This window comes from Panicum virgatum, chromosome 2N (genome assembly GCF_016808335.1).
Source record: "Panicum virgatum strain AP13 chromosome 2N, P.virgatum_v5, whole genome shotgun sequence".
Taxonomy (NCBI): domain Eukaryota; kingdom Viridiplantae; phylum Streptophyta; class Magnoliopsida; order Poales; family Poaceae; genus Panicum; species Panicum virgatum.
The window spans coordinates 10356642-10500527 of record NC_053146.1 but is presented as its reverse complement, the minus strand read 5'-3'; the positions used below and the strand labels follow the sequence as shown (position 1 = coordinate 10500527).

General features: G+C 44.7%; 6 protein-coding genes, 3 long non-coding RNA genes, 1 other non-coding gene and 1 pseudogene across 13 annotated transcripts; 4 read left to right on the top strand and 7 right to left on the bottom strand.

The window, feature by feature from the left end:
* Positions 1–16836: 16836 nt before the first annotated feature.
* LOC120658016 (protein transport protein SEC13 homolog B-like) lies at positions 16837–19708 on the bottom strand. Its single transcript, XM_039936214.1, has 2 exons — positions 19510–19708; positions 16837–18062 (listed from the first exon to the last, which is right to left on the bottom strand). The coding sequence occupies exon 2, from the start codon at positions 18023–18025 to the stop codon at positions 17120–17122; it is 906 nt and encodes a 301-aa protein (XP_039792148.1). The 5' UTR covers positions 18026–18062; positions 19510–19708; the 3' UTR covers positions 16837–17119.
* Positions 19709–24461: 4753 nt separating this feature from the next.
* Positions 24462–39585, bottom strand: LOC120662374. The gene is made up of 5 exons (XM_039941535.1): positions 39409–39585; positions 27575–27740; positions 27217–27341; positions 25507–26717; positions 24462–25118 (listed from the first exon to the last, which is right to left on the bottom strand). Exons 1-4 carry the CDS (start codon positions 39583–39585, stop codon positions 25854–25856), a joined length of 1332 nt encoding a protein of 443 aa, XP_039797469.1. The 3' UTR covers positions 24462–25118; positions 25507–25853.
* Positions 39586–41942: 2357 nt separating this feature from the next.
* Positions 41943–42824, top strand: LOC120658015. Its single transcript, XR_005668480.1, has 2 exons — positions 41943–42226; positions 42580–42824. It is a non-coding gene; the product is annotated as an uncharacterized LOC120658015 (long non-coding RNA).
* A 2233-nt stretch (positions 42825–45057) lies between these two features.
* On the bottom strand, positions 45058–50375 carry LOC120658014. 2 transcript variants are annotated; one of them, XM_039936213.1, is made up of 6 exons: positions 49712–50375; positions 48433–48647; positions 46430–46604; positions 46251–46336; positions 45694–45785; positions 45058–45613 (listed from the first exon to the last, which is right to left on the bottom strand). In XM_039936213.1, exons 1-6 carry the CDS (start codon positions 50105–50107, stop codon positions 45354–45356), a joined length of 1224 nt encoding a protein of 407 aa, XP_039792147.1. In that variant the 5' UTR covers positions 50108–50375; the 3' UTR covers positions 45058–45353. The 2 variants fall into 2 exon arrangements, with proteins under 2 accessions (XP_039792147.1, XP_039792146.1); XM_039936212.1 differs by having other exon boundaries at positions 46430–46649; positions 49712–50369.
* A 1633-nt stretch (positions 50376–52008) lies between these two features.
* LOC120658013 lies at positions 52009–54169 on the bottom strand. Its single transcript, XR_005668479.1, has 2 exons — positions 54056–54169; positions 52009–52593 (listed from the first exon to the last, which is right to left on the bottom strand). It is a non-coding gene; the product is annotated as an uncharacterized LOC120658013 (long non-coding RNA).
* A 7490-nt stretch (positions 54170–61659) lies between these two features.
* LOC120658012 (pectinesterase inhibitor-like) lies at positions 61660–62747 on the top strand. Its single transcript, XM_039936210.1, has one exon. It carries the CDS (start codon positions 61723–61725, stop codon positions 62440–62442), a length of 720 nt encoding a protein of 239 aa, XP_039792144.1. The 5' UTR covers positions 61660–61722; the 3' UTR covers positions 62443–62747.
* A 3527-nt stretch (positions 62748–66274) lies between these two features.
* Positions 66275–78950, bottom strand: LOC120658011 (annotated as a pseudogene).
* A 21311-nt stretch (positions 78951–100261) lies between these two features.
* LOC120658009 lies at positions 100262–102010 on the bottom strand. Of its 3 annotated transcripts, XR_005668478.1 has the most exons (6): positions 101772–102010; positions 101554–101621; positions 101316–101462; positions 100926–101141; positions 100807–100837; positions 100262–100697 (listed from the first exon to the last, which is right to left on the bottom strand). It is a non-coding gene; the product is annotated as an uncharacterized LOC120658009 (long non-coding RNA). The 3 variants fall into 3 exon arrangements; XR_005668477.1 differs by having other exon boundaries at positions 100262–100837; XR_005668476.1 differs by having other exon boundaries at positions 100262–101141; positions 101772–102009.
* Positions 102011–103784: 1774 nt separating this feature from the next.
* On the top strand, positions 103785–105437 carry LOC120658008 (polysialoglycoprotein-like). Its single transcript, XM_039936209.1, has one exon. The coding sequence runs from the start codon at positions 104122–104124 to the stop codon at positions 105055–105057; it is 936 nt and encodes a 311-aa protein (XP_039792143.1). The 5' UTR covers positions 103785–104121; the 3' UTR covers positions 105058–105437.
* A 1345-nt stretch (positions 105438–106782) lies between these two features.
* On the top strand, positions 106783–110975 carry LOC120658007 (O-methyltransferase 1, chloroplastic-like). Its single transcript, XM_039936208.1, has 7 exons — positions 106783–107082; positions 107537–107712; positions 107787–107907; positions 108516–108640; positions 109066–109194; positions 109278–109448; positions 110495–110975. Exons 1-7 carry the CDS (start codon positions 106809–106811, stop codon positions 110564–110566), a joined length of 1068 nt encoding a protein of 355 aa, XP_039792142.1. The 5' UTR covers positions 106783–106808; the 3' UTR covers positions 110567–110975.
* Positions 110976–120635: 9660 nt separating this feature from the next.
* On the bottom strand, positions 120636–120708 carry TRNAE-CUC. The gene has a single exon. It is a non-coding gene; the product is annotated as a tRNA-Glu (tRNA).
* Positions 120709–143886: the final 23178 nt, after the last annotated feature.

Genomic DNA, 143886 nt, shown 5'->3' with positions numbered 1-143886 from the left:
TCAACTGGATGATCCTTAGAGATGCGACCATGCTTCACTAGCGGTACATGCGTGGATGCTTGTTGGGGTGGATCATGAGTGACTTGCACTTGTGGTGGAACATTTTGCTCTTCTTGTTCTTGGACTTGGGGTGTTGGCGTTGGCACATTTTCTTGAGATTGTGGATCATTTTTTTCTTGATCTTCATCCACTTGGGGTGCCATGGAGGTGCTTGGTGTAGACGAGAAAGATCCTCCCCCTTGATCATTGCCTTCATGCACCTCTTCCGGCTTGATATCCCCAATGCACATCTTTTTCAAAGCTTCATCAATCTTCTCATCACCTACATTGTCATAGCCAACAACCTCCTCTTGGGAGCCACTAGATTCATCAAACTCCACATCACATGTTTCTTCAACTAACCCGCAGGTTTGATTGAATACTCTATATGCTTTGGAGTTTGATGCATAACCAAGAAAGAAATCTTCATCACATCTACTCTCAAACTTACCGAGCCTTTTCTTCTTATAAATGAAGCATTTGCAACCAAAAACTCGAAAGTAGGATATATTTGGTTTCTTCCCGGTGATGAGCTCATATGGAGTTTTCTTGAGGAGTCAGTGAGGATACACTCGGTTGGATACATGGCAAGCCGTATTGATTGCTTTCGCCCAAAACTTCTCGGACGTGCCATAATCATCCAACATTACTCTTGCTAGAGTGATGAGTGTCTTGTTCTTTCTTTCCACCACTCTATTTTGTTGAGGCGTGTAGGTGGCGGAGAATTCATGCTTGATGCCCTCTTCATCGCACCATTCTTCAATCTTCATATTCTTGAACTCGGTGCCGTTGTCACTCCAGATCTTCACAATTGGGGAGTTGTACTCCCTTTGAGCTCTTCTTGCAAATGTCTTGAAGACTTCCGGAGTTTCACCCTTATCGCCTAGAAACATGACCCAAGTATAACGTGAAAAATAATCAACGATTACTAGGCAATAGAGGTTACCACCAATGGTCTTGTATGTAGTTGGACCAAAGAGATCCATGTGTAGTAGCTCGAGCGGCTTGGAGGTAGACAACATGGTCTTGATGGGATGATGTGTTGCAACTTGCTTTCCGGCTTGACATACTTTACATAATTTGTTCTTATCAAATGTGACGTCCTTCAAGCCGGTGATCATCCCTCTCTTGTGGGCTTTCTTGAGGTTGCTCATGCCAATATGAGCAATTCTTCTACGCCAAAGCCACCCAAGAGATGACTTGGTGAAGAGGCATGTCATGGTGCTTGTTTGCTTTGACGAGAAATCCACCAAGTAAATGTTGCCATGCCTAAACCCCGTGAATACCAATGACTTGTCTTCTTCAAGAGTTACTACAACACCATTCTTGTCAAAGGTACACGTTAGTCCAAGATCACATAATTGAGCAATTGAAATAAGATTAAAACTAAATGGTTCTACAAACAAGACATTAGAAATAGATAAATCTTTTGAAATTGCTATTCTACCCAAACCTAAGACTTTTCCCCTTGAATTATCACCATAGGTGACATGTTCATGATCGCCGGGGTCTTCAAGAGAGGTGAACATGCTATCATTGCCTGTCATGTGTTGAGTGCAACCGCTATCAAGTACCCAATGTTTTCCACCGGCTTTGTAGTTCACCTACACACATGAGAATTCACTTTTGAGTTTTTGGAACCCAAACAAGCTTTGTGCCTTGCACATGTGTGACAAGAGCTTTTGGGACCCAAAGTTGCTTGGGGAGCTTCTTCTTTGACTCCTTAGTAATTTTGCCAATGAATTTGGCCTTCACCTTTCCCTTCACTTTACTCAAAAGAAAATGGTTATTTTGAAACATTGATGAGTAATTCTTTGGTAAAGTAGGAAGAGGGCGTGATGGTAAGGTGCACTCCCTAGTGTGGTGCCCGGTGACTTGGCAATGTTGGCAATATGAACCAACTTCTTTGATGAAGCTAGTCTTGATCTCCGGAGATGGAGTAGTGCCTTGATTTGGCTCCGGAAATGATCCAAGACCTCTTTTGCCATAGTCACGTGCATTGTTGAAGAGAATTTCCTTGTGGATGTATTCTCCTCTTGAGAGCTTCTCCACACTACTCTTCAGGCTTGCCACTTGATCCATCAATTACTTTTCCCTGGAAGGAGCAAGCTCGGGCACAATATTAGTAGTATTTGCATTAATGAGTAGGTCATCACATGAAGTAGAAGCATTGACCTTTTCAATGGTTTCATTGACAAAGTTCTCAAGACTTGGGTCAATTGCTTCATAGGCAAATTCAAGTTCTTGATATTTGTGAGTCAACTCCCTATGTTCTTGTTTAAGCTTTTTATGGCTCTCTTCAACTTGCTTAGCAAGTACAAGTGACTCATTGTGCTTTTTGAGCAAGTCATTGTACTTGATAAGCAAATCGGAGTGGACAAGCTCTAACTTGGCATGAGTGCTCTCAAGAATCTTGACTTTGCCCTTTCCCCTCTTGATAACGGATGTATACTCATTAATGAGGTTAGTAAACTCATAAGGGTCAAGCTCTTCATCACTATCATTGTCACTATCCACCTCACATACCTTTGTGTTATATTTTGCCATGAGGCACATGGGAGGCGGAGATAGCGGTGATTCTTCATTGGTGAGGGCGATGGTGACGATGTCTTCTTCATCACTTGAATCTTCACTTGATGAGATATAGGTCACCCACTCTTGTTTTTCCACCAAGAAGTTTCTCTTGGTGTGCCCTTTCTTCTTTGGGAAGAGCTTGGTCTTCTTGTCATGGCTCTTCTTCTTCCCAAGCTTCTTGTTCTTGTTCTTCTTTTCATCCTCTTCATCATCGCTTGAATCATGGCGATATTTGCTTTTGTTGTCCTTTTTTCTTTTGTCCGGCTTGGGGCAATCGGGAGAGATGTGGTTTTTTTCTCCACAATTGTAGCATGTTTTGTGCTTGACATCTTCCCTTGGCCGGAACATTCTTCTTTTAGGGTCAAAGTTGTAACCCTTCTTGTTTATCTTATCGCTCAAGCGTGTGAACTTTTTCATCATGAGAGCATGTTCTCCATCTTCTTCATCATCGGATGAGCTTTCATGATGATCTTCTTCTTCATTGCTTGAGCTTGATTCTTGCTTGATCATCTTGAGCTTGCGGGACTTGTTTGCCTTGGTTTTGAGAGCGATTGACTTGCTTGTAGTTGGCTCTTCGGACATACCAAGGATACCCATTTCATGAGCGCGAATTTCGCCCACAAGCTCTCCCACTTCCATCGTACCAAGATTCTCCTTTTAAAGCATAGCATTGATGATATTGTACTTGGACTTCGGAAGGAGCATGAGAATCTTGCGGTTGATGGAGCCACTGTCAATTTTAGAAACTTCAAGAGCATTAATGTCCTTGACAATGACATTCAATCGAGAATACATATCATTGCAATTTCCATGTGCTAGCATCTTAAAGGAATCATATTTAGCTCTAAACAAGTGATATTTTTGTTCACGAACTTTTGTGGAGCCTTCATGAATTTCAATTAGCTCTTTCCAAATATCACTTGCTAAGTCCATGCCATTTACTATAGCAAAGTCTTCCTCACTAATGGCTTCAAAAATTGCATTTCTAGCCCTGTCATTCCACTTGAGTTGTTCCGATGTGGGAGTTCCGGTGAACCCGGTCTTTGTTGCCAACCACACTTCGGGGGCAATCGCATCAAGGTATGCGGCCATACGAACTTTCCAATAGGCAAAGTTATTGCCCTCGAAATGAGACGGTTAAGCCTAATGATCCAAATGAGCAACGAGGCTCTGATACCAATTGTAAGGATCGATGGACCAAGAGGGGGGTGAATTAGGCATTTTTCAAATTTCTAAAATAATTAAAGCAACCTTAACCTATACAATGCTAGTAAGGCTCAATTCACCAACCGGCTAACTAAGCAAACTACACAAGCTAACAAAGATATGAAAGTAAGTAAGGTAGAACTAAGTTATGATCTCTAAGGTCAAACACAAGAATAATTGCAAGAAAGTAAGTGCTTGAAATGAAAGAGTGGACAAGAGACAACAGGATTTTTTTCCGTGGTGTCGATGTGTTGGCACACACCCCTAATCCACATTGTAACACTCACTAAGAGTCTTGTCACCTCCCATGTCACCGAGACTTGGGCGCTCACTAAGAGTCTCCGTTCACCATCCCGGCGTGGTGGAGCTCAAGCCACGTACAAACTTCTTCGGGCTCCCACAATCCTTGGCAAGCTCCGTAAGAAACACATTCAATCACCAAGATCACCTAGGTGCTGCCAATCACCAAGAGTAACAAGCTAGGGCCTTCACTTGAGCAAGAATCGATCACCAAGAACGGATGCACACAAGCTTCTCTCTACTCAAGTCCTTAGTCTTGCTTCTTGAATGATTGAATGAACAAATGTGTGGAAGATGAAGCTCAAGGTGGCTCTCAACAATAGTATAGTGTATGAATGTTGCCTGGTGTCAAGAGAGTGCAAAATGACCCATTGGAGGGGTATATATAGGCAGCTCACACGAATAGAGCCGTTGGAGAAAAGCTGCCAGAAAACTGCTTAGCGCCGGTTAATCCGACGAACCTCCAATATCCAGCGTCGGTTTAACCGATGAATGTAAACTGCCCATTTGGAAAACTAGCCGTTACAACTTGGGCAGAATAACCGACGTATCATCGGTTTAACCGGTGAGTGTAGTTGTCTACTGATCAACTGAAAAACCAAGTCTCTGGACAACTGCACCGACGTTAACTCAAATCCATCGTCAGTTTAACCGGTGAGTATAACTTCTGAAATCCCTGAGAAAACCAACTCACTGGATAATTGCACCGACGCTAATTTCAAACATCGTCGGTTTAACCGGTGTATAAAACTTGAAACACCCTGGAAAAACCAACTCTGGACTAATGCACCAACGTTCATTTCAAACATCGTCGGTTTAACCGGTGTATAGAACCTGTCCAGACTCTGATAACTGCGTTTAACTGACGTATAGAAAAGTTGAGTCGTCGGTTAAACCGGTGTATAAACTTTTTCTGATTTTGCCTTTTCTGATTTGAGTCTTAAATGAAATCCAAATATTCTTGAGATATAAGTTGAAAACCACTTATTTGAACTTTTAGGAACCTGAGTGACCATAGTGTGCATCCATTTTTAAATGACCATGTCCATGCTCAAGTTACTTGACCTTAACCCCTCTTAATAGTGCGATCACTACAAAACTATAAAACATATACTAACCTAAGTGTTCTTCTCAACCTTACGACACTTAGGACTAGAAAGATCCTTAGTCTTGATATATATTTGAGTTGAATACCGAGATCGCCTTTTTGAATAACGAAATTGAGGGGCCTCTTTTGACATATGACCAAATGAGCGATAATGATTCATTAAGCTGCACAAACTCATTAGTCACAATAATGGTTCTCATTAATCACCGAAACATACCTAGAGGGCCTAGATGCTTACAGAGGCAGCTATTAATATCTGGGCACCAGCGGCAGCTCTCTCATCTCTCCCCTCTGTCTATCCACTCATCTCTCATCTCTCTCCTCTGTCTATCCACCCATCTCCTCTATCTAATCCTTTGGAGCATGGGGCACGACGCGGTCCTCTGGGACGGCAGCCTTGCGGGCGGCCGGGGACGGCGCCCTCGGCCAGCGCGAGGCCGGGGGGCCCGGCGAGCGCGGCGACCGGGGGGGAGGGGGTGCAGCGGCCGACGGCCAGTGGCCGGGGCGAGCGCGGCGGCCAACGCTTGGCGCAGCGAGCCCGGCGGCGGAGGCGCCCGCCTCCACCCGCGCAAGGGAAGCCTGGCGGCCTTCCACAGTGGCAGCCCGGCGGCCAGGCCTGGGTCCCGCAGCGGCGGCGCGTGCCCTCGTGCCGCGGCGGCGGCAGCCATGCGCGGCCTTCTTCCCCGGCTAGGAGCGGCGGCGACGGAGGGGCCGCGGCCGCGACCCGGCGCAACACGAAGCGGCGGCCGCCGCCCTCGGCTCCGGCGCGGCTCGGCAGGGGCGCGGCCTTCTTCCCCGGCGACGGCCAGGTGCGGCGGAGACAGAGGGGCCGCGGCCCTGGGCGCCGCGACCCGGCAGAGGCGCGACGCGGAGCGGTGGCGGCGCGGCTCGGCGGGCGGCGGAGCGCGGCAGCCCGAGCTGCAGCGCCTGGCTAGTCAATTTTTTTATTTTTTTAATCAATTACTAGGGGCGGGTGATAGAGTGACCCGCTCCTAGAAATCGATTTCTAGGAACAGGTGATGGGGGCGGGCTCTTTACCCGCCCCTGGAAAATCTCATTTCTAGCTGCGGGAGACAGAGACGGGTGGCACACCTGTCCTTGAAAATGCAATTATACCCGCCCCTAGAAACGTTTTTTGCAGTAGTGTGGGTTGTTGGACTTCTTCTTTATTTATACTTTTGATGAACCGCAACATAGTGGAAATATATGGAAAACATGATTGAGAGAAATAGAAATCATGACACTTAGGCTATCTCCAACCATCCCCCTCTCCAACTCCCCCCAAACATACTATTTACTATATTTTACTATATTTTACTACCTCCCTCCAAAAAACTCCTCCCCCTATAACTCCTCTCCAACCATTTCCCCCATATCTATTCCCTCTATATACTATCACTCATTAACTAACTATTTATTTATCGTTTTTGAATTTAAAAAAATCATACAATATTTGTACTGTCATAATACGCATTATTATCATGTTACGGGGCTCAAACGGAATTAATATCGTGAAGAAACGGTGTGATTAGAATATAGGGGGAGTTGAAACTCACCCTATATACCCGTATAGAGGGAGCTTTGGGGGAACCGTTGGAGGGAATTTCCCCCCAAATCTCCCCCTACGTAGGGTGGGGGGCGGTTCCAGGGAACCATTGGAGCAAGCCTTAAAGGGTTGATGACGTGACAACATGAGGGTTAAGAGAAATACAATTATAATATTTAATGGATTGCATCGATATAGATTATATAGATTTAAGGCGTTAGACCAGGAACAAAAATACTTGTAAAAGGACGACCCAGTGTGTTTTGGACAGGTAAATTGTGCATTTCTGCAATCAACTTCCCGTAACAAGTTCTGACTTCGGAAGATGGCCCAGTTAACTCATTAGCTCAGTGTCTGTCTAGCTGCTCTCTCTCCTGGAAGAGCAGTTTGGGCCCTGTTTAGTTCCCACTCCGTAAACGCAAAAAATGTAACATCAAATGTTTCGACACATATATTGAGTACTAAATGAAGTCTATTTATAAAAATTTTTACATGGATGGGCTGTAAATCGCGAGACGAATCTAATGAGCATACATAATCCATGATTTGCAACAGTGATGCTACAGTAACCATCCGCTAATTATTGATTAATTATAAATTAATTAGCATAATTAGATTCGTCTCGCGATTTACAACCCATCTGTGCAAAAAGTTTTATAAATAGATTTCATTTAGTACTTCAAATTAGTAAGATTCTAACGCAAAATTTTTTTGCGTTGGAACTAAACACGGCCAGGTTGGAGGAATCAACTCATTCGACGCCCGACGAGGGGAGATAAGCTAAAATTAGCAATCTGTATCCTCTACACACAAGATTTTATATGATTGGAGAGAGGAGTTGTGTCTTGACCAGCGGTGGCAGTTTATGGTGACTTCACGTGGGAAGGCTTCAAAATTAGAGGAGTCCATGTGCCCTAGGTGTGCTCCAAGCGTAGTAAGGTAATCATCACTTCATTTTTAGGTTAGATTTACTCCCTGAATTTTAAAGGAGCTGATTTAGATAAAAATTGTTATTTCGGTACCGTAGATGTATAAATACTGAATAGATCAAGCCCTAGCGCACATATGTCATTTATGACTTTTTTTTCGCAAAACACACGACAAAGGCGCTGAAGCTCGTACACGCATGTACACTCGCCAAGATGAAGGGCCTGTTTGGTAGGACTTCGGTTCCTCAAAAAACAGCTCCAGCTCCTCAAAAAACAGCTCCAGCTCCAGCACTTCTAATGGAGCGGCTTCTTTGGTGGAGTTGAAACTGTTTTGAAAAACGTCAGGCAAAACGGCTCCTCCTAGTAACCTAAAGAAGGAAATGACCATAGTACCCTTATTTTTTCTTAATTGTTCCTATTTCTTTTCTTTTTATTTTTCCTTCACCCTTAGCTCTCTCCTCCTTATCCTCTTCTTCCCCATGTGCATCGGTTGCAGGCTTGGGCAAGGAGCGGCATTGTCCATCCCCGCGGCCACGAGCTCCCGCCGGCTTGCCCGGGGCTCCTGACACGAGCTCGCACTGGCCAGGTGGCCTATCCCGGTTTGCAGCCGCAAGCTCCCACCGGCCGCTCGTCTCCTGCCGCAGCCACCTCGCGGTCCTGCCAGCCTTCCCCATCTCCAGCCACGAGCTCCCGCTGGCCGCCACGGGCCCCGCCGCGGCCGCCTCGAGCTCCAGCAGCTGCGCATGCATCTCCCTCCGGCCTCGCGAGCTCCCGCCGCGCCTCCAAATTTTGCTGCTACCTCAAACTCCCACTGCGCCTCGCCTCATCGTTTCCCTCCACCCCTCGCGAGGACAAGTCTGTCTAACGGATGGAGGAGGAGAGCGCGGAGCTTCTTTCTCCGACTCCGCCTCGCGCGTGGAAGCTGTGAGGGGCTTCACCTGCGGCTCCTGACACGAAGCTGCTGCCGTTTCCACGCAGGGCTCTGGGTGGAGCCGGTTTTGGAGCTCCTTTGAGGCCTGCCAAACGGGGCCGAAATATCGCGCCCACACTTTCACTGTAGGCACCTCAAGGGGCACACACAATGGAGTGAAAAATCAATAGGAAGCAATAAATGCTACCTTACTACTGGTAGCAAGTAATAGTAAGGCCGTGTTTAGATGCTGTAAAGACAAAACGTAAAAACAATTTAAATCGCTTGCATAGTATACTAAATGTAGTCGAAAAATAAATCGCATTACACATATGGATTGTAAATCGCGAGACGAATCTAATGAGCCTAATTAGGACGTGATTAGACACCAAATTTATTACAGTAATGCTACAGTAAACATGCTCTCATGATGGATTAATTAGGCTCATTAGATTCGTCTCGTAGTTTACAGACGAGATCTATAGTTAGTTTTGCGATTAGTCTACATTTAGTACTTCAAATATTGAAGATTCCCTTAAAAAATGTAAAAACGCAAAATGTAAATTGAACTAAACACACCCTAGGCATTGCAGCAGGAGTCGGCTGCAACTACTACCAAGAGATTAAAATACAATATGTTTGTTGTAGCTTTGTACATCTAGAATCACTGGAGGTTGGAGAAGGATGTTTTTTTAATCTCAGCAGGATCCACCTTGCTTACCGCACCAAAATATAATCATTGTAGAGTTTCACCCAAAAATTTTCATCTCCCCTTTAAACACATATATGAAGCACTAAATATAATTAAATAACAAAACTAATTACACAGTTTGGATGTACACGACGAGACGAATCTTTTGAGCCTAATTAGGGCATTATTAGACATAAGTGCTACAGTAACCCACATGTGCTAATGATGCGGTCAAAGGCCTCAAAAGATTCGTCTTGCGGTTTCCAAGTGAGTTCTGAAATTAGTTTTTTAATTAGTGTTCGAAAAGCTCTCCCGATATCTGGTCAAACGCTGATGTGACACCCAAAATTTTTTTGTTTTGGAAACTAAGGCCGTGTTTAGTTACAAAAATCAAAATTCCAAAAAAAAATTTCGGCACTTGCATGGAGATTTAAATCTAGACGAAATAAAAAACACATTGCGACTGCTGTCTGTAAATGGCGAGACGAATCTAATGAACCTAATTAGGCTGTAATTAGATGCTAAATTGCTACAGTAATGCTACAGTAAATAGCCTCTAATGATGGATTACTTAGTCTCGTTAGATTCGTCTCGTGATTTACAGACGAGTTCTGTAATTATTTTTATAATTAGTCTATGTTTAGTACTTCAAATGTAGAAATATGTCTTTTCAAAAACTTTACAACGCGCAACTAAACACGGCCTAAACACCCCTTAACTATTTACTGCTTGGCTGGATCCCACCTTATTTACCACTTGAACTGTATACATTGCTCATGCCCTGACACAACAATGATAGCCAACAGCCAGATGGCAGCAATGGCAGTGCAGCAGTGATTGGGGACTTGGGGTGGGGGGTGGGGGCACCGAGATGTTTGTGTTTGGTGGGATACGCGTGTGTTTCTCGTGGTGGTACGGTGCACAAAGGATGACTGAGGACGGTACACAGTCAAATCGTCCACCGAGAATGGTCTAATAAGACACATCTAGGGCATGTTTGGTTAGGAGTCACATCACAATTTCATAAAAAAACGAATATCCGCATGAGTACTAAATGAAGTCTATTTGCAAAAAAATTTCAGGGATGAGTGTAATTTTTCGAGACGAATCTAATGACTCAAGTTTCATCATGATTGGCTACAGTGATGCTACAGTGGCCGCGCTCAATTATTCACTAATCGTACAGTCAAAGGCCTCATTAGTTAGAGCAACTGCTACAGTATCATAGTTGTGGAGTTAATTTTGTAATTAGACTTTATTTAATACCCTTAATTGGTGGTCAAAGTACCAAAAAGTTTTTCTCAAAACTTTTTCACGCCTCATCCAAACATGGCCCTAATTTAATTGTGTTTTAGGTGATCTATGTGGCAAACTGGCAATGCAGCCATAGTATATATATTTGCACTGGCAGTATCATATTTCCTCCTAGTACCTACAACCTACGCCCTGTTTGGTTTGGTTTAATACAAATAGCACAAAAATTTTGACCAATAATTAGAGATACTAAATAAAAGTAATTTACAAAACTAACTCCACATCCCTGTTCTACTTCGCGAGACGAACTTAATGAGACCTTTGACCGCACGATTAGAGAATGGTATCACTGTAGCCAATCATCGATTATTTACTACCATTAGATTCGTCGTGAAAAGTTACACACATCCGTGAAAAAGTTTTGCAAATAAACTTCGTTTAGTACTCCATGCATGTGAAATTTTTTTCTCGGGAATTGTGTGCTATGCTATGATAAGAAAAACCAGAGCCCTAATCATTGCGCGTCTCCAGAGTTTTGGAACAAGACATGTTACACGCATCAGAAGTGCAACCTTCAAACTGTTACACGGCTGGATCTTGCTGGAGCTGCCAACGTGCATGACCATGCCTTAGCGTGGCTGCAATTGTGGGACCTTTGAAAAATAGAGGAAAATAAACAAGGCGAGAAAAGACGTGCGACGAGGCGTCGAGTCAAAGCGTGCCCGCAGCAGCTCCCACGCTGACCGGTGTTTCCATGGATCTCGGATCCACCGACGGAATTTGTAACAGCCCTATTAAACATGTCATCATGTGCATCTTAAAATATTAAGTATAATTAGTTCGCAATTAAAGAGTGAATCAACACTTAGGATAATCCACTGATTATAGTAGTGGCGGACAGTCCGCCCCTATACGGCGGACGGTCCGCAATTATGGCACGTGACCGACCATGATTCACTTTGGACTCATCGACTTCACTGCCACGACACCCCACCCGCGGACAGTCCGTGACTCCCTCGCGGACGATCCGCTAGTGCACCTCTGGTGCGTGTCATGCGCGCAGAAACTTAGCGCCACGTACCCTCGCGGACCCCCCATGCGTCAGCCACGCCCTCTTTTCCACCAGAGCACCCGTGCTCTCTCTCCCTCATCCCATTCACTCAAACTACTCTTTCTCTCTAACCCCAAGCCATGGAGGAGCTTCACCCTCTCCTCCACCATTGAAGCCTCTTCTCCTCGCCGGAGCCTCACCGGAGATCGACGCCGACGAGCTACACCACCTGATCTTCTCTTCTTCCTTGGGGAGGAGCTTCCTCAACGAGTTCTTCTTCTACTCCATCTCCTCCATCAAGCCAGAAGCAAGGAAGGCGACCCCCGAGCTACTTCAAGCCTTCCCCGTCGCCTTGAGGCCCTTGCCGGTATCCTACTCGACGCCGGTGAGTGTTTTCCCTCCCCGATCCATCCCCCATTGCCCTAGGATTTGAAGCCGAGAACTCACCTAGAGCCCAATCACCATTGTTGACCTAGAGCTTCGAAACCCTAATGCATGTGAGATTTAGTTACTAAAGTGAACTCCCTAAGCTCCCAGGAACCTCTAGGATCAAACGCCACCCCAAATCGTTCGCTCATAGTCGGTTGTGTTTGTGCGAAAGGTTGAGGCATGAATCAACACTTATCCTTGGCCGTGGGTATGGTCGTTGGTCTTGTTCTCGTGTGGGAAAAAGTTGTACAACCCTGCAGGGTTTTCGATCTATTGCAATAGCCGCCCTCTCGGATATTGAGCACGCTCTTGTACTTTGACTTTAACGTAGAGTTACCGAGGAAGTTCATGGAAGATTGAGCTTATGATCTATGAATACCTTACTTATGCAATTGTTTGATGCATGCTCTAGAGATCATAGATGCTCTGTCTTTTGTTTATTACAACTTGATCAAAGTTAAATGCTTTTATGCAAAAGTTAAATACCGTACCCTATCCTTGCTACTAACCAAATGCATTCTCCTTGAGGTCGGGATATTATATACCCATATTGGATAAGCCCTGCGAGTACTTTTTGTACTCATGGTGCTATCGTTAAAGTTGTTGCAGGTGATGCGCAGCCGGAGGCCGTGTTCGGTTACTTCTACCCCGCGGACGGAAGTGCGGGTGAGGAGTAGATGGCCGGTGGCTATGTGAAGGGCACTATCGGCATATAGTTTTACCTTCTTATTTGCGATATGTATGGAGTGCTAGTAGTAGAACTTTCCGCTGCAAAAACTCTGAGGACTTGTTGTATTAAACTTTGAACCGCTTTGTAATATAATCTCGTGTGTTGGACATGCCTATGTAATGGTGTTACTGTTGTGCTCGTGGAGTGTGTTTAAATCTGAAAGTGATCGGGTGCTCTAACCTAAGAGGGGGAGGGGGTGAATTAGGCACTCTAAAAACTTAGACCTATGGCTCCAACTAGTTTGCACAAAACTTAAACTAAAACATGCTATCTAGATATGCAACTAGGTTGTTCTAGTGTGAAAACCCCTATCCCAAAAGAGTTTAGCAACCTATAGTCTTTCCTATCAAGAAACTATTCTATGAAAGTAAAGGCACACAAATTGCTAGTATGAAATGCGGAAGCTTAAAGAGTGGGATAGGAGATAGCAAACTCTTGACGCGGGTGTTTATCCCGTGGTTCGGTTAGCCACAAAGGCACACCTACATCCACGCTGTTGTAGCACTCACTAAGAGTATTGCTACTCGGCCACCAAGTCTCTTCCGTGAACACAATCACGGTCACCTTGGCCCCGGGTTCCACTAAGGAGCTTCTCCACAAAGGATGGGGGTCTCCACGTCCCCCGCACAAAGTGTCGTTGCCGCTCCACATCAAGTCGGAGGGTCGATGACGTTGCCGGTGAGCTTCACGCTCCAAGGTGCCGGCGCACCAAGCTCTTGTTTTGGTTCACTAGAGAACCATAGCACAAAGGCTTAAGGCCTTGCAATCACACTCACTAAGAGCTAATCTAGCACTCACACTTTACAAAGATAGTGCTATAAGCTAAGTATATGATCTATGAGCTCTTGTATGGCTTGGAGATGTTCTTGGATGTGTATGAGGTGTCTTGGGACTCCAGCAATCTTCAAATGGCCGGGGTGAGGCGTATATATAGGCCACCAAGTCTTGTAGCCGTTGCTCCAACGGTCAGTTGAAAATCTGCGTATCACCGGAAGAACCGATGCCTCTGGCAGGGGTAGCGTCGGTTCATCCGGTCACACATAACACGAAGTAGCCGTTGAACTTCTGACAGCTGACACAGTGGCCATCGGCTGAACCGATGATTTGTACCGATGCATCACCGGTTCATCCGGTGCTTAAGGATCTTCTCCTAGGCGCTGACGTCATTACACCGATGGTATGCACCGATGCCTCACCGGTTCAACCGGTGTTGAAGACTTGTCTCTTGCGCGACTTGCATCGTCTCTGGAACATAGGACGCCCAATGCACCGATGCCCTTTTTTGACCCATCGGTTCAACCGGTGCCTATAGGCTGACTTGGCTTCGACTCCCTTCTGCACCAAAGTACCATGGCGTCGGTTCTTCCGACTACCATCGGATGCTCCGATGCCCATGGCGTCGGTTCTTCCGGTGCTACTGACCGAAAAGCTTCCAGGGCGCTGCCCTGAGACCCGCGAGGGGCGGCTCCCCCTCGACCCCCGTCCGCTAACCCCCGTAGGGGCTGCCCTTCAGGCCTTGCTACGTCTATTTTCTCTTTCTCTTTGTCATCACTTGAACCTAATAGCCTGAGAATGATCATCTTAACAATCATATTAGTCCAAGTGTTGTGTTGTCATTCGATCACCAAAATCACTCGAAATGGCATAAAATGGTGCCATGTTCGTTACAAAATCCTGGGCGGTGCTCATGACACATTCCAAAGACTACCGGGATTGGTTTCCTCTAATCAAGTTGATCAATGGACGATGACTCGATTAGGCGGAATCAACTTGGGCTGGTTCCTCACAGAATTCCAGGCAGCCCACGTCGAGTCAAAGCCACATATATAGTAACACATAGCGGGGTAGAGAGAATAAATTGTTTTTTTATTGCGAGAAAATAAATTGTTGTTCAGATTATATATGATCGAACTCTTACACACCGGGGTGTGTGCTCCACATATGCATAGTGCCTAACAATGATTTATCACCGGTCTTGCATAAAACCATCGATATCGACCGACATATATAAACAAGCCTAGCTCCGCTCTTTTACGGCAATGTTTTCAAATACACACCAGTCAACTATATATACAGCTACATATACGATGTATTTAGAAGTGTAGTAAACTTTTTGAATCTTGAAAAAATTGAAATTAGCTGTAATTTTGAACCGGGAATATCTCGTATATACCGTACAGTACGGCTTGTTTGCATTGCCCACCGTAGCCTTGACGCCACCACCAGATCCGAGGCCACCGTCGTAGCGCCGCGCATGTGCGAGTCGCGACACGCCCTCCCACGCCGCATCGCGCAAACCCCGCCACGTATATAGTAGCAGCAGCAGCAGGCGGCACACGGCGACGTGCCACAGTAGCCCATCGAGCTAGCTACCAGCTCTCCCAGTCTCCCTCGCCCTCTCCCATGGCGCCCGCACCGCGCGCTCTCGCCGTCCTCCTCCTCCTCGCGGCGGCCGGCCGCCTCGCTCCTGGACCCGCCGCCGCGGACGACAACGGGCCCCTGAAGCAGTTCTACTACTACTCCCCGCCGCCGCCGTCCACGCCCCCGGGCGCCGGGGCCGGCTACGCCTACCCCTCCCCGCCCGCGACGGCGGCGGCCAACGGGGGCCCGCCGCCGTGCAACTGCGAGAAGCCGCCGCCGGGGGCGACCCGCGCGCCGGGGGGCGGGCAGCAGTACGCGTTCCTGTCCGGGTCGTACCCGTCGCCGGCGCTCCGGCTGCCGCTCCTCGGCGCCGCCGTGACTGCCGCGGTGGCCCTTGCGCGGCGCTAGGCGGCTAGCCGCCGCGAGCCGTCGGTTCGGTTCACCGGGGTCGCCGCCGCCGCCGTGTGTGTAACAGTAGTGTAAGCGAATTGTTGCGTGTCAAATTCACCAGGGTTTGCCTAGGCAAATTTGTACGTGGGTGCGATTTTATCCACATTTTGTATACGGTGGAAAAGAAAAGAAATTGGATGCTCCGTGCAACTGAGGAAAGATTTTACAGGTATTTTTTTGTCCCATGGAAATCTTAGGAGTTTCCATCTCTCTAAGGTGCAAATGTGACAATTCCACCAACGACCATCACTGGAAAACTCTACCAACTATATTTAATGTACTGTCACTGTGCAGAGCACCCTGCGGTAAGAAAATCTATTCACCGTACTATAATTATGATTACATGCAGCCAATTATAGTGTAACAGCCCAGCCCACGAGATGTCAGGTAGGCCCAACAAACGCATGCTAGTGCAGGAATGCAGGATACACTGGCAGCCCAAGGTGCGCGGGCATGGTGCACATGACATGCGGACTCTGTGCGGTAAGCTGGCTCGACGTGCTCGTCCAGCCCTTAGAAGTTAGAAGTGGGTGAGTGTGCCCCAGGGTTCACCTTACCGTTTGCACTGTAGATTTTATCGTTTTTACTGTAGCGGTAATCGTTTTTTTGACTTTTGTATTTTTAAATTTTGAATCGGAAAACACCGGTTACCGCTACCGGTAAGTGTTGCCGCCTAGTAGCGGTATTGGTAAATTTTGGCGGTAACACTGGTAGCGCCAAAAAAACTTCCTGAGATCTAGCAGATGAATTGAAGTGAACAGTATACGAGTACAAGTAAACAGGTTCTTTTATTAATACGGTGTTACTCTGTGTTTATACTGTGGAAACTTAGGTACAAGTTGGCAATATGTTTTAGTGGTTATTTTTAGATAAAAAAATGACTTATTTGGGACATCATTTTTACACAATTGAATTTCGAAGCATGGCTTAGCTGATTATATTTTGGTTCACAGGTATGTACCTGAAAGTCAGTCGTACGTTTGCCAGTTGATGAGATGAGATGAATAGCTTGGCGGTACAGTTTCTTCCATTTGTATGCTGTTTGACTGTGAGGAAACGCGTTTGCTAACACAAAGTCATCATCGTCTAGAGCGTTGCACTGTCAAGCTGCAATACGTCACATTATCATGTGAGCATCGCCACAGCAGACCAAAGCCCCCTTTGGTCTCCAGCTTGTCCAGCCTAGACATGGAGCTATGATCCTGATAGGCACGAAAATCAAATTCATACAATGTACAGAACCACAGCACGAAGAACATCAAAGAATGCTACCCCACTAATAGATAACATTACTTGTAAGCTGGTGGTAGCTGTGATGTTTCACCCATAGCAAAAACAAAGTTGAAGATATACAGAACTAAGCAGGTTCACCAATCAGAAAGTGGCATTCTAATGCGCACCCCATTCATCCAAGAGTATAATTGCTCATGAGAAAGTACTAAAAATATGTGAATATAGTGTTTATTGACGAACTAGTAAAACACAGGCAAACTTGTCTCTGTCGAAACATGGATCTGCAAGTGACTTGAAACTGTCACAGCCTAGGGTTCAACCTTCATCACCTCCTCCCATTGACCATCTGACCCTTCCTTCCAGAGTGTAATGTTGTTCTCACCAGCAGCTATGGACAGTATGTTCCCAGTCAAGGACCAAGACACCCTCCAGACAGGAGACCCAAAGTCCCGCATGAGCTTTCCCTCCCACTTGTCTCCATCTTTCCCCTTGGTCCAGATGACGACCTTCCCATCTTGGGAACTGCTGGCAATGGTTGACTTGGCCAAGCCCAAAACTGGTGCCCATGCGACATCCCGAACACAATCACTGTGCATGTCAGAGATAAGAGCACTCTCCAGCTTCCAGCTACCGTTGACAAATCCCCATACTTTAACGACAGAGTCAAACCCTCCAGAGACAAGCTTATAAACAAGCTCCCCTGAGCTAGCCAGAGAACCAAGTGCAGTTGCTGGAGCCCAAGAGATGGCAGTCGCGCCAACAGGGTGTGCTCGCTCAATGGTTGAAGTATCCCAACCCCCATCAGCTCGCATAGTCAAGATAGATATTCTTCCATCAGAAGACGCACAGGCAAGGCACAGGCCAACCTCGTACGGAGCCCAAGCAATGGAGTTGACAGACGACTTGTGGTCAGTAAACACATGGACTTGAGACCAATTGCCTCGAGCATCCTCCTTCCAAACAATGACACGGCCATCATAGCCGCAGGATGCAAGGACTGTACCATACTTTGGATGGGCCCATGCAACACGCCATACAGGACCATAGTGGCCAGTAAGCGTTGCAAGAACCTGGGATGGGGCAGTTGCAGCACCAATGCTGACGATCTTCACGGTAGAGTCTGAGGAAGCAGTAGCAAGGCGCTTGCCGTAGTAATCAATAGCAGAGTCGTGGACCATATCCTTGTGATCCAACTCTACTTTCTTTGACGCCATGTTTCCACACCGAATTATGCTGTTGCCTGTTGGAATTCTGCATGCAATTAAATTAAATCATTAACATGAATTCAGAAACAAAGGCCTAACAGTATTTAAAATGGTCAAACAAAGCCTTAATTAATTGAAATGAAGGATTGGCAGTTTGGTGTCAACGTAGATAACAATTTTCTAATTTAATCTCACCAATAAACTAAGCATCAACAATAAAAACCAGGAAATGCATAATATCAGAAGAAATGTTCATAAACCATGGCCTATTAACATCAAAGCTTGAGTGAAACAACAACATTTATAGTATAATGCTAAATCTACAGGATGGTCCTCTCAAAATAATTAACATGGAAATAAAGAGGTTTTATACTTCCTGTAGGCTGTAGCAATACGAATCATCAGCTTTCTTGCATGACAAATTAATTATATGCTAGCCCTGTAAGCACTATGTTGTCATAATGTCAAGAAGGGACACCAACATACAACTAACAAAAAGGCTACTCATGATCATTTTGACAGGGCAACCTAATAAACACAGGAGAATCGATTGGTTGGGCTGCTTCCATTCACGACTCAAACAACATCAAAACAGCAAATTCAAGTTTCAGAGCTATCCACATTTCGTTTCAAATTCCACCAGTTCCTACATCGGGAAAAAGAAAACTTGGAGTATTGATTTTTTGTTATACAGAAACTTATGCTACCTTTGGGTCCAAAGAAAGCCTAAAACAGTAGCATTTTTTGTAAGGTGAGGCATTTGGATGACCAACATAAACATTTGCCTGGCAACCTAGCTAGCACTACCTAGGTTACAAGAGGCAAATCAGTACTGCAGAGTATATGAGACCCTAGGAAATGCATGATCCACAATTTGTTCGGCAAGATTCAAAACACATAGCTGCGAGTTGCTATGGGTCACGTTTAAGAGAGGCAATAACAGCTCCTGGATCCAATGTAACAGAGCTGTATGTCCCTAATTATCCCTTGGGGAGCCATGGGTCTGTTGGGTTGTTGGCTGATGAATTTTCGATCTAGAAATTGCGGTTGATAACAAAAAATAACGACTGAACACCCGCTAGTAATTCTTTTGCTGGTTAAGATTTCCAGGGAGTTCATTTCCAGGCTAGGTCGAACAAACAGATCACCTTTCCACACGGACCATACTGGCAAGAATCCCGTTGGCACTTGGCAGTGTAACTACGCATTGTAAATCGATAAACCCAAGCAAACTCTAAGCCATCAATCCGCAGTCTACACACGACGGCGCGGAATCAGGGCCGGACTCAACGACAGGCCGCGGGTTCCCCCAGTCGAACCTTGCAAGCCCCCCACATATCCTGAGGACCTAACGCACACCGCCGCGAGATCGGAGCTTCCGCTCCCACGGCACGGAGCATGATGACCCGGATCCTAGGTTTCCCGCGCCCGCAAGCGGAGATCCCGCGGGAGGAAACGAGCAGCTAGTCGAGGGGAGGATAGGGCCCGCTCACCAGGGGACGGGGACGAGGTCCGGACGGCGGAGCTCCGCCGCGCGCCGGGGCGGGCGGACGTGGACGGCGGGGGCGGGGCGCCGGCTGCAGAAGGGAGGGGGAGACGGGCGGGGAGGTGGCCGGATCTGGATCGAGGCGTGGTGGACGCGGTGGATGGACGATACGAAGAAAGGCGGCAGGCGGGTGGGCCGGGTTTTCGGTGGGTTGGGTCGAGCCGGATGTACGATCGGTTCGGTTCCTTCCTTCGAACGGCTTTTTGCCTTGATCTCGTACAAACGTTCCCTAAAATATAAAAATAAACACGGTTGCAACATCAATAACATACTATTGCAACATGAAAAAATAATTTCTGCAACATAAAAAATATGTACTTGAACGTATCACAACATCTGGATAGAAAGAGCGAAATTCCCGCCGCAACATCGTAGCTCTGTTTCATGCAACATTCGTTAAAAGACGGTAATTGCAACATTGACACTTACCTTTTGGAACATTCAAAATTATATATTGCAACATTAAAAATCACAAATTGAAAACATCGAATAAAATTCAATCACTGTTGCAACAATATAAAACATCCTTCGCAACATCTAAAAAGAATCATTGCAATATCTCAACTAGATGCCATAAGATTGCATAGAGGGACGAGGTCAGCATGCGCGCGGCGGGGCGCGCAAGGCCACCCGTGACCTCGCCGGCGGTGAGGGGTGGCAGAACATCAGGGGGGCGCTCGCAGGGCTGCGTGGGGCCATGCCGAGGCTCGCCAAAGGGGCCGCAGTTGTGGGGAGACTCGGCAACCAGACGTTCCACGAACGGCTGATGGCGGCGGCGGAGCTCGTCGCCGTAGAGGTGCTGCAAGGCGGCAAACCGGATGGGTGGGGTCTCAAATCGGTCGAGAAGTGAGAGAGGAAGCCGTAGTTGCGAGGAATTGAAGAGCGGCTCACCGGAGGCAGTGGATTTTGCGGTGGGGCGGCCATGGTCTCGTCGGCGTCGAGGGGCAGCCGAAGCTCTGCTCGCGGTGGGGGCTCGCGTCGGCGGCGGGGGCTCGCGCCGATGGTAGCCTGCGTGTGGCGCGGGTGGGCGGCGCGGGTGCCCCATGGCGGAGGGCGGCACTGGAGGCCGGTGCACGGGAGGCAGCAGCGGCGGCTTGAAGAAGGCGTGGGGCAGCGGTGTGCTCGTGGGTTAGGCTCCAATGCATCGGACGTTTGATTCCTAGCATTTCCGAAGATTATTTTCTAAACCTCTATACAAGCAAACATTCACATAAGCGTCACTATTAATGATAAAATCAGTCGTAATGCAAGCACATGTGTTGACATAAATACTTAACCTGGATCAAATTTCTTATAAGTAGATATGATTGTGGGTTGTCTGATAGGTGCCGATATATTCCAGTACAAGTATGGTCCGATCTTGACGACAGTAGGTTTAAGAACAAGAATAACTTTGCTGCGAATAGCGGGTAAATAGTTTTATACCTGCCAAGATTGGATGCGACCAAGCGACGGAGAGAGGAACCGAAACCTCGAGGACTTCGACTCGATCTCCAAACGATCTCAAAACCATAACACAGGGACTAATCCACACAAAATGGCGCAAACAAACTGACAACCTTAGAGCACGAAGTAGGGGACCTCAGAGAGATCTTTCTCATAAGTCCAAGAAGAATTCGCAAGAACAAAAGTGTGTAAGACAATCAGCAGCGCGGCTGCAATACCATATCGGTTTATCAAATGATAAAAAATTTCCAAACTCTGAGATACATAGCGTATTTATACAACGAACAACCCTCCTTGCTGGGTGTGAATGGATCTTTGAGTTTCTAGAGTTTTGGTAAATCAAAATTCACCACGAACTGAAATCCCAAGGAGCCTCGCGTAGCTGTTGGTATTCTGTGCAGTCTCCACTCAATCGATCGTAACTCTTTATTGGGAAGTTCAATTGATATGTGATTTTTTGTGTTGGAAAGTAGACTTAATTATCTTTCCAGCCATGTATAGCTTGAACCATGAAACCTTTTATATTGGTATAGTTTTGCATGGGAAGTTGAACATCTAACAGACTGTTGATCTTCTGACCAATCTTAAGTAAAGTACTCGGATCTCATTAGTGGATAATCCAAAGTACTCGGCATGAATGGCATTGGAAATTAGACTTGATAAGCTTTTCAAAATGTCATCATTGAACTCTATAGCTTTTGGGAATCAAAAGTTATGACTGCTTCTTTCGGACTCTTTTGCATGACTGATCGGGTTTGAGTGTGGTCCTTCTCTGTAGTCTTCTCCTTTTGTATTCTTGTCATCCTCCTTGGTGAACATGGGTAATAGCAACGTACACAACTTAGGCAATATATAATTCTCATTGATATTAAATTGAATTTCATAAAGTAGGGTGTTCATCTCTTGTTGTAGTTTCTTAGCTCGGCTACGCGTAATTGGCTCATCGTGCACTTGCTTATGTGTAACTTGAGTAACCATCGGTATGTCCTTATCACTGCTCGACCCGATGAACCTGACCTGTCCTCAAAAAAAGCCTGACCCCGCTCAGTCTGACGAATGTATGGGCTGGGTATGGGCCATTTGTTGACCTAAATTCTAAAAAAAAAAATCGTCTCAACCCCGACCTGAAAATTATACATAAAAAATAAGGTTTTACCTAATCCGACCATGTCGGGCCTCGGACCGAAAAATCTAGCTTGGTAAATTCTTTTGATCCGACCCGACCTGACAGATGATTAGATATACTTATAAGCAAACTAAACAACTGAGTGCTATACTGCTACGCTCATTTTCCATTTTTCAGGATATGCATAGCAGGACCAAAATGATCTTTTGAGTGCCACTTTGCATATATATATTAAACACCAATGAAATGGGTCTATTAGAACAACAGACATAAATTCTAACAACTGGTGCACTTGCTATATTGGCCCACTACCCACACCGCTACGTTACTTTTTGTGTAATTTTTCTATGGATACCGCTGATATTTTCTTTCTTTCTACTTTTCAATGAGCATTTTTAACATTTTTCTTTTTTATGTGCCCACAATGTAGATGCATTTGTCTTCATAAATTTATTTAACTGCATGTAATCAATTTGTTCGCAACATCAAATTATTTGTTCGCTATGTAGATTAAATTGTTCCGTTATATTGATTGATTTGTTCGTGATATTCATTTTTTTTATTATAATCAAATGTTCGCGGTGTGTAATATTTTGTTTGTTATATATTATTATTCATTCGTTATGTTTAACTTTTTGTTCGTAGAAAATAATTGTTTGTTCATATTGTTAAAATATTTATTCCTAGTAGCCAAAATTCATTAAGTATTAAATAATATTTTTTATGAATATCATGCAAACATAGGTAATTGTGGTCTTGTTTTGAAGATCTTATTATAAGAAAGATAATGCAGCAATCAGAATTAATTTGAATGCATGATTTAAGATTTATATTTTTTTTAATATAAACTCTCTTTTGCATGTGAGTGATGTCATCAATTTGTCTCCATTCACATGTTATTCTATTTTTCTTCCAGCGAAGTACTGTGTGTACTACAGTTTATTGGGCTGACACTTAAATCCCATTTAATATGTACATATTGTTGTTCAGAAAATGGTTCCCCGAACCATCACCTCAAGCGATAGATTTTCTTTGAGAGAACCTCAAGCTATAGCTTTTTTTTTAGAAACCCGAAAAATATATTACATAAACTTCATAACGTTTACATCAAACCTTACAAAGACCCTCTCAAAGAAAGTGAAATTACAATCCAATCCTTGCAAAATCAGGGTCCTTTTTTTTAATTATAGATCGAGGTCCTCCTGGTTGAACTCTCGTCGCCGGCGATCGGAGCAAACTGTAGCTACCTCAAGCGATAGCTAGTTGCTCCCCTCCTCTTCCACAGTTTCTATAGTTCGTTGAGCCAGGCTTGAAACTGACGATCATAATCAAAACAACAAGAATAAAAACTTAAAAATCTACTAAAGACGGTACATGTATGATATAGTATATATTCTTTTTATTTTTTGATGAGAAACTACGGCAAGCAAGAAGCCGGCCGTATAAATTGACTGACACAAAAACATGCAGTGTGTAAAGATTCCACATTGTATTGTATTGATATAATAACTTACGAGACCATTAACAAAGTTTCTGACTTGAACCTGGACCTAATTAAAGTAGCTACCAGAGGATAAATCTCGAAATTAGTTAACTAATATTACGTACACGCTTAGCTTCTTCTCTCAAACGACGTTGAATTTCCTCTAGGTGGAATTCGGCGTAGTGGCGGCGGAAGCCGGGGTCGGAGAGGATGCGGTGCCAAGACTTGCAGACGAGGGACGCAACCTTGCATTGCAGCACCGCCCTGGATTTTCCGGCGATAGGCGGAGGAGGATCTCCGCGATCAGGTCGCCCGTCAGATCGGACAGAGCAGCACCGTCGTGCTTGGGGGTGCCGCCCACGATGGTGCCACCTCCGAGGCTCCGACGACGTCCTTGTCCCCCATGGCCATGGCGGGGAGGAGCGCTTAGCCCGCTGGGCATCGGGAGGACGATCGTCGGAGATCCAAGTACTGGAAGAGCTACCTAGGGTTTAATTTGGATTTTGGACTCGGTTATTAGGCATGAGATGATGGGGCGGCGGCCTATATATATGGATGGGAGAGCCTGCAGGATGGGGCCATGGAGTCAGTGGCACATGTAGTAATGGTTGTCGCATTGGGCATGCACAAGTTTATTACCATTTTCGTTAAAAAATAATTATTTTCCTAATTAATGATATATAGTACTCTGTACTCCTATGTGCAATGAAAAACTTTCTCCATCTGTCTCGCTCCAATGTCCGGCAAATTAATTGCATTGGGCGAATGGTTTCAAAGCCGCAAATGCGTCGGAATTCATATAACTCAAATCAAGTGAAATATATAATCATCACAATATCTCAAGGAACACCTCAAATTATCGATGGGATTAATAATAAAAAAGGGAGAATTGTCTGATACTTAACTTTGGTTGTTACAAAGCTAGCTAGTTGTACATGACAAAGCTCCAAATCAAATTAAGAAACCGCCAGAATTCATGGCCCTTGTTCTTGAAGAACTGTATCAGGTCAGACTTGCCTGTTCCGCATTGAAATCTATCGGTTCTACTTTTGCTGCTCATCGCCGGCATGGCGAATTTCAGAAACATGAAAGCATCAATGACCGCTGGATTCATGGATTGCCGTTCTACTCACAAGGTCGGCCACAAGTTCACCAGAGGCTGGCTGCTAAGCTCCAAAATCTTGAATTCAACACTTGAGGGAACTTTCCCAACAATATATCTTTCAACAGCCTCAACAGCACAGCGGGATTTTCTGATATCATCCAGAGACATTATTTTGCATCTGTAGCTAGGGCTTGTGTCAAGCACAAGGCATTGTAGTGATGGGGTATTCTCAATAATTTTGCAAGTCAGCTCAATCAAGCTCTTTGCGGATGAGAATCGCAGGATTGATACTTTCTTGAGATTGACATGCTGGAATTCTGGAATCTGCCTAATATGTAACGAATCTGCATTGGAATCTTGAGGTGTTGTATCCTGCCATGCATTGTATCCACCTGCCTGCACAAAATCAATATTGATGTTACTATCCTCCATTAACCGAATGCTTTAAAGTACACGCACATTACATTTATTGCAGACCTGTTAGCTAGAGAATGAAAAGAATTAAATACAGAGACTGAAAATGCAACAATCCCCCCCTGCACAGGAGGAGATTTAATAAGTACTAAGACAAGTAAAAGGCTGTGTGTTTGGCATGGTAATTAATATAATCCATGGAGCCTAATAAATGGTAGTGCCCACACATGAGAAATATAAATCTATGCCATGGCTAAGTAAGTATCATCTGAAAGACAAACCTAACCAAATGATTATGTAGAAGATGTACTGAGATACTCAAAGTTAATTATTTCAGCATATAACATCTCTGGGAAATTAACAGACTTACACATAAGAAGAAAGTTTCCAAGGCCGGACAAGCTTCAAGAAAAGAAACTAAAGACAAATAATCATAGCTTTGGAATCCAGTGCCAAAAAGAAAAATATGCAGGCGCTTGAGGTGGAAGAATTTCCCAGGCAACACTGGCGTATGGAAAGTCTGAAAAAAGATATACCAAGGTTAATAAATGTTCAAAGGTGTCTGAGAAAAAAAAATAGATGTTCCATGTTCTACTGTACATGGAGTGAGTTAACAATTTAGATTTAGATACCTCTTTAGAGCCTCTGCACATTTGTGTGGGTAAGGCTTGGGGCTTAAAGACAACCCTTCCCCAGACTCCGCACAGTGCGGGAAGCCTATGACACTGGGTACGCCCTTTTTTTAGATGATGTCAAGGAAAGGGTTTGAAGCTTCGGCGCGATGGACTGGGGTTTGGTCTGAGCATATTGGATCGTGCCAGAGTTATATGTACCATTCATACTCATGTAATTCAGTTGCGATGAGTTGTTTATTAATATTTCAATGGGCGGGCCAGCGAACCAGAACTTGGTAAGATTTGGAGCATAAATTTCTATGGTTTGTAGACTTGTGCACATGAATACCATCAGAGTACTAAGAGCCTGCAGATGAGAAGGTATGTTCAAGAAAGTGATCTCATTGCAACTGGTAAGTTCAATAAATCCCAATGAAACTGTACTGGAGAAAAGACATCCTAGTTCCTCCTCAGTAGTGTGGACATGGTTCAGACACACGCGTTTCAAGCTTTTCAAATAACCAATTGTTAATGTTGGGTGAAAAGCACAAGAGAAGAGGGAAATAGACTGAAGCGAGCTTCCAGCACAAGACAAAAGTGAACACGGGAGGTTGTGCTCTGGACTGTAATGTGGAGGAAGCTCGACATAGATTTTTAAAATTCCAGATCTGATGATAGCTTGGAGCCATATGTCAAGATGCTGAGCCGTAATGACCTTGCCGCAATGGCTAACGTCAAGTATAAGTGTCTTCACCCCAACGCCAGAGCGGTTTCTAATGATGTGGTCAATTGTGTCAATGAAGTTCTTTTCCCTTTCATATGATGTACCCTTGTTCAAACCAAATGTTGTCTGATAAAATGTGAGGTTAGGGAAGCATCTCCAAGAGTGTAGAAATCTATGAGACACACAGGCAGCACGGGCGGCATCTGGTAGTGGTAGAAGGGAATGTATATGGCACAATATATCCTGCAACAACAATGAATAAAATGTTGGAAGTCGCTTTTGAAAGTAAAGCCAACTTCAGATGGATCAAACAATAGACAATAATGCTATTCTTAGGACACGGACTTTGCATTAGATGATATGTACTACAGATGAAGAAAGCTCATGGCCTTATAATGTCATTTGCGGATTCCTTTTGTTTACTCTATTAGTAGCTTATTATAAGCAATCAATCGTTGTAGAGCCCATTGCAGCCAAAAGTGAAAGACGTACTTTTACGAGTTAAGCAGATTGAAATTGCAGGAGGTGTAACGCACAAAGCAGAGCAGTAACGTGGTTGAGTTCACCCAAATAAAGTACTTGCTATTACTAATTAGTTGACTACTAGTGGGTAAGTTTAACTCTCACACACACAAAAAAAAACCCTGCAGTTGTGATCGATCCAATGCGCTCTTGTTAGCATGCAATTGCTATATTCCACAGGCAATTTAGATCATTTGAGGATCAGCACTCGATTTCTTACCTCTGGAAGTTTATCAAGCTCGAGCAGTGACACTCGCGCAGCATCTTGGGGAACCCCAGAAACATCACGTGATTGGCCTGGTGGAACCTCTTGCACGCGTGATGGAAACCCCGTTCCAAGGGGATCTGCACCACGAAGACATCATAAAAGGAGGTCAGAAACCCAAAATCAGAGACCAATAACTCTGCTAAACACCACCCCAAGTTCGACGCGGGGAGCAAAGATTGAGATTTTTTTTTCTTTCAGCAGAATAGTAGGGGGCCTGATGATAGAATCGTCGCACCATGAGGCTGCGAACAAGCCAGACAGGTGCACTGTGAGGGGAAGTGGAGACGAGGGTCGCAGAGGCACAACAAACCTGTCTGGTTCGCTGCCGCCTCAAGCAATCCGGCGTTGGATCCAGGCCGCTGCTCGCCATGGGCTCGAGAGAGAGGGACGACGCGCGATGAGATGGAGGGGAGATCTCGACGGAGGGCGGCATATGGGAGGGAGATGTCGCCGGCGCAGCCAATCGAGAGACTGCCCTAGTCGCTGTTCCTTTTCTTGGCCGGATTTCTTCGATCCTTCTTCGAGAGAGGTTTAGCAGAGTTTGAGAAGTTTGAGAAAGAGGGGGGAGAGAAGCAGACCAGAGCGGCTGTTTTGACTGGGCCGGAATTAAGGACTGACCGGTTTGCACAGCCCAAGAAGCCCTTTGACCGGCCCACAAAGGAAACCAGAGAAATTGTACTCCTAGCTCAATCCAGCCCAATGTCCCCACTGCATTTTCAGGATGTGTCAAAAAAGAAAGGCTTACCTTGTTTGGACCAAACTCAAAACTTAATACTAGAAACTGAACATGTGAACTGTCATTAAGTACTGATCCATTTTTCTTGGGAAAACAGCAATGTTTAAAATAGCGGGCTATAGCGCCGCTATAGCGTTTTTTGAGCTCCAACACTACGATATGCTTATTTCCACCGCTAATGCAGCTGTGGCCGATTTCACGGAGGTTAGCAGCGCTATTTAGCTTAGCCACATGCCGATTTAGCGGCGCTACTCATGCAGGAGACCAGAAGCTCACCGGCACTCATACACGCATAGGTTGGGAGAGCTGCTGAGAGCCTAGGAGACCTAGGAGTAGTGATGCGTTGGCGAACGGCGACGAGTTCTTGGAGCCACACTATTTTTTAAGCTTGGAGTAACTCCGTTGGCCGTGAGAATGGAGGAAGCCAGAAAGGGGATCGGATCGAGACAGATATGGCCATGTGTGTCAGAGAGACAGGGAGAGGTGGCTGCAGCTGTAACACCACAGGTGTTAATCACCGGTAATTAAATAAATTATGGTCATTAGTTCCAGCAATTACGTGACAAATCACTAAACCAAAATTTGTTCTAGTTAGCTGGGCTAGACCGGTCTGACCGGTCGGATCTGGGTCAACTGTTTTGGGCCCACAATATTGAAATCACTCTCTCACTCTCACTCTCACAACTCAGTTCAGTCTCCCTCTCCCGAGCTCCCGTTCCCCCCAAACCCTCACTCCCAAATCCCACACCCCGAATCCATTCCAAGGCTTGGGGAGCTTCAAATCGGAGTCAAGGATCATCCTCTCCATGTCATCCTCCCCGGGGTGACGTGGAATCTCCAGTTCTCGTGGAGGAGAGGCCCCTTTCAAGGTAAACAAGCTAGGGTTGGTTCGATCTCCTTTTCTAGATGATCTTAGGTGATTCCCTCTGGTCAAACACCTCCAATGGCACCCTGGAACTAGTTTCTAGAAGGATATTAGATCTAGTGGGCGATTTTCGCCGCGCCAAGGATTCCAGCTTTTGGTCTGGGTTGGACCGGTAGGGACCGGTCCGACCTTTGTCATGATTAAGTAAGTAGGACCGGTCTGACCGGTGGGGGTTCGGACAGTCCGGCCATGTGTTCGAATACTCCGGGTTTGTGGTAGTCTGGACATTCCGGGTTTAGGTCCGGATTCTCCGGACTTGGGGGTCCGGATACTCTGAGAGTACGTCCGGATACTCCGGATTTTGGTCCCAAGTTGCACACAGGCCAGACCGGTCTGACCGGCGGGGTATACCGGTCTGACCGGTGTGGCAGTGGCTGAGAGGGGTTAGTGAGGGTTAGTTAGTGCAAATAAATGAAAACCAATTCGGGTATCGGTTACTTATAATTTTTGTAAATCATGCCTGCATTCCTCATGTCATATGCATGTGCACACGTGTAGCAGCCACGGCAGAGGAGGTGGTGTACGAGGTGGTTGCGGAGCCACCGGAGCCGCTAGAGCAGGCCCAGCAGGAGGAGAGGCGTGAGGCCCCGGCCCAAGGCCAAGTTCACCCCAGTTCTGAGCAGCAGACGCAAGGCAAGCCCCGGTGCATGTCCTATATTTTTAAATTATGACATCTATATATGTTTCTACTACTTGTGCATTATGTTTCAGGAATTGACTTGAACCCTAGATGCATGATCCTTAGGTTCCTTGAGTTATACTAGCAAATTTGAGACGATAGAAATGCTATGCTAATAGTTCTCGATAGAAGACGAGTGATTCTCGTCACTCGCGAGATATAGGATATTTAGAAGTCGAGTAATTTCCGGTTACTCGCGAGATATATGATATATTTATATTCCAGTACATGAGTATTGAATTTGATGTGGAATGAATGGAAATTGGAGACCGGACGGGGAGTGATGATGATGAATAGGTATGGCAGCAGGACAGAGTTCCTGGGTGCCTTAGCCCCGTCTGAGTCGGTTAAGGACCGGTCGTTGTCGGCAGTGCTGATTGGGGATTGAGTTGTACTAACCGCATGCCGGGAGTAGGAGGTAGTCGAAACCGGTAAGCCGAGTACTGCTTTGCTTCGAAAGTACAGGAACCCGCACCCAACTCCTGGGGCGAGTCGAGTCGCGGAGAATTGGGATGTATATGTTTACTTTTGGTGGTCTCACGTTGAGCTCGGCTGACCATATGTCGTTGGGCTGGTTCCTGTAGTTTGAGGCGGGGAGGGGAAAGGTCGGTGCGTGGGGTCTGACGGGGCTTTTGCGTGCCGTGTTGGTTAGGTCCCTTGCAAGGTTAAATCGAATCGATTCGCCGTGTCTTGCGGTCATGAGGGCCTTGATCTCTTTGCCGCATCGTAGTCTCATGATAGAATGAGGAGGATATGTATAAATATGACAATGAACACATGGAATTATTATTTGATTGCTCCAACATGTTTGCTATAGTTGATTCATGCAAATATTAGATTAGAGGTAAATTGTATAGAATCTGGAACTAAAATACTGAAAGTAAGGAATTACTTTAGTCGTTTTTCTGCAAAATAACCAGCAGCCAAAAGCCATGCATGTCTAGGTATGTGGGCTAAGTTATACCCACTGGTCGGGTAAGTCTTGCTGAGTATTAGTTGCTCAGGGTTTGTTGCCACCATACTTTTATTTCAGGGCACACATACGTGGATTTTTGCCCCTACTGCGTCAAATTTATCCGCCGGGATGCAGAGGGGTGGGAAGTCGTGGATCGAGACCCCTAGGTTAGAGAGTGGATGGGTTGCACACTAGAGGGCTGAGTGTGTAGCCCTCTGTCCTGTCTGCACCAGTCTGACCGGTGGTTAGTATAGGCCGGGGAAGGGCACCGGTCTGATCGGTGTTGGGAACCGGTCTGACCGGTTGTGTTGAACCTGAGCCAGTGAATTAGGGTAGTTGCAGGATTTTTACTTTTGAACTTGTTTCCCTATTGAAATTTGTACATTATGTAATTTATGTAAATTATGTAATTCATGGTGTCTTTGGGCTCAGTTTGTAAAACTCTTTGTTAATATCGTATGTCACTCTTGTATATTTTAAATATTTGTCGTGTTTGTACCATCTGCGCCCGCCTTCGCGTGGGACTACCGGTGTTGTTTCGATCGGACCGTGGGTTGAGAAAGGATCGCCAAATTAAGCCATTAAGCTAATGCATTTGATGTGTTCAAATGACGACCATTATACTGAATTTGGAGTTTTAATTTGACGGTTCTGCCACAGCTGGTATCAGAGCCGAAACACACTGGGGGTGGTACAAGCATGGCTAATTTTCAGAGATTACAAATTAAAAATGAATTCTGACTTAGAATGAAACTAGTTTACTAGTATGGGAGGGATTATTCGTAGTAAGCCCCATACATATTATGTTAGGGTCGTAGTTAGAGGTTCAGTTTTGGTTGAGAGATTAACGCAGGACGTCCATGCATCATGCTATTTATATTTTCTCTAGTTGCATATGTGATGTGATTATTGGAATCATGCATCGTATCATGCATCATGGCATCTATTATTTTCAAATTTGCATTTGGGGATTTGTTTAAGGGGTTTAGTACATGACTTGAACTCTAGAATTTTACTTCTGGGTGGAGACCGGTCTGACCGGTCTTAGCCACCGGTCTGACCAGTTGGTCCACATGCACAGCGCCATGCAGACCGGTCTGTTGCACCGGTCTGACTGGTTGAGCGCAGACAGAGACCCCCTACCTTGTGTTCAAATAAGTTGTTTCCTGCAATTTCTTTCATGATTCGGATAATAGTTGCAGTCATGATTATTTTTAATGTAATCAGAAAAATGTAACTAATCCAATCATGGTTGAATGCAGAATGGGAGAACCACCGAACCCTCCTGAATTGGCCCAGGCCATTGCAGCCATGCTCACCGGACGCAATGAGCAGACGGCACTCCTTCGTGAGCTCGTGGCGCAGGGCAGAGCGCCGCAGCCTGAACCACCAGCCACCTATCCCTGGATATGAGTAATTTCTGAGTACTCAGCCACCGCTTTTTCATAAAGCGGATGAGCCATTGGAGGCAGACAGTTGGCTCCGGACCATAGAGTCCAAGTGCACCCTGCACCCGTACAATGATGGGGACAAGGCGGGATTTGCAGCCCAGCAGCTTAGGGGTCCTGCACGCACGTGGTGGGACAATCACGTGGCCATGTTCCTTGCGGGCACTCGGTTCACCTTGGCGGAGTTCAAGAATGCCGTCAGAGCACACCATATTCCTGCAGGGGACATTCGCAGGAAGCTCACCGAGTTCTTGGCCCTGAAACAGGGTAACAACAGTGTTCTACAGTATTCCCAGGCCTTCAATAATTTATCACAGTACGCGGGATATCACGTAGACACTGATGAGAAGAAATAGCCGTGCTTCAGGCAGGGGCTTAGCAGCAAGCTCTAAGATCGCCTGGCAATGATTAAGTTTGACACTTTCAGTGAGCTAGTCAATGGGGCTATCATTCAGGAGGATGCCCACCTAGCTCACAAGGCAGAGAAGAAAAGAAAGGCGCCGGCAGTGGGATCTTCGTGCAGCGCTCCCTAGAGGTTCCGTCTGGTACAGTCGGGCCCACAGATAGCCCCTTTTCAGCACCAGCCACATCAGCAGTGGGGATACAGGCCCCCTCAGTACACATCATCACAGGGGACAGTCAGGCCTCCTGTTCCTCAGTAGGGTGAGCAGAAGGTATGGGTGCAGCAGCCGGGGATGCGCCCCAATTTATTCCCGTGCTACAACTGTGGGCAGCCGGGGCACTTTGCACATAACTGCCCGATGCCACCAAAGCAGGGCCAACAATCCGGTCAGCAGGGTCAGAAGCAGCACGTGGCTCATTTCAAGGCGGGGAAAGTGCACTACACCACCCTCGAGGGTATCCCTGAGGGAGCTCCAGTGATGGCGGGTACGTTCTCAGTAAACGATCAACCCGTTACAGTATTATTTGATTCAGGGGCATCCCATACTTTTATTAGCAAGGAGTGTGCTGTTAGACTGGGGTTGAAGATAGAGAGTATGCCCAAGCCGTACCATATTCACTCACCTGGGGGAAAGTTAGTCACCAATCAATTTGTCAAGCAAGTACCCCTACGGTTGCAAGGAAAATTTTTTCCTACGGCTTTGATAATATTACCAACCCAAAGGATAGATATGATATTGGGCATGAACTGGATGGAGGGTCAGTGAGTTAGTCTGGATACGGCCTCACAATCTGTGCACATCAAATCTTCTATTCATGGGTGTATGACCTTACATTTGAGAGATCATATGTCTATGACACCTACGGTGAATCAGATTGAGGGTAAGAAGCTAGCAGACATACCAGTGGTATGTGAGTACCCGGATGTCTTTCCGGATGATTTGACTAGAATGCCTCCTGATCGTGACTTGGAGTTTGCCATTGAGTTGCAACTGGGCACGGCACCCATCTCTAGAAGACCTTATTGGATGCCACCGAATGAGCTGGCTGAGTTGAAGAAGCAATTGCAAGAATTGCTCGATAAGGGATATATTCGTCCTAGCACTTCGTCTTGGGGCTGTCCTGCACTCTTTGTTAAGAAGAAAGATCAAAGCCTCAGATTGTGTGTGGACTATAGACTTCTGAATGCCGTCACAATCAAGAACAAATATCCCCTTCCCAGAATTGATATTCTGTTTGATCAGCTATTCGGGGCCAAGATATTCTCAAAAATTGATCTCTGCTCTGGTTATTATCAGATAAAGATTAGAGCTGAGGATATCCCCAAGACAGCTTTTTCCACCAGATACGGGCTCTATGAATACCTGGTCATGTCTTTCAGGCTAACAAATGCCCCTGCTCATTTCATGTATCTCATGAACTCGGTGTTTATGCCTGAGCTCAATAAGTTTGTCGTGGTTTTCATCGATGACATTCTTATTTTTTCCAAGAATGAAGAAGAGCATGCAGAGCATCTCCGTATCGTGCTCCAGCGCATGCGGGAACACCAGCTGTATGTCAAATTCAGCAAATGTGATTTCTGGCTCAAGGAAGTCCAGTTCTTGGGTCACATCATCTTAGACAAGGGGATTTTTGTTGATCCTAGCAAGATTCAGGATGTCCTGAATTGGAAGGCTCCTACCTCTGTTCCCGAGATATGGAGTTTCCTTGGGCTAGCAAGTTATTATCGCCAATTTGTACCAGACTTTTCAAAAATTGCTAGACCCATGACTGAATTAATCAAAAAAGGGGTGAGATTTAATTGGGATGACAAATGTGAGTAGGCTTTTCAGACCCTGAGAAAACTTCTGACGTCTGCCGCTGTCCTTGCTCAGCCAGATATTACCCGGCCTTTTGATGTGTATTGTGATGCATCATGTACGGGCCTAGGCTGCGTCTTTATGCAGGATCAGCGTGTGATTGCTTATGCCTCCAGAGCACTCAGGCGACACGAAGAGAATTATGCCACTCATGATTTGGAGCTGGCAGTAGTAGTGCATGCGTTGAAGATCTGGTGCCATTATCTTCTGGGCAATCCTGTTCAGATATACTCGGACCATAAGAGTTTGAATTATATTTTTACCCAGAGTGAGTTGAATTTACGCCAGAGACGGTGGTTAGAGTTGATCAAAGATTATGATCTGGAGATTTACTATCACCCGGGCAAGGCTAATGTATTAGCCGATGCATTGAGTCGCAAAGCCAGTTGCAGTTGCATCTCAGCCATGGCAGTGCATGAAACTTTATGCCAAGAAATAGAGAAGATGAACTTGGCCATGGTGTCTGAGGGTACTCTTGCTAACCTTACCCTCACTCCAACACTACGGGATCAAATTATTGCTGCTCAGAGAAATAATATTAGCATGGAAAAGATTAGGCAAAGGCTCAGGGAAAGTGACCCTCGTGTGGCATGTTTTTCAGCTTAATGGGGAGGGTGTGTTATGGTTTAAGAACCGGCAGGTAGTACCTAAGGATTTGGAACTTCCGAAGCAGATTTTTGAGGAGGCTCATCTCTCGAGGTACTCAATTCACCCTGTCAACAATAAAATGTACCAAGATCTGAAACAGCGATTTTGGTGGACATGGATGAAGCGGGAAATCGCTAAATATGTGTCCGAGTGTGACACCTACAGGAGGGTTAAGGCGAGCCACTTGAGATCAGCCGGCCCTCTGCAGCCCTTGAGTATTCCATCCTGGAAGTGGGAGGACATTAGTATAGATTTCATTGTCGGTCTACCCAAAACTTCCAAGGGGTATGACTCGATATGGGTTATTGTGGATCGTCTCACCAAGTCGGCCCATTTTCTACCGGTAAAGACCACACATACGGCGAAGCAATACGCTCAGCTGTATATGGACCGTATTGTGAGTCTTCATGGGATTCCCAAAACAATTATTTCGGACCGGGGTACTCAGTTCATTGCCCGGTTCTGGGAGCATTTTCATGCCGCCCTCGGCACTCAACTCCTCCGCAGTTCAGCTTATCATCCCCAGACTGACGGTCAGACAGAAAGGATAAATCAGATATTAGAGGACATGCTTAGAGCCGGTGTGCTCACATATAGCTAGAAATGGGATGAATGTCTACCGTTGGCCGAGTTTGCATATAACAATAGCTATCAAGAGAGCATCAGAATGGCTCCTTTCGAAGCCTTATATGGACAGAAATGCAGAACGCCATTGAATTGGTCAGAAGCTGGGGAGAGAACTTTCTTTGTGCCCGATATGGTAAATGAAACAGAAGAGCGGGTTCGGGTTATTCAGGAAAATTTGAAGATTGCCCAATCCCGACAAAAGAGTTACGCGGACAAGAAGCATCAATCTATCCTGTTTCAAGTGGGGGATCATGTCTATCTGCGGGTATCTCCAATGAAAGGGGTTCAACGCTTCGGTGTGAAGGGAAAGCTCACACCTCGCTATGTTCGGCCTTTCCTTATTGTTGAGCAATGTGGGCCAGTGGCATACCGTCTGGAACTTCCTGCCCACTTATCCGTGGTTCATAATATATTCCATGTGTCTCAGCTCAGGAAATGCCTCCGTGTTCCCACCAAGATTGTTAATATAGAAGAGTTACAATTGGAGCCCGATCTGGTATATCCCGAGCACCCAGTGAAAATTGTTGATTGCAAGACCCGGGTCACTCGACATCAAACGAGCAACTTCTATAAGGTGCAATGGAGTAATCACTCCGATCGGGAAGCTACTTGGGAAACGGAGGAATTTGTTCGGACTAAATGTCCGGAATTGCTACAAACCTATCGAGGTACACACCAATTTCTAATTTTTCCCTTTAGCCATTCATTAAATCTCGGGACGAGATTTCTTTTAGGGGGTAGGGTTGTAACACCACAGGTGTTAATCACTAGTAATTAAATTAATCACGGTCATTAGTTCCACCAATCACGCGACAAATTACTAAACCAAAATTTGTTCTAGTTAGCTGGGCCAGACCGGTCTGACCGGTCGGGGCAACCGGTCTGACCGGTCGGATCTGGGTCAACCATTTTGGGCCCACAATATTGAAATCACTCTGTCTCTCTCACTCTCACAACTCAGTTCAGTCCTCACCATGCTAGCTCTCTCCCTCTCCCGAGCACCCGTTCCCCCCAAACCCTCACTCCCAAATCCCTCACCCCGAATCCATTCCAAGGCTTGGGGAGCTTCAAATCGGAGTCAAGGATCATCCTCTCCATGTCCTCCTCCCCGGGGTGACGTGGAATCTCTAGTTCTCGTGGAGGAGAGGCCCCTTTCAAGGTAAACAAGCTAGGGTTGGTTCGATCTCCTTTTCTAGATGATCTTAGGTTAGTGAGGGTTAGTTAGTGCAAATAAATGAAAACCAATTCGGGTATCGGTTACTTATAATTTTTGCAAATCATGCCTGCATTCCTCATGTCATATGCATGTGCACACGTGTAGCAGCCACGGCAGAGGAGGTGGTGTACGTGGTGGTTACAGAGCCACCGGAGCCGCTAGAGCAGGCCCATTAGTAGGAAAGGCGTGAGGCCCCGGCCCAAGGCCAAGTTCACCCCAGTTCTGAGCAACAGACGCAAGGCAAGCCCCAGTGCATGTCCTATATTTTTAAATTATGACATCTATATATGTTTCTACTACTTGTGCATTATGTTTCAGGAATTGACTTGAACCCTAGATGCATGATCCTTAGGTTCCTTGAGTTATACTAGTATATTTGGGACGATAGAAATGCTATGCTAATAGTTCTCGATAGAAGATGAGTGATTCTTGTCACTCGCGAGATATAGGATATTTAGAAGTCGAGTAATTTCCGGTTACTCACGAGATATATGATATATTTATATTCCAGTACATGAGTATTGAATTTGATGTGGAATGAATGGAAATTGGAGACCGGACGGGGAGTGATGATGATGGATAGGTATGGCAGCAGGACAGAGTTCCTGGGTGCCTTAGCCCCGTCTGAGTCGGTTAAGGACTGGTCGTTGTCGGCAGTGCTGATCGGGGATTGAGCTGTACTAACAGCATGCCGGGAGTAGGAGGTAGTCGAAACCGGTAAGCCGAGTACTGCTTTGCTTCGAAAGTACAGGAACCCGCACCCAACTCCTGGGGCGAGTCGAGTAGTCGCGGAGAATTGGGATGTATATGTTTACTTTTGGTGGTCTCACGTTGAGCTTGGCTGACCATATGTCGTTGGGCTGGTTCCTGTAGTTCGAGGCGGGGAGGGGAAAGGTCGGTGCGTGGGGTCCGATGGGGCTTTTACGTGCCGTGTTGGTTAGGTCCACCTTGCAAGGTTAAATCGAATTGATTCGCCGTGTCTTGCGGTCATGAGGGCCTTGATCTCTTTGCTGCATCGTAGTCTCATGATAGAATGAGGAGGATATGTATAAATATGACAATGAACACATGGAATTATTATTTGATTGCTCCAACATGTTTCCTATAGTTGATTCATGCAAATATTAGATTAGAGGTAAATTGTATAGAATCTAGAGCTAAAATACTGAAAGTAAGGAATTGCTTTAGTCGTTTTTTCTGCAAAATAACCACCAACCAAAAGCCATGCATGTCTAGGTATGTGGGCTAAGTTATACCCACTGGTCGGGTAAGTCTTGCTGAGTATTAGTTACTCCGGGTTTGTTGCCACCATACTCCGAGTATTAGTGACGGGCTGGTAATTTGCACCTGAAAAATGACAAAATGGGTGACTAAACACTTGTTTCTTGACCCTAAATTGTATATTTCGTGAAAACGAGCTTAGCGCCGCTATAGCGGCTGCTATAGCTTGCTTAGCATTTTGGTGAGATCTCCGCTAAATACTTTAGCCCGCGATTTAAAACATTGAGAAACATAGAAATATATAAAGGGTGTTAATCATGAGCTTGAAAATAACTCCTGAGACATGATGGATTCGATTTGAAGAATGTAAAATGACCAAAGTAAATAACAGTGTTCTTGCTTAAACTGCACAACATAAACATGATGGATTCAACGTGATGAATGAAAAGTGACCAACATAAACACTGTTTTTGCTTAAACTCTACGTGATGTTGGTCACTGTCATTAAGTGCATGAATTGTGCATGAACATATAGGTGCTTATACCGTTGTTCATGTTACATGTATTTTCCATAGTCCAAAATTTCAATTAGACTGTTTACAAACTCTACAGTTTAAATATAAAGGGTGGAGAGAGAGCCCCCAGCCTTTAAGAAGGCTTAAAATGTTGCCGCCCGCCGGAGTCAAACTCACGACCTCACGGAGGCAGCACTCTAAACCTGCCTCCAGTGACCAGTCGAGCAGACAACCCTCCCTAAAACTCTACAGTTTATGAGGCACGAATGCAAAGAGGGAACATTTGCGCTCAAAGTAAAAACCATAACAACAAACAGTAACTTCAGTTTTCTATATATGGCGTTCATAGGTGTATGAAATCAATAAATTCTACTTAGGTAAACCAAGTAAATCAGATTCTTTGTTCAGAAAAAGAGAAGACGGGCACATATCAGTTGAATATTAGCTAATACCAAAATGTATCAGACAAGCATAAAAGTAAATCTGAATTATGGACCTCGGTCTGTAATCATTGATTCATGCACAATTCATAAGTAACCATGGCACCATATTCTTTCCTAAGTTGACCTTCCAAACTGAGGACAGTCAGCATGCAGTATCAACTCTATAAGATGCCCACAACATCTTCAAAAGTTTTTGGATCGATCAGTCAGTCCTCGTTGGATCTTGCAATCTTGCACTGCCATTGCCACTGACCCATACATCAACTTAAAATGATTTGTTCAGAATACGGGAATACAATCATACATCAAAACTTAAAATTCAAAGCAAGTCACTAGACCATAAATAGTATCAAACAAGCATAAGAGTAAACCTGAATATGTTCTCTCAACTCACAATCTATCCCGATCCTGCTTCCTCCTCTATCACGATCCTGCTACCCCATCTCTGGCGGCACCGCTGCCGACGCTACCTTGCTCACCGCTCCTGCTGCCGCCTTCTCCTCGCCCCCGCCGTCGGCCACCGCCCACCGGGGTTCCTCCCTTGCTCGGTCGGCAGCGCTCCAGCGCCGCCCGCACTCCGCCAGTCCAACCGCCACCGCCGCCGGGATGCTGTCGCCCTCAGCCCCTCCTCTAGGTCCGGCGGCCATGGAGCCCGCCCTACCCCCAGCAACTCGGAACCTTAAGATCCGCCGCCTCGACCACCACCCTAGCCGCCGGCAACCTCGCTGGCGGCCGCTATGCCCACCTACCACCCCTCCCAGGCCACCCCTCCCCGGCCACGGAAAAATCTCTCAAACCCTTGCCTATGCCCAGAGGGCCAAGCCTTGCGGCGAGCATAGCGAGAGAGATTTTTATTTGCCCCTACCGACCGTACTGCGCAACCGGAAAATCCGCCCCCGAGGGGGTTCGAACCTGGTCAGCAGGCAGGGGTACTACTGAGAGCACCTGACCACTCGGTCAGGCCTCCGTTCGCAACATCACCCACATACAAACAAGTTTGAATGAAAAACTCCATAAATCCCAAAGTAGATATCCAAATTAAGTTCCGATTGCATCATCATGTTTCTTGCAACAAGATCTTCAAAATAAGATCACATTTGACTATATCTAGAGATTTTTTAAAAATTGTTTTTAGACAAATATTTAACATATTGACTACTGTGAATAAGTACTTATTTTTCTACGAACAAAACATTAAACCCAGAGAACATATGATGAACATCATGAACGTTTAATTATATAGGATGAATAATAAAAGTATAAAACTAGGCATCATGAACAAATTATTATATATGCACGAACAAATAACTATATACAACAAATAAATAAATTAAAATCGTGAACGATTGATACTACATTGCGAACAAAAGAGTTTGCATAGTCAGTAAATTATTCTTACATGTTAATAATTTCATCTACAACTTGGACAAAAATAGAAATTAAATTTATTGTTGAGAATTAATTATAAATTTATTATTATTACATGAAATAAAATTCAATGATATGAGTATTATATAGGGAAGAATATAGGAAATAAGTAAATAATCTACAAGGAAAGAAAAGGCTTACTACAAATTGGACATATATTATCCATATGAAGGTTAGAATAGAGAATGAGAAAGAAAAGGGATAGAAACAAGTAAAAAAAGTAGAAGGACAAGCTAAAAGAAAAATATATTGAAAAAATGAAAATCAAGTATAAAATGTAAAGCGAATAGGAGCATGAAATGGGAACGAGAATAGGAAGGGTACAATAAAATAAAAGGAAAGAAAAATTGAAGAAAAATAAAATATACAAAGAGGAAAAATATAATGTTATCCAATATGCTCAAATGTGGTTGTACCTGATGCTGTATTCGAACAAAATGATGGAAAGAAAATAATGCATCTGCCGGTTTTAAGAACCAAGGGGCACCTAAAATTTATTGGAACTAATACTCTCACCATAAAACTTACTCAAGCAAGACTGAATTGATGTTGCATCAACATGAGAATGTTGTACAATATGAATCCAATACCTCGACTTACCTCTTCATTTGAATTAAGCTCAATGCCTGACCCATTTGGATTTGAAGATTGTCCTGCAGGGTTAGTCCACATATACAACCAATATATATAAAGTATTGACTCTAGATTCATCAATCAAACTTAACTCCATGTCTCATCTAATTGAAGAAGACATTTTAACATAAGCACCATGCTTAATTTAAAAAGCATATTAATGTGTTTCATGACACACATTCAAACTAGAGCATACAAGAATAGATAAAAGTTCCATGAGGCATGATTGAGTTTTACTAGAAGAGAGATAAGAATGAGCACGAACCTATGATTCTCGGGCGACCTCTCGGAAGGGCTTTGTTTAATGTCGAAAGCATTTTTTTGACGCCGAGCTCTTTTGATGCACTATTCACCATGCGACCTCCTAGTGCACTATTCACCATGCGGAGCTCTTTTGATGCACTATTCACCACCATACGCTCCATTCGAATGCACTATTCGCCGCGGCCGCCCTCCGCTCTTCGTTGTCCTCTTGACCTCTGCCGCCACTACTAGAAATGTGCTTATCTATGACGTTCTCCCCATGACGTTTGAAAATTTCATCATTTAACAATGCATATCTATGATAAAATTTTATTGTTTGTCATGGTTTGGCACTGATGGAGCGTAGGCACCACGAATTTGTGACGAATTTTTTGAAAACGTCATAGGTCACCGCCTTATATCGTCACAAAACATACCGCCGTCCACATCACCCTCCTCTGACGTTCTGTATATTCGTCATATTTGGCTGCACCCGTGGACTGTCCAGGTGGCAAAGCAAGGCAAAACAACAAAAATACCGCAAAACCAAAGCTTGAACACATGACCTCTCGTATGGAAACAAGCGCTCAAACAACTAGACTATGCTTGCCTTTTGTAAGCATTAGCAAATACATTAGTGTTATACGAGTACTTAATTGATTGACCCTTAATACACAAAATCTGTCAGACAAGTGCTGAATCCAACAAGTGTTGTCGGGCTGTCTGCCCCACGTTGGCGCCGGCGGACCAACCCGTTGGCGGCGGCGGCGGCGGGCCTCCTTGACCTCGGCCGCTCCTCCCCACTGCGAAGGCATCCAAGGCAGATGCGGAGCACCCCGGTGCGGCGGCGACCGCTCCTGGATCTGGCTCCCCACGGTGTTGTCCCACTTGGCTGCTCCCCACGGCGAAGGGATCCAAAGCAGAGGCTTCGCAGGCTCGGTGCAGAGCTTCCCCTCTCTCTCTCCATTGCTACATCCTTTCTTGGTGAGGTTTGTTCCTCTTTTTTTTTTGTGGCGCTTCATTTATCATCAGTGGTGCTGTGTATCAATGATTATACAAGATGTCAACTCCAATTTATGCAGCAGCAGCAACATCCTGGCTTTTAGAATTTTCAATATTATTCTTCAATTTCAGTAGATATTTTTCTAATTTTGTGAAATATAGTAGTGTGTCAACTCCAATGAACTTTTGGATTAGTCTGCTTGTTGAATTTTTCAGTATTTATGTCTCTACTGCTAAAGAAACTTAATAGTTAATTTTCTGAAATTTTGTGATTAGTATCCTTATCTATCACTACTCTCTATCTGATTATGACTTATCTCAAATCTGTTTTGTAGACTACATATAAAAGATGGATAGAAGTTGGATCCATGGGAGAAAATTCACACCAGCTTACACCAACGGTGTGAAAGAGTTCATGGAATTTGCTAAGGAAAGGTTTATGGAACACATCCCAATAAGTTGCCCGTGTCGTCATTGTCTTAACCAGATTGAAACAAACTTGATGCTCCATTTTTGACAAAGGCAAATTCGTCATAAATTCGTCACAAAAATTTATTTATGTCGGATTTGGCTTCTACTATGACGAAACTAATTTGTCATGGAAATTTACATTCCTACTAGTGCTCCTAGATCTCCCGCGCCTCCATCAGCTGGTCCATGGTCACCGCCTCCATGCACCGGAGCAGGAGGCTGAGCAGTTGTAGACCCCGCGTCATCGACCCCTCCGCCGGCGCCGGCGCCGGCGCCGGCGTCTCCATGGAGCCAAGCCCAAGTAGCTGATGTCGCTTCCCAGCGCAGGGTGTCCTTCCCCATCATCCTTTTCACCAGGGGACGCCGGCGTCGGGAGGGTGCGCCAGGGGCGGCCGTCTACTTGTGGGTAGTTGCTGACATGGAGAAGAGCGCGCGAGGGAGGAGGGCGAGGCGAAGGGGACACGCGGGGGGGGGGGGGGGGGGAGTGGGGCGATGGCGAGCCGCGCAAGCTCGGCAAAGATACAGAGCGAGCACGATGGGATAGCGAGAGAGAAGATAGCGAGGAAGAAAGAGGCTCGGTTGGATCCCGTTTGCCCAGATTTTTTGCACACACTACTACGTTATTATTTACAGAGGCGGTTGAAAACCATTTTCAGAGGCGGGCAGAGGCAACCGCCTCTGAGCTATCATCTCTAAAAATGAGACATTTTAAGAGGCGGTTGCCCGCTTGCCTCCGAAAATGGAACTCAAAATACAAAAAAAAAAAGGCATGGGCTCACTGAGCCCATCATGGGCCTGCCAAGCCCATCTGAGTGAGCTGCGCCAATCGCCCACCGGCCGCCGCTGTTGCTTGCGGCCGCGGCCGCCGGCTCAGCTGCCACCCGGGGGCGCTGCCCAGGCCGCCGCACGCTGCATCCGCTCGCCGTCGCGCCCCAACCCGATCTGACGCCGCCACATCCACAGCTCGCACGCGCGCCGCAGCCTCGTCGCCGGGGTGCCGCAACCCCCGGGCGCCCACCAGATCCGGCGCCGCCGCGTCCACCCGCCGACGCCGCGCCCGCTGCCACGCGCACCCACCAGATCCGTCGCCGCCGCGTCCGCCCGCCGCCACCGCGTCCACAGCTCAAATGCGTGCGGCCGCCGCTGTAGCTGTTCCTCCGCGCGAGTGCGCTGTCTGAGCCGGGCCACCGCCGAATCCGAGCCCGCCGCCTCCGGATCCGGCCGGCACCGACCGCCCTCCCCGCGAGAGGGAGGGAGAGGAGGGAGGGAGCGCCCGCCGCGGTGCAGAGAGAAGTGAGGGAGGGAAGAGAGAGAGAATGTGGAGTGTTTGGTGGGTTAGGATTTTATTTATTGAGCTCGGCCCATTAATTGAGACGGTCACATTACACATGACCGCCTATGAAAATACCCCAATTAACTGAGGCGGTCACGTTACACATGACCGCCTCTGTTAATCGATTTGCTGAGGCGGTTTCTGTAACCGTCTCAGTTAATAAAAAATGACCGTCTCTATTAATGATGGGCATTAACAGAGGCAGTTATTTTTTATGCCCGCCTCAGAGACCTTTTCAAAGTGTCTCGCTTAATCCAGAATTGTAGTAGTGATAGTTAGCGAGCCAGCCTATTTTACATAGGACGACTATTTTACATAGGACGACGAAGAGCGGAGGGCTAGCTTCCGCCATGGATGGGGACTGGGGAGAAGGAGAACTCAGGGAAGCAGAAAGAGTTTGTTGGAGCTCGGCGCCGTCCCCACTCCCTGCCAGCGAGGCTTGGCACCGCCGCGCCTCCCCCTGCCGGCATGGCTCGGGGCCACCCCCCTCCCTACCAAGGTGGGCTTGCGACCTGGGTCGCCGATGGTGGCCGGCTCGAGCGAGCGGAAAGGGAAGGAGGATTGGAGGAAGAAGGTGATTTGGATATAGATAGACAAATATTTGGCTAGTCTGTTGGTTTACTCAACCATTTAACTGTCTCGCAGAAAGAAGATGGAGCTGTAGAATTGACGCTTGGTATCATAAACCTATAACTCTCCCGAAACTACAAGGCAATTACTTCAAAGATGCCAGGTGTGGTCTTCTATGTACATCTAGTAACATCTTGCCAGAATAATTATACAAATGTAAAAACCTACTCCATTTTCTGTGTTACATCAGTCAAACTGAGTCTCCCACGATCGGAGGAAAGGGAAATGACACAAATATACAGAAAAACGTGAAAGACCTCAAAATTTTTGCTAGATTTTGCCTGACACGTAGGCCATTTTTTGATGAACACAAAATAATCATCGCTCAAATCCCCAACTCCAGCTCAGATGAAAATGTAGAACACGAGATGAAACACGATGACAAGTTAGGTGTTCTCAATTCTTTAAATTTAAACTTTATGACCACCAGTTTCTGTTTTACAAGTCTCCATTATGTTGTTTAGTCCACTCAAAAGTTTACCTACAGCAAAAGAATTATTTGAGACGTTACAAATTAGCTGTCTGGCGTTGAACTACTGAATCATATTAAAAAAAAAAGTTCAGAGATGTAAGCGCTACGTTACAACATAGTGTTACAGGTAGCCCGTCTCAGCCAACAACAGAAAATACTAAAAACAATTTACAGCTTGAGGCGAGGCATCTCTTGTCATGATGTCATCTCAATGCTGTGTTGTAATGGGTGAGAAAGAACCGGAAGTCGTGATGGTATACTTGGCGATGACGAAGCCAGTCATCTGCCGCCTGCATGAGGGAGGCTGCAAGCTGCCGCTCCTCAGGCCTATTCGATGACCAGACAGAGCTCCGCAGTTTGTAGGATGCCAGTCCGAAGACAGGCAATGTTAGCTTACCAGCTGCGTTCATACAGTGGTTAAGCCCTCCGAAACTCGGGCATGCTGGTGTCCTGGGATCAGTATCTGCAAAAAAAAAAGGCATCTAGTTATTCAACAACATGATAAAGACAAGAGCTTCATAGAGCTATAAAGACAGTACTTACCCTTGGAAGGTGTTGATAAGTAATGAAATGTCAAGAAACATGCATCTAGATCCTTGAGTGTTGGTCCAGTAGGGATTCTGTATATGGGGTACCTGCAATTGTATGCCCCAGGTTGAAACCAATATGTAGATTCATAGCAACACTTCGTTAAAGTATTGCTCTTCTACAGAAAGTACTTTAACTCAAATTTTGCAAGCGATCCTCTGTTTAAGTCGTCGTGAAATGCATTCTCTGTTTGAGCCAGCACAGCAAGTATGACAATTCCGGTTATATCAAGGATGGTAATCTTTCATAGGACTTCACCATTGGTGATAAATAGAATAAGATAAAAACTGCAACTGTGGAACTAAATCTCATGAAACCATCGTTACTGTAATGAACAGTGTATAGATACAGAGATGAGAAATAACTATTTAGATAACCTAAAATAAAGTAGTTGGAAACTTGTCCTATGAGAAATGGAAAATCTCAAAAAAACTACTATGAGAAATGGAAAATCTCAAAAAAACTATGAACATCAGTGAAAATGACGAGAATCAAGATCATTGCAGACATACCATGCAACAGACATCCAGCTGGTTGGCAGCAGATCGCAACTTCTGAACGTCTTCAAATCTGGAAATTTACTTGCAAGAATTGATACCTGAAGTGACATTTAATGTAAAGCATCAACAAACAGGTACATATATGATATGCATAGTTGACTTTCATTTCACATATGAAAAGGAAGACTTGCCTTATCTGTTAAAGGCTCTCTACCAAATGGTGGATCCGTCTCGACATACTCAAATATTGGACGACTGGACGGTGAGTGCATTTCAGCATCATCCCTTTGGAAACCACCCTCCAATCGACATGTTGCTTCCAGAGAACCTCTTAACCGGTCAACATCAGTTTCACTGCTGCCTTCGCTGCTAGTATCCATAGATTCCCCGTCACTTTCCTCCCAAGGATGCCTTAAGTAAGCGAGAAAATTAACTAAGAGAATGTTATGAACTATGAAATTCGCAGAAGCTAAAAAGACAGCAAACATGGCATTTTGAGAAGTAATGATTTCTTTTATTTGCTTATTTTTATTACCTTATGTGGAACAATGTTCCAAAGCAGCTAATATTGCACAGCTAACTTGTAAATATAATGATTTGTAAGCAGTAATTCTAGAGAAAATACACCGCTACACCACGTATACAGGAAGAAGGAACTATTTCTTGAAAATACTAGAAAAGGTGCATTTTCATTGGAATATGAAAACCAAGCAAAAGGACTAACTCATATACGTATACCCAAATTATATGAGCACTCAAATTAACTTATATACAATGGATTAAGTTTCTATCCCCAAATTTTCAACAACATGAACATGATAACTTTTAGGCAGGCATTGGTGATTAATATATCCTATGGTAGTTTTGATAACTCCATTTTCTTCCCAGCAAACTAATAAGATTGAGGGCCTAAGGACATCTATCTTGACATCTAAAACGGAGTGAATACCTTTTGTTCTAATATGTTCCATTAACACTTGTTGTGAGGAAAATGTCTATAATAAGGCACCCAATGCCGACATGAAATATAATAGCTACTGGCACAGTTAAACTATTCACAAGTGTTTTTGACTGGGAGGGGGAGGGGGAGGGGGAGCTTGCTCCCATTGCATTGCTATGGCAATCATCAGTCCACAAATCATGTTGGATGACCAAGCTAAACGTGACAAGATCAGAAAAACCTGACAAGTCCCAGAATCATTTTGGATGACCAAGGTGAACATGACAAGATCAGTAAGGTTAAACAAAAACTTGACCAACAAACGAATCATCCATTACAAAATAAAACTAAGAAGTAACTCCACAATACAAGAAGATTATTCACAGATACATACATGAAGTGAATCCATGAGTAGAATCTCAGCACCCCAATTTCTATTAGTGATTAAACCAAATTCATGGCTTTCTCCAAGCAGTCAAAAAATAGAACACACAAACGAACAACAAACAAATAGACTACACAAACGAACAACAAAATACCTTAGGAGACGAACTGGGGAAACACTCAACTCATAAATTCTAACTCAAATAATTACAACCTCAAGTATGAAATAAGCTTCAAATGCTCAATAGACACGATGCATCTTTATTTATATTGATACCATCAATATGAGTTAATCATATAAACAAAAAAATAGCTAATATCATTTATCAACAGGAACTTCTAGACTCCATCACAAAGAAAACTGAATCGCTGATCCTGTAGAGTTTAGTATAAACCATGCCTCCATTTAGGATCCATTTCAAATTCAATAAGCTTACAAATAATCTACTACAAAGACTTTGTTCTGGAGTAATATTCAAAACTTTAAATAGATGCAAGATGAACATATATAAACAAATATGTTTCATTGACCCTCAAATTTTAACATCTAGCCACAACAAAAAATGAAGCATTCAAGGTTTATGGGCAGAGCTTTTGGATGGGATTGATTTGGCAGTCAAGGTGGTCTGAAAGGTAACAGCACAATGCATAGCAATAAAAGATCTTCAGTCCCATCGTTACAGAAGAGCAACATATGAAGCTTCAGAGTTTGCATATCAATTACAAGGACTCAGGAACCATGATTTTTTTTTACTTCTATTTTGCATTTATATCAGCGAAGTCATTGAAGAACAGAAATTTGACAACTGGCAAAATAAGCAACATAAAGCCAAAGAAAAGGAAGAAGGTTGATCTTAAATGCTATCTTACCTGATCCTCGCTGAAACCTTTGAAGGGTCTGCATACAGCTGTATAGCAGAAAGGTATGGCACATAATACTGAATCACAGAGTCGCTACCATTTAACACAAGGGGAACACCAGCCCCGTAAAAGCTCCACTCCTTGAAAGCCTCCCAGAGATCACCAAGGCAAAAATATGGTGGTGAACTTGTAGCATCACAATTCCTCCACCCCCTCATGCTTGTCTGGATAAATGCATAATCCATTAGCACAAACAAACACAAATATCTGAAACTGAATGACAAAATGAACATATTCTTCAATCGTCCTCAGTCCTCATATAAGATGTTTTATTATTATAATAGAAACTGTACCTCTCCTGAAAACAAGACTGCTGGCCTGAACATAAACAATGATACTGACTAGATTCTGTTGGCACTAAGTTGTTCCCACCCGGCTACTACTGACCTAGATTGGCCGACTCACAAGACCAAAGACCACCATAGGGAACTCATCCCAACCCCTTTAAAAAAGCAGTCATCTTTCTGTACTTAAAGTAGCAATTCTGATCTGTTGCTCTGGCAAAACTTTCAAATTTCCAATAAACTGCTCAAATAATTACCAACAGCAACAACACTTCAGCACATTTTATTGCCAATGTGGTAGTCTAAAAGAAGATTAATTGTAGTCTTATATTTACTTTTCTAATTGCAACACGAGGATACTGCAGCAGCACTGTGTCAAATTTGCTAGAAATGCAGGAGTGCTGCTTTAAGCTAGAGATAGATGAAATTCCTTCACAGCTATGGGTCCCAATCTTTCCTGATCCATAAAAGAAACACGAACCATATATACTTATACCACCGTTCCTCAGGCAAATAATTTAACAGGCACATCAATCGGTGAGTCGGTGACAGCAAAAGCAAGTACGCAACTCTTTCACCAGGTGGAAGTGAAATTCATTGCAAGCATAACTTGGCACGAGAGAAATGCAGAGTCCCTTCACACGCACGGGTCCTAAACTTTCCCCAATCGAAACAGCAATACGAATCAAATCTAACAATCTTAGTTATGCAGAGGCCGGGATGAATCTTATATAATTGTATCATCTTGATGTAATTGTCTAAGATCAATAAAGCTTCCTTTTTCCAAAAAAAAAACAATCTGCAGCAGGACCGCTACATGTCCGTCCCAGAAACATCTCGCAGCACAGTCATCGGAAGCATCGAGAACTCCAATCGGCAGGAGCAAAAGGCAGGCACGAAACTATTGCACAAAGAGGGGAAATAAAAATTCTGACGAGCCTGACCTTGGGCAAGTACTGCATGGGCACGGACGGCGTGGTGGAGCTGAGGAACCTCTCGAGATTCCCGGCCTCATCCATCGGCCGCGCCGGCGACGGGGCCACGCCCGCATCGGCCGCCGCCTTGCCAGCGTGCGCCGACACGGACGGCTTGGAGGGCGCGTCGGGCCGCCTCTCGGCCTCCTTTGGAGGCGGGGCGGCCGGCTCCGCGGCCCCAGGCGGCGGCGGCTTCTGACTGGCGGCCCTGGGCGTGAGCGCCACCGCCGCTGGGGACGAGGGGCGCTGGCCCTTGAGCCGCTGCAGCTGATCCTCCTGCTGCTGGCGGCGCACGTGGGGCGGGCTGTAGAAGCGGTCGAGCCCGACGCCGCCGCGCGAGGAGGAGGCGCCGGACGGGCCGGCCATGGCGGGGGCGGAGGCGGCGGCGCTAGGGTTTAGTCCGGCGGCGGCGCTCCGAGGCAGCGGGGCGGGGGCGGGGGCGGACGCCGCGAACTACGGGGGGCGGACGCCGCGAAAGATGGCGGGCGGGGGTAGGGTTTTGGTGGGCGCTGTTTTTGGGGCGGCGGGAGGAAGATCTGGGAGTGGTGGCGAGCCGCCGCGGCGGGCGGCAGCGGCAGTAAACAAGGTGGGAGGTTGGGGAAGGAGATGGGCTTCCGTTTGCCGGTTTGGTTCTCGTTCCGTTGCGCTCGTGTGCAGCCACCTCCCGATAGCTGCTGCTACGGGCACCAAAGGAAAGTGTGTCGCGGCGTAAATAAAAGGGATTTGCTAAATTTTACAGACTCCTACACATGCTAAAGTTCTTGAATTTCAGCTAAATTTTAGCCACCCATCTCGATGAAATGGTACTTTCACCCATTAGCAGTTGAATCCAAATGGGATCTTAACTTATCAAGCCCTTTAAAAGTTCGGAAAATTAGACTTATCATCGAGACTAGGTCTGTTTCAATCCAAGTGCAAATAGGTGAAATTGCTAAATTTTAGCAAAAACTCATCTAAATGAGAGTGCTAATATGGTGGGCTAAAGTTTAGTTAAGACTAAAAAACTTTAGTGCTTCTTAAATGAATTCTTCGTTTCTTCAGTGAACAATTTGTCGTGAGTACGAAAAGGCTCAGCGTAGCCTTTGGTTTCCATAAAAGTTACCTGATTGATCCCAATACCCTTATTAAGGACCACACCGACCGTAGTGTTTGGTGGAGTAGCTTTGCATGGTTGTTCATCCTTGCGCTGATTTGTGTCTCTCTAGCTCTCCTGAGGGTGCGTTTAGTTCCAAAAACGAAAATTTTTGGGTGTCCCATCAATGTTTGACCAGATGTCGGGAGGGCTTTTCGAACACTAATTAAAAAACTAATTTTAGAACTCACTTGGAAACCACAAGACGAATCTTTTGAGGCCTTTGACCGCATCATTAGCACATGTGGGGTTACTGTAGCATTTATGGCTAATCATGCCCTAATTAGGCTCAAAAGATTCGTCTCGTCGTGTACATCCAAACTGTGTAATTAGTTTTGTTATTTAATTATATTTAATGCTTCATACATGTGTTTAAAGGGAAAGTGAAAGTTTTTGGGTGAAAATTTTTGGGAACTAAACGGACCCTGAGCTATAATGCCTCTATGCTCTAGCTAGCAAGGTAAAGATCTCCCCTACCATGAGCATGGTGTATCATTGGCAAAATGATCTTGGGAAGAGCCCATCGACATAACCTCTTTAGTTACACGCATCGCTATGCATGTTGGTATAGTTGAGGGCTCCAAGATCACTTACTTGCCCTCGAGGGAGGAGTACCAAACCTGCATTGGTCTCGAGCAGACACTACCGAGCAGCACGGACTATATATCCATATCACACATGAGTTTCGAGGAAGCCTATGGTTATTATACCTATGGTGTGGTCCAAACCCATACCTTGTATGTGGCAGCAAGGAGTACGGATAGGGCCAAAGATTCTACTATCCACAAGTATGCAAGATTCCTATGATCCGCAGATGGGGCCATCGATCTCGGCGCATTATGACTACAAGAACCTGTCACTCGGGGAATATCGGACCTCACAAATTGCAACAACGCCCTCGGCCAATAGTGTTAGATCTGAGGTCATGAGAATGCTTATGTAGCATGGATCTTGTTGTAATAGGGATAGGCCATGTCATATACATTAAACCTGTTGTAACCTACTCGAATACAAGTAGGACTATTTAGTACAAAATGAAACTACCCGGATAGTGTTTAGGTTGGACTGCTAAGCTCGTATCAAGCTAGGATACATGTAACCTGTCACACTCGGTTTTAAGGACAAAACCGAATGCATAACCATATGTATGCCAGAATCAAATTTCATACATATAGTGACATTATAAATGAATGATCGGTAATAGTATCACGAAAGAGAGAATTAAACAATGATTAAAAGACTATCAGAGTTATACATCTTATCCTGGAAACAAAGGCTTCAAACTTCACAAGCAATCGACCGGGGGTCGCGTACGCCTAGAACTCAACATCATCTTCGAAAAACTTCTCACACCTTCTTAATGGTCATAACCCTCCCTAATGGTCAGCTCCTTAGCAAAGGCAGTTACCCCAAGTGGACCGAGCTATACCACGTTGATGCATCCCCTCTTGCCCTTTCAGTAAGACTGTCACAAGCTAGAGTCTCTAATTAATTAGCCAAGACCAGAGCCCATTTGGTATTGTGATTGTACTATTTTCTTGAGTAGTTCTCCATGTTCCAATTAAATAAAATATTCTTATAAATAAGCATAGACAGAAGTATGGTTAGGATCACTTGCCTTTTTCCAACAAAAACTATTCTTACTACTCTTCAGCTCTTGCTAATACAAAGCGTTTTGATTCTTCAAGCTTCAAACAACGATCCTTCTACTCGAAGCAATCTTCGAGCAACCATACAAAGCAAACAACAAGAACAACTAAGAACAGTACACCAAAACAAAGAAAGACTTTAAAAGAACGCACTAAAGGATAAGGCTCGCTGCTACGGTTACGAGAACGCAAGAAATGCGAAAAACGAAGCTAGAGTGGAAAAGAAATAGTTATTAGAAGATTTGTGTTACCATTTAACTAGAAACCACATGTGAAGGACATTTAAAAGAAAAACCCTTGATTATCTCACATTATATTTGCATTTATAAAATCAAAGTAAAAATTAGTCAAATTATATATATAATTGTCTATGTAGAAAGTACACTAACTAAACAATTAATTAGAGGATATATATGTGAGAGCATCTAAATGCAAAACTTCATGATTCATGTTGAACTAATAAATTATAATTGGAAACATATTTAAGTTGGTATTAATCAAATTAGCATTAACTATGAAAACTCAAGGTGAATACATAAATAGATTTTATTTAGAAAACTACTAGATGATGAAACATTGATCAAATTAAATTTATATTTAATTTTAAAACAAAAACTACACCACAACAACCATACTAAACGATAGTTTAGCTTGTCAGAAGACTAATGCAACAAAAACGGGTTGAAACGGAGCTAAAACGTGGAAACTATGGATAAAACAAGGCTGCAGGGACCTATACGTGATTAACTATAGATTTTAGGGGCTAGCAAAAAAGATTTGCAAGACACAGCAAACTGTGCTCACAGAGGATAACAAGGTAGTAAAGCTATTGTGCACGTTGCAAGGATCACGTGAGCGCAAGAATTGATGAAAACATAGTTAAAATTATTAAGTTATGGCTGAAACGGTGTTCCAGGGGTTTAACTGCGAAAGATTTGAAAGAAAAAGGGCTCTGGGTGAAGAAATTGAGGACTAAAACATAATTAAACCTTAACTTTAGTGGTTAGCTTGCAAAACTTGAGCTCCTGGATGGAGAGTTGAATTTATAAAAAATACAGGGGCTAAAATAGAAGAAAACAGGTTGTTTTGTAATTAGTTTTGAACTGATGTGTACTGCGGGTGGATTTCCAGGAAACCGAGGATCTCTTTTGCAAAACGGCTGGGGTTGACCGGCATAAAGATTCTGTTGACTCCGGTCAGATCAGATCTGGATCGTTGATTTCGGATCGGGTGGCTCAGGATGGATCGGGCAGTGCCGCGGCGGCGCTGGGCGCGATCGACGGTGGCGCTCGGCGATGAGCGGCGGCGGCTCGCCGGTGTCGGCCGAAAATGGCCGTCCAGGGGTGGATTTGCACGGGGATTACCCTGAGAGCGAGCGTAGGCAACAGAGAACGCGAATACGGGGTCTACGAGGGGCTTCGACGAGCAAGGCGAGGTGTTCCGCGGCGGCGCATGGATAGCTTGCTCTGGAGAGCTATCCCGAGCGGAACAGAGGGAGAAAAGGGAGGAAGAGAGGACCGGGGCGGTGCTCACCCTCCGGTGGAGCTTCGGCGGTGGTTGAAGGCGTCGGGGAGGCAGCGGGGCAGCAGTTCGGCAGCGGCACCGAGCTCTCGAGCTCCAGGTGGCAGAGGTGGTTTTGGGGAAAGGCAGAGACGGCGGCGTCAGGTGGGGGGGGGTCAAGAAGGGAGGCTGTGACGCTATTTATGAGGCGGAGGGGTGGCCTCGGCGTGCGGGTCGGGCACTGGGAGGTGCTGTGCGCCGGCCGGACTCGGGTCGAGTCCGAGCCTGGTTCGAGCTCAGAGACGGGTCCGACTGGCGGGACCCGCCTGGCAGCGATATAGAGAGGAGAGGGGGAGGGGCGCCGGATTGGGCCGGAAGGAGGAAGGAGCTGGGCCGGCGAGATTGGGCCGAGCGGGGAGAAAAGAAGAAAAGAGAACTTTTTTCATTTTTATATTTTTTGAAAATTAAAATTTCAAAAATATATGTCCGTTTTGAAATATTTCAAAAATACCCTCGGTCGCCCTCCCATAGGGCGACAGACCTTAAGTGAATTTTTTTTTCAAATTCGCAATGAGGTCCCTGGAAAAAAAAACCTGTCGCCCGTTGGGGGGCGACAGGGGCCTGTCGCCCAGCCCACGGGCAACCGCCTCTGGGCCCAGCCCACGGGCGCGGCAGGGGGCCTGTCGCCCCCCCCCCGCGGGCGACAGGGGGGCCTGTCGCCCCCCCGTGGGCGACCGGGGGTACCCCCTATATAAGCTAAAGCCCTCCCCTTCCCTCCTCATTTGAGCCCGAAAATTACACTAAAAATCCAGAAAAAAAGAGAGAAGTGAGGAGAAGGAAAGCGGCGAAGCACTGCCGGATTCAGCACTTGTGATCTGCAGGTTAGTACATTTAGTTTAAATATTATTATATTTAAGTACTACGTATTTTAATATGAGTAATTTGATTTAATTAGTGCTATAGTAGAACCATTTAAGTAGGAGTTTAATGATACTTTAGTTTGTAGTTACGTAGTAGTAAATTAGTTTAGAAAATTAGTAGAACCATTTATGCAGTATAGAATTTGAGTGTCATCACGTAGTTATGAATACTTATATGTTGTAATTGAATTTCATACTTAGTTTTTACGGATTATTGAATAAGGTAGTGAAGTAAAGAGTATAACTCGATAAGTATTATGTGATATACAGATATGTCGAGCAAGATGCAGTTTCAAGTATTTTATGGTGAATACAATGTTATGTATGGGCCAAATGGAGTAGATCTTTCTGCCTTTAAGCGCACATCTAGCGGCATAGATAAACCTCTGGAAATGAGTTTTGGTTCCATATGTAAGTGGCTGCAGCGTGGGTTCCATGTTGATCCGTTGACACATGTGATCACTGTCCAGTCTCTTGTTAATTGGGAGGTAGAAAGTGAATTATGGGAATTAATGATGATACACAGCACTGATGACTGGCAGAAGTACATGCAAGCAGCTCTAGAGCGTGGGTGGCCTCTGGCCATTCTTGTTCAAATCCGGGAGAAGACACAAAATGATATCCAACATTGTGCAGATCAAGGAACTCCGAGTATTCGAAGAGAGACCAATTGGGATCTCTCAGCAGCAGACACCGCAGCCCCTTGCGCGTCCTGAGCGACAGGTGAGGTCTCCGGATGTTCTCACCTACTCCGAGGGACATGTCCGTGCCCAGCAGAGGGCTAAGAGGGTCCGACGCCCTAGGGGTGGTTGGATGTATCTGATGTTTATTTGTAATGAGATAGCTGTGGACCGCTTATTTGTATCCGATGTTTATGATTGTGGTTGGTTACTTGTCATTTGTTTCTATAGATATTATTGATGTGAACTTATTATGTTTGTGGGTTCCATAATGCTCGTGAAATAAGGGAAGTTCTTGCGATTTTTTCCCGTGATTTAATGAAGGACAAGTTACGTGCGGTAGGAGTTAGCGGCCGAGATCTTGCCGACGATGATGACGAATACACGCTCGAATAGCTCAAAATAGGTCCCTGAAAAAATAAAAGTCCCTGGAAAAAAAGGGGGGGCCTGTCGCCCCCCCAACGGGCGACAGGGGCCTGTCGCCCCAGGGGTGGGCGACAGGCCCCTGTCGCCCGTTGGGGGGGCGACAGGTCCCCCCTTTTTTTTCTTCAGGGACTTCGTTGCAAATTTGAAGAAAAAAAAATTACACTTTGGGCCTGTCGCCCTATGGGAGGGCGACCGGGGTATATTTTTGAAATATTTGAAAACGGACATATATTTTTGAAATTTTAATTTTAAAAAAATATAAAAATGAAAAAACTTCAAGAAAAGAAAAGGGTGAGGGAGAAGAGGTATTTGGGCTGGGCCAAAAGAAGGGAAAAGGGGGGAGAGGGAAAAGAAAATGTTTTTGAAATAAGAAACAAGCACATTCACTTGAATTTAAATTTTGGAGAATCTAAACTCAACTGAATTCAAGCAAATAAAACAACGCAATTCAGTATGAATGCAAGACAACCAAACAACCTTGTCTAATTTAGAAAATAACTACTTATGTTATTTTTTTCTATACTGAATTTCCTGTAAAGAGAATACATATTTGGAAAATTTTAAAATTATGTGAAAATTGTTGATTAACTTTTATTTTTAATCATATCCTGAAATCCAATAATTTCAGGGTGTGACATAACCCTGTTCCCCCTCCAGAGTATATAAGGGCGGGCAAAGACCCCACTCCAAAGCGTAACCAACATTCTACAATTTCAGGTAATACAAATCACTAAACAAAAATAGGATATTACGCATCCCGCGACCCAAAGTTGTCTAGATGTTGTGTTGACCGCACCTTCAAGTTTCTAATCTCGCTCCACCCTAATCTACTACCTCGGGATATCCCTTGGTAAGCTTGGTGACAAAACATCAACAAACAACAAGACTTGATGAGTCGAGACATCGCGCACAACACCGACCTGACTTAGCAGAACTAGAGAATACCCTCGTCCATACACTACGGCATCACCATCTTTCATCATCTTAACCTCAGACCTCCGTTGAGCATCATCCAAACTTCAGGAGGCGCCATGTATGTAAGTTGTCCGACTTGTCCTTTCATTCAAGAGAAGCATTGCCAACGCATAATAATAATAATAATAATAATAATAATAATAATAATAATAATAATAATAATAATAATAATAATAATAATAATCACTGTTTTGCATACATGGGTATTTAGCCTGAGTACACGATACGCAATGGTTTACCGTGTCGATTTAATTAGTCATTTATCCTATTTAATCATCATTTAGTCCGTTTAAATGGCCATTTAGCCCAAATAAATAGCTAAACGGTAGGTGACCATTTAGTCCAATTAAATATTTAGGATAACACTGATAGTAATAATAGTTCTATGTACGAATAACCTTAAAATAAGAACCAAAAATATTTATTGCTTTGAATAAAAAATACCCAGACCGTACTGTGGAAACACATGCAAACTCTTACCTATCCAACCTATTGCAAATTCAATGAAAATCATATGCAAGTTTTCAAACCCTCTAAAAACATTCTCAGCTAATGGTGAGATTATGTATTATCCAAGAAATCATTCAAGAAGAAATTATTGTTTGTCATATGAAATTGACAGATTGGACCCATTTAAGTATCCACTTACATGTTTGTAGCAGAAATGTGTCATTTTTGTATCTCACTAAGCATGATCAATTTTCTTGAAAAACATAAATACTTTTTTTTTGGTAAATATGCTGCATTTTGAATAGTTTGGCCAATTGCACCAATAAGTGAACACATTTGGTCTTTCCACCTAATAATGTTAATGGCATAAGAAACTCAAAGGATTGAGGTACTCTCTAAAAAACAATATGATATTATACTTCACAAATATTTTTATAGTTATATAAAAAACAAATGCATGGCATTGTGAGGAAAATATATAAGTTTACAGTAATTAATTATGCTAATTTAGTTTAGAGCATCAAAATAAATTTCAAGAAGTTTAGATGCACAATACTAATTTAGTTAATGCAAAAAGAAAAATCTTATGTTACCGTCTAGCTTTTTTTTACTTTATATGAAGATGGATTGGATAATTTTGCACAATAAATTGCCAAATATTTCATCCCAAGAAATAGAAATATGTAAATAGTTTAGCAGTAGTGGCTTGTTGACTCAACAAGAAGTTAAAGTATATTCATGCAACAACATCCATAACATTGGCCATTAGCTGAAACATCCAACATCATAACACTGGCCACGAAATGCATAATCTATTGAGCCATATTCATAAACACTTGCACCTGGTAATATTTGAGAGTGATCCTTGGACTTGTGCATTTTATCACTCATAGATGTATTAAGCTTCAACAATTAAACAAATAGGATCAATATTTAAGAAACATGAACATGTATACTGGATTATCGCTTCTAGTTTGCTCGGGACAGATTTCATGCAAAGTCGGGCATAACAAACACATATTCCCTTTCTCTAGTTGTTCCTTATTAACTCAATGCGGCACCAGAAAAGTCCATAAGTATGATGGCACCCCTCACAGCTTCTTCTCCATGTTGTTCGATTTGTTTTAGCATCACTTCATTTCCACAATCTATTGTCGTCAGCATGGTACTCACACCCACTTCCCTAGGATCCTTATTCTTTGAATTCTTCTTTCTATTGTCACCATTTTTATAGAACTCAGTTACCTTCCTAGAGTGCTGAACTCGATTGATACGCCTCTTATTCTGGCCCTTGTCTTCCTCTCTTTCCAACTCTTGTGCCTCCAACCCTTTCCTTCGGTAGCGGAGCCCGCAGGCATTGCATAAAGACTATGTGTGCCAATTATATCAAAACAAGAAATCATTCATAAATATATAAGGTAATACCATCATCGCTAGACTCATAAAACTTTATATAAGGATATTATAGGATTTAGGCTTTACCTTGCGACCAAAAGGGCCATCGCGCCAAAGCGATGTTACAGTGGTGTGGCATTGAGTACAGATCTTCGACTTGTTTCGGTCTAAAGAACGAACAACCTTCATCGATAAAAAACACCAAGATGATGACAACCTTGAAAACACATGGAGAATAAATCTAGAGAGGATTGAGTTAAGATTTACTCTTTCTCACCTTTTGGCAAGAGGGATCGGCTGCCATAAGTAGGAATACAAGATCGCCGAAACCACCGCCTTTTCCTTTGTACACATCTATGTGCCGGTGGGAGCTTTGGGGGTATTTATAAAGTTTCAAAGATATGCTATATCTTTGAATTGCTTAAATAATTAATGCGAACAATCCTAGAGTGTACAACTACATTTATGGCATAAGCCCTGTTGAGATTTTTTAGATTTGATACCGGAATTATTTTTTTTATTGTTTTTATAAACCCATTAATAAATTATAGTTTCACATACTAGAAGTACAGTTTCTAACTCAAGCCCTTAATTAGCTCATGTATATATGGAAGGAGTAGCCATGGAGTTGGATATGTCAGAGCTTGCGTATTTTTAAAAGTTTAGTGACAGCCATATGAATTGGTCATGATTGTTGTAAAATCCCTTTGATATCATTTCAATTTTTCCTCATATGTTATTTTAGCACCGTCCATGTGTCATATAGACATCAAGGACATATAAGGTATGTGAATAATTGTGGGCCACATCCTTGTGAATTGAACTGGAAAATGGACTTAGTTCCCCTGAATCCCTCCCAATGCGTATGGATCGGAGGGGGATACAAAGTACCCAAACCAAAGCCTTAGATTGAGACAAGAATCTTGGTGTGCGTGCCAAAAAAATCTGAGGTGGTCTTGTCGGTATCCAAACAGAAGCCTTAAATTAAGATATGCATCTTAGTGTGTGTGCGCCAAACAATCTGAGCTGGTCTTGCCTGTGCAAGGTGGGAAACAGTTGTGGACAAGTTCCGTTGGAGGAAATGATGTGTGGGCCCTAGTCATAACTGACGCAGAGAGGGAGGGAGGGAAGGCCGGTTTTTGTAGGATGCTATCAGCAATGTAACATTTGTGCTTAATATGAAGGAAAGAATAATAGAGAAACAAAATGGGCTAAGGCTAAGCTTGGATGAGTTCTAAGGGAATCTTCCTCTTTCTACACTTATACAAATTCAAATTCTATTCAAATTCAAAAAGTAATTAAATTCATTTCCCTTGGCAAATTGATAGATCATTCGATTCAATTTAAATGCAAGCAGGTCAAGCAGCGTATGTGCAACAAAAATAATTTTTAACATATATTTTTTGTTCAATTTTATTTAGAAAACATGATTTCCCTTAGTTAATTAACAGACCATTCGATGTAATTTACATAAATTCTAATCTACTTGCACAAAATGAAAAGTAGATTGTTACAGCCAAGTATCAACGAAAAACTCACTTTATTGAAAATATTAAAAGATAAAAAATAATATATTCTATGGATTACAAATGGATTTTTAAAAACTGGTACAATGATTATATAACTATCAAATGGTTTGTCATAAAAAAACAGTTTGCAATGTGTTGTAGATGGTTTTCAAAGTAAATGTCTTTGATGGCTGCATACATCTTAGATGGGATCACAGGAAAAAAGAAACTGTGTCTAATATGTTGTAGACAGTTTGTTTAAGGAAAATTGGTTTGTGATAATTGTATACATCTTAGACGGTGCTTACATAGAAGTCATCTACAATGTATATGAAATGGACTTTTGAAAACATATTTTCTAATAAATTATATTATCCTACATGAACTTTGCTCCTTGAGAGAGTTTAGTTAGAAGTTAGTGTTTCCTTTCCTTTACAACAGATATGCGCTTGTTATCTCCTTTAGTGAATTTTTAAGTGCTTTCATGACTCCACACACACATATAGGCTCTGATGCCATCCTCCATCTCCTTAGTGATCTCCCTACGCTCTTTTTTCACGCCTAGCTAGTATTCAAAAACATTCTACCATAAATTTTCTACTGAGCACATCGATCATTGTCTTGTAGCTAGGTTGCTAAAACTTGTGTAACAAAAGTACCTAGAATCTGTCAATTTGCTACAAGGCTGACAAAAGATATAAAAATGGCTTTTAGTGATAACTTATCTGCCAAAACATAAATCACTCGGAGATCACTCAACAATATCAACTAGCATCAGAGATTACTCGACGGATTTCTCAACTAGGATAGCTCGGAGATTACTCGATGAGGATCAGCTAGCATCGGTGGTTACTCTATGGGTTTCTCAAAGAAGAGCAATGCTCAATTCTCATATCATATATGAGAAGTACTAGTAAGAAGTAATAACGGTCAAAACGATTTTGTAGATGTGCTAAGCAGTGACAACAAAGAACAGAGGTTAGTTTCGTTTAGTTTGGTCTTGTGGTCGGCGCATAGCAAGCCACTCCCAATTTGGCAATGGCGATTATGTAGAACCCCTGGCCTATCGATTCTGAGCCACAGATCTTCAACCGACGACACGACATCTGTCGCGGAAGGCACATTCCACTCCCCTACACCGGCGGCAAGCCATGCCTGCAGCTGCAGGGGAGAGAACAGGTCCCTGGCCATGGAGGGAAACTCGCTCGGCCACCTGCAAGAGCTCACGGAGGCTAATTATAAAAGCCAAGCCCGTGCAGGAGCCACCATTCCTCTCAGATCGATCGATCACCTCCTCCAAGGTCCAAGCTAGCTAAGCAAGAACCCCCGGCCCGCCGCGACGCGCCATGGCCATGGCCCGCCCCGTCGTCGCGCACCTCTTCTTCCTCCTCCTCCTCGTGTCCACCGCGCCGGCCGTGCGCACCACCCCGGACGCCGGCAGCCTCCAGGAGGCGTGCAACAAGACGCTGTTCCCCAAGGTGTGCCTGCAGGCGCTCAAGGACAACCCCGAGTGCCAGGCGGCGACGCCGCGTCGGCTGGCCGAGCTGTCCGTGTACGTGACCGCCGAGGTGGGCATGACGGTGACCGCGTTCGCGCACCGCGAGCTCAACGGCATCAAGGACAGCGTCCTGTACAAGTGCCTGGACACCTGCTCCGAGGACATCGAGGAGGCCGTGGCGCACCTCAGCGCGCTCACCCGCGACCTCACCGACGCCAAGTTCCTCGAGGTCAAGACCTGGCTCTCCTCCACGCTCGGCGGCACCTCCACCTGCGAGGACGCCTGCAAGGACGCGCCCGTCAGCGACATCAAGAACGCCTGCATCACCAAGAGCTTCGAGTTCGAGAAGCTCCTGCGCGTCACGCTGGACCTCATCAACGAGGCCTCGGGCTCCATGTCCGCCGAGGTCGCGCTGCCGCCGTCGGAGTCGGGCGCCGCCACGGCCGCCGGCGCGCCGTCGTACGGCGCCGCGGCGCCGTTCGGCGGGGCCTACGGCGGGCCGGGTGCCGGTGCTCCGGCGCCGTCATCGGGGGCCGGTGCTTCCGAGGACGCCGACGCGACGGCATGAGTGCCTTGATCAGATTTATTAGGATCGTTTTTTTTTTCCGAGCAAATTTATTAGGATCGTTTGGAAGGTAGAACCGCCGCATAACTAGTGCAGAGGCCTGCAGCGAATCACACGTAGTAGGCCTGATCGAGCTGAGTGTTTTCTTTTTTATTTCTTTTTCTTTTCTTCTCTTTTTGATTTGATATATAGGATGAGCTGCTGGGTGATCTATCGTGAGATTGTTGGTGTTTAACTTTGGCATGTTACAAGGGTTAGCCATCATAATATTTGTTCAGAATACACATAATAATGCACGATTTGATCACTGCAGTACTTCGATTGTTGAGTACGGTCCTGCATAACCTGCACACTGCACCAGTGCACCCTAACCCAGTGAAATGCAGCCCCCGTGTCGCCCCACTCAGGCGACACGGGCGGCGCCGCCGGCCCTCCTTCCACCTCAGGCTGTCCACACGGGGGCCGCTACCGCTCCCTGAAGGAAGCGGATAGCGGAACCATGCGTTGCACCGGGGTCCTGTACAGGTCCCGCTACGTCCCGGAGGCCGCCAAATCTAGCGCAATAGCGGGCGTACGCTGCCCCCACGCCGGCAACACCAAATGTGAACGTGGCGCGGGGCCCGCCTGGTCGTTGCTGCCTCATGCTTCGCCTCCGGTGCCCTGCCGTCTGCTGTCGGCCACCCCATCCGCCGCGAGCTCCGCCGTCGGCCACCCGCGCCCCCTCGGCCTGCGCGCCGCTGGCCACCCGCGCCGGCGCTCGAGAGGAGGCGCCGCTCTCGCCCACAACCGCCGCAGGGGCCAGGGGAGGGCCGTGCCGAGGGAGCAGGGGAGGGCCGCTCGCCCAAGGCCGCCGCCCGGGGAGGAGGCGCTCCGCGCTCGCCCACCGCCGCGGAGAGGGAGGGATGGGACGGAGTGCCGGCGGCGCTTGGATCCGGCGTGGGTGGACGCCGGTGACGTTCTGGCCGGTGAGGATGGAGAGAAGGGGGCCAAGGAGGAGAGGGAGGCCCGTTACTGCCGCTGCTCCGCACAAATCGAGGCCGGAGGAGGAGCGGAGTGGAGCTCCGCGGCGCGGGCCAGCCCCGCCGTGGCCGGCGGGCGTGAGCTGGTGCTCCCCTGCTCCACCGCGCGCACCTCCGCCTCCGCCGTGCAGCTCGCGCTCGGCCCCCCACGCCCGTCGAGGATGGAGAGGAAGGGGGCAAGGGGCCGCCGGTCATCCGCACCGCTCGGCCGCCCGTGCGGCCCGCCGTGGCAATCCGCGCCGCCCGCCGTGGGCCCGCCGAGCTCGAGGCCGCGCTCAGGCCGAGCTCCAGGCCTCGCGTCCGCCGCCGCCATGGCCACCGTGCGGCAACCAGCGCACGCGGCTGGGCGTGGGTGGCCGGTGCGAGGACGGGAGCTGCGGAGAGGTGGGAGGGGAGTGTTGGAATTGATCTCCAGGGGCCCGATCCAAAGATCGGGCCGATCCCCTTGATTACGTCCTAATCGGGGGCGTCTAGTCAAATATGGCTGGTGGGCCCCCGTCGCCCGCGCTATATAGAATGGGAGAGGGTCCAGGGCACATGACATGATGTTCACCGCCGCCACAACCCTCTCCCACATCCCGATCTGATCTCGGGTTGCGCGTGGCCAACGGGAAGCGCCACCAGCGCCTCCTCCTCCACCACGATGACCATCTCCGCTGCCGGACCCGCTTCTCCGCGACCACGACTTCTTCGCCGCCAGCCTCCGCGCAACACGCCGCCGATGGTCTGCGCCTCTTTCCCTTCCCCTCTCTCTCTCTCTCTCTCTCTCTCTCTTGTAGTAGACCAAAGATGAACCACTTGCATTCTACTCAGAATGTTCCCCATACCCGATTTGTATGGCTAGATTGATCCTTGTACAAAACCCTAGATGTTTTGAATCTAACATTGGTATCAGCCGATCTAGTGCATAGATCGGGGTTTTGGGGAAGAAAAAGAAGAAACCGAGGAGAAATCAATCTCAAATCGAAAGAAAATCGAAGAAACCCTAACCCTAAGAACACACGCAGAACCAAGAAAAGAACACCGGGGATGGCCTTACCTCCTTGGCCGCCGCTACGGCCGCCATACAGAACCGGTGCGCGGCTCGGGCACCACCGTTAGCCCGCTCGATGGCGGCGCGCTCCCACTCGGTTGAGTGTGCGCGCCGGCGAGGGGGCCGGCAGGGGCGCCGTCGCGCCGCTCTCTTCCTCGGCCCGGTCGCCATGACCGGCCGCCTCTCAGATCCGTAGAACGCGGGGGAGAGAGCGATGAAATGGCCTAGGGTTTGGGGGCCAGCGACCCGTCGCCGTTTTTTGTTCGGCCGCAAGGGACGGGGAGCCGTCGGATTGCATTCGACGGTCGGCGGCTCTCCGCCGGCCGACGGGCCAGAAACGGCCCAGGCGGCAACCCGCGCCAGGCCGAAAACGGGGCCCAGGTCTAGGTTGCGGCCTGGGCGCGCGGGGAAGCCGCTGTGCGTTTTGGGCATGGGCCGATTTGGCTCTTGGGCCTAATGAACAGTGAAGACTAGAATGTTTTCTTCTAACTTTTTCAGAATCCATTATGAATATGTTTTTGAATGAATTTGATTAGAATTCAAATCTCTATAAATAAATGCACCAACGTGTAAGTAAATCCCGCTTCTCCGCAACCACGACTTCTTCGCCGCCAGCCTCCGCGCAACATGCCGCCGATGGTCTGCGCCTCTTTCCCTTCCCCTCTGTCTCTCTCTCTCTCTCTTGTAGTAGATCAAAGATGAACCACTTGCATTCTACTCAGAATGTTCCCCATACCCGATTTGTATGGCTAGATTGATCCTTGTACAGAACCCTAGAAGTTTTGAATCTAACAGGGAGGGCCCGCGGCCACGCTCCGCCGCCGTGCAGCTCTTGACATGGCGGGCGCCGGCATTGGTATGGGGCCAGGCGCGCATCAGCCACGGGGCGTGCACGAGCAGAGGAGATGGAGGGGGATGGCGGCGGCGGCGGCGCACCAGGGCGCAGCGAGCACGAATGGCACGGGGAGGGAGGGAGAGGGAGGGAGCGGCGGAGAGGGAAGGAGAAAGAATAAAGAAACCTGATGTGTGGGACCTGTGGATAGGTAGTTGATATAGAGTAGAGATATAGAGGATGAACGGGTGCGGAGAAACTGGATACAAAGGAGAGAATCTCGATGACCAGGCATGAATATTCTTTTTAGAGGAAGAATATAGAGGATGCAGACAGCCTCACCTCTACCTCACCGCCGCTGGAGGCCACGACCGGAAGTCCATGTGGGCACTAGGAAGCCACACCTCTATCGCTGTAACAACACCTGTCAAGAAACTGCAACATTAGCGATCAAAACAAGTAGAAGTAATTAAAGAGTATTCTAGATAGTATGGTGTATTTGGGCTTTAGGTCTCCATACGTACTTGTATTTTTTTCTTCATATTTTCTTTTTGCCGGTATTCCTCGATCTCGTATATTTCATCATGTGGAAAACAACGGGTTAAGCTAAGGGGCGGTAAAGCTCTACGTAGAACCCTGGTCTGGGTGCTCCATTTCGAGAAACTGCAGCATTAGCGACCAAATCAAGTAGAAGTAATTAAAGAGTATTCCAGGCAGTATGGTGTATTAGGGCTTTGGGCCGGATCTCCATATGTGTACCCTTTTTTTCTTGGAAAAAAGGCTTTGTTATGTCCACACACCTTTAAGTTATCGATACTATTCTATTTTGTAAAAAAAAAACTACCTTCAACACTCCAAAAAGATTCGCGGCCTCTAGCTAGATATGAATATACAGTACAGTAAAAATTATATACGTCGGATATGTATCTTGAAATGATTTCATATGCTATATTGCTGAGAATGTAACAGAAACTATATTAACGTCATATTACATTTTTTGAAAATACAGACGAATGCTATTTTAAAGTTAGAATCAGAATAAAATACAGCTTCTATTCTTGAGTATGGTGAGGGAACAGCACTGCAGGACCACTGAGCAGTTTTAGCAGCGTAATTACATAGGAATTTCGGCTGTCCAACGACTGAAACAGATCTTTTCCCATTATTAATAATGTAATTGAAAGCTTGAGAGGCAAAATGCACTTTTCATTAGATGTATTTGCATAAACAAACTTAAAGAAGAAAGTAATGGACGTTCAAGATACTATAAGGCAACAAACAAGAGCAAAAAAAAAAAAGATACACACAATCGTCTCTCAACAATGCAAAAGCAAAGTCCATTGTAAGCCTTTATCCAGCTACCAAGTACCAACCATGACGAAAAAAGAGATCATAGTTTCTACCAAGTGAACAGGCTACTTACGCCTCATCGGTAGCTGCATCCCTCCTCTCATCATAACGCAAAATTCCTCATAGTTAATCCTCCCATTCTGGGACAGGCAAGTGACCAACTCACCAACATCAAGAATATGGAAGGACAGGCAAATGACAAACATCAAGAATGAATAAACACAGCGCAGCTGAAAAGACAATAGTGTAAGCAGCTTACATTGTCCGTGTCAACTTCTGATATGATCTCCTTTATCGTACTCGTGTCACCCATCTCATGCTCGATCAAAGCCGACTCTAGCTCATCTCTTGTGATGAAGCTGCATAATATCAAGGTAATCCTCCATGTTAAACAGAACAGATTTACGCACGATACATAATTTGGTAGGAATTGGTGCTAATAAATGTAAACCAGTAATAGTAATATAACCAATAGTTTAGACAAGTTTTGATGGACAAAAATGTAGTTGTTTGCCGTTGCGATGTCAATTTGAAGTACGTACTCACCCGCGGTTATCTTTATCGAAGTACTGGAATGCATTAAACAAATGCTCTTCTCTTTCGAGCTTGTGTCTATGCATTGTGGCAGTGATGAACTCAACATAGTCAATGGATACATTCCCATCAATATCAGCCTGGAAGAGGTCAAAAGGTAAGCATGTAAGGAAGTCACAAGAACAAGATCCCAAAAATGTACTGTAACATAGTTCTAGTCTTCTAAATTAGAACATACAACCTCCATCAACTGCTTTACTTCAGCTTCTGACAGATTTAATCCAAGTTTGGGTAATCCTGCTTTGAGTTCTTCGTATGTGATTGTACCACTGTTGTCTGTGTCTTTGTTCATGAACATTTGCTTCAAGCCCTTGATCTCTTCCTCGTTAAGGTTTGAAGCAATAGCCTGCACATAAATATGCTGATAAGCACAAGAAAAGAAAAGGTAGCTAAGCATGAAGATATCAACCTTCAGAACCATCTTTTTCAGCTTATTCATTGCTCTGAATTGCTTCATTCTAGAAAGAACAGCACTGTCAATAGGCTTATCAGATGCGTCTCCACCTTCTCTAAGCCATGGATGTTCTAATCAAGCATTTAATACACATATTATAATTAATATTATTTTATTTTCTGAAAAGTTGCTAAAGTTTGGAATTAACGCTTGCTGGGAAGCTTACGAAGAACTTGGTCTGAAGTAGGTCTTTTATTTGGATCTCGTGCCAACATCCTTCTAACCAGGTCTTTAGCGCACACAGATATTGATGGCCAAGGCGGACTTTCGACGTCAATCTCCCCAATCAGAATAGCTTCATATATCCCCTTTTGAGTTTCTACACAGCAAAATAGAGGATAAAGATCAGAAATAGGATAGCATTGCTGCTTAATAGGATACATGTCAGACATTGAAGTAGAAGTGGATCTTAAGAGGTAAATATACCAGCCCAAAATGGAGGAGAGCCACAGAGGAGAATGTACAAAATAACTCCTGCACTCCAAACATCTATCTCTTTTTCATAACTTCGCCTAAGGACTTCAGGAGCAAGATAATAATCACCTCCAACAATGAACAATGTCACTGTACATCTTTCCTGTTATGTTCGAAAGACAAACAGTGAAGAGATAATGAGAGATCCCAAAGCTGGAAGTTTAGGGTCTGAGGGTACTAAACATCAAATAGTTACTTCAGTTTGTTACACCAAGTTCTCTTAGATTAAAATAACTATTCTATCAACCCGTGCTCCCGCACGGGCTAATTAGAACTAATATAAAAATAAGATCAATAATTATAATTATCTATCTCACCCCCTTTTTTCATCTATTAAATATTCTAACACATACTCTAAAATATATATTTTTCATTATGTAGTTAAAATAGATTTCATTTTGCATCACACCTTCATATGTATTCGATATATATTTAGTTGAACTATTTGTTTATGAATTGATATTCTTATCTCTTCAATACATGAATATATGGTGACATATATCGTGGATAGTATTTTTTATATAAATAATATATTAATAATAATAGAAATGTAATTTAGAATTTTATACTGGTACACTTTATATTTTATTATAATTATATAATTCAGATTTAGATTTAGGAGTAATTTAACTTGTAATAATAATGACATAATTGGATAATTTATATGCAAATTTAGGGGGGGTATTTGTATTATTTTTATAATGGCATAAGTGGGTAATTTACATAAAGATTAGGGGGTTACTTTAGATTTTTTTATAACGGCAGAGGTGGGTAAATTTAGATACATATTTAGCGGGTTAGTTTAGTCTATTTTCATAATGGCAGAAGTGGATAATTTATTAGGAAAGATAGCAGATCTGATGTTTATTATAATTAGAATTGTTGGATTGATGACGGGATGTTTCTGATTTTTTTGAGAATTTATAGAATTTCTCTATTTTGTAAGGTGTCCACCAAGCATCCTAGGTGGCTTCATGTGCCAATTAGTAATAGTAAGATAAAAAACAAATACCGGAGAACCATGGATGAAGATGTACAATGAAAAGAATGATGACCTCCCCACAGCAAGCAATTGCCACCATCATCCAGAACAATATTTATATATCTCCCCAAATACAAGGATCGTCATTAAGAGGATAATACGATTCTCAATGTGGTTGCGACTTGGGCTTCAAACCAGTCAAACATTAAAAAGCATTCAGCTATCGTTACTAATTTAGTAGTAGTGATTTCCCACTCATAACTGATATAGGGCCAGCTTTATAGTTTTCAGTGCTAACCCTGAAACTGAACATGGGAAGTCACCAGTTTTGGCTGGTTCTCTGTGAAGCTAGGCGGGGTCAACAGGTCTTGAAGTTACTATCTATGGGACATTATGTTTACAGTTTGCAGTGACAAAAAAAAATGTTGCCCTAACATGCCCAAAAAGGTGAGAATTATCGACAAGCTCTTGAATTGCTTGGAGTAGAAAGTGCCATAAGTTCAAATGACCAAAAATCAGATTGTGTATGGAATGCTAGCCCTATATGGGTTGTTCAGAAATCTGAAAACTTGAAACTACAACCAGCCACAAACCTCAACAGATCAAAGTTTAGAATATATGTCTAACTGCTACTGCAAACATTACCTTCTTCAATGAAGACTGAAAGCCCGAAATCAGTGGCCTTGAGCATTGCATTCTCCTCCTTGGTTTCGAGCAACAAATTCTCTGGTTTCAGATCACGATGCATCACTCCCATGAAGTGGCATGTCCTCACAACATTCACAACTGCTCTGCATATTGTAGCAGCTGCCCGTTCTGTGTAGTGCCCCTTAGCAATGATCCGATCAAATAGCTCACCGCCAGCGCAGAGCTCCATCACCAAATGCACATTCCTCTTATCCTCGTACGCTCCCCGGAACTCAACAATGTTTGGCTGCCCACTCAAGTGCTGCATGATCTGGATCTCCCTGCGAATGTACTCCCTGTCTGCCTTGCTGGTGAACATGCACTTAGAGATGGACTTGCAGGCGTACTGCCTACCTGTAGCAATCTCTGTGCAGATGTACGTCACTCCAAACTGGCCGCGGCCAAGCTCCTTCCCGAGGGAGTAGACTGTGCGCACATCCTAGAGCAAGCCCAATAAAGGGCTTGTCGCCCGACAGCTCAACACAGCACGTTGACATGGAAGAGAGAGGGGAAGAGAGAGAGAAAGCAGCTTGTCGCCCCTGCCGTCGCCGAGCTGCTGCACTGTTTAGTCAGTTGGCCACCGCTCCCACGCTTCCACATTTGCAGCTGGTCCGCGCAGAGCACTGTTCATTTACTGTTCACCGCATAGAACAGTGGAAGCGCCAAGCCGCTTGTCGCTCTTGTTGGCCATGCTCTAAGGCTTGCCAAGAATTGTGTCTGCAGTGGGCTTCGGTGGGACTACCGGAGGTTTCATCGCCGGCGGCCGTACCTGTGGCTGAGGAGCATTGTGGTTAGAATAGCCATACCCATTGGTACCTCCCCGTCGTTCAGAATCTGGGGCTGTAGCTCTGCTGCAACACTGTCCCATTTCTCCAGTCAAATTATCTTCCAGCTCTGAGCTTGCCCAGCTCTGAGCTTGCAACCTGACAGCTGAGCAGATGAGACCAATCAAGACTAAACCTGTAGGGATCCCAAGGAGGAGAGCAGTCGTGTCAGTACAAAGCAAGCCAATCAAGTGTTGACAGCCAAAATTGGCTTCAACTGGTGCTCCCAGGCGGTCTGACCGGTCTGGTCTATGTAGCCGGTCTGGCAGGAGCTGATCAGTCTGACCGGTGGGTCCGACCGCTCTGACCGGTCCTTTAGGAGTCAAAGAACAATTAAGGATTTTTATAGATTTATATCTGTAAACATGATTTCTTGCGGGGTAAGTCCTCCCCACTCTATAAATATAAAGGGTCACGACTGATTGAGAAATCCAATCAATCAAAAATAAATACAATTATTACTTTTTATCGTCTTTATCCTTTTCTCCAAACTCTAGATTTTCCAACCTCCATCTGCGGTTCTTCCTTCATCTCCGCGATGTCTGAAGGCGTTTTAGGTGGCCTGCCAATCCTAGAACAACCCTACGCATGCTTGTCCTGACGAGGTCCCTCCCGAGTGAGCGTTTGTCGGTTGCCGCTAGTTCTACCCGTCAACGGTCTGATCGGTCCCCTTGACCGGTCTGACCACTCCACGCAGGAAAGGTGTCAACACATTTTTAGCGTGTTTGTGTGTTGACCAGGAAAGGTGTCAACACATTTTTGGCGACTCCGCTGGGAAGAAATATTTTGGTTAGCAAAACCGATCTAATATACCCTAAAGAAGATAGACTCTACTACCGAAGTCGACAAGGATAACATCATCCTTACTACGTATGTCGACAAGGATAACATCATCCTTACTACGTATGAGCATCTTCCTGAAGGTGTCCGCCAGATGCTCGAGGAGTGCAAGAGAAGCATGACGAAGAAGATCTACAAGCGACGCTTGCAAGCATCAAGGTCGATCGACGCGGCAAGGTCACCAAGATCAAGGAGACCGACTTCGCTTCTACCTCCACAGATGCATCTACTGAGGTAACACCTGCTACAAGTGATTCATCTTCGGTGTTACTTTAGAACAAATTCAGAAGTTGCTAGCTGAACGTGATGTTTATTGGGTTAATTGGCTTAGCTCTAAAGAAAGAGAAGCAGCTGGTAAAAAAACCAAAGATAGCCTTAGCTCTTAAGAAAGAGAAGCAGCTGGTAAAAAAACCAGCGATAGCCAGTGAAACCCCATCTGTTTCTACTATTGCTACTTCTGAAGCTTATACTTCTCAACCTCCGGCAACATCTCCTATGAGTCAACCTCAGTATGGAATGCCGATGAATTATTTTAGTGGTCAAACAGTGACACCTACATATACAAATCCTATTATGAGCATCTCTGGTTCGGCCAACATTAGCCGAACAAACGAGCTTGTTCCACACGTGTCACAAGTACCACCCAGGAGCTCTGTCACCTATTGGTTCTATCTCATATGAGATTTTGACCAATATGTGCAGCTTTGGCAAAACCGGCAGAGACCGTTCGGACCGACTTCCCAGTCCGATCAGACCAGTTCCCCTCAGTCGGTCAGACCGGTTGCAGTGATCAGTCCGACCGGTCCGGCCAGTCATTCTGTTTCAAACCAGCGCGAGGTATCTACATCTTCACAGCCAAATTCTTCATGTAATTTTGATAAAGTACTTGCTGAGTATAAGAATGATTTCGCTAACTTGCTTAGAGAAAACTTTGGAGTGGATGTTAGAGGTAAAACTCGTGCATACCAAAAGCTATATCCTACTTCGTTTGATTCAATTGCATATCCTGCTGGTTTTAGGTTGCCTGAATTATTTATTAAATTTAGTGGGAAAGATAGCGGAAGTACTTTTGAACATATTAATTAGTATCTTGCCCAACTAGGAGAGGCTGGTTCTATAAGTGAGTTGAAAGTGCACTTGTTTTCTTTATCTTCAACTGGAACCACTTTCTCATGGTTTTCTCCATTGGCTCATGGGAATAATTAGAGCAGAATTTCCATGAGTATTTTTTTATGAGCATAATGAGCTTAAATTGTCTCACTTAATATCGGTTAGACAGATGCATGATGAATTTGTCAATGATTACATAAGAAGATTCTATGATAAAAAAACCGATGCTTTGGTGTGAATATTGCAGAAAAAAATCTAGCAGATTTGGCTTTTTAATGGCGTACGCTCTCATATCAAAGAAAGATTAGAGGGATATGATTTCTTTACTGTTATTCAAGTGCATCAGAGAGCTTTGGCTATAGAAGGCCGAAGCAAAGTGTCTCAAGAAACTCAAAGACAGCATCGTTCTAGTGTGCATGCATTAGATTACAATTCAGATTGTTCAGACGATGAGTCTATGTATATGCTGTTGAGTTTATTTGGCCGTCGCAAACCAAATCTTATACATGTTCTGCTCTTAAGCCGATTCACAAAAATCGGCAAAGAAGAGAAATTTGCTTTTGATGTATCCAAGTGTGAGAAAATATTTGATGAGTTATACAAGAATGGATATATCAAGATGTCTCATATTATACTACCACTTGAGGAGTTAAAGCGGCGAGCTTATTGTAAATTACATAATACTTTTTCGCATGCCACCAATGATTGTAATGTTTTGCATGGACAAATTCAATCGGCCGTTAATGAAGGATGATTGGTTCTTCCTACCATACAGGTTGATCAGAACCCTTTCGTGCACACACTTGAATTGAGAAATCCTAAAGTGCTAGTTCGACCAAGTCATGCTGCGACAAAAGAAAAAAAATGTAATTATTGGTGATGAAAGGTCTGAGAAGAAGCTGACACTGAAGAAGGCCCCTCCAGCTCCAAGAAGCTGACACTGAAGAAGGCCCCTCCAGCTCCAGCAAAGGTTTCAACGCTCGGGGGGCAAGACGAGAAAAAGAAGACCAACGACAAGTCAACTGGTCTGACTGGTTCTGATGTCAATCTGGCTGGTGACCCGACCGGTCTAACCGATGCACAGACCGGTCTGATCGGTGTGTCCAGGGAAACTAGAGAATCTTCCAAGAGCAAGACAAGACCGAAGAAGAAGAAGAAGAAGAAGAAGAAGAAGAAGAAGAAGAAGAAGAAGAAGAAGAAGAAGAAGAAGAAGAAGAAGCTAAGGATGCAAAATCATCATCGAAGCATCAAGAGCAATCGATTTCTTGTCCACACCAAGGTAATTATCTTGCTGCAACTTATGGGCCGATTGCTCCCTCGTGTTGGTCCTATCCTTATTTTTATACGCCCATAGATTTTGCGTGGCAGGGCACAGCTCAACGCCGGTACGATGCCACATGGTGGCGCTCTTCTGCGGGGTCGGGGAGAAACAGGGGAGGGAGGGAGATGGGAGAGGGACAAAAAGAGAAAAAGAGAGAAAAGGGAAGGCTAGAAAGCAAAAATAATTTTTCTCCAGTTTGAAAGTTGCAGCTCAAAAATGTTTGAATATGAAAGTTGTTCAGACATTAAAATCCTGCAACTTTCATGTTGGTCAAATTTTCATTTAATTCGTGTTTTAAAAGTTATTTTAAATTTAATACTATTTAGATTTGAATCACTTGTCCTTCATGTGGTTAGAATTTGAGTTTGCAAATGGAACTTTTGAAAAACTTGGACGACACTAAAGTATAAGTGTGTTTTTATACTGCATTTTTCATCAAAAGTTGAGCATGTGTGGTTACAAACACACTTATGAAAAAATCTCATTTGCACACACATACATTCACATGTTTGCATATAAATATATTTATTTCGATTTTTCTTGGTATTATGTGTTAATGGAGTGTTTAATATCTATTTCTTAATATTTTTAAAATCTGGGATGTCACATGCTCCAAGCGCCACCGTGGTTCCCCGTGGCCACCCGCCGCCTCGCCGCACAAATGGATGCCCATCAACATTGACCTCCCCATCGTCCCCTTCGATGCCGCCCATGGGAAGGACATCCCCTTCCCCGCCGCCACCGTCTCCTGAGTCATCGACATCAGCAGCAGGCTCGGCAAGGCAGGCGCCGAGCACGGGGCATCCATCAGCGGGGCCGTGCAGCACGCTTTCAGCCACCTGCTCGTCCTGTTCCGTGGTAGATCCGATGCCGCAAGCAACCGCTGCTGCCATAGGCACCCCTGCCCACCTGCCCCCTACGGTCTCGGCGGGTGAGGAGGCTGTAGGTCTCTTCATCAAGAGAACCACTATGGATAGGTGCCCACTATGGCACTCCTCCTTGGTTGCGGTCAGCGGCTCATTGCCGGTGACAGCGAGCAGCGGCGCTCGGGTAGGAGGAGGATCTGGGAATGCCGGTCCTCCTCTCTGCTTGAGCCCTCGCCCGTGCCTCTGTGCTGCTGTGCAGGGGGCGGTGGTGCGAGGGAGGGAGGGCTAAGTCGGAGCGAGTCAAGGCCGGGATGAGGTGGAGTTGTGTAGACCGCACAGGAGCATTGTTGTCGTTGTACGGGCGCTGGCGCGAGGTCGGGGTACCGTGGCGCTTCTTCTTTGTGCTAGCGTCGATGTTGAGCTCCGGCGATGGTTGTCCGGCTGCTTCCCCCCTTCTTCTTCTGGGGGATCTATTCCCCGCATATGCGAGGGGGGTGCATCGCGTCGCAGAAGCAGGGCCGGCCGCCGCCCCGCCCTTGCTCCCCCGCCTCCCGAGCTCCGGCGCCGCCCCGGCGCCTCCGCCACCACCCTCCACCGCCGCCAACGCCAACCAAGCTCATCGTCGCGCCGTCCAGCCGCCGCCGCGCCGCTTTCTTCTCGCCCCCGCCGCCGGCACCGCCCACCGGGGGTCTGGCCCCGCCCGGCCGGCGGTGCTCCCACGCCGCCGCGCCCTCCGCCGGCTGAACCGCCTCCGCCGCCGGGCCGCTGCCGCTGCCGAGCCCTCCTCTAGGTCCGGTGAGCCCCCTACCCCCAGCAACCCGGATCCATAAGACCCGCCGCCTCCCGCCACCACCCTGGCCGCCGGCGACCTCGCCAGCGGCCGCTCCGCCCACCTACCACCCATTCCTGCCCCCTCCCCCTCCCCCCTTGCTCGCTGGGGGCAGCGCCCCCTCCCCTATCGCGAGGTAGAAGATGAACAGGGGAGGGGGAGCGCTTCTGCGATGCGGCTTCCAAAAATCACGCGAGTGATAAATAGATTTTCCCTCTTCTTCTCCACCATCTTCCTCTGCTTCTCCTCTCCCTCGGTCCCCTCTTTTATGTTTGTGGCGGCCGCCAAAGGGGAAAAAATCCATGAGGCGTTCGAGGGTGTGGGCATGGCTCAGACGACATGGGGTAGGCTAGCAGGGTTTCATGGCGCGCTCGCGCGGGAAAAGGGGGCGCGACAGTCCCGGCGCGGAGGCAAGACGCAACGCGAGCTACGGCGGCGGAGCAGAGGACGATGTCGGTGAGAGCCTGAGAGGTGTTGGGATGAAGGTGAAAAAGCAACAGTGGAGGAGCTGGGCTGTCGGCGGCTTAGGGAAGGTGGTGATGAGTTAGGCTGGCGTGAGCTGGGCTGCGCACGCACGTGGGCCGGAGCGGAGCAGGCCGGGGCATCGGAAGGCTGTGCTATGTGGAGCGGACCAAGGCGAGACGGGCCGGAATGCACGAGGCAAGCCGGGCAGCTATGCGGCTAGGCGGGTCGTGCATGTGCGTTGGCTGGGTGAGCGGGGCGAGTGGATGCAGGTCGACTGTGGAGCAGGCCTGTCTAGGTCAGGCCGGTTCGGCCTGCAAGATTAGGCTTGTGCTAGGTTGGGTTTAGGTTTGGTTTGGGGCAGATAGGTTAGAGGGGATACGTGGGTTTGTTCCTAGGCGGTTAGCCTGTTCGGGTTAGGGCTAGGGCTAGGTGAGCATTTGAAGTTAAGTTTGGAGGGCACACTCCAAATTTAAATTCCACACACGTTCACATAATCAAAAACAAATTCAAATCGAACTCAAATAAACAAGATTAAAATCCAAATATATATTCACACTATCATTTAATCTCTCTAATTTAATTTATAATTTGTAATTATTAGGAATTTAGTTGGAACACTTAAATGTATTTAACTACAACATTATCATAAAATTTTTCATTTTTAATTTTTTTTGACCTTTTAACATTCTGGAGAAATCTAGGATGTTAGAGAGAGGGAGTCGAATCTAGTCGGGGTGGTGAGCTAGGCCAAGCGGGGAAGGAAGGGAGGGAAAGAGAGAGAGGCCAAGCGGGGAAGGAAGGGAGGGAAAGAGAGAGGGAGAGCTGGGCCGGGCTGCGCATGAGAAAAGAGAAAAAGGAGAGAGGAAAATAAAAAGGAGGGAGCGAGGTGAGCTGAAAAGAGTAAGTACAGTTTGGGCTGCTCAGTTTGGGAGAAAATGAGAGGGAGAGATTACTGGCCTGCATGGGCCAAATGTAGGTAGAGAAAAAAGACAAAAAAAAGAAAGGGTTTTGAGTGGATTTTGATTTTTTTTTTTGCAAATTTAAGAACACAAGCAACCATAAATCAATGCAACGACGTAAATGTGAGACAATTTTAAAATTATGAGAAAAATCATACGTTTTAAAAGTTTAAATGGATTTTGCTCTATGGATGTTGTTGTGTAATCAACTTAATAAGTCTATATTACATCTCTTTTTTATGAAACATATATTTCTCGTTTTGGACTATTGATTGTGTGATGTTTTTTCTGTATGTCTGAAATGCGCCCGTAGCGTTAGCGCGGACACACTTACTAGTAACATAGTAACAACACATTTACTAGTAACATAGTAGCACACCAAGCTGTATAGCACTACATCGGATCCAGAAACACAATATTCTACTCGCGACCAAGTGAAATCTACCAAGCTTTCAAGAACTAAAGAAAAGAAGAGCGGGTGGTGGCAGGCAAAAGGGTCGTTGTGGCCTAGCGTTTGTGCGGAAGGGGGGAGAGGAGGTACCTATTGGCGAAAGCCTTGACAATGGCGATGCCTGTGGATGCCAGTTTTCCCTGTTTTGCGGTGTCGTGCTTCCTCCTTTTCTCATGTCTTTCTCCAGGGGTGAAAACCCTATCCTTTCTTGGATGTGCGATGATGATGCTTTTGGCATCATGCCCTTATTGAAGGCGTCGCACCTGGATATCGTCTTCGCCTCGACGTTTGCCGTCTTCGGTGTTCGCCCTTCATTTCTTGGCAGCTGCCTAGCGTGCGGAGACAGGTCCCTATGACGTGAAGTCGGAGTGGTTGTGTCGGGTGATGTAGCTCAGCAATGATAACACGGGGCGGACTGTCCGTCTCTGGGTGTTGCTGCATGTGTGGTTTGGCGGTCACCTGGGGCGGGGCCTTGGTTCACGGTAGGAAATTGAAGCTTCTCTTAACGCTGCGATTGAGCTCGACAACGATGATGATGACTTGTGCATCCTCCGTCTTTTCTTGCCAGCCTGCCCGATGATGGTCGTCTGGGATTTGCTTTGGAAAGTCGAAGCTTCTGGCTTCTTTGCAACCACCTCGGCAATGATGACTCGTTGCTGTGCCGCGGCGCTTGGGTGGGTTAACCATATGGATTAGGTTTGGCTAACTCTTTTTATAGATAAAACTTTTGTTTCTTCTTAATTGAAAGGCAAATTTGGTTCAAAGAAATAATCCGCGAACGGATTCACACACCAGCCTCCCCGATCCAAGGAACCAAGTACTGGGCGGGCAGAACACCACGTACCTTGTGAGAGGGACAGGATTCCCTTCCAACCTCAGAGCCCGGAGAAGCAACCACCCCTCCACCTTAGGAAGTGCTGTGCGCAGGAACTGGGTCTAAAGATCAAATCTTGGGGATGGTGAGGAGAACGCTATTAGGAGGACAGAACAAGAACAGCTCGGCGCGGCGACCGCGGGGAGTGGATTGGAGGTGGTAGCCACCGCAATTGGGGCTCCTCGTCGAACGTCAGCGGCTAGTCCACATGGGGCCGGGAGCTAAAGATCTCCCAGCGAGTAGAATAGCCAGGTCGAATTTCTCAAAGGGAAAAGGTTGACAGGGAGGAGAAGATGGGGGCGGTGTTTTGGGAAAAGCTGAAAGCTTGCTTTCCTGTCAGTTGTAGATAATTGCGTTGATTTACTGGAAGATGCGAATGGTAACTTGCTAAGGCGATTTTGCTAAAAGACTCTCTGGGTTTGTCTATATTGGTAGCTAAGGTGTTTGAAATATACAAGCTGAAACGAAGATGTCTCGGATTATAAAGTATAAACAGATTATTACAATCCCTCAAACTGTTTTATGTACCGCGTCGTCCACGACTACAGCTGCCTGCTTGCTTATTAGTCATCGAACAGGCCGCGTATTTATCGTCCGATCGGCGAGTGGAGTGACCAACCTGGTGATGACAGGCAGTGCAGTTCAATTTAGTAGTTTGGTGGACAACAAGCACAAATTCTTGGGTGGTGGTCGCCTCACTTTGCACGTCAGAATTGTTCGATTCTCTCACACTTAACATAATTAAATTATTAATGTTTGATGCTGCGATCTTATCGTATCGTATATTCGTAATTAGTGCTGATTATTACTTACGGGAAGCGCAGCACAGAGTGTTGAAATTTTTCGATGGTCAAAGCGCCAAAAAAATGAGAAAAATAGGAAAAGGATAATAACACTGTAAGAAGCCATTTTTTAAAAAAAAACTGTAAGAAGCCTGTTTACGCTTCTTGATCGGAGGCGCACCTGACTCGTGGTTGCGGCCCTAGGTCGTCCAACACTATATTAAATAGTGAGACTCTACCGAAAGATGTTAATATCACCAGCATGACATTTATTACATGCGACTATTATCTTGTATCTCTTAATTTATCTCATTACTCATTAATACTCATTAATATTAATCGAAATTTGTTAATATCATTTAATATATGCTAATAATGCATGAATAACGTCAAATAGATGGTTGGCAAAAACAGTCGATTTGTGTGTTTCTACAGAGCCCGGCTGTAGTCGTAAGGCCAGTCTCAGTGGAAGTATCATCGACACAGTTATCAAGACCAAAAACTAGGTAATCGTGCCAGAGTAGTGTCATGGTAATGACACCCCTCTCACATTCCATGACACTCTTCATCCTCTCTCTTCATAAAAATTTTGCCACATCAGTAAATTTAATGCTCATGACACTAGTATGACACTCCTAATGAGACTAGCCTGCCAACCAAACATGCCCGCAGGGAGGAGGCTCGCGAGCATGAGGGTAGGGCCGATTCTAGGGGAGGGACAAGCGGTGCGACCGCCAGAACGCCGACTCTAGGGCAGGGGCAGACGGTGCGACCGCCAAGGCGCATGAAATTGGGGTTTCAAGATCATATTGGTAATAAGTATATATAATTTTTTAATTGGCATAATAATTAATATAAACTAGCTTACGAGGCTATGAGTTAAGGGTAGTAACAGATTATGTCCCTAGTGCTCACAATCCAACTTGATCCTTATATATTTTTAGTTCAAAATTGCATAAGATAAGAGTACAATTCTTTTAGAGCCTAGTCCTAAAATTATCTAGGCTAAAATTTGAGGTCTTTTATCATCTCTAACCATGACGTACAGCCGTAAAGAAGTCTTCCAGCTTGTAATCTAACCATCGGCGGAGCGCATGCACGCTTTGAAGTTTCGTTTTCGTTTCCTGCTGCCGCCGTGACCTTAGCACCCTGCTCACGCGCTCGCACTAGTCTGGGTTCTGGCTGAGGAGAGGAGATGTTGACGCCGATCTAATTCGCTCCTTATTCGGCGACCAGCAATGGCAAAGACGACGGACAACAGACATGCACATGGTCAGAATAAGCATTATATTTTTATTTGAGTTAATCATAATGTTATTATTTTTAGTTTTTTTTGTTACACTATTGTTATATTTTAGGACCTATACATATATTGCAACTGTAATTTTGATACTAACATTTAGTTTAACTGGCTCTTATCTTCTTACTCATCCAAGGACCCTTCAAATTATAGAGCCGGCCCTGCACGAGGGCTACGCAATAGGTAAGGGAGAAATAAGGCATTTCATCATTCTCGAAACTGGACTTCGCTAGAATACCATTCTGCAAATGGATTTCACTGAAATACCATTATAAACAGTGTCAACACGCCAAAATGCCTTTTCTAGATTTACCAATATGTTTCTCATTTTCTTGATGATTTGGCCATGTGATCAAACCATTCTACCCTTCGACCACACAAGCCTTATCCTTTCCCGTCGACATCCTCTTCGCGCTCGTCTTTCTTCTCTATCTTATTCTTCTTTCTCATTGTCCCTCCTCTGTACTCCCTGCACGTCGCCGCCGCCATGGTTGAAGGGAATGCTGCCCCCCTCATAATCCCACCAAAAATTGGAACCCGAGCCCCTTTGCAAATGCAGCATCGAGATCCAGGCGCCGCAAAAGTGCAGATCAACTTCGATTTGAGGATATTCATGATGGAATTTGGGGGTTTGGTCCATAAAATATCTCAAAAATTTCAAATAAATCTCAAAGGCCCATATTTTGCATGTGGAAGTGAGCTAGTAGTGCAACCCTTTAGTCCCACCTTACTTGTTGAAATGGAGTATGACAAACATAAATATGGAGGCTGTCTTCACCCGTCCAAACTATGTGTGTGAGGAGAGAAGGAGAGCTCCACACACGCGCTCGTTTGCCTCGCCGAGCATATGGCGTGGTAACTATGTGTGTGAGGAGAGAAGGAGAGCTCCACACACGCGCTCGTTTGCCTCGCCGAGCATATGGCGTGGCATGACAAATGACACAGACGCACGACTTGCCTCACCTTGCTGCTGCGCCGCCTTCGTAGCTTGCTCTATCCGAGCGCCGGCGTGCATCGGGGAACGAGAGAGCAGGACTCCTGAACCGTTTGATCTTGTGATCCTGCACCGGGAGAGGGCGAATCGGGTTTTTGGGAAGCGCCAAGCGCTACTTCTCGTGATCTTTACCACAGCTCGTCCTCCGTCCAAAGCGAATGGGAGAGCAGGTCTCCTGAACCGCTTGCTCTTATGATCCTGCATGGGAAGAGGGCGAATCAGGTTTTTGGGAAGCGCTAAGCGCGGCTTCTCGAGATCTTTACCATGGCTCGTCCTCCGTCCAAGTTAACTACTGTGGCATACCGTCATCTGCAACACCGGTTGCTGCGCTCTGTTATAAAGACCGTCTTCGTCCTGTTTGTGCCATTCGTCTTCCCGGTGGCTCCTGCTTATTACGTATTTGTCGGTGTCCCGACCCGAGGGCTCGGATCCCAACGAGTAAATGCTGCGTGTTTCCTCATCCCAGATGATGATGCAAGAGGCAACACAGTAACGCACAGTTTATCCTGGTTCCGGCCGCGGGGCCGTACGTCCAGCAGAGGGGGTGTGCGAGGGCACTGTATTATCTTGCACCCGGAGTGCTTGTAGTAGGGGATACAAGCGAGGCAAGAGAGGGAGGAAGGATCCCGAGTCTCTGCTAGAAGTGGAGTCGGTTGAGATGAGTGCTCAGTAGTCCCTGAACATCCGCTTAGAAGAGAGAAGCCCGAGAGAGAGCCGCCAGAGAGACCAGCCGGACGAAAGGGAGTCCGCCTTCTCCTTTTATAGTCACAAGGAGGGGCGGCGTACATGAGTGGGGGCATGGAAGTCGTCGTTTTCCCCTGAATCGCGGAAGTACAGTGGTCAGACACTGTAGGAAGTACACTATGGGAAGGCGGCATGCGTCGCAGTCGTCCTGGATATCGTCCTTGGTCCTGCGAAGATCGTGCCGATCGTCCTGCCAGCCCCAGCAGACGGCGTAGTCGTTGCTGATGAATGGTCTTCTATATACGGCGCGGTGGCATTCGGTGGGCCCTACGGATTAGGGTCCTGCATGCACCAGTGGCAGTGGGGCGCGCGGCGGCCCCGGACCCCCTGGTCGGAGTGCGGGCGTGCACACTAGGAGGTCAGGGGGATGAGTGGAGGGCCCGGACTCCTCAAGGGGGGAGGTCCGGGGCTCCGTCCGTGCGTACTGAGTGCCCCTCTCGGAGGGACACGTGACGTCGCCGGACGCCTTCCCTAGTGGGAGGCCGGATCCGGATGGTCGGTGTCGGCAGCATAGTAATGGGAGCAGTGCCGAGCCTGTCTTGTCCCGCGTCGCCTGTCCCAAAGTGCTGCTACAGCACCCGGGATGGCGGAGCGGTGACCGGAGTCAGCGGATGGGACCCCGGTCACATCCACTGTGGGAATGGTGGCCTGACGCCGCCTGTCCTTGGTGCCGTGGCGGAGTGGCCGGCCTTTAATGCCTTCGTACGGCGAGCGGTTGGGTGGCGGGGCTGTTTGTCCTTTGTGCCGAGGGGTGGCCTCGAGCGAGGCGGAGATGTGTTGCGCGGTCGAGGGTCCCGAGGGGAGCCCTCGAGCGAGGCGGAGATGGGTTACCCGCTCGAGGGTAGATCCGCTACCCTCGAGCGAGGCGGAGATTGTCCAGCGGGGCCGAGAGGGACCCTTGAGCGAGGCGGAGATGAGTCACCCGCTCGAGGGGGATGCGAATGGGCCGCACGCTTGACTTCTTTGAGTCCTTTACTTTCTTCCGAATGGGAAGCAGGCCGTGGGCCTTTGTGGGCCCTGTTGCTTTAACAGGTGTTTGCGTTTTTGAAGTGATCTTAGTACCCCGATTAGGGTGTCCCTAATTGTGGTACCCGACAGTATTATGTGATCAGATTCAGTTCATAATCATATTTTCTGAGATCATGTTTATGTTATTTGTATTATCTAGTATGTTCGAGTTCTGATGCTAGGTTTTATTCTCGTCATGTTTAATTTAGTTCTGAATATAAACTTACAGTTGTCTATTTTTGCAACAATCCAAAAACTAGATTATAGGCAATCTGTAGATTTAACAATGGCTGGTTTCGCTGAGTCACTGAGGCAAGAAAAGTTTTCTGGTGTGAACTTTAAGATCTGAAAATCAAAGGTTCGCCTCTAGTTTACTGCTATGTACATCTGGGACACGAGACTTGGTGAGTCTGAGGGCGTACTTATTGCTGAAGAGGAGAAGAAGTACAATGATGCCAATAATCTTTTCGTGGGAAGTATCATTAGCAATATGTCCGATGGCTCGGTCCATATGTATATTGAAGAGACAGAGACGAAGGCGATGTGGGATGCTCTGGTTACTAAGTATGATGCAAGAGATGCAAGCAATGAACTGTACGTTATGGCGAGTTTTTATGACTACAGGATGGTGAACAACTATTCTGTGGTGGAACAGACGCATGAGGTGCAGTGCATTGTCAAGGATCTTGATCTCCTTAAGTGTCCTATTCCTGGCAAGTTTGTGGCTGGTTGCATCATTGCAAAGTTGACTTCCTCGTGGAGGAACTTTGCCACAACTCTAAAACACCAGAGACAGGAAATATCAGTTGAAAACCTGATAGCAACTCTTGATGTTGAGGAGAAGGCTCGGAAGAAGGATGTGCTTGAAAAAGGAGATTAAGGCCAGTTCAGCGCCAACATGGTCCAAAAGTTCCCATGTAGTAAGAACAAAGGGAACAACAAGTCCAACAAGACCACTACCTTCAAGAAGAAAAAAAACAAAGCTTTAGAAAAGTGCTATACTTGTGGTAAGCTTGGACACTTCTCCAAGGAGTGCCCAGATTGGGCAGACCGTAGGACAAGGAGGCTAATGAGTTCAAAGGTGTAAACATGGTGACCATGGGCAACACTGGAGATGGGTACGGTAATTTACCTACTGTTCTTTCAATTTTTCAATTCACGAGTTGGTGGCTTGATACGGGTGCTAATGTTCATATGTGTGCTGACATCTCCATGTTTTTTTCTTACCAGACTGTTTGAGACTCCTCCGTGCTAATGGGAACGGGTCATATGTTTCTGTTCATGGTGTTAGCACGTAGATCTGAAATTTACTTCGATAAAGATCGTGCAGCTGTGAAACGTGCAGCATGTCCCTACTATCAACAAGAATCTGATCTGCGGGTTGGTCCTATGCAAGGACGGGTTTAAGGTACTGTTTGAGTCCAATAAATTTGTCATGTCGAAATATGGACAATTTGTTGGTAAAGGCTATGATTGCGAAGGCTTGTTCTGCTTCTCTCTTGCTGAATTCTGTAATGAGTCCATGAACCATAATTGTGGCAACGTTGGTGATGATGCGATTGTTTAGCATTCACGATTGTGTCACATTAATTTTGGTTTGATGTCTTAATTTTCCGGCATGTGTTTAATTCCGAAATTCACCATTGCCAAAGGTTCTAAGTGTCATAGTTGTGTGCAATCAAAACAAACTCGGAAGCCTAACAAGGCAGTTGAGGAGAGACATTTGACACCTCTAGAACTCGTACATTCTGATCTATGTGAGATGAATGGTGTGTTGGCAAAGGGTGGAAAGAGATACTTCATGACGTTAATCGATGATGCAACTAGATTTTGCTATGTTTATTTGTTGCGAACTAAGGATGAAGCGTTAGACTATTTTAAAATCTATAAAGACAAAGTTGGCAATCAATTTGAGAGAAAGGTCAAGCGTCTAAGGTTAGATCATGGCGGCGAGTATTTTTCTAAAATCTTTGATGAATTATGTGAGAAGCATGAAATTATTCATGAGAAGCCTCCCTATTCTCTTGAACCACACTAGATTGCTGAGAGAAAAAACCGCACGGTGACTGACTTTGTTAACTCCAAGTGAGACACAACTGGTTTTTCTAAGGCATGGTGGCAGGAGGTTATATATATTGACTTTGTGTCATGTCCGGAATAAAGTTCCAAGCAAGAATCAAGATCAAACTCTATATGACTTGTGGAATGGGAGAAAACCATCACTTTCTTTATCTTCGCACTTGGGGTGCTTAGCGAAATTTAATGTGCCTATTTCAAAGAAGTGCAAGTTGGAGTCTAAGATAGTAGATTGTGTCTTTCTAGGATATACTTAGAGGAGCATGGCGTATAGATTTTCAGTAGTTAAATCTGAGATACCTGGTGTGCATGTTCAGACTACTATGAAATTTAGTGATGCAGTATTTTTTTAGATTATTTTTCTTTTGAAAGATATGTATAACAATTCTATATTTTTTGACAGAGATAACTTCTCAACCAGCTGCATGTAGGTGTCTCAAGGGTGTCGCCAGCAGCAGTGCAAAGGCGTGTGGGGGGTGAGGCCTCGAGGGTGTTGCGAGCAGCAGGGCAACAGCAACGGCCCCGAGCCGAAGGTCAAATGGTGGAGGCGGTGCATGGTGCTTGGCCGCGCCGTGATGTATATACATCACGCACGTGACATTGTCGCCTGAAAATTACGTAAGGCAAAGTGGGATAATTTGAGCCCGACAGAGTGGAAAGCTGGTACCCACGAGAAGTAGTCATACGAGCAGTGAGGTGAAGGCCTCCTGCTGCATGCCTTTAGAGAGGAGTTTTTTTCTCTTTTTTTCTTTTTCCTCTTTATTTTTCTTTATATTCTTATGCAATTGATATAGACAGGACTGAAAGAGCATGTGTTAATACGTGTATAAATACTTATAAGATTTTTCTTTGCGATGCATGTACATTTATTGTTCTTGTAAAATTATTTGTTTGTATTATTTAATTTGTTCGATTGTCAAATTATTTGTTTGCATTGTAGATTAAATTGTTCAGGAATGTTGACTTATTTGTTCACGATATTTATTTTTTATTATTTATTCTATACAACTAAATGTTCGTGATGTTTAATATTTTATTTATTGTACATTATTATTTTGTTCGTTATATTTATTTTCGTAAAAAAATTGTGGTGTTCAAATATTTATTCCCGGTATCCGAAATCAATTATTAGTATTAAAGAAAGTTGTTTTAAAAATATTGTGTAAATATAGGCAAGTGTGGTCTTATTTTAAAGATCTTGTCATAAAAAAATAATAGGACAACCCAAATTTAATATCGATACTCGCTTTAACATTTATAGCTTTTTTAATCCTGAGTTTGTGTGCATGTGGGTGATACCAGCATCATTATTCTTTTCAGCATGTATGCACCCTTGATTAGTTGGTAACATGCACAATGCAATAGTCAAACTATTTAATAAGCCGGCCCAAATTAATACTCCACAACTATCTAGAGACTGCTTCAGGTGGTGATGGTTCGCCAAACCATCATCTGAAACGATGCATAGCCGCTTGGCCGATTCCCGCACAGGGATGCTGCCCTGTGCAGCAGGTTAGGTCGGGCCCAAAGATGGGCTGGGTTAGGCTGGATACGGAGTAGACCTGGGCATGGGTCACCCGACCCGAACAACCCGACCCAACCCGCCCGAAAAAAACCCGACCCGACCCGACCCGAGCTACGTGGCGGGTGGGCGCGGGCCGTATTTTTTGACCCGCAACAATCAACGGGTCGGGCACGGGCCGTGATTTTTGACTCAAAACCCGACCCAACCCGAAAAACCCGACCCAAAGGCCAAAAAACCCGACCCAACCCGAAAAAAACCCGACCCGACACGCCCGCGCAAGGTGCACGGGCCAACCCGACCCGACCCGGTGATAGGTACGGGTCGGGCGCGGGCCGTCCTATGCGACCCGTGACTCGATCTTGACCCGACCCGAACCCGACCCGACCCGACGTTTGCCCAGGTCTAATACGGAGAGGGGTTTGATTTTTAATTATTTGAGAAAAATATTTTTTATATTAAAAATAAATCTAGAGCAGTCTAGATAATGCATTTTAAACTAAGAAAAATATCCAGAAGCATCCAAAAAACCCGAGAAAAATATCGGGAGATGAAGTAACCCAAATAAAATACTTGGAGCTCACGAAAAGGATTCTATAACTTCCCATTAAATAGATTTAGTTTCTAGGGAAAATTTAGATCGAATAATTGTCACAAAAGTTTGGAAAATTCTCAGAAAATTTATTGATACATGGCGAAGTCCGATGATATCTCCACGTTGATGCAATGCAATTGAAGATCGCAGGAGAGGCCATCCAAGTTCCTTAAAAAAATCCTTCAGTTGGACAAGGAATGTCGGATCATCCGGAGATCGAACCGTGGAATGTCCGCAAGGAATACCCGAAAGAGACAGAAACATGCAGTGGAGGCATGTTATATTTGTCAATTAGCTAGGCAATCTCTAGCTAGACCGTCTGTAGAGGAAGGCATATGTGCTAATCAGGGAACGAACCTAGTGTTAATTATAAAGCGCCCGCAATAATGCAAGCACACCTTCTCCCTGCTGCAATTCCGTAGGAGAAGCTACCTTTTGGTTTCTCAGCGCGTTGGTACGAACGTGAACCTTTTCTCCAGCTTCTTTTTTTTTGAGATATTGTTGATATCTTAAGTAATTGTCCAAGAAGATACATATTATTCAAGTTTTCTTTGTGTTCTTATTAGAACAAGTAGTAAGCCTATGAGCTGTTTCTGTAGTTTGTGATCAGTGAAGAATTTGTACTATTGTATAGTGTACGGTACCGTGTGGTTTATTTGCACTTTTTATATGTTACTCATGTTGGAATATAAGTGAATTACTCACTTCTTCCCATTAATCTAAGATATTGGGTTGAACTGGTCGGTGCATGCAATTCAATAACTCACTTATTAGCTTACTCATCTGCAATATAATGGAAAATGAAGCATGTTTCTTTTTGAATCCGTGCTATTTTAGACGATGCTGGGTAATTTTGTGTCCATTATGTAATGAACATGGCACTATTTATGCCATTTCGAGTGATTTTGATGATCGAATGATAACGCAATCAATGAGACTAATGGTTTTGTTAAGTGGACATTTCTAGATCTCAGGGATGAAGTAAAAAGGCCATGCAAAGCAAAACACGAAGAAAGAACTCAAAGAAACACTGAATTGGACGAGTTCTACTGAAATCAGTAGCACCAGAAGAACCGATGCACATAGCATCGGTGCATCCGATGGTTGTCGGAAGATCCGACGCCCAGTCGTTGGTGCAAGACCGAGCGCCTCTGGAGATCAAGTGAAGAAAGAAGTGAAGCACCGGTTGAACCGACGGCTTCAAGATAGGCATCGGTGCATTCAACGTACCATGTTCCAGAGACGATGTCAAGCGAGCAGGAGCGAAGTCTTCAGCACCGGTTGAATTGGTGGTGCGTCGGAGCAAGGCGTCGGTACAATGACGTCAGCAAGGGCAACAGCTACATGAAGATCAAGAGGCACCGGTTGAACCGACACTAAGTCATCGATTAAACCGGTGGTTGACAACTCAGCTGCAGAAGTGTCAGAGCTGCCAACGGCTACTTTAGAGCGCAGAGTGACCGGAAGAACTGACGCCCTATGCATCGGAAGTTCCGATGCCTACGCAAAAACTGACTAACAGCTACAAACGACTAGTTTGACTTGGAGGCCTATATATATATGTGCTCCCCCGGCCATTTGAAGATTGCTGGAGTTGCTGAACATCCCACACACACCCAAGAACATCTCCAAGCCATCGAAGAGCATAAAGATAAAATCTTTAGTCCTTAGCACAAGCTTTGTGAGTGTTAGTGCAAGTTTAGCTCTTAAGTGAGTGATCAAGCAAGGTTTAGATCCTTGTACTGTGGTTCTAGAGTGAACCATCCTTGTATCTTGGTGTGCCGGCCATCCTTGGAGTTTTGGTGGCTCGCTGGCAAGTCAACGACCCTCCGGCTTGGTGTGGAGCGGCATCGACAACATTGTGCGGGGGACGAAGACCCCTCCTTCGTGGGCAATCTCCCTTAGTGAAGATCGGGATCAAGGTGACTGTGATTGTGTTCACGGAAGATACTTGATTGCCGGGAAGCGATACTCTTAGTGAGTGCTTCAACAACGTAGACATAGGGGCGCCTTTGTGGCAAACCGAACCACAGGATAAATCCTCGTGTCGAGAGTTCGCTTTCTCTCATCCCTCCCTTTAAGCTTCTGCATTTCATATTGCAACTTGTGTGCCTTTACATTCTTAGTGTAGTATCTTGTTAGGATTGGCTATAGGTTGCAAAACTCTTTTGGGATGAGGGTTTCACACTAAGGTGAACCGTAGTTGCACATCTAGATAGCTTGTTATAGTTTAAGTTTTGTGCAAACTAGTTGGAGCCATAGGTTAAGATTTTAATAGTGCCTAATTCACCCCCTTCCCCTCTTAGGCTAGAGCACCCGATCACTTTCAATTGGTATCAGAGCCGGGACTGACTTCTCTCACAAAGAAAGCCAATTCCATTGGCAAATTTGTATTTACCGGCTCATTAGATCGGTAGGTTTCACCGCCTAGTGAGTTAGCTATTAGGGGAAAGGATGGATCCTTTTAGACCCGCTCCACGGTTCGACGGCACGGGCTTCCAACGATGGAAGGTATTAATGCAAGCCTATCTTCAAGCAACTGGGCTAAATGTTTGGAGAGTAGTGAGTGAAGGGGTAAAAAATAATGGTCAACAAGAGAAGCAATATGATGTCACCGCTAAATGCATAATCTTGTCTTCTCTTTGTGATAATGTGTTCAATCGTGTTTATTCTTGTGAAAATGCTCAAAAGCTATGGAAGACTATCATTGAGAACCATGAGGGCACGGAGGATGTTGCCAACGAAAGATATCATGTTCTCCTTGATAAGCTTAATTGTTTTAAGCAACTTAATGATGAGAATGCCGAATCAATGTACTCACGCTTGAACACTCCTGTGAATGAGATTAATTCCTTAGGTGTGAAGCAAATTGAAGACTTGGAACTCATTCGCAAGATCCTTCACTCACTCCGAAGGCCGGACTATGATTTGGTGACCACAATTCTATATGAGAAAGAGCTCGACACAATGACACCAAATCAAGTCCTCAACAAGGTGATCGCCCATGAGCTACGCAATGACATCAAGACAAAAGCGCCATCTTCTTCACCAACACATAGTGCACTTGCATGCAAACAACTCAAGAAGTTGAAGAAGATGGCCATCAAAGGTAGCTCAAGTGATGAGGAAGAAGAGTATGCAAGAAACTCCTCAAGTGATGATAAAGAGCCAATGCACCCCAACCTCTACAAGCAAGTAAAGAAGATGAACAAATACTTGAAGTAAATCAACTCAATGGGGTATATGGTCTTCCTCAAAGATGGGCCTCACCATCAACTTATGAAGATTGAGAAGAAGTTCAAGAAGAATAAGCAAAAGAAGGAGAAGAAGCCCAAGCATGAATCATTTGCCATATTTGGTGAATGGGTTAGCGGTGGTAAAGAATCAAGTGCAAGTTCAAGTGATGAATCAAATAAGAAATTCACCACCCGCATGGGATCATCATCCAACACTTGCTTTATGGCCAAAGGTATGGATAGCGATATAAGTGATGATGACTCCGACTCTCCTTCAATTGATGAACTTATTGACCTTGTTCATGAGCACCAAAAAGTCATTAAGAAGCAATAAAAACAAATTAAAAACATTAATGCTCTCAATGATCTAAATGCTTCTCTTGCCACATTTTGAAGATTTAATGTGCAAATTCAAATTGCTTAGCAAGGAGCATGAAGAGCTCAAATTAAAATTTGAGAGCATTAATGATACAAATGACTCTCTGGAAATGAAGCAAGCTATCCCTTGTGCAATTCCTATCTCTAGGGTAGATGCTTCAACTTCTTGCATTGATTTAATTGATGAATCTTGCTCTTAACCTTGCAATGAGAAATGCAATGAGAATGTTGTTGTAGAATCATGTGATGATCTCATTGCCAATGAGAATGATGAGCTCAAGTAAGAAGTGGAAAGGCTCATGAAGGACTTGTATAGATAGAAGGGCAAAGCCATAGAGAGCATTGTCCAACCTTCTCAAGATAACCGTGAAGACATGGTGAAGAAGTTTGAGAAGGGGTCCACCGTGACTTGCTCAAAGTGCCACAAAGAAGGCCACAAGTCCAACAAGTGTCTTCAACCAAGGAAGAAGTTTCTGGATGAGAAGAATAAGAATAAGCTCACAATCAAGATTTCTCTCATCTACACCAAGCCCAACCGGAGGAACAAAAGCAATAGCACCTCCTATGTGATCAAAAAGAAGACCGATGGCAAGGTGGTTGCTCACAAGGTTGGGAAGAAGGAAAGGATTTGGAACCACTCCATTTGGGTGCCCAAGGATATCATCAACAATATGAAGGGGCCTCAAATGGTGTGGGTTCCAATGGAAACTTAAAGCCAAGGACGGCTTCGGGGGATTTGGAGGCTTAGCTTACAAGTTGAAGTGAAGATTCAAGCCAAAACAAGCTAAGCTCACAACTTGGACATTCGTTGCCCAAGTTCCCCATTAGGTAATGGTAGCTAGATTCAAATTAAAGCATCATGTAGCTCCATTGCTCTTGTTAGGATGTTTGCATGTTTTGCATCTCCTAGTGTTATATACGGTAGGTTGCTTGTGTCATGATTCTAACCCAAGAGCAATCTACATGGTTTGATAAGTGTGTAGAAAAGCTACACAATATTACTCTTCATGGTACATGGACTTCATAAGGTATGTGTTTCATATGTGTACCAAGAACACAAGCTATAGGGTAAACTTCCCATTTGTGTCAAAATTATGTGCATACTTTTACTTGGTGATTCAAAGACTAAATGCACATATTTAGGGGGAGTTCATCCTATAGGTTGTGATTTTGAGACTAACATGTTTGCAAGTTTATCTTTTGTAGTGTCATGATGGGGTTAACACTCTAAGAGAATGTTATTCACGCTCAATGTGAACAAACAACTCTATAAGAGTGATTAGATAAATTGTGCTTCATGTATATTGAGTCATGCTCTATTGAACTTAAATTCTCATATCTAAGTTCATAGGCTATGTGCTCATACATTAGCTTAACCTTGGTGTACCAAGTGGTCTTTGTTTAAAGACTTTCAATTGGTTGCAAGTCACCTTCAATTGGTACATGCAAGGTAAATAAAGTATACCCTCGGAGGTATGCAAGGTTCTAAACTCATTCAATTGGTATAATTGTCAATTTCTTATCCTTTTTAGAGCTACCTCCGTGCATGATATGATCTAAGCTTTCTCGTTATAACATCTAGTTGTGCACTAGATTTTCACATTATCATTTTGTGCACATACTTGTGGAAAACTTAGCTCATGTCATGCTAGTTTCGTGATTTTGTGATCCACCATAGTAAATTTTGAATTGGTATCTTCATTGATATCATACAATTGGATCATGAGTCATGAAACAAACTCCCTAGGCTACTAATCTTCTCTTGAGCTATATTGTTTTGCAAGACCTTATAGGTACAAGACCTTTTAGGTGATTTGATTCCAAAGGGGGAGAAATGTGGATCAAAGCAAGACATGTTCCCAACAAAGAGGAAGAGATGTTCCCAAGAAGGAAAAATATTCCAAAGGGGGAGACATGCCGAATGGATCAAGTCAACATATGAAGGAGTAGCAAATAGGGGGAGGAACAAAGGGGGAGATCATGGCTTTAGGGGGAGGCCAAGCCATCATTGGATGGTAGTAAACATCCAAGCGAGTGTAAGTGGTTAAATTTATTAATTTTTGCAAATATTATGCTTACTTTGATTGTGTTGTCATCAATCACCAAAAAGAAGGAGATTGTAACGAACATGGCACCATTTATGCCATTTTGAGTGATTTTGGTGATCGAATGACAACACAATCAATGAGACTAATGGTTTTGTTAAGTGGACATTTCTGGATCTCAGGGATGAAGTAAAAAGGCCATGCAAAGCAAAACACGAAGAAAGAACTCAAAGAAACGCTGAATTGGATGAGTTCTACTGAAATCAGTAGCACCGGAAGAACCGATGCCCATAGCATCGGTGCATACGATGGTTGTCAGAAGATCCGACGCCCTGGTGTTGGTGCAGGACTGAGCGCCTAAGGAGATCAAGTCAAGAAAGAAGTGAAGCACCGGTTGAACCGACGGCTTCAAGATAGGCACCGGTGCATTCAACGTACCATGTTCCAGAGACGATGTCAAGCGAGCAGGAGCGAAGTCTTTAGCACTGGTTGAACCGGTGGTGCGCCGGAGCAAGGCGTCGGTGCAATGATGTCAGCAAGGGCAACGGCTACATGAAGATCAAGAGGCACCGGTTGAACCGACACCAAGTCATCGATTAAACCGGTGGTTGACAACTCAGCTGCAGAAGTGTCAGAGCTGCCAACGGCTACTTCAGAGCGCAGAGTGACCGGAAGAACTGACGCCATATGCATCGGAAGTTCCGATGCCTACGCAGAAACTGGCTAACGGTTACAAACGGTTAGTTCGACTTGGAGGCCTATATATATGTGCTCCCCTAGCCATTTGAAGATTGCTGGAGTTGCTGAACATCCCACACACACCCAAGAACATCTCCAAGTCATCCAAGAGCATAAAGATAAAATCCTTAGTCCTTAGCACAAGCTTTGTGAGTGTCAGTGCAAGGTTAGCTCTTACAGTAAGTGAGTGATCAAGCAAGGTTTAGATCTTTGTGCTATGGTTCTAGAGTGAACCATCCTTGTATCTTGGTGCGCTGGCTATCCTTGGAGCTTTGGTGGCTCGTCGGCAAGTCAACGACCCTCCATCTTGGTGTGGAGCGGCGTCGACAACATTGTGCGGGGGACGGAGACCCCTCCTTCGTGGGCAATCTCCCTTAGTGAAGATCAGGATCAAGATGACCGTGATTGTGTTCACGGAAGAGACTTGATTGCCGGGAAGCGATACTCTTAGTGAGTGCTTCAACAATGTGAACGTAGGGGCGCCTTTGTGGCAAACCGAACCACGGGATAAATCCTCATGTCGAGAGTTCGCTTTCTCTCATCCCTCCCTTTAAGCTTCCGCATTTCATATTGCAACTTGTGTGCCTTTACTTTCTTAGAGTAATATCTTGCTAGGATTGGCTATAGGTTGCAAAAATCTTTTGGGATGCGGGTTTCACACTAAGGTGAACCGTAGTTGCACATCTAGATAGCTTGTTATAGTTTATGTTTTGTGCAAACTAGTTGGAGCCATATGTTAAGATTTTAATAGTGCATAATTCACCCCCTCCCCCTCTTAGGCTAGAACACCTGATCACTTTCACATTAATCTCGGAATGTATGGCTAGGTCCAACAAACGATGGAGGAGTACGTCCTCCAGAACTTGGAGGAGTTCAATAGGGTGTTGGAAAGCAATGCTGGTGATGAGATGAAGGAGCTGACGGCTGACATCCAGAGGGTCCCCAAAGGACTAGCTCGCATCGGCAAGGACGCCGCCATCTGCGGCGTCGCCCCAAGGGCCGTGCCGATCGGCCCTTACTACCGCCACTCGCCGGAGCTCTAGTACAAGACCAAGTTCATGAAGATGGCGGCCATCGGGTGGTTCCTAGGGAGGGCTGGCGGCAGCACCGTCAGTACCGAGTTGGTCGTGAGGGAGGCCTTGAAGGCCATCGCCGCCCCACCCAGCCCGCAGAGCTTCTACGACGATCAATTCGAGGACATCGACGATGAGCACTTCCCCAAGTGGATGTTTCAGGACAGCTGCTTCCTACTGGCATTCATGATGGCCATGGGGGGCGACGGCGACGGTGGTGACGCTACGCTTCAAGGGTTGTCGACGGTGATCTTCCAGCCATGCATAGACAGCATCATGAGGAACGTCATGTTGCTCGAGAACCAGATCCCATGGCGGGTGCTCGAGGTCCTCATGAGGTTCCTGCCCGAGCCAGTTCCCGTTGACAGGTTCCTTTCTTTGATGGAAGCCAAGTTCAATGTCCGTACGACGAGCGGTGGTCATGGTCATCACGATAAAAGGGCCGCGGCAGGTCCCAACATCGCCGACAACGGCGGTGAACGCGGCGGAGGCCGACAAAGACCCATGCACCTGCTGGCCCTCTTCCGTGACCACCAGGTGATTGGTTTGCAGACTCTGCACCCTGCTGAAGACAACCGCCGCCGGCTCATCTCCACCACGTCGTCGGCCAACTTCAGCACCGCCATGGAGCTCGCGGAGATGGGCGTGCATCTGTGTAAGGATCGTGGCCCAAGAAGGGGGGTTGAATTGGGACTTTTTCAAATTTCTACCTAGTCCTTAACCTAGACTAGTATTGCCCAATCTACAAATTTGAAACCTAGTCACTAGAGCAAGCTAGCAAAAGGTCCTTATGTAGGTAAACACACTATCATGATTATTTTATCTAGATGGTTGTACACTAGCAAGATCAAAACCTAAGCAAGAGTTCACACTACCATGCAAGTTGTCCTAGTCAATCTATAAGCAATCAAAAGCAAGAATAACAACAAATGGATTTAATTGCTTGAAATAAAAGTAAGAGACACGAGACAACCGGATTTTTTTCCCGTGGTATCGAGGAGCTGACGCTCCCCCCTAATCCATGTTGGAGCACCCACACAAGGGTATAGCAACCTTGCTTCACCAAGGAGCAAGTGATCACTAAGAATGCTCCTTCTCCATCTCCGGAACGGCGAGCTTCACACCGTGTACAATCTTCTTGTCTTGGGGCTCCCACAAACTCCAAGAGCTCACCAAGAACCTCCCGATCACCAAGACCGGCTAGGTGCCGTCAAACACCAAGAGTAACAAGCTCCTAAGCCTTCACTTGACCTACACTCAGTTGGCCCTAGCTCAAGCACACTTGCTACACTTGCAAAGGTTGAATTCTTCAAGGTTGAAGCACAATCAATGTACTAGATCTTCTCTCTTTTGCTCAAAGCACTTTCTCTTCTTCTCAAGGGTGGCCTCAGGTATTCAAGGTGTCAAAGGCACTTCAAATGAGCTAGGGGGTGCCCTTATATAGAGTGGAGAAGGTCACATAGCCGTTGGAAGTCCACTGCAGAAAAATCGTGACTATCGGAAGAACCGACGGGTGACAAATTTGAGGCGTCGGTTCAACCGGTCTCTCTGTGTCCAATTAGTAGCTGTTGGGGTTTATGACACAGTATCCAGGCTTGCATCATTGCACCAGTGCATGCTCTGTAGAGGCATCGGTTCAACCGATGCTGAAGAGGTTCATTGATCAACTCAAACAAGCTCTCTAGAACATAGTACATCAAATACACTGGTGGTTGATTCTAAAGCGTCGGTTCAACCAATGCTGAAGACGAGTTGAGGTCCACCAAAACATGCTCTCTGGAACATAGTATATCTAATGCACCGGTGCTTTCTTGGGACCATCGGTTCAACCGGTGCTATAGAGATTGTTGACTTGATTTCCCCTTGCATCCAGAGAGATAGACCGACAGGGGCGTCGGAACTTCCACCAAGCTTCGGATGCACCGATGCTAAGGCATCGGTTAAACTGGTGCTGCTGTTTTTCTTCGTTTTCAACTGAATTGACTTGGATTTGAATGTAATTTTGATTGTTTCTTCTTCCATGCGTTGTGTTAACTTCTATTGACCATCTTGGGCTGTTTTTGAGTGAGTGTGCAAGATTTCTAAGGCCAACTCAATTTTGGTCAAGCTACTAACTCATGAACCCCTCTTAATAGTACGGTCAAGAACTAAAAACTATAAACCCTAGTTAAATCAAGTGTCATTCATCTCCTTGTGACACTTGAGACTAGAAATGTCCTTAATCTTTAAAATTGAGTCCTTGGCACGCATGGTTGTTCCGAATTGAGGGGTCTCCTTTCACATTTCATATGAGACTAGACTAATCACTAATTTTTCCTTCAAAACACACGTTAGTCGCATACGGTTATTATTAATCACCGAAACTTACCATTAGCATCTATCGGCCTAGATGCGCTTCAATCTGGCAGCCAGCAGGATAGGGCGGTTCGGGGACATGGCCGTCGTCCAGCGCGGCCGGCTGCTCTTCAGGAAGCTCTTCCTGGCGCCGGTGTTCCTGAACGACCTCACTGCCTGCTGGCTCGTCAATATGGCGGCGTACGAGGCGAGCGCCAGCCGCTCGGCCGACGACTACGCCATCAGCTCCTACCTCTACCTGGTGGCGCTGCTGATGAACCGGGAGGACGACGTGCAGCAGCTCCGCGCCAGGTGCATCGTCCACAGCACCTTCAGCAACACACAGACGCTCGACTTCTTCAAGGGCCTCGCACCGCACCTCCACTTTGGGAGGCAGTTGATCGCGTCCTGCAGGACCTCTTGGACTACAGGCGCGATAGGCCGGTCTTCGTTGCCGTTCACAAGTTTCTCTACAACAACTTCAAGACCATCATCACTGTCTTGTCCATCGTCGGCGTGATTGCGCCCATCCTCCGGGTATTGTTTCACCGTCAGAACTAGATGCTTGTTCTTCCCTCACGCTAGCTGGATCTCTTAGTAGTAATAATCAATGTAATTTGATATTATATGCCCGGATATATATTGCCTGTAAAGAAGGATATATATAGATGCCACAACTTCAAGAACTTATTTGGACATGAATGGACGTAAGGAATACTACATGGGAGTGATCCTAAGGGTTTAAAGGATATTTGGGAATTTTCTAGATTCTTGGGAATTAAAGAAGTTATAAGATGACTTCAAGTGTGTACGAAATTACGCATTTGGAGGAAAGGAATTACAAATCTTTGGCTATAGATTTATTTGTTCTAGAAATGGGTGTGATGAAAAATTAAATAGGTTTATGGAATTTGTAGTATCTGGGGATTTTTAGGAATTATTATTCTAACAAAGGTGAAGATTAGAAATAAACTCTTGTCAAGGTGTCCACACTGCTGTTGTGGGATACTGTATCTTCGACCTCCGTTGTGAACCTCCGTTGTGCCCCTTTCTTCGTCTTCTCTACTTCTTTCCTTTTCTTGTACCTCCTCTCCTCTCCTCTCCTCTCCTCTTCTTTCTATGGAGTTACTGGGTAGTGGGCTTGAGCCCCGCCTCCATCCCCCGTCCCTGGTCACGAATATACTAGTGAAAATTGAACCGGTCCAACCCCCACCGGTACATTTTTGGTGGATGAAAGTCCCAAAAATCTTTAGTACCGATTAGTAAAATAATATATTAATACCGTTTGGTGTGTTACCAACCGGTACCAAATGTATATACTCAAATTAGTATCATTTATTAGTACTAGGTTATGCAAAGGGTATTGATGATCGAGGCTTTTTAGTCTCGGTTGGGATCAGTACAAGTATTTATAACGTTTTGAACCCAGTACTAATATAATGAGGTATTTTTCAGTAGTGAGTTTCAATAGAATTTCACAAGGAAAATGTTTCAGGCACGGAGGATGATGGGGCTAGCAGTGCAATAAGAGAGGGAGAGACCAACGGCGGAACCAGGGGGGCGAGCAGGGGCCACGGCCCCCCTAAAATCAGTGAAAATTTTTAACCCCCACCTATATTCTAAAGCCCAACACAAAGGTCAATCAATGCAACGATGCTTTGTACTTAAGTTTTTCGGCTATCGTCCTTAACAAACCCAACAACACATATTGAACGGTGCACGTATACACATCTAGCAGCTAGCTAAATACTAGTCAAATCCAACCCGAAGACTCCAATATTACTCCCTCCGTCACCAAATATAAAGCATTCTGGAGTTTTTAGAATAAATTATGGCTATATAAAAGACTCTCCTACCCCTAATTACCCTAATTATTAAGTATTGGGACTCTATTTGGTTAACTAAATATGTGCTAATAATTAAAGTAGCATGACATTTCTGTTCGCCGACGGCAGCTACAGGGACGGCGAAGCCCTTGTTTGCCGTGTGTCAAAAGTCGCGCACACGGCGAACCTTTTCGCCGTGTGTATATATAGGCGCACGGCGAAAAAAAGCGAGAAGACGCCGTCCGAGCTAGTTGACGGCGTCGGCGTCTGTTCGCCGTGTGTCTGCACCGTGGACACACGGTGAACTTTCAGACTTCGCCGTGTGTCCTTGATTCTGGCACACGGCGAAGAGCAAGGTTTGCCGTGTGCTGGCCCTTGGCACACGGCGAAGAGTAAGGTTTCCCGTGTGTTTTTGCTTTGCTGTGTGTTCTTCTGGCGACACACGGTAAAAGAGGTCTTCGTCGTGTGCCCGAAATAATGCACACGGCGAAGATTCTAGCACACGGCAAAATACCGTTTTCCGGTAGTGAATACCCTACATTTCTAGAAAACCAAATAAATAATGCGGTTTTCAATCATAATTGGTAGAAATAATTAGGGGTAACAAAGTCATTTGTTTAGATAAGTAATGTGTCTGAAATTTCCTAAAACTACACTCTTTGTGGGACGGAGGGAGTATGTTATAATTTTTTTCAGAAAACATGGTCAAACTAAAAAAACGAAGACATTTGATATTATTTTATGAAAGAAAGAGAATACAAATTCGCAATACGTCTGCGAAGTTGTAAAGTGCAAACAGAACATATGTAAAACATTTTCTCTATCTAAAATATTAGTAACACGTATATATATCTTGATATGTTTCTCACGTATAGTATAAAGTATCTGCTCGGCCCCCCTTATTCAAAATTTCTGGTTCCGCCGCTGGGAGAGACTACGTATGTATGCAAGGCCCGGGGACTTGTATGTGTTGTCCTTATGTCCTACGAATTGATATACACAGGGGAAAACATATAAGTTTTACCTATAGTTGAGGTTTAAAAATTTTATAATAATAATGTACCATAGACAGCTTTTGAATATTAACATATGATGATTATATTCATCATAGATAATTTGTGTCCTAAAATTATCCATGATATATAAATATAAATATAGAGAGAGAGAGGGGGGTGCATCTTCTTTATTAGCTTATTATTCATGTGAATATCACAATACGATATTTCATTTCCATATGCAACATGCAAAACTATATATGACGAAGGAGACTATATATGGAGAACAGTTTTATATCCTCTTTTGCACGATATACATACAGGTGGATTCACATATGTTGCCCTCCTTATTTCTTCCTCGTCTGCTTCATCCATGGGAGTAACAATGGGGGAAACCTAAGGGGTGCTGATCTGTAGGCTTCCAGCGCTGGATCGATCCGCCCTGCTTCGGACGCCACTGCTCTGCTACTACTACCTTTTCTTGGTGTTTCAAGTCTACAAATTTGGCTGCCTGCAGGTCTTGTTGCATGTAGGTCTTCCCGGCCGGGCGGATGCTGTCCCGTGGCCTTCACCTCTCCAGGGAAGTGACACCGTTACCTAATACCTGTAGATAGGCCTGTGTGCCATGGCCGCCTTCCTCTCCTCCAACTTGTCAATTGGCCGAGTCCACACACAGCAATCAAATAAAATACAATTACTTAGCTAAGGAAATCAATGACAACAGTAAGTGGTTCGTGTTTAGGTAGCGATTCCACACCTCTATCGCTGTAACAACACCTTTCGAGAAACTGCAGCATTAGCGACCAAATCAAGTAGACGTAAGTAAAAAGTATTGTAGGCAGTATGGTGTATTTGGGCTTTGGGTCTCCATAGTACCTTTATTGTCTTCTTCATATTCACTCTGTTTGCTGGGCTGGAGCTGGAGCAGGTAGCTGGAGTGGTGTGAGAGAAAAATACTGTTGACCGGTTGGTGGCTGGAAGCTGGTGCTAGAGCGGTGTGAGAGGAAAATACTGTTGGACTGGAGGCTGCTGGAGCTGCCGAACAGAGTAATTTTGTTTTTGCGGGTATTGTTCGATCTCGTCTATTTCATCCTGTGGAAAAACAACGGGGTAAGCCAAAAGGGGCGAAAAGCTCTACATAGTACCCTCATCTGGGTGTTCCATGCATTTTGAGAAACTACAGCATTAGTGACCAAATCAAGTAGAAGTAATTAAAGAGTATTCCAGGCAGTACAGTGTATTTGGGCTTTGGATCTCCATACGTACCCGTACTTTTTTCCTCCTAGTTTCTTTTTGCGGGTATTCTTCAATTATTTCTTCTTCTTCGTCTGTTTCATCCGTGGGAAAACAGCAGGGTAAGCTATGGATCAAGTAGTGGTACCTTTTCTGGGCCGGGTGTTCCATTTTGAGAAACTGCAGCATGAGCAACCAATCAAGTAGAAGTAATTATAGAGTATTCTAGGCAGTATGGTGTGTTTGAGATTTATTGGGTCTGCATACGTACCTGTATTTTTTATTCACAGTGTTTTTCTCTGGGTATTCCTCAATTATTTCTTCTTCGTCTGTTTCATCCTGTGGAAAAACAATAGGGTAAGGGGTGGGAAATCTCTATGTAGTACCCTCTTCTGGGTGTTCCAATTTCGAGAAACTAAATCAAGTAGACGTTATTAAAGCGTATTCCAGGTAGTGTGCTGTAGTCGGGCTTTAGGTCTCCATACGTACCTGTATTTTTATCTTCATATTTCTATTTATTTTCAGGTATAAGGTACGGGGCGGCGCCTCTTGCGGGTGTTCCATTTCGAGAAACTGCAGCATTAGCGACCAAATCAAGTAGAAGTACCTTCCTTGTTTAAGTTCCGGCTCCAGTTGTTGGCCTGAGAGCCGGTTCAATCCTGCTCTGCTTGCTTAGTAGTCGTCGAACAGGCAAGTGCTTCTTCGCTTCGAGGCAGCATATGACTCGCGAGCAGGCCTATTTATCGCCCGATCGGCGAGTGACGCACGTGGTGACGACAGGCGGTGCGGTTCAATTTACTAGTAGTTTGGTGGACAACAAGCACAAATTCTTGGATGGTCGCCTCAATTTGCTCATCAGAATTGTTCGATTCTCTCACACTTAATCTAAGTAAATTCTTATTATTCGATGCTGCGGCCTTATCGTATCGTATATTCGTAATTAGTGCTGCTTATCACTCCTGGGAAGCGCAGCACAGGAGTCCCTAACACCACAGGAGTCCCTGAAATATTTCGCTAATTATAGGATTACAGCCCTCTATTTTTCACGACCGTACCTCGACACGTTTTTTCATTATGAGAGAAGAAGAAATAATCTATCATCTTACTATTATTAATTGGAGGTTCCTTTGGAGCTCTCACATGAAGCCACCTAGGATCATAGGTAGACACTCTGAAAAAAAAGAGAAATCCTATAAATTCTAAGAAAATCAGAAATATCCAGTCATCAATCCAACAACTCTAATTATAATAACCATCGGATCTGTTATCTTTTCTAATAAATTACCCACCTCTGTCATTATGAAAATAGACTAAAGTAACCCCCTAAACATGTATCTAAATTACCCACCTCTGCCATTATAAAAAACTCTAAAGTAACCCCTAATCTTTGTGTAAATTACCCATCTATGCCATTATAAAAATAATACAAATACCCCCTAAATTTGCATATAAATTATCCAATTATGTCATTATTATTTGAATCTAAATTATATAATTACAATAATATATTAAAGTTCACCAATATAAAATTTTAAAATAACTATTTCTATCATTATTAATCTATTATTTATATAAAAATACTACGCACGATATATGTCACCATATTTCATATATGATGGAAGAGATAAGAACATCAATTCACAAACAAATAGTTCAACTAAACATATAGAATACATATGGAGGTGCACAAAATGAAAAATCTATTATAATTAAATAATGAAAATATATATTTTAGATTATGAGTTAGAATATTTAATAGATGAAAAGAGCGTGAGATGGATAATTATAATTATTGATCTTATTTTTTATATTAGTTCTAATTAGCCCGTGCGGGAGCACGGGTTGATAGAGTAGTTTTCACTAATTATAAGATTCTTCGATTTATTATCCTCACAAATTTACTTTAGTCTAAATTCTTGAATAAACTCCGGCTCCAAGCCAAACTCCGATGAGTTCTAAATTTACTTTTCGAACAGCATGGTTTACAAACGCTCAGTGTGCAACGAATAATTAGGAAAGGGGCTAAAATATTTCACTTGTCATTTCTTAATCAATCAAGTTCCTCGTGGTGGCACAGTTTTGGCAATAACGCCAGTGCAAAAACGTTGAAACAAGTCAGATAGAATGTGAGTTCTCGCTTTCTCGTTCAAGAACTCGACGAGTTCTCCCTGGAGTGGCCTTCTTGCGCTCGGTGTGGAGAGCGAAATCTCTGATAACGTGTTGTGGAATGAATGGAATGAGAGAGAACGGTTGTATTGATGGCGAGAGATTTTACATATATACTCTGCCAACAGGTATGGAAGTGGCCCTTTCGAGGCACCCCTTCGGGGTGGTAGTTCCCCTTTGTATTTACCCACTAATTATTTAATTAAATAAATGATTACAATATTGATCACTAATTAATCTATTTTTTCTTCAACACAACGAATAGTTAGGAAAGGGGCTAAAATATTTCCCTTGTTATATTTCTTAATCAATCAAGGTCCTCGTGGTGGCACCGTTTTGGCAATAGCGCAAAAACGTTGAAACAACCCTGACCGAGGAGGAGATGAGAGCCACACATCTCCACTGCGGCCAAAGAAGGAAAAAAAAAGAGGACACCTGTCGGAGAAGGCACTCATCCTGGAAACCCGAGACGACCCACCATGTGTCGCGGATGCCACCTTCCACTCTCCAACAATGGCGGGATGCCATACACGAAGACGAAGAACAGGTCGCTCGGTGGCCTTCGGAAACCCCACGGTATATAAGCGTACCCCAGGAGCTAGCAGAACAGCCACGCAAAAATTAAAGGATTCTATTAGCTCCATTGAATTCGAGCATCACCACCTCCTGCGCCATGGCCATGTCTCGCTCCTCCCTCGCGCCTCTCTTCCTCCTCTCCGTCCTCGTCTCCGGCGCGGCGGCCGCCCGGACCGTGGCCGACGACAGCGTCCATCGCGACAACGTGGACGCCGCGTGCTTGAAGTCGCAGTTCCCCATGATCTGCGCCGACGGCCTGACGGCCAAGCCGGATGCCCAGCCCCAGAAGGCGACGCCGCGGCGCCTGGCCGAGCTGTTCGTGGCCTTCACGGCCGAGAGGGGCGCCGGGATGGCCACGTCCCTGGAGGGCAAGCTCAGCACCAAGGACACCGCCCTGCTCAAGTGCTTCGACAGCTGCGGGGACGACGTCGAGGAGGCCATGGCGCACCTCAACGGCCTCATCCGGGAGCCCACCGACGCCAAGTTCCTCGAGCTCAAGTCCTGGCTCTCCTCCACGCTCGGCGGCACCTCCACCTGCGAGGACGCCTGCAAGGACGCGCCCAAGAACGCCGACAAGGACGAGGTCGTCAACAACAGCCTCGAGTTCGAGAAGCTCCTGCGCGTCACGCTCGACCTCATCACCGAGGCGTCCGGGTCCATGTCCGCGGACATCGCCCTGCCGCCCTCCGACGCCGCCGCGCCGGCGTACGGGGCGGCCGCGCCCTTCGGCGGCGACGCCTCGCCGGCCACCGACGCCTCGTCCTCGTCGGCGGACGCCCCTGCCGCCGCCGAGGGACCTGCCGCCTCGTCGGAGTCGTCGTCCGGCGGCGGCGCCAGCGGCCCGTCTGCTGCTGACTCGCCGGCGGCCGCCGCTGATGCTCCTTCGTACGGCGAGGCCTCCAGCGCGCCGGCGCCATCTGGATCCTCCTCCGCCGATGCCGATGCGCCAGCTGGGGACTCTGCCGCTGCGCCGGCGCCGGGGTCCGACGAGACCGCTACCGACGACGATGCCAACGACACCAAGTCAGAATGATAAGCGCCACGACGCGGGCTTCGCCGCCTGTTCAAAGACGCTCCTTCCATGGCAAAATCTGCCGTCCTTTCCCCACTCCAAACTACTACTATTATCCACTAATAATAATGAAGCTTATGATTGGGCTGGTTCAGCACAACATGAGGCCCATTTAGATGAATGTGGCTACATGGTGGGCCTGTGTTGGAGCAAGACTGAGGCCCATGCCAGAGTACGACATGTTTGTTTTAGCTTGTGGCTGTGCAAAGCAGCCTGCAGATTATAGATTTTTTTTGAAACTAAGATTATAGATTTTTTTTCTTTAAAAAAGTTGGATTGTAACAATTTTTGAATGTAAGAGTCTGTTTGGCATCATGGATTGTGAGAGGGTTTGAATCCTACCTTTTTCTTGTATATCTGTGGTACACCTTACTTAATGTCATGTTTTTCTCAATTGTCAAACTATTAAACGTGAATGCCGAGTTAATGCCGAGTTGCACATTTTGGTGAGCAAATATTTCTTTTCGATCGCGCATATTGGTTCGCACTACCCTTAAGGTATAGCATCAAAAAGGAAAAAGAAGAAGAAGAGAAATACGTACTACTCCAAAAAAAAATAGAGAAAAGCAAGCAAAAAAAATACATAGTTTTAAATGGAGATTCGCCAAACATACAGTCATACACAGACATAGGTTCATGGAACAATAATAGAAGGTTCAACCGACATCACACGGTAATATCAAACCTCTGACAGATAGTTTACAGCAAATATACTTCTGAAATATTTCTTCTCCCCTTGACACGGCCTCTTCAACCAACCAAGAAATCAGCTTTCACAAAAAGCATGCAAGCCATGAAATAATCATCTCTACAAAAAGGGGTAGAAAGTATGTGACTATACAAATTAGCCGAATTCGTATATCTAAAATGTGAATATGGATATCCAAATTCATTTTTCATCATTTTTTGTGAACCAAATTCGGACCTGAATCCCAAATACATGTAATATGGATGGATAACCAACATTATCCGTGCTCGTGCGTAGTTTGACTCATCATTTTTTTCATCATCTTTTCCAAAGAGCTCAGCGGAGTCAGAGGATCATGCTAGAGGATCATTCTCCAATGTATATGAGTGTGTTTACTTAGTGCGAAGAAGAAAAGACGACTAGTGATACAGCCAGTAGACAAACTACTGTTACAATTACAGAGTATTTTACTACCGTGAATAGTTTGACTTTTGACACCCACACACAATCCTTGACTCATTAAACCACGATCTAAACTGTAGTTTTCATTGATCTAAACTGTATTTTAACTAATTTAAAGCTTGTGAGTGATGGAAGACATGATGATCTAGTTAGAAAAGTATTTTTTCTAAAAAAATATTATGTCGTTATCTTCATGCAATTTAAATATCTCAAGGCTTAAAGCCTTAAACAACAAAAAACATAGTGCAATATTTCTAATATAGAGGGAGTGATGATGTTGGATACTATTCGGGATAACTTGAACTAAAAATGAATTGTGCAACAAAAGAAGAGAAGTCTATTAAGGAGGGCACCTAACGAACTACCTTTTATTTGAGGGATTATGCAGAAAAAATGACTTGCTCGAAATATTATCATGATCCTTTTCTACTTTTCATATAGTGAGAGAACAGTATTAACGTGAGCAAAACTTTAATGGATAGTTCATGTTGTCATCTACTGCCTACTTGCATGCAGGATTTGGAATACGTTTCCCGGCAACCAAAACGGAAACTGGAGAAGAATGGTTGGATTATGCATTATCACTGCCTCACCGGCGGCGGCGGCGGCGGCGGCCCCAACCGTGCGTCTCACGCCGCCGACCCTGCCGCCGCCGCTACGCCCGTCCTGCTGTGCCGGCTCCTTGGGCAGCAGGAGGCGCTCGCCGCAGCCCCCCTTGGCCACCGCCGCCGACGCGCCCCGCGGAGGCCCGATCCCGGAGCCCGAGGAGGTCGACCAGCACTTCCTCGCCGCCCTCCGCGCCGCTCGCGTCCGGGACGAGGAGTCTCGCCGCTCAGGTTTTTTTTTCCTGACTACCTTTCATGCGTTGTTGGTTGATTGAGTTTTCGATCTGGCTAGTGCTGCTGAACTGCGCGCTGCCTGTTCGAAGAATTGAGGATAAGATATAGTTGCTCATCTCGAACTACCTGCCATTGCGATTCTTTTTCACTTGCGAAAGGCGAAACCTCGGTGGCTGTATATAATTATATTCTTTCCATTATGGACTTATTTAGCAAGGGAATGGTACACGTGCACTCTATTTGACATGGTTCACTTTCAAGTTATTTAATCACAATGGGAGATGCTAAGTTTATCATGATGCAAATGTTGGTGTATGTCCACTAGTGTTTGAATCATGCTATACTCTTTCCTTGGAAACCTCTGATAATAACCACTGTAGAGTATTAACTTCGTTAGGCTGCAAATGTGTGCTGATTTGTTGGTTCAAATGTAATGATGCTATGCTTGCAGATCCTCTTTTCATCGATCCATATGCCGCAGTTCTTCTTTCACACGATGTGGCACATCGTCATATGGATCATCTAGTTTCACATGCAGTGGCTTGCCAAGACCAATATAGGCTAACAACCAGATATATTGATGACAAATTACAGAGTTTGATCAGCAATTCAGAAGATATTAGACAGGTAAATTTAACTAAATGTTATGCTAAACCCTTTGCTTCCAACTGATGGAGAATATGTTGGCTCATTCCTTATAGATTGTTCTGTTGACAGATGGAATGGACACTCGTCCATACAGGCTGAGCTGGCCTAGGCTATCTGTTGTATATGACGTGTCACCAGGAACAGTTTTCAGTGCAGCAACTCAGCAGCTTAGAGGTGTAATATGGACTTATAGAATCAAAAGTTCCTTTGTTTCATTTGTTTCGAACAATTGATGACAAGTTTTCTCCCCATGTTTATGCTGTTAGTTCTATCAAAACATATGATCTGCCATTTTTTCAACAATATACCTCCTTCAGTACATGAACCATTTTAGTTTGGTCAATTAAGCCACTGTACTAATGATTTTCTGGCTTGATTTTGAGCCCTCAAACTATCAAGTTTTATTTAGTCAAGTCCTTCAATCCTTCCAAAGAACAGATTTGGTAATAAAAAAATAGCACCTGGAGAAAGTAGTTCTCCACAGAAGCTTGTAATCACAGAAGTCGATTATTTGAAACAGATGTAGTGAGAATGTGCTAATTGTACTGTGGTCTGTCCTCCAGTTACAAGGCTGCTAACCAGGGTAGGAGCCCTGGTTTGCGCAAAAAAAAGGCCCTTTGTTGTGTGTTTTCCCCGTTGTCATGGCGCGGTCACTAAAGCGATAGTGCCCATGAACTTTTCAGTGGCATCTGATTGATCTTCTTACTTTTTTAAGAAAACTGAGAGCATCATTAATGATTGCCAAAATTTAATGTGCATTCCTTATTTCTTGTGGTTCACAGGATCTGGAGCAAAAGTATCACGAAATTGTGTCGTGCTTCATACTCCTTTGGAGTCCCCTGATTTACAAGAGGGCTTGAGCAAAAATGGTTTCAATGGGAATAGGCTCAGCTTGTGGGTACTGCAGGTAGTTAGCTTAACCTAAAATCGTAACCTTGGTAAATTTTTAGTTCATCTCCTTATATATCTGTTTAATTCTATCCAAAAATGCATATTTCAAATCCGAATTTACAAATGTTTTGATTGGACTGGAGCACGATGCAGCAATTCAATCATGGTATATATTAACTTTTTGTGCTCTTAGCTTTCAGTCAGTAACAACATGAAAGGATTGAACCAATTTATGTCTTAACACTAGCAGATTATGTGCTAAATGTATTCACCATGAAACCTCAAACCATGAAACCAAGTTCAAAACAGGGAAAACCTTCCTAGTGTACATGCACTCTCGAACATTATCATTGGTTTTTTGTGTCATTAATTTGGATATTTGGTGTTCTCTTGGTCCTATGGTCATCTGCCTTTTGTGTAATGAAATTTTAATCATTGCAGGGTTTACCTCTGCCCACAACCACGAGTTTGGAAAATCTCCTTCATGTTATAAGTAATTTAGCAATGAAAGGAAGTATCTTCATAGGAGAGCTGCCCAATTTTCCAGATTGTACGGCATCAATGGACATGGTTGATTACGAATATACTTCAAAATCCCATATTGTCTTTAGAATGGGTTGTCAATAATTGTTCCCCTGTACAATGTCTTGCAGGCATTGGAACAGGAGAATCTGGAAAAGTTTTTCTTTACTCAGGGTTTTCGAGTCAACTTTGTGCAATATGATGATGTTGCAAAGGATATTGGCTTAGATCTAGCTACTCCATGGGAACGACGTGGCAGAATGCTTTTTGTTGCAGAACAGCTGCGGTTTTCAGACGCACAGGTAAGCCAGAGAATAATTTCCACTTGATTTTTTTTTCACTTCGATATTTTAAAGTTAAGATGATCTGAGCAGATTTTAAGATCATGGCCAATATTTCACCGGCTTCTGGCCAATATGATCTGAGCAGAATGTATCCTGCTAGAGGAACAGTTAGCAAATTATGACTGCTTTCTGGTAGGCACTATGAAATCTAAATTCAAATGATTCTGAAAATATCAACCTGATATTGGTCTAGAACAGTCTGATTTTTTTTTTCAAGAGCCAGGCAAAAAACAAACTTTTTGATAGCCTATTTTTAGCTATCACTATCAATTCTGTATGAAATACATTGCCAAGTGCCAACAATACATTTAAGTATCCTAGCATAAAAAAGCACGTACAAGTAATAAACCATTGAGGGCCCATGTGTTTTATGTTCAAATTGGTTTTGGACCATATGAGAAAATGGTATATACATACTCAATTTTTTCATGAAAAAGAAAACGCTTCACTATTGGTAGTATGTGACTCACTGCTCCATATCGTTTATAGCTCTGTTGAGAAATTTTGATTGTAGATCTGATACCCAGCTAGTTCCTAGTGGCATTCTTTTGTCAGGACCTATTCTCTGACCATCCAGTTGTAATACCTGTGCAATCAGACAGCCAAGAGATCAGGTCCTTGCATCAACTCTGTGACTAGAAAAAGAAAATGCAGTTGAATGTGAAACACTGAAACCTATCTGGAAAAGTCAAATTTATAGATGAATCTCCAAGAAACTACTAGCTCAGAAATAGCAAATGGTGCAACCTCTCACCGTTTCCATGGCCTGAAGGAAAAATCTGGATTGCTGTCGCTTACCACCTGTACTAGTTTGTACCTTTCTGCAACAGTACTTTCATAAGAACCGGTGTAAAAAAAAGGATTACATAAGAACCTTACCACATATCCTTCTATCAAATCTTGCTTGTGAAATCAGCCTTAAAAATTCCTCTTTTTTTTTTTACTTTAAGTCATCCTTAGGTTGGCATGACGAAGTTCATTTTTCCTTTCCCTGGCTTTGGTAGATGGAGAGCTTCTGGATGCATTTTGAAAGAATAGAGGAGGATGCCGACGAAGAAGGATTTGAGGAACTCTAGTCAGCTACGTGATGCTTGATGCAAATGAGGCTCGATAGTGGTTTACTGGTTTTAGCTTTGTGCAGAAACTTTGCCATGGATTAGAAGGGACCTGGTAGAAACAGGACCATGCTGGTCAAACTGGAGCCAAGTTTCTTCATGGAGAGTAGAAGAATCAGCGGTCTTTAAAACATATTGAATGTTTGATCAGAAGAGGCAAGTACCATTTTTTTCACTTGTTATGTAAACAGTTTGCATTATCGGAGCAGATGTGAAAGGCTGAACTGACTTGCACATGGTCCTTTGCAAACAAACAAAGAGAAAACATAAGCATGGCGCAGTATAGGAATCCCATATGGAGGGAGGGATCAAATTTTTTGTAGCAGGAATGTTCGGATATGTTTGTTAGCCAACACATGACTTTTTTTTTTTGAGCAGAAAGGAGCTTCATTACTGAATCGCAGGGTTATTACAATCCTTGCTAACTGCTTCCATTAGCCAGTTCGGAAAGCAGCCAGATCAGGACAGCAAAGGAAATGACGCCGAGGCCTTGCTCGCACACAGATGAGCTACCTCATTGCCCTCCCTATTTACAAAAGAAATATCAAAAGAATGGAAAACCCTGCTACGCTCCCGGATTTCTTGCCAAAGACCTGCAATTGCACAACAGCCCCCATCTTCTGACCGGATCAATGCAACTAGAGTAGAATTATCAAGCTCCAGAATTAGTTGCTCCACTCCAAGCTCTTGAGCCAGCATCACACCATCCCGCGCCGCCAGTGCTTCACTTGTTAACACATCCGGTAGGTGTTTGTAAAATCTTGCTGCTGCCATCATAATCTCTCCCTGCGAGTTCCTCACAACAGCGCCACCTGCTTCATCACCAGTGGCCGAAACAAAGGCAGCATCAGTATTGACCTTCATCCAACCTAGTGGTGGCTTCTTCCACATGATCCGCTGACGAGGAGGTGCCAGCATACTTGTCGTCTCCAGACACATCATATCCTCCAGCATTGCCACCACATGCCGTACCGCAGCGTTTGGATCCCAGCGATCACGTCCATGCCTTCTCGCATTTCTTCCGGACCATAGCGACCAGACACCACAAATAATCATGGCCGCATCCGTGTCCGAACAACAATCACCTGCAAGTAAATCCTTCGCCCACATACTCGTACGCAGCTCCGGTAGTTTTACTCCGGTAATCTCCTTAGTTGCCTGCCAGAATCGTTTTGCAATGGTACAATCAAAAGCAATATGATATATTGACTCACCCTGCGTTCCACATACCTCGCAAAAGTCCTCTTGGGTCACATGCCTCCTCTTCAGTTCTTGTTTAGACGGCAGGTAATTATGAATTGATCTCCACCAGAAGATGCGAATTTTTGGCGGTATTTTTAGCTTCCAAAGCTTTCTCCACCAAAACGCTTCACAAGAAGAGCTAGGTTCATTTGCAACATCTGTCTCCCTTTCACTCTGTTCCATTTTCAGTAGCCGATAACTTGAACGTACAGAATATTGGCCACTCCGTTCATGCACCCAGCCCAGCCCATCATCTTCCATTCGAGCACCAGGCCTTATCTTCAGTATCTCCTCAGCATCCCTTGATATAAAAGAGTCCTGCACCAGGTCAACATTCCAAACTCTTGTCCCCGGCAAAAATAACTCATTTACAAAATGTACAGAAGCTCCTTCCAGCCGTGTGGTAGGCTTTAGAGAACGAAGCCCTGGAATCCAGTTATCATTCCAAATATTAATTGATGATCCAGGGCCAACTCTTTTAATTATCCCCTTCACCAATGCTTCTCTCCCATGTAACATAGCTCTCCAAGTTTCAGAACTTCTTTTCTTCCTGTTTGCTGTCAGGAATTCACCATTCGGGAAATATTTACCCTTTATTACCCTTGCACAAAGTGAATCCGGCCTTGTAATTAATCTCCATCCCTGTTTCCCAAGCATCGCCTTATTAAAGAGAGGCAGGTCCCGGAAACCCATGCCCCCTTCCCCCTTCGGCGTCGTCAATTTCGACCATCTCTGCCAGTGGATTTTGTGACTATCCACTGCACTTCCCCACCAGTAATTTGAGATATATGTCTTCATTCTCTTGCACACAGGAGCTGGTAACCTGAAATAGCTCATAGTATATGTAGGAACCGCCTGAGCATTAGCTTTGATCAGAACTTCTCTACCAGCACAACTCAAATCATTCTCTCCCCAACCGTACACAAAGTTCCTTATACGATCAGCAGAAAAATTAAATGTACCATCAGCCACCTTTCCTACTGCCGTAGGTAGTCCCAAGTATCTTTCTCCCAGTGCTTCAGTAGTAATCTCAAGAGACTGAAGCACCTCTTGCTTGACACCCGGACCACAATTATCACTGAAAAACACAGCAGATTTATGCTTGTTTACCAACTGTCCAGAGCCCTTGTTGTAAATGTCTAGGATCTGTGCAATCCGATCAGCATTCCTCCTGTCTGCCTGGCTAAAGATTAGGCAGTCATCTGCAAATAACAGGTGGGATATCCATGGTGCACGTTGGCTAACCCGAATCCCTCTCGAGATATATTGTGGACCAATTGCTTTTAGCATACAAGTCAGTCCTTCCGCACATAACAAAAACAGATACGGCGAGATCGGATCACCCTGCCTGATTCCACGAGACGGTATAAAGGATTGGGAGAGCATACCATTCACTCGAACCGAGAAAGAGACAGAGGTTACACAACGCATCCATAGTCACAAAGTTCCTGGGTCGACCGGGTCGAGGAACGGGGTCGAGGGTCGAGGGACGTCACTTTATAAAATTGTGGTACGAAGGGGGTATATCTCTATGGAACGATAAATTATTATGTGGAACGCGACTCTAATTCATTCGGGTCGATATTTTCGGGTCGATGCGTCTTTAAAAAGACAAAAACTATATATATATATATATATATGTGTGCTATTAATGAAGAAACTAATCTGCACAAGCATATAAGAAACATACAAAATAGTACATTTAGATCATACTACACGTACTCAGCTTATTATCTAATAAAAACCACCTCAATCCGCTATCAATAACCTTCTTATCCCAATTAAATCTGCTAGCAATGGGGCTGCGACCCCTCTCAAACCGGGACGCGATCCAACCTTGAATGGGACACTGACCCTCTTCGACCCCGACCCTCGAATCGGAACAGCGTTCCCGGGTCGTGGGATGAGACATCGACCCCGAATTCTGTGACTATGAACGCATCACCAGATCATGCCATCTATCAGCAAAACCAAGGGCACCCATCACCAAATTCAAATAGTTCCATTCCACCCGGTTGTAAGCTTTAGCCATATCAAGCTTCACTGCACATGCACCGGACTTACCCTTTTTGTTCCTCAGGTAGTGTATACACTCGTAAGCAATCACCACATTATCTGTAATAAGCCGGCCAGGAATAAATGCACTCTGCTCCTCAGAAATAACTTCATCTAACACCAACCGAAGTCTATTGGCCATTGTTTTTTAGCAGAGTTTGTAAAGCACATTGCACAAAGAAATTGGTCTGAATTGTGTGAGCTCCTGTGGATTGGCAACTTTAGGGATAAGAACCAGTACTGTCCTATTGATTTGCTCTGGGAGTTCACCACCATTCAAAAAACCCAACACCGCTACTGTCACATTTTCTTTCATCAAAGCCCAATGCTTTTGGAAGAAACCAGCTGTGAAACTATCCTCCCCAGGAGCCTTATTCGGTCCCATCTGGAACAGGGCTACTTCAACCTCCTCAGGAGTGAACGGCCGGCACAACATTTCATTCATTTGGTCCGACACTCTCCGCGGCACAAAATCACACACCTTTTCTGGCTGCAAATCAGCTTGGGCTGTGAACAACTGTTGATAGAAGTTGCTTGCTAGCCTTTGTAGATCCTTTTGCGATGTGTAAACTGTTCCATCCTCAGAACGCAGAGTTCGAATTCTATTGGTTCTCGCTCGTGCTTTAGCTTTTGCCTGAAAATAACCCGTATTCCTATCGCCCTCCCGTAACCATTCAACTCGAGAGTGTTGTCGTTCCATCATTTCTTCTCTCATTAGAACTTCTGAAAGCTCAGCCATGAGGTTCTTTTCTCGAACTGTTGGCCCTCTATACAAGGTGTCACTTCTTTCCTCCTCAAGCTTTTCCCGGATGGATTTGATCTTTTCTTTCACAGAACCAAATACCTCTTTATCCCAGGAGCTCAAGGAGGATCGCAATGCAGCTAGTGAGGATGCAACTGAAGATAAATCACTAGTGCCTGGCCCCGGATCCCATGTTCTCTCCACAAACGGTAAATAATTATCATGCCGCTGCCACATGTTTTCATATCGAAAAGGTCGTCGATTTCTCCTTTTATTCTTTCTCTCTCCTCCTTGTGACATGCGAATCTCCACTAGTACAGCACAATGATCAGATTGAGCTAGGGGAATGTGCTTAACCACAGTCTCCCCCATTAGCTCCAGGAACCTGTGGTCACCCAAACCCCGGTCCAAGCGGACTTTAACATTCCTTAACATTCCTGTCACCGTCTTGCCGGTTATCCCATGTATATGGCAAACCTGAGAAGCCAAGATCGACAAAACCACAGTCATGCACCACTTTCTGGAAGCCATCCATTTGCCATTGTTCCCTCTCGTTTCCACCAAATTGCTCATTTGCCTCAAGCACTTCGTTGAAGTCTCCAACACACAGCCATGGTGCATTCAGCTGTGCTCGTAGAAATCGGAGAAGGTACCAACTATTCTTACGCATTTCCCTCCTCGGTTCCCCATAAAAACCAGTTAGGCGCCAATGTCGAACGCCTAAAGCTTCACACGAGAGTAAGACATCTATATGCGACCTCGACAGACTTTAGCGCCGCCGCCGCTCTAGCGCCGCCGCCGCCCTAGTGTCGCCACTGCTCCAGCGCTGCCGCCTCTAGCGCCGCCGCCCCCTTTTACAACACCGATCTTTGGTGACGCGCCACATCTTTGTTCTCGTCGCGGAGGTCATCCTTGCTGCGCTCTGCCCTCTTTTCTTTAAGACTACCTGCAGTTGCACGAGTCTGAATAGGATGCTCTACGGCTGCCCTCAAGGTGTTCGACGTTTTGTTCGAACTACCCTGCTTCTGTGAAAACACCAGGGTCCGTGTGTGTGTTTTGATAGCATGAATATCTGGGTCTCCAAGGAGCGGTCACGCCGGGCACAATGAATCTCCTAAGTGTGAACTGCCGGGGCAGTGGGCGGCCTGAGGCAGTTCAAGAACTACACCATGTGCTGCAGACAGTGAGGCCTGCAGTGTTGTTTTTGATGGAAACAAAGATGCACAGAAATCGGGCTATGGTTTTGAAGAAATCGCTGGGTTTTCCTAACGCAGAGGCAGTAAGTTCGGAGGGCCTTAGTGGTGGTTTAATGCTATTATGGAGAGGGGACGTTACTTTAGCCAACACATGACTTAGGCATGCCTCCTTAGCATAATGATGAGCAGGTAGAAACGGCCCAAAAATAAAAATAAAAGGAATTCCGTTGACGGGACTCGAACCCGGGTCTCTCGGGTGAGAGTCAAGTATCCTAACCAGCTAGACTACAATGGATTGTTAGCGTGCTTGCGTTACAACATTTACTGAATCAACTGCTCGCCTTCTCCCGCTTCGTCGGCGCTCTCGATGGCTCGACCTCGTGCCACAGCGGCGCCGACTGCTCCGTGGTGGCCGCACTCCCGACGGTGTCTGCTGCCGAGGGAGGCCGCCCTCTAGCTCCACGGCCTTCCCGTGCCCAAGGAGACAGGAGTCAAGGAGCAGTGGAGCTGGAACGTAGGGGCGGAGCTGTGTGGTCGCGTCGGGGTCCGCCGACCCCGACGACTTTCGTGAAATTCATAGTACCCAGCAATTTTTCACCGTGTAGGACCCCAGTAAAAAATCAACAAGACCCCGGTAAGCCCAGCCCAGGTAGCACCGTAGCATCTCGTTGCAAGTTGCAGAGCAAAATATGCACGTCCATGACCATAAATTGGCCCAAGCCAATGTACACTAGCATGTAAAACTTGGCCCAAGAGGGCAGAGGCATATCAGGCCATCAGGGTCCATCGGGCAGCACGGAGGCAACAAGAAGAAAACGATCACACCCAGAAAAATCGATCTACAACCTGACAGCGACTCTTACTCTTCTCTCTGCGACTATTCCTCTTCTCTCTTGCGCCGATTCAATCAAGGCCAACTGGCCAAATCGCTCTATGCTCGTGCATCCGCTCGGCCATGAATCATGAGTGGAGTCAACCTCGGAGGAGGTAACCCCATCTGCTACTCAATTGATAATCTGGTCCCTTCTTACTTGATTAGTTGATTATTAGGGTTTTTCTTTTGGGTTCTTTGGGAATTGGGATATTAGGTTTTTATATTTTTAATTTTTGTTTCAGCAACGTGATGGGAAAGCATAGTCAAACAGAAAGTTTTCTTGCTTGCATTCTGGGGAAATACTTTCTTCGATAGTTCTACTCCTGGTTCCAACAATCCAACAAAATGTCAGGTAAGAAAAGGTGCAAATTAGATATTTTTTTTGCATTCAGTATCTAATTTAGTATTTAATTATGTTGATGGTTAACTAATTTGGTAGGAAATCAATGTACGTTGGAACGATTCTTGAAAAGGAAATCACCCCCAGCTGCTGCTGATGACAGTCCTGATAGAGGCACTTCAAGAAGAGATGGTGATGCATTAAACACCAATCATTCTACTCATCATTCTTCACGAATCGCACGTCATGAGGTAAAGTTTGATGAGCTTCCATATGATCCAGCAGACAGAAGGAGAATATCAAATTACATAGGCCAAACACTACAAGATGATGTAAGACGAAAGTATCTGATTAGAGGCCCTTTTAAACCACAACCTGGTTTTAAGTTTCCAGAAACAATGATAGCCGGTCATCCACGTCGATGTCAACCTACATGGTTCACTACATACAATTGGCTAGAGTATAGTGAAAAGGTGGATAAGTGTTTTTGTTTCTACTGCTACTTATTTAGAGACTCCCACAAGGGCCAAGGTGGGAATGATGCATTTGTAGTTGATGGCTGGGATGGCTGGAACAAATCTGAGAGGCTTCGAGATCATGTAGGCACCAAGTGTGATAGTTTTCATAATATAGCTGTGAAACGATGTGAAAATTTGTTGAAGCCCGGCCAATCAATTGGTGCTCAATTGAACAAGCTTAGTAATATCACGAAAGAGCAGCAATTGATTCGGTTGAGAACTTCAATTAAAGCTGTTCGATACTTGTTGAATCAAGGTTTAGCTTTTCGTGGGCATGATGAATCAGAGGAGTCTACAAATAAAGGAAATTTTCGAGAGTTGGTACAGCTTTTGGCAGAGGAAAATGACATGGTAAAGAAAGCTATAAGTAAGGCTCCTAAAAATAGTAAAATGATTGCTCCAGAGATTCAAAAGGACATTGCAAATTGTTTTTCTTAGGTAACAGCAGCTGGTGATATTATTTTTTCACAAATTATGTCATCTTTCATAGTCCACATTGATGAATTAGTTATGTTACCTTTTTTTGCAGATCATAGTGAAATCTATCATTGAAGAAATTGGAGGGGATGTTTTTTGCATATTAGTAGATGAGTCAGCAGATGTTTCTGGTAAGGAACAAATGGCTATTGTTTTGCGTTATGTTGATATGCTCGGGGAGATAAAGGAGAGACTCATTGCTGTGGTTCATGTGCAAGAAACATCAGCTTCATGTCTCAAATCTAACATCGATTATGTGTTTAATAAGTATGGATTGAGCTATAGCCAAGTCAGAGGACAAGGTTATGATGGAGCCAGCAACATGAAAGGTGAGTTCAATGGTTTGAGGGCTTTAATCATGAGAGAGAACAGCTCAGCATATTATATACATTGCTTTGCTCATCAGCTTCAGTTAGTCATCGTCGCTGTAGCTAAAAAGAATGATGACGCTAGTGATTTCTTTGACATGGTATCCCTATTGCTAACCGTGGCGGGAGCTTCTTGCAAACGTAAAGATATGATTCGGGAAAGTCAACAAGAGAGGGTGAAAAAAGACATAGGCAGTGGACAACTAAATAGTGGAACTGGATTAAATCAAGAGCAGTCCCTTCAAAGAGCTGGAGACACACGCTGGGGTTCTCACTATAAAACTCTCAAGAGCCTTAGCAATCTGCACCCTGAAGTTATTGAAGTGCTTCAATATGTTGAAAAAGAAGACCCAAATGATGCAAAAAGATGTCAAGCTCGTGGTCTCATGACCTATCTCAAAGATTTTGATTTTGTGTTCCACTTGCAGTTAATGTTGCTTATTTTGGGACATGCAAATTCTTTATCACTGTCATTGCAAAGGAAAGATAAAGATATCTTGGAGGCCATGTTAGAGGTGAAGTTAACCAAACAAAAATTTCAGCAACTTAGAGATGATGGCTGTGATTCTCTATTGGAGACTGTGTACTCCTTTTGCGAAGAACACGATATTCCTAAGTTGGATATGGAGGAGGACTACATCGATCGTCATAATCCAAGAAAAAAGACCAATCGCAGCAACTATCAACACTACAGATATGATTGTTTGAACCCAATTATTGACTTGCAACTTGCAGAGTTTAGTGACCGATTCAATGAGGTTAATTCTAAACTGCTTACTCAGATTGCTGCTTTCAACCCCAAGAATTCTTTTGAGGCATTCAAATTTGAGAGCTTGATGGAATTGGCTAAGTCATACCCTGATGATTTCAATTCAACACAACTGAAGGATCTTGGTCGCGAGCTTCTGATTTACATTGATAATGTGCGAGCTGATGAAAGATTTGCCAATTTGAATACTATTTCTGAGCTTGCTAGGTTGATGGTGCATACTCAAAAGAATCTTAATTTTTCTTTGGTCTATCGGCTTCTCAAGCTAGTACTAGTTCTTCCTATTGCCACTGCATCGGTCGAGAGATGCTTTTCAGCAATGAAAATTGTGAAGACAATATTATGAAATCGTATTGGCGATGAATTTATGAATGATTGTATCATATGCTTTGTGGAACAAGGATTTCTAGCCAAAATTCTAATTGATGATGTGATAGATCGCTTTAACAAGATGGAGGATCGTAGCCGCAGAAAGAAGAAACAAGACAAGGCAGCTACTACTGTGAAAGGATGAAAATTTATTTTGTATTTGTCACAACATGCCCTTTGTAATTTCATCAATTATCGACATTGTGCATGACATTATATTTTCAAGTTGGTATTGTAAGTTTGTTCCGACCCCGGTGCCATTTTTTTCTGGCTTCGCCCCTGGGCTGGTGATCGGGCGGGAGATCGGGGAGACGGTGAAGGAATTGATGGAGGACGCCATGATCAGGGAGAGCGCAGCTAGGGTCGGCCGGCAGGCCGCCATGGCCGTCGCCGATGGCGGCACGAGCTACCGGAGCATGCAAGAGTTTGTTGCCAAGCTCAAGTTCCCCTTAAGCAATCTTTGGTAGCATGGAGTTTGGTTGTAATTAGAAGGAGGTTTCACAATTCATATTCACCTTATTTGTCGGAGATGTTAGATTTGAGGAAATCAGCTACCAAGGTTGTTTGCATCTGCAGGGAAGTGAGATGGCTGAAAGGTCACCATTTGGTTTTGCGTCATACTGAACTGTAGTACCAAATTGCTCCTACTGTAACTTAGATTTTCAACCGGGAGGAAAAAAATGGGAGAAGCAACTGAAAGCCAATGCGAGCAATTTGCTCTGTCCTTGGCAGTTGCCATCTTTCAGATTTTTATTTATTTATCAGAAAGCCTTTTGTTATGTCCTCTCGAAATGGTGCGCTGGTAACAGAGTTCTTGTATTGCATTTTGCCTATATAGTGGTGTGAAAAACTTGAGGTTTTCTTTTTCCAATTAAGGGGGCATAGGAGCTCTTTGACCTTGACCGAGAGAAGTTCCACCCCAAAAAAAAAGACCTTGAAATTTGCCCGGTTTCCTAGATGGAGAGACGAAGAAAAGGACAAGCTGTCAATGTGATTTATGCGTGGCTGAGATGGAGATGACCGCGTGGCGAGACAACATTGGGGACAACATAAAAAGGACGAACAAAAGAAGAAGAAAAATTCCGTTGCCGGGACTCGAACCCGGGTCTCTCGGGTGAGAGCCGAGTATCCTAACCAGCTAGACTACAACGGATTGCTTTTATGCCTAGGATAAAATTCTTTGTCATCCCTTTGCCACCGGCGAGCGTTGCACGTTCTGCTGGATATAGCCACGAACGGAACGCCCAGACGTAGGAACCGGAGCGGCGGCAGCCATGGCGAGCGTCGCCATCAAGAAGACGGCAAAGGCCAGCACGCACGATCACCCAGACACCCAGTGGCGCCCACGGGGGCCAGCACCCCGCCACCCGCGCCGTGGGATGATCTCTTCGCTAAGATTGGAGATTAGCTCATGCCTTTTTGTGCATTTGCTCATTGTTTGGTCTAGTCGTGTGATTTTCATGTAGGAAGTGCAGATTAGGGCCCACAAATGAATTGGCCCGGCCCAATTCTTATGGCTTCATCTTCTAGCTAGGTGAAGTTAACATCTTTTTTTTTACGGCAATGACAAGGTGATGGTCTGACAGACTTCTCATTTTACAAAAAGAATATTTTTACAATTCACACGTGATGGGTTCCCGGAGAAGCCCTCCTACAGAACAATTCTTAATCAAACAAAACGAGGTCGACAACCGCGGAGCCCCGCTACAACCTACAAAGTGAAGCTCGTGGTTCTGCACTTGCTAATAATACTTTATGCTGTTTGCATTGTGTCAGTAAGTGCAGAGCATGTGACGACCAGCATCTGAGCGTGCTAAACCTATCAAAGAACTCACTGTTTGGTGTCCTGCATCTAGCTAGTCAAGCTATTATATACCTAGAACCTTTCTGTGTCTTCTTTTTCCTGGCAAATCGTTGAGCACCGACTTATTTATGGCAAAGAACCTAACTGCTAAAATATTTTATTACATTAACTGCAAGAAAACAATTTCTAATAAATTTCCAAGCACTTGTCTCCATCAACCTGTAAATTACCCTTTTTCAGCCCTGTAACTTGCTTGGGTTTATTAATTGGCCATTTTCATACAATTACATATATAACAGAATGAGATTATGGACGTCGGCATCCACCCCAGTACCCCACCTATCCTCCAGTTTGACAGTGCAAATAAGATCACCGAAACCAAGCACTCAAAATTGCTTATTACTTACTAAACCTTGCAAATGCCAGCCTAGTTTATACTTATTATAAATAAATACCAAAGTTACATAGGTGTTTTTCTTGCAAAAAACTTGATATATGTATTTCAGAGATAATATTGTTTGAGTACTAATCGTTTATTCATTGCATAAAGAGAATTTGGGAACAATGGATCAAATGATGAACTTCAAAAGGATTGCAAAAGTTCTTGGGGGAATTTCTATACTCTCCAATGCAAACATGCCATTATTACGGAAAAGACTAGTTTACATCCTCAAATTATCGCAAAAGTCTTATTTTCAACCTACAACTACAAAATCGGACAACAACAGCCATCCAACTGTTCAAACCGGACAAATTTCGCCCTTGAATGGTTTTCAGAGGTGGTTTTCATTTTGTGGAAATTAAAAATATTCAAGTTCAAACTAAAAAATTATATGTAATTTATTTTGAATCAGAAAAATACGAGACGAGTGCCAACATTTTTCTAAAAATGTAACGTATCTGTTTGCACTCTAATTGCTAGTTATTTGGATCCAATTTTCTCATGTTACTAATTTTTTTGAAAAAATAAGGTTCCAATAGAACATCAACAGGTACGCTACATTTTTCTAAATGTTAACCGTTTTCTATTTTTCTAATTTTAAATGAACTATTTTGATTTTGTAAAGATCTAATCAGAATTTTTAATTTTCAAAAAAGCATACAAAACCGCCTTCGAAATTTCAAAGGGCGCAATTAGCCTGGTTTCATTAGTTATTGGTGGTCCATGTTGTCTGATTTTATTGTTTGAGGTTGAAAATAGGACTATTGTGCTAGTTCAAAGGGTAGAAATTAGACTTTTCCCCATTATTAATCCAGGTAGTTTGGTTTAATTGATTAATGGATGCTCTGTGCCTCTGTGATCTACCAATAAGATGATGTAGCTTATATGAGAAACCATGGGTGGCGCCAGGGGTATGCCTTGTATTCCTTGGCATACCCAAGATTTGGGAGGAAATACTAATACATAAATTTAGAGAATCTCCAAGAGTCTTTCTAAATTATACTCACTAAATTATTATGTGGAGAGACTTCTGCATAAAATCTTTTTCTATATATTTTCACTGTCCAATAGCTTTTCTATATCTTGTGTATACTCTAGAAAGCCATTTTCGTTATCTATCTTTGCCTAGCAAGAAATGCGGAATGGAGGATGTCTATATTTGGATAACCGCTTGAAGAAGCTGTTGGAGGGTATTTTTTCCATCAAAATCTCTATTCCTAGCAACGAGGAAATACATTACTATTGACTAAAGATTACATTGTCATGTAGACGAAAAACTGGAGGCAGTGGGAAGAAAAAATCCAACAGAATGATGACAGTGGTAAGATACAAATATAAATGCTTCCATGTTTAGGTTATAGCGTCATGGTATTGCTTACATAAGTTGTCCTAATATACATGCCATTGGGGAAAAATTCTAGGTCCTCAAATGATCAAACATGTGCAAGAATTCAAATTCGTCCGAGATCACTTTAAAGGGCATGGGATACATTGGAAGATTTTTGGATGGTTGGTAATTTACTTTAACATGAAAATTTTGTTAATTTATATTTAACAAAACAATGAAATTCAAACTACTAGTTTATCCTTGTAGCGATCTTTCTTCAAACAATTCTATGGGTCAGTCACTGAAGAGGACTACACAGCCATGCGACTTGGCTTCATTGTGGTACACACACTCATCAGTCAAACATCAAATCTGTTCCTCAGTATGTCATATTATGTAACATATACATACATTTATATGATTCTTTTTTTGTAGAAACACTGCAGCGGGAACCCGAAATTCAACTTTTACAACTACATGATTAGAGCATTTGAGGCTGATTACAAGAAAGTAGTTGGTATAAGGTAAACATATGAAGTTTATTTGCTGTCAAGACACACAAAATGTTCATATGTTGTAATGGTATTTAATTAATTTGTAATGTCGCCACTGATTAACTAATGCCAAAATTTGATTCTTATGCAGTTGGTACCTTTGGGCTTTGCTAATGATATTCTTACTACTGAATGTTCATGATATATTTCAAATTTATTGTTAATCATCACTTTAATTTCAACACGGTGGTATCTCTATTGTTTAAAATGATATTTACCATTTTAGAATTATTGTTGACCAATATATTTGTTTAAGACAACTATATTATCCTTGATTCGAAAACTAATACTACTTTTTTGTTGATGTTGTTACAGGGTGGTATGTCTATACATGGTTATCATTGGCACCTTTTATTGTAAGTTAACAATACCCAAGAGATTTACATGTGTCCACACATCTGCAAATTCTAACTAGATATGTGGGTTGTTAAAATCTAAATAATGTAGACACTACACATAATGACTGTGTTCTTGGTGATTTTTCACTAACCAAGTGTAGATATAATGATAAATAATTAAGTTTCCATTTTAAAAGGTAAAATCATGTCCTAAGTGTTGTATTTATTAATCCTTTGCAGCTGCTGCTTGTGGTTGGATGTAAGATGGAGCATGTCATTACTGAGTTGGCTGTTGAGGTTGCAAAGAAACACACAGCAATAGAAGGGGATGTGATAGTCGCTCATTCGGATGATTTTTTCTGGTTCCATAGGCCTAAAGTGGTCCTCTGCTTGATCCACTTCATTCTATTTCAGATAGCGTTTGAGATAGCATTTTTCTTCTGGCTCTTGGTAAGAACAGTAAGCTAGTATCCCAAAATATATCATCTTGGGATAAATGTAGAAAGAGATATACATATATATAGGAGGACTCTTATTATATTACCACAGTTGACTATTGATACATAGATTTGTAGGCTGTCTTCATTTTGAATCTGGTATGTTACACTATTATACAAAATTACAAGCTCAAGACACATGGCTTACTCAAATATCAAACATCCATCAAATTATCTCCAAGAGTTTGACTTATTTTAATGATATTTATATTTATTTAGACTAATAGTATGTAAGTAAAAGTTTTTTTATGAAATGTGTAAGTAAAAGTAGAGGTCACCTCTGACATCCATATCAAACCTTGCAGGTAGCATATGGGTATAAATCATGCATCATGGGAAGACATGCACATGCTATTGCTCGACTTGTATTGAGGTATCATTGACAAATACCTATGTCAGCACCAATACTTGTGATAAATGTTTAGAAATTGTGAGCTTTATTTGTTATATATCCAATTGCTTTCAGTGTCGCCAGCCGGATCTTATGTGGTTACAGCACCCTACCTCTTTATGTGATCGTCTCTCATGTAAGTTTAATTTTTTTTTAAGCATTGTTGCATTCAGCTATTTTTGATACAGAGTAAGTTGGTGATATAAGTTACACCAAGAGCTCAACACAAGTGCTAAAATGTATTGAGTAAAATATTAGCATGGTTAGAATAATGATGCATTAAATTGATATACCCAGTACACAAATACATATTTGTCTTCGGTGGTTTCAAGGAAGTTAAAATTTAAATACTTTTTACTTATTATATACATATATTCTGTTTTAACAAACCCCAATCATGTTTCTAGCATCATTTTCTACTCTATGGGTTATAGTATCACAAATCCTAGATTGAGGATGTAACGAACATGGCACCATTTATGCCATTTCGAGTGATTTTGGTGATCGAATGACAACACAACACTTGGACTAACATGATTGTTAAGATGACCATTCTCAGGCTTTTAGGTTCAAGTGATGACAAAGAGAAAGAGAAGATAGGCATAGCAAGCCCCGAAGGGCCGCTCTTCGGATCAGGAGCACTGGAAGAACCGATGCCTAAGCATTGGTGCATCCGACGCTTGTCGGAAGAACCGACGCTATGAAGTTTGGTGCAGAAAGGAATCGAAGCCAAGTCAGCATATAGGCACCGGTTGAACCGACGGTCCAAGAAAGGGCATCGGTGCATTGGGCGTACTATGTACTAGAGACGATGTCAAGTGCCCAGGAGAAGTTTCTTCAGCACCGGTTCAACCGACGGTGCATCGGAGTATTGCGTCGGTGCAATGACGTCAGTGCCCAGGAGAAGATTCTTAAGCACCAGATGAACCGGTGATGCATCGGTACAAAGCATCGGTTCAACCGGTGGTCACTGCGTCAGCTATCAGAAGTTCAACGGCTACTTCATGCTTAGAGTGACCGGATGAACCGACGCTACCCATGCCAGAGGCATCGGTTCATCCGGTGATACGCAGATTTTCAACTGACCGTTGGAGCAACGGCTACAAGACTTGGTGGCCTTTATATACGCCTTACCCCGGCCATTTGAAGCTTGCTGGAGTTGCTGGATATCCCACACACACCCAAGAACATCTCCAAGCCATACAAAAGCACCAAGATCATATCCTTAGCCCTTAGCACACTTTGAGTGTGTTGTGTAAAGGATTAGCTCTTAGTGAGTGAGTTGCAAGGCTTCGAGCCTTTGTGCTGTGGTTCATTAGCGAACCAAAACAAGAGCTTGGTGCGCCGGCACCTTGGAGCGTGAAGCTCGCCGGCAACGTCATCGACCCTCCGACTTGGTGTGGAGCGGCGACGACATACTTGTGCGGGGGACGTGGAGACCCCAATCCTTTGTGGAGAAGCTCCTTAGTGGAACCCGGGGCCAAGGTGACCGTGATTGTGTTCACGGAAGAGACTTGGTGGCCGAGTAGCAATACTCTTAGTGAGTGCTACAATAACGTGGATGTAGGTGTGCCTTTGTGGCTAACCGAACCACGGGATAAACACCCGCGTCAAGAGTTTGCTATCTCCTATCCCTCTCGTTAAGCTTCCGCATTTCATACTAGCAATTTGTGTGCCTTTACTTTCATAGAATAGTTTCTTGATAGGAAAGGCTATAGGTTGCTAAACTCTTTTGGGATAAGGGGTTTCACACTAGAACAACCTAGTTGCACATCTAGATAGCATGTTTTAGTTTAAGTTTTGTGCAAACTAGTTGGAGCCATAGGTCTAAGTTTTTATTTGTGCCTAATTCACCCCCTCCCCCTCTTAGGCTAGAGCACCCGATTACTTTCAGAGGAACAACCATAGTTATTACCAAAATTGTGATTCACTGAGTTCTTCATCCCTATCCATTTCTGCTATAAGTGGCAGCCATAAAAGATTCGAATATCAGTAAGGAAACTTAGATCTATACTAGTAAAAAATCTGATGGGCTATCAAAGTTTTGATTGCTTATCTCAACCAATACATAATGTCTTCTATTGAAAATGTGACTCTAACTTACTATGACACGTCTAGTAGTAGTCCTCCTATGACCTCCCACACTACTACAGAATAGGCCTTTGGTCCTTGCTATTTGTCCCGGCCACAGTTGGACTCGGAACTAATCTAGGCATTAGTCCCAGTTCTAATGGCTAGGGGACGGAAGGACCCTTTTGTCCCGGTTGCAGCCACCAACCAGGACTAAAAGTCCACCTTTAGTCCCGGTTGGTGGCTTCAACCAGGACTAAAGAGCCAAACCCTTTAATTCGGGTTGGTAAAGGGGGTTCCACGGGTTATTTTAAAAGGATAGCATTCCAACTATTGTCACATGTGTTGTGTAGGTAGGATGGTAAGAACCTATACGCAAGGCAAGAGGTCACGAGTTCGACTCTTCGATGTGGAGTAAATACTTTCTTCATCGCCCAGACCCTTTAGTCCCGGTTGTGGGAACCAGGACTAATAATCAGGGTCTTTTGTCTCGGATTCATAGTCACGGTTCCAAAACCGGAACAAAAGGGGGTTTGGAACCGGGATAAAAGGGGGTTTTCTGTACTAGTGCCAACTCTTCATGCAACCATCTCCAAAACTCACAATGCAGAAAATGACTTGATGACGAAAATGACTAAAATGGAGAATGATTATTCTAGGCACCAAAACACAATGGGGACCTCTATGTAGTGCCAACCAAGGATGGGTCTACATGCATCTTCTTTTACACTCTCCTCTTTATTGGTTTCCTTTATTGTCAATATATATGGATTCTACTCCCTGCAAAATGTAGTATGCATTGGTGAGAATTAAAATTCAGATCCAAAATTTATACCATTTAATTTCATGGTATGTTCCTTTGAATGCAGTAACTGTATTGAAGTAACTAGCCTAATAAAGTTTTTGAACAAGGGTAATAGTTTTTTTTACGTAAATTCCCTATATGGCCCTAAAATAAATGTAAGTCCCTTCTATGGCCTTGTTTTTATCTTCCATCCCTTCCTTGGCCCTACCGTTAGCTACGTTAGCCAGAAGACCATCAAGGCCGGCGCCTACGGCCATGAAAGCCGTGAAGTTCCTTCTCGCCCAGCCTCCACCACTCACTCTTCCTCCGCACGCATGCCATCAGCCGGTACACCGCGCTGAACACATCACACTGCCTCGCTCTGTTGCACGGCTGTAAGGATCGATGGACCAAGAGGGGGGGTGAATTGGGCCTTTTTCAAATTTCTAAAACAAAAAGAAGCATTCTTAACCTATGCAATACTAGTAAGGCTCAATTCACCAACCGGCTAACTAAGCAACCTACACAAGCTATAAAGAATACAACTATAAAGCTAAGCAAGGTAGAGCTAAGTTATGATCTCTAGGGTCAAGCACATGAATAAATTGCATGAAAGTAAGTGCTTGAATGTAAAGAGTGGGCAAGAGACGACCAGATTTTTTCCCGTGGTGTCGATGTGTTGGCACACACTCCTAATCCACATTGTGACACTCACTAAGAGTCTTGTCACCTCCCAAGTCACTGAGACGAGGGTGCTCACTAAGAGTCTCTGTTCACCATCCCGGCGTGGTGGAGCTCAAGCCACGTACAAACTTCTTCAGGCTCCCACAATCAACTTTGCAAGCTCCGGAAGAAACACCTCAATCACCAAGATCGCCTAGGTGCTGCCAATCACCAAGAGTAACAAGTTAGGACCTTCACTTGACCAAGAACCGATCACCAAGAACGGATGCACACACGCTTCTCTCTACTCAAGTCCTTAATCTTGCTTCTTGGATGATTGAATGATCAAATGAGTGGAATATGAAGCTCAAGGTGGCTCGCAACAATAGAATGAGTGTATGAGTGTTGCCTGGTGTCAAGAGAGTTCAAAATGACCCATTGGAGGGGTATATATAGGCAGCTCACGCGGATAGAGCCATTGGAGAAAAGCTGCCAGAAAAGTACGCAACGCCGGTTAATCCGACGGCCCTCCGAAAGTCATTGTCGGTTTAACCGATGAATGTAAACTGCCCATTTGAAAAACTAGATGTTACAACTCGGGCAATTTAACCGACGTATCATCGGTTTAACCGGTGAGTGTAGTTGTCCACTGATCAACTGAAAAACCAACTCTCTGGACAACTGCACCGACGCTAACTCAAATCCATCGTCGGTTTAACCGGTGAGTATAACCTTAGAAATCCCAGGAAAAACCAACGTTCTGGACAACTGCACCGACGTTAACCCCTCTTAATAGTGCGATCTCTACAAAACTATAAAGCCTATACTAACCTAAGTGTCCTTCTCAACCTTGCGACACTTAGGACTAGAAAGATCCTTAGTCTTGTTATATACTTGAGTTTAATATCAAGATCGCCTTTTTGAATGATGAAATTTAGGGGCTTCTTTAACTTATGATCCAATGAGCGATAAGATTTCATTAAGCTGCACAAACTCATTAGTCACAATAATGGTTGTCATTAATCACCGAAACATACCTAGAGGGCCTAGATGCTTTCAACGGCCGGCTAGCCACCACTGCCCCGTGCGAACGGCATCCGGGTGCCTGCTGCGCCGTCGTGCGCCCACCGCCATCCGCACTGGCCTTGGCGCGCCTGCTGCGTGGCCACCCCTATCCCATCCGTCCCAGGCTTGGCGCACCTACTGGGCGGCCAACCGCCCGCTACCGTCCCACCCAACATGGCCTCAGCGCACTGGCCATTGCCGCGCAATACTACAAAAAAGCATTAACCGTGACCTTTAAAATAGTCCTCGGAGGCAGGCATATGGCATTAGTCGGGGCGGTTGTTGACGCTCCTTAGCGCCCCAATTTGTATACCGCAATCGCACGGATCGTGGTAGCTTTTCCCTTAGAGTACTCCCCCAAGGTTTATCAATCCGTGGATCGACAAAGAACTACCTAAGGTTTTCCATCTAATCTAACGGATCTATCCTAACATGAAGCATGAATTGCACATATAGAGTAAACCTTTAATAGATATGAGTGATGTACAAAGGTTGATCTCATCCATGAACATCGGTAAGGATAAAGCATGACCGAAGGTATGACTAAGCCTATCACACGCATTCTAGTTGTAGTTCTAGCTAAACGAGTAAGCACAACATGCATCTCATCCAAAGCCTCTTTAAATCGCGACCTCTAAATTGACCCTCGAAACCCCAAATCTTACACAGGCTACGCCCTGTCACGGCGCTCCCTATCGGTAGAGTAGTTTCAGAGCACGAAGATGTGTCGAACCCCTTTGGTATGTCCAGCATGAAGCCTTAGCCACCACGGCTACAAGAACACCCTAAGTGACCTATCTTAAGAATAGATCTAAGAACAAGTGCACCAAAGAAAGAACGAAATCAACAAAAGAGGTACTCCCAAGCGTCTACCCAGGAGATACTTGATCGCTAAATAGATCGGATGACATGAAGACATTATTCACATAATAGATTCGTTTGGATCGTCACCACCGAGTACATACCATCGACGACTCCAACTAGCTCATGAACTCCACCATGACACAACCACGCAGGGAGGCCATGGCGGCTAGGGGCGGCCTAAGCCATCTCCTAGACAACTTCGAAGACTTGCGGCAGCCGTCGTCTCCCTCCGGTCTTGGCCCTAGGTTTTTGTCGAGTTCTGGGTGGATAGATACCGCGAGTTGAATAAGGTGCGAGCTATTTATGAGCCGAGGAAGCCACCGGTCGAAGGGGAGGCCGAACCGCCTCGGAAACAGGCTAGGCCGGCCGGCTCGTGGGCCTAGGCTGGCCGGCCTACCCTCTTTCGGGCCCGCCTCGGTCTCATCTTTCGCGTGTAGACTCCACGCATCTTCTAGAGTTTATGTCCTTCATGATTGCACCTCTTTGGACATCGTTATCTTAGAGATATCTTCGAGGAAAGGATAGGATAGGGAATCCTTCCTTAAATCTTCATTTGCTTTGCTTAATCCCGAAGTATCTTGATCTCATCTTCGTGGGCTTGGTCCTTTGGGCTCTCTTGGAGGATGGATGTGCATGAATGGGCTTCGAATCAACATGGGCTTTGGTCCTTCCTTTGGGCTTTGGCCTTCGTATTTCTCCGTGTTAGCGCTCGATCACGGGCCTCGTCATTTCATGCTCCAAAATAGGCCAAAAACCTGCAAAAACAAAGTTCCTCCAAAATATATGTGCAAATGTGAAAATGACCAATAATTAGGCCGGGGTTAGGACGGTTAGTGATTTTGATATTAAATTCAAGCCATTATCAAGGATAAACAAGGGATAAAATGGATACTTAAGGAGCACCAACAGCGGTCATTTTTTATTAACCGAGGCGGTTATGACAACCGCCTCGCAAAATATATTACCCGAGGCGGGCATTGTAACTCAACCACCTCAGTAAATTAGGCCCAACCTACTAGCCTAAAAAACCTAGTTGCGAGCACAGATATATACAAGACTTAGAGTTTCTCACACTCATTCCTCTCCTCCCTCTCCCTCAACCCATACCTGGCGGCATGGGTGGCCTGGCTGTGGGTTCCCTTGACCTCAGCGGCGCGGGCGTGCTGGAGCTCCGCCACTGCATGTGCCTGGGCGAGCTTCGCCGGCCATCGCTCCCTCCTACTCTCCTCTTTTCCCCAGCACAAAGCAAGCAATTAGCTTCCCCTTTACTACTCGATCCTCCACAATGCAAAGAGGATGACGCTGACACAGACCCTGATGCTGAGTCACTGACAGCCGCAAGGATGCCTGGGCGAGCTCCGCCAATCGTCGTGTGTGAGAGCGGAGCGGGGGAGGCCAGATCTGGCTGCACGGCGGCTGTGCATGGTGTGGGTAGTGCTGGCTCAGTGGAGCGGGCTCAGCGGCGCGGGCTCTACGATCGCCCTTCCCTCCCCCTCCTCCTAGTGGCACGGAAGGCGGAGGCGGTGGCGGAGGGGGAACACGACGGATGGGCTCGTGATGGGCTCGACGGATAAATGATGGGCTCGGCGTGCTCTTTTCTTTTTTAATTTTTTTATTTGATTAACTGAGATGGTCAGCAAAACCGCCTCAAAAAATAGGTCATTTACCGTGACTTTTCATCCGAGGCGGTTGCGAAAAACACCTCGGTTAATCGTTTTTTCCTGCCTCGGTTAAATTTTTTTGTAGTAGTGGCGCCGTGCTGGCCTCGGCGCGCCTGCTACGTGGCCAGCTGCCCTTACTGTGCTGCGGGGACACGCTGCTGGCACGGAGGAGAAATAAGCGGCGGGGGAGGTAGCGGCGGTGCTGCGGGTAGTGGAGCGAGGGATGGAGGCGGTGGCGCTGCGGGTGGTGGAGCGGGAGATGAAGGTGGCGGTGGACAGTCCCCATGGGGCTGGTGGCCACGGTGCGGGAGCAGGTGAAGGCGCGGCGGGCTGCAAAGGTTCTCCTAGTGGTGGTGCTGCTGGAGGAGGGGAACCGAAGACTGCAGTGGAGGCCGGTGCGGCGGGCTACCGTGGAGGACTGGAGGTGGTGCCAAGGTCCGGACCGGTTCGGTCCATGGTGGAGCGCGCTAGCCGTGTTGGCACTCACAAAGTGCGGTGGCGGTGCAGGGGAAGTGCAGCACGCGCGGACTGCAGGCTCAGGGGTAGTCGCAGCGGCGGGAATGACGGCATTCACTGCTGCAGCACCAACCTTCATGACTTCAACAGGACTGACTAAGAGCTCACAGTAGGGCCAAGGAAGGGATGAAAGTTAAAAACAAGGCCAAAGAAGGGAGTGTGAAATTTTTAGGACCATACAAGGAATTTATCTTTCTTTTTGTTGTAGGTTAAAACGTCGAATAAACTCTGCCACCTAAGAGGAAGTGCATTCGATATATTTTTATTACAGATATATTTAACTGTTAAAGTCTTGTCAATCATAGTGGTTTTTATCCATTTACTTTTCTCTTGTTAGACCTGATGCTAATGCTTCTTTTTCTATGTATTCCTTACTTCTTATGAAGATGGGAAATTCATTCAATAAAGCCATATTCGATGATAATGTATCTGAGGACCTTGTTAGCTGGGCTCAAAGCGCAAGAAGGCGTAAAGGGAAGAACAAAACAAACAATGTAGATGTGGCAACCCCTTCTACTGATGAGAGACATGGCGGTGTGGTTCAAATGACAGATGCATGAATAGACTTATTAGCAATGTGGTATGGGACTGCTAAGCTAGTCTAAGTGCCTAGCTAAGAACTACTAGTTGGATCTTGATTGAGTAATATTTACTTCTTGATTGAACTTGTCTTTGGTCCGGATGATAATATATTGGATTTGTATTTCTACTTGCTTTTGCAAGTTGTTTTTGTGTGCAATTACAACTTGGAAGTTCTCAATCAATCTTTTTTTTTCATGTTTCACTAATGTTCCTATGGGGTTCAACTTTCAACAAATGTTTCATTTTCCATTTTCAGTAATGTTGATTAGGGTTCAAATGGTTTAAATGCTTTAGGTGTGTCAATATGAATGTTGTTTCAGACAAGTTCCAACCTAGTTAATTTCATCTAAATTTGATTTCAGAATAAAGTGTGTCACCTAGGTATACACTATACACATACTTAGACATGCAAGCCATAATATGTTCACAAAAATATCATGTAATAAAAAAAAGTTTAATCAGCATAGCCCACCCCACATAAAGTAATCATTACAACCACACTAAGACTCAAGTTTTTTACACGAAGCGAGGATGGATGAAAGTGCAAAAGAGATGTTATACGTACGTGAACCTATTTCACAAGAGGAGCTAGATCATAAGCAGATTTTGGAGCGGGTGTTACACCAGCCATATTTGACTCCCTATAGAATAACGGCAGCATCCACGTTTAGTTTAATGCGACCCAGTCTAGATAGTTCCCACCAGCTTCTTAATTAATGAGACCTGATCGGGCCTTGAACTTCTCTTCTTATTAATCAACACATGGTTACCCTAGTCATTGTGTTTCTTTTTCTTTTGAGGAATTAATCTATAGACCAGTCTTAAATTCCTAAGATAATTGGTCAACCATGACTTCCAAATTTCAACGATTGCGCTCATATTATGAATCATTTCTAGCTAGTACTGTTAACTGCATCCTCCCCGAGGACTGATTATTGTGTCAATCTTAAAATATTCAGATTCAGTCTCCCTTATAGACACTTAGGTCCGGGTAAAGTGTGCGTGATGTATTCGTGAAGGTAACTATGCGTGAGTTTATATGAGCATTTGTGTCTGTATCATAATTTTGGGGGGGGGGGGGGTGTTGGGGGGCACTTAAGAGGACATGATGGTAATAGTCCAGTAGATCGTTCACTTCTTTGCGTGGTTAATTTGTGCAACCTGAGTGCTTGTTTTGTTTGTGCAGTGAAATGGATGGGTCACATATCGATCACCTCCTTGTATGTACTACCTCCGCCGCAGAATAATACAGCTATTTGTAGATTTTCTCCAAGTCAAATCTTTAAAACTTTGACCATAGATGGTAAAAAAAATAAAGATTAACAACATAAAAGTGATATTCACTGCTGGAGAATGTCATATTGGTACCAGCACGTTAGTGCCGGTCCACTAGGAGCCGGCACTAACGTGCATGAACAGTACAAGGCGGGCACGTTAGTGCCGGCTAGACACCCCAGCCGGCACTAACGTGCCATCCCCCAACGGTCAGCACGGCTGTCACAACGTTCAAAAGACACGTTAGTGCCGGCTGGGAATTCTAGCCGGCACTAACTTGGTCATTTGCAAGTTAGTGCCGGCTAGTAGGTCTAGCCGGCACTAAACGTCCACACTTAGTGCCGGCTAAAACCACCAGCCGGCACTAACTTGCCCCGTATATACCAGGCGCTCCTTCTTCCCCAGCTCGACCATTTCATTTGGCCGAGCTCCTCCTCTCTCTCATGGCGTGTTAGAGGGGAGGTGCTGCCCATTTCCCCCCAAATTTGTAAGGATTTCACCCATCCAAGTGCATCAAAGGTTAGTAGCTTCTTCCACTCTTCTTTCACGGTGTTTATTCTTTGTTTCATGCTTTCTAGATAAAGAAAATAGTGATTTTAAGGTTGAGGAAAAATGAGCATAATTTTTCGATTTGTTCATTAATTTGAGCAAAATAGAATCGATTTGTTACTTTTTAGAGAAGGTTTTCTAGATAGTTTGACTATGACACATTTAGAGTAATTTTTTTAATTATTTCATGGGGACATGTGTATATGTTATTATGCAAAATTTTAAGGATTTTAAGGATGAGGGAAAATGAGCATGATTTATTAATTTGTTCATTAATTTGAGCAAGGTAGAATTGATTTGTTGCTTTTTAGAGAATGATTACTATATAATTTGACTATCACACATTTAGAATGATTTTTTTGAATTATTTCATGGTGACATGTGTATATGTTATTGTGCCAATTTATTTTGCTATTTAGTTTAAATTTACTAGATAGGTGGCCTATGACACATTTACATTTTTTTTTGAATTACTTCATAGTAACCTATTTTTACTTTTTAGGGATAATGAGCATGATTTTTTTTAATTTATACAGATGGACCGGCAATGGATGCACGGAAGCCGGAGCACCTCGGCATGGATTCAGGGTTTAGATTCTTTTCTCAAGGCGGTAATGGAAAATAGGTCGCCAAAGGGTTTAATGTATTGTCCATGCAGTGTTTGCGAAAATAAAAAGGAATTTCGAAAAAGAGATACTCTATGGAATCACCTGGCCTTGAATGGTTTCATGAGTAACTATAGCCTTTAGACTAAGCACGGCGAAGTTGGAGTTATGATGGAAGATAATGAAGAAGATGACGATGGTGATAACAATCTTCCAGATTGGGCATGGGTTCATGAAGCAGGTGGCTTTCAAGATGAACCAATGGACGAGGGTGAAGCAAATGTTGCACAAGAGGAGCCACCTGACGAGCTAGGTCAGGCGTTGCTTGATGCACAGAAAGACAGTGAAACTGTGAAGGAGGCATTAAAGTTCGAGAAGATGTTGGAGGATCACAAAATGCCGTTGTTCCCTAGTTGCAAACCGGAGCAGAAGAAGTTGGGTACCACGCTGGAGATGCTGAAATGGAAGGCAACTAATGGTGTCACCGATAAGGGATTTGGTGAGCTATTAAAGATTGTAAAGAACATGCTTCCTGAGGGTAATGAACTGCCGTCAACAACATACGAAGCTAAAAAGATGGTTCGCCCTCTTGGATTGGACGTGCAGAAGATTCACGCATGTCCTAACGACTGCATCCTGTATCGCGGCGAATACGAGAACTTGGAAGCTTGTCCTGTGATGTTGATGGGCAGCCGGTAAAGAAGAGAGTTCCCGCAAAGTTGGTGTGGTACTTCCCTATAATACCACGTCTGAAGCGCTTTTTCAAAAACAAGAATAACGCTAAGTTGATGCGGTGGCACAAAGAAGACCATAAGGAGGATCACATGATCAGACACCCAGCAGATGGGTCCCAGTGGAGAAATCTTAACCGAGAGTATCCTCAATTTGACAACGACCCAAGGAATATAAGATTTGCTCTAAGTGCGGATGGAATGAATCCGTACGGTGAGTTTGGTAGCGCTCATAGTACATGGCCTGTGACCCTATGTATGTTCAACCTTCCTCTTTGGTTGTGCCTGAAGCGTAAGTTCATCATGATGCCGGTGCTTATAGAAGGGCCAAAAGAACCTGGCAACGACATTGATGTGTTCCTGCAACCCTTGATGGATGATCTATTACTACTCTGGAAAGAAGAAGGTGTACGTGTGTGGGATGAGTATAAACAGGAGTCCTTCAACCTCCGAGCTTTGCTTTTTGTATGCATCAATGATTGGCCTGCACTTGCAAAACTTTCGGGACAGTCGAACATGGGATACATGGCCTGCACCCACTGTTATGATGAGACCGATAGCATTTATTTGAAACACTGTAAGAAGTGCGTATACATGGGCCATCGTCGATTTCTTCCTACCGATCACCCCCTAAGAACTGAAGGGAAGCATTTCAAAGGAGAGCCCGAAACTCGTCCTAAGCCTCTATTCCGTAATGGAAAGTGTGTGTTCTCGATGATCAAGGATGTGAAGGTAGTATTTGGAAAGGGTCCCGGTAGCCAACCTGTTCCCAAGGATGACCAGGGACATGCTCCAATGTGGAAGAAGAAGTCTATATTGTGGAACCTACCTTATTGGCAAGTCTTACAGGTTCGCAACGCAATTGATGTGATGCATCTGTCGAAGAATCATTGCGTGAACCTACTAGGCTTCCTGGGAGTGTATGATAAGTCAAAAGACACATTGGAAGCAAGGCGCGACATGCAGCAGCTAGCTGGACGACAAGGCTTGCAACCCGAGAAGAGAGACAAAGGATGCCACTATTTAAAACCTGCCAGCTATAATCTGAGCAAAGAGGAGAAGGAAAGTATGTTCGATTGCTTGAACAGTATCAAGGTCCCGTCTGGGTACTCCTCAAATATACAGGGCATAATAAATGTGAAAGAGAAGAAAATCCAAAACTTGAAGTCACATGACTGTCACGTCCTGATGACACAATTACTTCCGGTTATACTGAGGGGTGTTCTACCAGAAAATGTGAGATTGGCAGTTGTAAAGCTTTGTGCGTTCATGAATGAAATTTCGCAAAAAGCAATTAATCCAAAAAATCTAATAAAACTGCAGAAAGACATTGTCGAATGTCTTGTCAGCTTCGAGATGGTCTTCCCACCTTCCTTCTTCAATATTATGACACACCTTCTAGTTTATATTGTGACAGAAATAACTATCCTGGGTCCTGTTTTCCTACAAAATATGTTCCCTTTCGAGAGGTTCATGGCCGTATTGAAGAAGTACGTGCGCAAACGTTCTCGCCCAGAAGGATGCATTGCTAAGGGCTATGGAACAGAGGAGGTCATTGAGTTTTGCGTTGACTATCTTCCTGATCTCAATCCGATTGGGCTCCCCGTGTCACACCATGAGGGGCGACTAAAGGGAAAAGGCACACTAGGAAAGAAATGTAATATGAACATCTCTTGTAGTGAATTCAGCCAAGCAAACTTCACGGTTTTTCAGAATTCATCCAAGGTGGCTCCATATATTGATGAGCACATGAATATTATACGGTCCGAAAATCCACAGAAGAATTTTGCTTGGATTACACGCCAACATATAAAAACTTTTGACGGCTGGTTCAGACGAAAATTATTGGGCAACAACATAGTTGATCAAGAACTTCAATGGCTGGCCAGGGGACCATCAATAACCGTCCAACAATACCAAGGGTACGAAATCAATGGGTATGCATTTTACATGAGAGCTCAAGATAAAAAAAGCACCAACCAAAACAGTGGTGTCCGTATGTGTATAGTAAACAGTAATGGAGAAAAGAACAACTACTATGGTGTCATAGAGGAGATATGGGAACTTGAATATGGACACATAGTTGTCCCTCTGTTTCGTTGCGAATGGGTGGCTGGAGGAGGCGTAACGAAGGACCGGTATGGGATGACCATAGTCGATTTTAAAAAGATTAGATATAAAGATGAACGATTCGTTCTAGCCAAGGATGTGACACAAGTGTTCTATGTGAAGGACATGTCGAGCAAACCGAAGAAGAAGTCGGATAAGACGTCTCAAGCAGACAAGGCTGGAAATGAGCCGAAACAGCACATAGTTCTTCCAGGAAAAAGAAAAGTTATTGGAGTCGAGAATATTTTGGACAATTCGGAAGATTATAACAAGATTGATGACCTTCCTCTATTCTCAGTTGACGTTGACCCCAGCATCCTCTTATCCAAAGAGGACACGCCTTACTTACGCCGTGATCACGTTCAAGGCACTTTCGCCAAAAGGAAGATTATCAATGTTCCAGTAGATAATAATGATGAGTAGTACTTTTATATAAATTATATATTGTATTTTCTCATTAAGTGATGTAATGTAACGCACCGCGTCGTATTTGTCTCAATTCTCGATACTATTCATCAATTAGGACACAATATCATCTTTAGATAATATTATATTTTTGCATGATATAAATATTATTTACTTTCACTAATTTTGCATTACTAGGAGTGTTGAAACATTAAATTACAAATAAATAATCAAGTAATTTGCGAATTGATTACATCATTGTATAGGCTATTACTGAAAAGACTTTTGAATATTTTTGCATGGATCAAACTGAAATTTTTTTGATTTATTACGAATAATAGAAGCATACTAACATATAAACCCTATAAGCTACACATAATTGATAATGGTAGCATATTTGTTAATTTACTTCAATTGCTACTATTATTGTGTAGATATAATTACTATAATTATTGTTCAGCTTAAAATTAAGATATAAATTTTTGTTATATTATTCTAATTATTAAGTTTGTTATGAATAAATTTAAGAATATTAAAAATTTAGTGTAAATGGGAACTGGCGTGATCATTTTTCAGGTCGCGCCAGATGGAACACGTTAGTGCCGGCTAGTAAACCTAGCCGGCACTAAAGTGCGAAAGTTAGTGCCGGCTAGGATTACTAGCCGGCACTAACGTGCCAATCTGACGTCACGAGGGCATGTTAGTGCCGGCTGGTAAGGCTAGCCGGCACTAACCGAGCCATCCCCCGCCCAACAAATTACCCCCTTCGCCAAATTCAGATCGACGTCCCCCAACCCGCCCGCGTGCGCCGCCGCCTTCTTCCCCGGCCGCCTTCTTCCTCGCCCGTGCCGCCGCGCACCTCGGCGTCCTCGCCGCCCGATCCGTGCAGCCGCCCCTCGAGGTTACCCCCCGCCGTCGCGGCCGCCCGGCTGCCCCCACCGCCCCTGCCTCCGCCGCCGCGCGCCTCGTCGTCCTCGCGCGCGGCCCGTTTCGCGCAGCCCGGCTGCCCCCGCCGCCCCAACCACGTTGTCCCTGCCCCTGCCGCCACGCACCTCGTCGATGTCCTCGCGCGCGGCCCGTTCCGCGCAGCCCGGCCGCCCGGCTGCCCCTGCCGCCTCAAGGTCCTCCCCTGCGCCTCGTCGTCCTCCCCTATGTAGGTTGGGGTTCCACGTCGTGGGGTGTGTGTCGTTTGTGTAATCCTGCAGTATAGATTGTAATGCGACGCGGTTTCCTGCGTCTGGCGGTTGATTCAGCATGCCCCGGCACTTGATTTGTGTTGCTTGAGTTCGTCTCTAAAGTCCTGCAGCAGCCTACTCACTGCTCGATCTGCTCTGCTTGTGCAGGTTGTTGGGGTGAAGCGGATCATCGAGACGACTCAGGGTCAGAGCGTCTACCCCGCCGACAACCAGTTGCTCATATACCAAGGGAAAATTCTCAACTTAGGTAGATAGTTGTCTTATTTACTGATTTGTGCTTTAGAATTGTACGTGCACCCATTTACCTAAACATTGGACATGGTAACACGTTTCTTTTTTGATTTCCATGTAAATTGTGTCATGTTTCAATGAAAGCAAACATTATTTGATCCCCTCAATTCTGTAGATCCAGATTATTTGTACTCTACAAAAATGAAACATCAGATTTAGCATATGCAGAGTTGGATTTCATCTTTTGCCTTTTCCAGTTTCTCCGTATTTACTCTGCAATAACTTCTGACCACTGATATGTGAAATTTGATGGCAACATTTTTCAAGTTATGGACTGCATTTCAAATAAAATGCAACCTCTAATTGCCTGAATGAGGATTGGTTGCTTTCAATGTGATAGGAAAAACAGAAAGATGAAAAGTTTTGTATTGAGTGCTGTGAATTTTATGAGGAGAGGACTCATCGATTGTCGCATTATTGGAAAACATTAATATCTTAGTGTTAAACATTTTTGATTTCACATCCTTAGTAAGAACTGCCAATGATTTATTGTATGAAGGTGATATTAGCTTGTAATCTTATGTTCTATTGTATCTGACATGCATAAAATGAAATTTTGTAGGCTAAGGCATCGTCAAGTGGACCTTCTACCGCTACTCCTGCAAAAGCTCCTGCAACTCCGGTGAGTATATTCGTATATTTGATTTGGTTGCTCTAGCTTTCATTTTGTCAGTGCCGTTCTTCTAGGTTCCAATGAAACAATACTTGGGCTGAAACAATCAGTTACATTCCATATTTGGTAGTCTTTTTTTATGCATTGGAACATTAGTACAAAAATATGGACTGCTATGGCTTAATTGTCTTCTGGGAACATAAATACCAAATATGTGACTGATGTGTCTTTCATTTTTTATAATTTACAGCTAGTCCCTTTTCCTGTATAAATCCACCCTTTATTACCTGCATTTCTCCCCTCATATTCACCAAACACATGAATTAGAACATCAAGCAATATATCAATCTATTGCTCCATATTCCTTGGTAGTTCAGATATCTTGGTGTTACTTCATCCAATACCTGGATAATGCGGTTGCACATTTTCTAAGTGGGTAATCTTTGTTTCGAGCTCTCATATCCTAGATAGTGAAAACTATGGCACATAGCACAATTTCAGTTTGCTACTCTACAATTCTCGCGGAAATATTTCCCAGCATGGCCTTCTATTCAAATCCCTAGAAAATGATTTTTTTAATCAGATCAAACAAGCATTTTTAGGTCAATAAATCATCATATACTATGGCTGCTTTAACTCTATATGGGAAATTTTCCGTATCCAATTATAGTCTTGCTTAAAGTGAATTTAGTACTGTTTATGTTCAATTCTTGGTACAAATTTCTCTTTCCAGTTCCATTCCATTTGTGAATTTACAGGATATAGGAATCATAAGGAAGAAACAGGATAACCTTTGATTTAATAGATGCTTTGTAACCTCATATAGTATGTGGCTTGCTGTTTTTTTATTGTTTCAGGTAGTGGAAATGGATCCTACGGACAACCAAGACGAGTTAATGCACGACCTCATTCGTGATAGTACTGCGTACGTAGCTCCAGAGTTTGATGAGGACGAGAACGATGGCAGCCAATTTTTAAACTTGCATTATCATGGCGACGAGGACCAAGATATTAGTGGGGAGGAAGAAGAAAATGTCGAGGAAGCCGAGGTATAAAAGTTTAGTGATTCTTTCAGGCATCAGGATAAACATTTTCTCAATATATATGTTAGGAGCAAGATATTGTTTGTGACACATGAGGCCCAGTTGCGAACTATTTGTGTTATGTTGCTAGCTTTGTTGATGATTTCAGTCCTTGTGTAAGCAGTCGTGCTCCAGCTAAAAATTCTTATGAATGTTTCAGTCAATAAGTTACCTAATATCATGATAATTTTTGATCTGGAACCCTTGCTTGCGGGTTATGCAGGTTACGTATACCTGCCGCGACGTCCACTAGTTGCTAGCAACCCGCTTGATAAATTTGCAATTCTTTCAGGCATCAGGATCGACGAAGCCTAAACGGAAACGTGGCTCCAAGAGGAAAATGGTAGGATGTACGACCATCACGGTGATCAACGAAGCAACCGGCGAGCCACTAGCCCCTGGTCAAATTAAGACGACATTTGTAAATCAATTGGGATATCTTGTTAGGGAATCCGTCCCCATAAAGTACAAGCTTTGGAAGAGAAATAAAATCTCTGATCGACCTGAAGATATCGTGCCAGATTCAGAGAAAGATTTGTTATGGAAAGAGGTATTGTTGCACTTCAACTTTCCCCCAGGCAAAGCTGACAAAGTAAAGGGATGGGCATTTAAGAAGATGGCAACTCAGTTCGGCTCGTTCAAGAAAAAATTGGTGGCAAACTTTGTCAACAAGGGCCTCACACCAGATTTTGATAAAGTCTGGAAGAAGCAACGAGAGTGGTGGAATGAATTCGTGAATTACAAGCACAGTGCTGACAGCATGGCAGCCTCGATTCAAGGCAAAGTGAATGCTAGCAAAAAGAAAAACTTCCATAGACTTGGGCCTGGAGGTTATAAGGTTGCTATTCTGAAATGGGAAAAGATGGAAAATAATTTAATTGTAAAAGGAATCGTACCGCAGACCTTGAGTTGGCCCAAACGAGCAAGGTATTACTTCTATGCTCATGGAGGCACACTAGACCCCGACACTGGAATGTTTGTGACTAGCGACGTACTAATAGAGGCTGCCCAAAGACTCGAGGACGCAATGAGGCGTACCGAAGAAGGAACCTTCCAGCCCAACAAAGAGAATGACGAGCTGACTTAAGCTCTTGGGAATGCGGAACACACTGGACGGACCCGAGGCGTGGGCGTAGTTCCATGGAAATATGGCTTTTCCGGAGATCTCGAAACATACCGAAGCCGATGCAGAAGCAAGGCAGTAGTGGCAGAGAAGATCCATAGCCTAGAAAACCGGATAATGTCACTTGAGGCAGCAGTTGGGCAACGCTCGGACCAACCAGCTGCCAATGTGGAGATCAGCCCCACTTCTCAGCGTCGTAGCAGTGTTGCTTCCACGGAGCACCCTAATTTGGGTGCCGACAGGCCGAGGGACCCCATTGACGACATCACCGTTAGGACCCAATGTGAGCTTCTGGTTCTTTGTTGACCGAATTACTGAAGAACGCTGGGAAGACATGGACCTCCCGATCCCTATAAGTCCTGAAGAAATAGAACTACAACATGCCGTACACACATGGATCGCGTGGCCAAAGCGCGACATAAGATTGGTGCAAGCAGACACAGATTCCGCTCGGTGCTCAAGGCAAAGATCACCAACGCCAGCTGACAGGAATCCTAGTGTTGGCCCACCTTCTCCACCGCCTGCACGGGACCCCAGCATGGATCCGCCATCACCAGCCGCACAAAGCGAGCCAATTCCGGCATCATCACCAGCCGCACAACAGAATCAGAGTCAGCGACAGAAGGCATACACGGTACCTTCGATCCATCCATCTCATAATCAGCAAAGAAAGAAGAAAAAGAAGGCTCCAGAAGAGGAAGAGGCAGAAGAATCGTTTCAAACCTTCTTGCTGAAGCGCAAGCTACTGAGGGAGGCTGCGAACAAGAAGCCAGAAGTAGATCCGGTTGCAAAGG

Coding starts and splice junctions, on each gene's coding strand:
- LOC120658016 (XM_039936214.1), bottom strand. CDS start 18,025: ATGGCGTCAAAGAAAGTAGAGTTGGATCACAAGGATATGGTCCACGAC.
- LOC120658012 (XM_039936210.1), top strand. CDS start 61,723: ATGGCCATGGCCCGCCCCGTCGTCGCGCACCTCTTCTTCCTCCTCCTC.
- LOC120662374 (XM_039941535.1), bottom strand. CDS start 39,585: ATGGCCGCCGGACCTAGAGGAGGGGCTGAGGGCGACAGCATCCCGGCG. Junction 27,741..39,408: donor CAGCAGGAGCGGTGAGCAAG/GTAGCGTCGGCA, acceptor AACAGCGACTAG/GGCAGTCTCTCGATTGGCTG. Junction 26,718..27,216: donor AGCTTGATAAACTTCCAGAG/GTAAGAAATCGA, acceptor TTGTTGTTGCAG/GATATATTGTGCCATATACA.
- LOC120658007 (XM_039936208.1), top strand. CDS start 106,809: ATGGTTGGATTATGCATTATCACTGCCTCACCGGCGGCGGCGGCGGCG. Junction 108,641..109,065: donor TCAGCTTGTGGGTACTGCAG/GTAGTTAGCTTA, acceptor TAATCATTGCAG/GGTTTACCTCTGCCCACAAC. Junction 109,449..110,494: donor TGCGGTTTTCAGACGCACAG/GTAAGCCAGAGA, acceptor TGGCTTTGGTAG/ATGGAGAGCTTCTGGATGCA.
- LOC120658014 (XM_039936212.1), bottom strand. CDS start 50,107: ATGGCCGGCCCGTCCGGCGCCTCCTCCTCGCGCGGCGGCGTCGGGCTC. Junction 48,648..49,711: donor CCATGCAGTACTTGCCCAAG/GTCAGGCTCGTC, acceptor GCATTTATCCAG/ACAAGCATGAGGGGGTGGAG. Junction 45,786..46,250: donor AGCTGGATGTCTGTTGCATG/GTATGTCTGCAA, acceptor ATACAATTGCAG/GTACCCCATATACAGAATCC.
- LOC120658008 (XM_039936209.1), top strand. CDS start 104,122: ATGGCCATGTCTCGCTCCTCCCTCGCGCCTCTCTTCCTCCTCTCCGTC.